Genomic DNA, 122,832 nt, shown 5'->3' on the forward strand with positions numbered 1-122,832 from the left:
AAAAAGTACACAAGATGGCGCTGTATAAAAAACGTTTTAATATTACTTTAAAAATAGAAATACTGTCTTAATTGTGCAAAGAATTTAGGTAGATTCCACTTTGGTGATCAATCTTCATTATGGTAAAGTGATTTTAATTTATAAACGCATCTGAAGAGCAGACGATTTGGGCAATTTTTACCGCACGGCGTGTGTATAGTTTGTACGGAGAGAGATTGAATGACAAAAAAGTCACTAAATCTACGCGATAAAAAGTGTACTATACGCGCGAAATTTAAAATAACAAAATAACCCCAGTTACTGACAACCCTGTCAACCCATTTCGCGTAGGAATTTAGTGTTTTTAGTGTATTTTGTAGCATAATTTGCTACCAACCTATATGTCAACTGTCGAAATATCCCAATCTCTCACCGGATAAACTATAATCGTCCAGGGCGCTTGTAAATCTAGTGTTTCCGAAGATGTCAATTAAATGTTAATTTGACGTTTACAATTCATGAGGCCAAAAAGAATTTTTATTTATGAACCGATTTCAAAAATTTAAAAAACAAATTTAATGGTTTTTAATTTACTGTAAACTGATGATTTTAGAATTTTTCTAAATGTTTTAGTATCTTTTGGGCGATATTCAACTTTCTGGCACCCATTTTTTTATAATTTGGAAGATACTAATTTTTTTAATTCAGAAATGTGTAGTATGTTCTACTTTTACAAAAAATATTTAAAAAAAAATATCAAAAATGAAAAAATTTAGGCAATAAAAGTTAATAAAATCTAGGTGCGTGCTGTCAAATAACACAATACCATTATTGTAATGTCAAAAAGCAGCAAATAACAGAAAGGATTGGCAATCTTTTTTCAAATTATTGCTAACAAAAGACAATAATTACAAATCAGAAAAAACATTTACCTAATTTAATTAAAATACTGTTGAAACGCCATCCCGTTTTTTTTATTGCACAATTGACACCATGCACTTAGAACTTTTATTGCCCATTTTTTTTTCAATTTTGATATTTTTTTTTAAAATATTTTTTTGTTAAATGTAGAACATATTACACATTTCTGAATCAAGAAAATTAGTATCTTCTAAATTATAGAAAAAAAAATATGTGGGTGCCAATTTAAAATAAGAAAGTTGAGTATCGCTTAAAAGATACTAAGACATTTAGAAAATTTCTAAATTAATCAGTTTATAGTAAATTTAATTTGTTTTTTTAATTTTTGAAATCGGTTCATAAAGAAAAATTCTACAACGCCTGCCGTTTTAAAAAAATGGCCCGTATAAATCTTAGTTTGACGACAATATTTTTGCTTCTGACTATAGCCAAATTTTTCGACCAACAAAAACTGTAAATTAGCCTTTAGGAAAAACAGGAAAAAAAAGGATAGTTTTGTCTATAAGCGAAATGTCTAAATTCTTTTATTGCCATTGAACAATAGCACTTTGAATCTTGTTTCTGGAATCTTTTCAAATAAGCACCAATTAAGATAAAACAACTGACCTCCACACACCTCCTTTTATTACAAAAATAAACATAATTAATTAATCGATAACTAAACCTCGTCGTCGTATTAATTGGTAACATGTTTATTTCTTTCATCTACATAAGCATCCCACTGCGCCTTGAAATAATCGCCAGCCAGAGGATCTCCTAATTCATACTTCTTCAGAAATTCCTTCAACGACCAGTTTAGACGATGTGCTCTTGACAGTTTCTCACTCTTCGGTTCATCGAACGCGATTTTTTCTTTTTGTTCATAAACCAAGAAGACATATCGATGCAGACCGGTATTCTTCGGTGGTCCCGAACCAAAATACTCTGCAATGACATCGCCGTCTTCAACATCTTCCCCAGGGATGTTACCCACAAGCCAATGTTTGACGTCAGCAACTTTAGGATTTTCGCGACTTGGCGCATCGGGATCAAACATAATCAGAGTGTAGAATTTGTCAGGCTTGGCGTTCCATTTCACTTGGGGTTCTTCCTTTACATCGGTGGGAGTGAGCTCATCGCCGAGGTGAACTTTTTTGTCGCCAGGGTAGGTCACATGAAGGTGAGTCGGAGGGGAGATGGGGATCAAAGTTGGCACGATGCCGTCAGCCTCCATTTTCTTAAACAAAAAGAGATTGCAGATTAGCGCGTATTCATTTCGGTGGTTTGAAAAAAGTGTGACAATGATAACATTGTGCTGATTGTGCACTAATTACGTCGTTGGGCGACCTTAGAATTCTAAGGTGATGATAAGCGCTGACGATAAAGTATTGTTGATTTTATTTCTGCTAAAATTTGTCTTCTAAGCCGAACCGGATGTGTGCACAAACGTCATCAAACTGCGGATTAATAAATACGAAATATGTAGTAAAAAAGTACCTTCTTTATCTGAGCCTGATGATCATGCTCGCAATTCACCAAAACCAATAAGTTGATGAAAATTAACACGGCGACGTTCTTCATCATGTTTAGCGACTATACTAATAACAAAATTACAATAACTATTGAAGGCAGGAGGTGTGAAAGTTGTTTTGATCGAAACACGTGATTGAGTTTGTTCACCTTTAGAAGACGCCGGATAAAAATAATTGAGCATCACCTGTAAGGGGTGTTCTGGAGATTGAAAACGAACATCGGCTTGTGCGCTAATTTCTGCAGTAAACTTTGATGGCGTCTTCGTTCTAACAGGTCGAGTTGAAATTTATAATTAGTCAATTTCAGGTGTTCAATTTCAAGCTCCATTTTTCTCTTCTTCAAAAATGCGACGGATGGCTCCCCTTTTCCCTTAGGTTTCTTTGGGGCGCGGGTTGTTAAGGGGATAGTCAGCCACTGAGAGGTTCCATGGAGTCTCGAACGCCAATACCATGGACAATTGGTGAATTTTCTCCCAAAATCAGCAGTACCAAATTGTCGGCTTCTGTCATCTGAAACTCTGTCTCCGTTCTACGCCTATTATCTATTTTATTCTAGAAATAACGTTGAAGTTAGGTACATATTGAAATTATTATTTTAAAGAGCTCAAATTACCAAAGTTTTGTTGACAAGATTTTTCCAGGTTTTGTCTCTCACATAAGTAAACGTTTTGTCACTTGTAACTAGACCAATAGACACAGCAAAGTCTGTCATTTCAATCCATTTGTCTCGTTTCTTCTTTCGTGTTGAACTGTTCCCAAAAAGAATACTTTTGTTATCGTGCACTTTTTGTAAAAAACTCAACAGTTTTAATTGTTCAGTGGCATCGCTGGACGCCATGTTGATACTTTTAGAATGAGACGCAAAAATAGAGGAGGCTATGGATTTTGTTTGTGCTCTTTTTTGTTAAACTCATATCGGTGTTCTCAGTTTATCAGTCAAGCTCAAGACAGAGGGACGGGAGAAAATCAAAAAAAAAGCGTTTTAATGATCGATTGGAACAAAAATGGTTGTTTTATAACGAATTATTAGTCTGAGAATTTGCAAAGTTTGCCGCCTTCTACATGCCTGTTACAAGTTTTAACCTCAAAGTTCTCCTATAATTTTTTTTGAACGAAACATATATTATGTTAATTTTGGTCCTAGCCGCCAGGATCACAAAATAAAATGATCACACCGTATTTTATATTAATTTGAACATATTATCATCGTCGACTTAAGTCGTTAAAAACTTAAAAAAAATTAAAAAAATTTAGGAAGTCCGAGAAAAAAAAGGAAAATCAAATGATCTAAAAAGAATTCAATAAAATATAGACAATCTAAACAGAATCAGTAGGGCATTAAGGTGTCATAGCAACATCACGACAAACAGCGACTGGCTACGAATCGACTTGCTTTCTTTGCCCGCCATATTCAAATTGCATTTAAACTTAATTATCATCAAACAGTCAAATTCAAAAGGTACCTGAATAAATAAACTGGTTGTAATGTTTTTTTTTGTCCTTAATTCTCCGTTTTGAGGCTGTAACACATTGTAGCTTTGCAGTTCGCTGCGTTGCATAGCCATGGAGTGCGGGCACTACCGCCTGTAAAGTATGCAACCGTGCACTATGGAGGATCAACAAACCGTGGTTGAAATCTTTTAATATGTATTATCTATACTGCCATTGAATAGTAATTGTTTATTTTAGAACACTTTTAACGTAATTAGTGGTCCAAAAACGCCAACGAATGACGACTTTCCAAATTTGATATTTTAAAAATCGCAAAAAAAAGTTACAGGCGTTTGTCACTTGACGATGAAAATTAAAATAAAATTGAAATATCTGGAGATTAGACAAAAAAATAATACAGTGCTTTGTACTTTAAATGAATAAGCTTTTATCTTTCTTAATTTTAAAGAAAAAAATTGGAAATAATAGATTGTCCACGAGTTTTTGAATAAAATGAACTTTTCCTTGGTGTTGGACATCTTCGATTTTTAAGAAAAGTTGCTCACAAGTCATTCCTTACTTAATTTCAACTTAAAATTCTTATTTCAATTTCTTTTAAATATTAAAATCTTTAAATTTAATTGATAATGAAATATTAATATTTTGTTTATTCACATAAATGATTTTGTTTATTTTTGAGTTCGCATAAAATTATACTTAATGGGAACTCAAAATTTAAAGTTGAAAGTGGTTCAAAATTGTGTAAGAAAGCATGGACAACATTGTTCATATGTACTAAAAAATTCATGGTTCATTTTGGTTTGCCAATTCTTATTATACAATGTATTATTGTTTAAAACTGTATGTGATAAAATAAACATTATAAATTTTTTGTTTAAAAACTCCTCATTTGGTATAAATGAATTTAAAATTCGATTCTAAGCAACTTCTCTTAAAATACCTAACTAGAAATATTCCTAACGCGAAGTAAATTACAAGAAAATAGCATTATTTAAAAATCCTAATAGATTGAATTTACCATATCTGCTGTTTTTTGTATCGCCATGGATTTTGCAAAGTTGCATAAATATCCCTAAAAAAGAACTTTACGAATTTATCAAAATTCAACTTAATATGCCAAAAATTAATAGAGATAGCAGCTTGTATTCTGGCTGAAATTAAACATTTACCATTCACTGACCAAAATTATCATTAAGGCAATACATTTTAAGAAGTTGCAACCCAACTATAGGTAATACAAAAAATAATTAAATACTGCATCTAAACAACGCTTTTAATAGTATTTAAATGGACCGATACGGTTTGTTGATCCTCCAGAGTGGGAGGTTGCATACTTTACAGGCGGTAGTGCCCGCACTCCATGCTCCACTGTGCGCGCGTGTTTTTTTGAGGTTATGTCAAATAGATTATCCATGTTGTGATTTTTTCGTATTCTTTATCGTATAAATCTTTAGATTTAGTTGGCAATAAACTTTCAAACTTTTGCAGCGTTTTCAACAATTTTAGATGGAATTTTACCTGCCATCTTGATACGCTTTCAAATGTTTTGCAAAACGTTCTAAGATTAATTTCATTGACATGACACTAGATTATTTTAATAACAATAATAAAAATAATGCTAATAATATAGTTCCTAGTAATTAACGAATTAACTAATGATTAATAAATTATAAATCAACTGCAATAGTATTTTATGGTTTCAAATATTGCAAATAAAGTGTAGAAATCAGAAATTGTATATAAAGCCATTAGTAATTAAAATGATTAAATCTTTAAACTAACACAAAACGACATGTGAAGTATTTTTTATAAAGTCTTTATGTAGATTCAAGAACAGAAATTTGTATTTGTGAAGAAATTATTTATTTTTGAAAAATCAAAATTTATTGGTAAGACATAAAACGTTGTATGTACCACGGGCATAACTTGATGTTTATGTATTTCGGGCAACTTGTAATCTAGTTGCCCTCGAACATAAACATCCACATTATGCCCTTAATACATAAATAACTATTAGTTGTCAGAAGTGCACCATTTTTGCAGGGTCGCATTAATCTTTTTTCTGTAAATGCAACCAACCACTTTTAGTGGAGGATTTTGATGAGTTTTTTAGGAAGCTAATCTTTTAAAATCTTGAATTTTTGGTCGCGGTATTGTCAAGTTATGATTTTTTTTTCTAAAACTATTGAAGTTGCAGTGTCTGATTTTAAAAATTTACAGCACCATAACCTTTCGAGATGTGAATAAATTGTACTTTTGATAATTTTTGTCAACACCAAGAATTGATCCAATAAATTTCTCTCCAGTTGTGCTTAAATTTTCTAGATTTTTCTACATTAAATTTTCTTTAAATTCTCCGGATTTTCGTCAAATTCTTGATATACAGTATGTCTGTACTACATACTTGTCCCCGGATTGAGTTCACAAGAGGGAAAAAAAGTTTATTTTCCATTTTACAAAAAAATGACAAAGGAATAACATTTTTTGCTTATTTCAAAACAGATAAATCTGCAATTAAAATTTCAAAATTATTAGTTTGTACTCTTAAAATTAATTTTTTCATTATTTTTATTTATTAAATTTTGTAATCGTATTCAAATAATAGCAGGCTGTGGCTTCACAAAATCAAATAGTGCGTTAAAGATTAAAGAAAAATTTACCTAATAATTGTAAGTATTAAAAAATTGGAAAAAAATGCAATTGCATCCTTAACAATAATTGAAAAAATTCGAAACAGTCTTAAAGAATTACGAGTTAGAATTGAAATATGTATGTGCTAAAACAGGTCAATCAAATAGTAGAAATTGGTTTGAGTTAAGGAATAAATTTCATTCCTTTGACATTTTTTGCTAAATTAAAATAAAAAAGTTCTTCGTTATTCTTGTTTTTTTCGATTTCCAGAACACAGCTAGATAATATTAAAGTTTTAATTAAAGATTTATTTATTTTAAATTAAGCAAAAAATATTATTCCTTTGACATTTTTCTGTAAAATGAAAAATAACGTTTTTTTTCCTCTTGTGAACTCAATCCGGGGACATACTGTATATTTAAAAAATAAGGGAAATCTAAAAATGTATATAAGGTGTTTATAAATGTTTTTAGCATCAAGGGTGGCTATGAAATGTCAAACAAATTTGCCGCTCATTACAAATGTGAGTTTGTCAACTGACATTTGCAGTTAACCTCAAACATGAAGCAAAGTAATTTTTGAGAAATAAACTGTTCCAGTTGTGGTTTAAAACCTGAAAACCGAAAACTTGGGCACAAAACCGTAACTAAAACGTCATTGAAGTAAGTAACATTATAATAAATTTTCAAGATAGTTATATTCACTATGAAAACAGAGCGGCAAAATAGTGTACGACAGGAATTTCAAAGCCACGCTTGATGCTAGAAACATTAATTTATAAACACCTTGTATAGTAGGTGTGAATACAAGTTGTGAGGTTAGGTTAAAATTCAGTGACAGTGAAACTCAATAAATGTCAAATTTTAAATGAATTTCAAAATCAAGTGGCAAGTCGTGGTTTCAAAACCATTACCAATCATGTAACACGAAAACTCTTAGAATTGGAAAATTTAAATTTTTTATTAAAAAAGGGTGCAAATTCGAAAAAATAGTATAAAGTATAATGGCGTTAGCCATTATAAAACACGTTCTTTAATATACAATTTTACAACAGCAAATTAGAAAAAGTATTTTAAAAAAGTGATTTAAAATGTTGAAATTTATTAAAGACGACTTGAAATATCAGAAAAAATTTGTTTATTCCACCTGATTGTGTTATTGTGATATTATTTTGGTGTGAATGTACCGCCTTTTAATAAATAAACAAAAATATTGATCGAAACGCAAATTCCGTCAACATGAATAATTCATATTGTTTAATAATAAAACTCGATTTAATGAACAATTATTAAGATATCAAATAATAAATACTAACAATATTCGAGACTAAACATTAACAAATAACGTCTAAAACCAATAAATGACGCAAAAATTGACTATGTATGTAAATGTATTTGAATAAAAATGGAAAAATTCGATAATACGTGATAAGAAAAGCATGTACTCACGTAGATAATAGGTAATTAGTTACTTAATCATTACATGTTCTTTATTATCAAAAATACCAAAACAGTTACATGACGCTACATTCAGAATAAAGCGATAAGGCTGTCGCCGCTGAAGACGGAAAAATATATTCTTATCTAACATTTATTCAATCATAGGCATTAGACATGTCAGCTCTTCAATCGCAGTTCGATCTTTAACAGCCGATAATATAAAAATGTTATCAATATGATAACAACTATCACGTATGCAACATGATCAAAGCATTGTTGCTTTCAAAGTTATTCCAGTCAAATAGATACACTTTACTAGGTTCATCACTTATTTCCACAAACAATGTCAATAGAAGAAAAGTTCAAGTCGGAAGAAATTATCCCAGATGTCATCAATGTGGCCCCTAAGACATTACTTAATGTCAAGTTCGCTAACAAAGAAGTCAATCTTGGAAACGAGTTGACACCTACTGATGTTAAATCTGCCCCGACGGTGTCATGGACAGCCGATGGTAACTCCTATTACACCCTCTCTTTCTCAGATCCAGATGCTCCAAGTAGAGCTAATCCCATAAGAAGGGAATTTTTGCATTGGTTGATTGGGAATATTCCCGGAGGAGATATAACTAAAGGACACCTCTTGGCGGATTTTGTTCCCTCGGGTCCACCGCAAGACTCTGGTCTGCATCGGTACACCTTCTTAGTGTATAAACAGAAGGGGAAAGTCAACTTTGAAGAGAGGAGAATTCCGGACACGCAAAAGGAAGCAAGAAGACATTTTTCGATCAGGAACTTTGCGGCGAAGTACGGGTTTGGAGAGCCACAGCTGGGGAATTATTACTTGGCGCAGTGGGATAAATCTGTTGGGTAAAATAACGACAATATAGGAATTGTAAAACTATATAGGTACTCTATAAATTATGTAAATTAAAAACATAAAGTACAGCTCATTGCTATTACTCCACTCTCCTGTGTAAATTTTCGAAAATTTTTGGGTGTAAATCAGGCTTTCTCAATTCCTTAGGGAGAAAATTAGGGGAAAATTGAATGTAGCGATTTTTGAGGTTAACACGTTGTCAAAGTTGAGTGTATTAATCAATAACTAATTAAAAATTGGTTGCAAAAGAATGATTTTAATAGAAATTGAAAGACGATTAGCTTCTAAAGTCCGTTTTTTTATTAAAAAACCACCAACACCGCACTCTCCCACCACTTTACAACCGGCAACGTCGTCGATGGTGACTTTTTGGTGATAAAATCAAATAGGTTAGCTGCCTAATTGACAATTTGATTACACAAAACGGCCTTTCAGGCTGTGTCGAGTCTTTTTACTACTAAATCATTTGATTTTCAATCCAACAGGCTGTAAAAGAAACGTTTTTAACGGAAACACTGCCTAATTTTCAGAAATGTCAAAAATTTGACAACTATTTTCTCACCAAAAATCTCCCTAGGCAACGTTGCCGGTTGTAATGCAGGGGAAAATTGCGGTGTTGGTGGTTTAAAAAAAAAAAACGGACTTTACGCATGCTACAGTTGCGTCAAGGTCAAACGCATTTGCTGCCAATTGTTACCGATAAAAATTACTAAGGGCTGTTGCCAACTTAACTTTTTAATGAGTGGACCGATAGTAATGAGCTCTGGTATATGTGGTCTGAAGAGGCTATTAATAAAATTGTAAAAATACATATCTAAAGTAGATATTAATAATACAAGTTTCATTAAAACATTAATTACATATGTATTTAATTTATTGTCAAAGGGACAAGTGCAAAAAAGTGTCTTACAAATCGCGTGTTTGATACACTTTTATCTGTTAAATTTCAGATTTTTGACAAGCAATTGACGCTAGTGCCAACTCACCCACAAATTAAATCAGTTTAAATCAAATAAATAGGTATTAACATGTCCTTGAAATATACAAATCAGCACCATGTTGCTTTCCGCATTCGGGTGCCCTAAATTATGGATACTACGAATCAAATCAGGTTTTCTGATAAGCCTGGTATCGTTCAATGAACTGCGTCACCCGCTTCCGCACCCTCGTTATGTTTTACAGAGTGATTCTTATTAATATTAATTATTCTTAATTATTAATTAATTAATATTAATTAAGACGTCTTTGCAAATTTTGACGCAGAGCGTAGTGCAATTTGTTACTACACTAGAGCTTATTACTATTGGTCCACTCATTAAAAAGTAAAGTTGGCAGCAGCCCCTAGCAATTTTGATCGAACACAGTTGGCAGAAAAAGCGTTTGACCTTGAAGCAATTGTGACATGCGTAGATGCTAATCGTCCTCGCAAGTTAACCAAAACTCATTAAATCTTTATTTAAATCTCTCTTTTCAAACTAACCTTTGATTAATTCTTCACTAATGTGAGATGTTGATGCACCAAACTTTGACAACGTGTTAACCTCAAAAATCGTTATTCAATTTTCCCCTAATTTTCTCCCTAAAGAATTGAAAGCCCGACTTACACTAGAATTTTAGAAAGTTTACTCAAGAGAGTGGACTGGTAGCAATGAGCTGGACTTTATTTGAACGTGTTACACATAAGCGTAGAATTGACGAGGGTTAGAGTACATTAATTATTTTTTTGGAAATATTGAACAATGAACTACTGCTACTGGTTATGCGCCATTAATGAAATGATGCATACCTAGTGTAGCCAAAGCACATTTTGGACAATTAAAATGATTTTGTTTTACCGCAATATGTTTCCACATGATACGCCTTTGGGCTCCAACTTCGCTGTCACTGATTTGTCACCTGTCAAGTCAGGTGTGAGTGTTAGATTTACGGATTGCGGTTGTTACAAGACACATAAACACTTTTTTTAGGCGACTTAAACTGAAAATGAAATTTTTAGACCTTAAAAGTAAGTCTTTTCTGGCTGCAAACATTTTTAGCCGATCTATGGTGGCGCCATCTATTCATAGTTGTGCAGATTACATCAAGATACCGACATTACTCCCAATTTTATAATTATTTAGGTAAAATCTAATCGACAAACTGCTGTGAAGTGGAACAAAGACGTGTTGAATTATTGAAAATGAACATGTCTAGCAGTGCTACTGCAACAACATCAAAAAGCACATCAAACCTAATTCATACAAATTGTGAAGCTGCACATGCCGAAACTGCAAATGTAAATAAAGAAAATGTGAATTTTTCTGATGGATTCATAAAAATTTACAATTATTCAGTTGTAATAATTTATTAAATCAATAAATCATAAATAAAAATTAATTAACTTGTAAACTTAATGATGTCGCCTAAAAAATCTTGTGTGTAACACGGCCAAAAAGTGACATTTTGCCTTCGCCTTCTTTCTGGCCTCGGCCATTAAAATACAGCTCGGCCAAAAAAGAAACATTTTTTGGCGTTGGTACACAAATAACTATTGTGAACTTGTTTCATTGTTATGCTTGGTGGCAAATAACAAAATTTCAAGAATCACCCTGTATTGCATGGATCAACTGCTTTTATTGCTTATTTATAAAAAGTGTCAGAAAAGCTTATTAGTCATTGATCTCATTAGCTTCTTACCGAATAAGGAAATACCAGGCGGATTGGTGAACATAGAAATAACATTCGAATTTTAACAGTGTTCGAATTTTATTTTTTCCTGCTCTCTCAAACTTCCAAATTAATAAAATTGATTAATAAAAGATTGTACTCTAGAGAATTCTTATTCTGAGAGTTATTTTTAAAATTACGTTTTTACGGCATTAGTAAAAAAATGGAATTTAAAAATATAAAATTTCAAATTTCCCGCTTGAAATTCGGAGGTTGTATGACTGCGAAATGAAGATCTGTCACTGTGTAACGTCGCTTCGTGTCTAAATTAATATTTTTTACTGCAAAAAGCCTTCCTAAAGCAATTTTAAAGTCCGTATTTACCTTTAGAACTATCCACACACAAGAAAATTAAAAAAATAAGGTTAGCTGAGACAATATGACAGCTTTTTAATTTTCAGTAACACCAACTTTGAAATTTCGAGTAGAAAATTTAAAATTTTACGTTTTTGATGGAAAAATGCCGCAATAACATCGGCAATTTGACTCTGTGCTGCACGTAAAAAAAACACAAATTTTATTTAATGTCATACGTAAATAACAAACTAACGAAATTATTAACGAAATACTAACTTATATTAAGTAATATTAACTTAACTAATATTAAGAATATGTAAACTGAAGTATTTCTATACCAGAGCTCATTACTATCAGTCCATTCATTAAAAAGTTATGTTGTCAGCAACCCCTAGCGATTTTTATCAAAAATAGTTGGCAGCAATAGCGTTTGTCTTTGATCCAACTGTGGCATGCGTAGAAGCTAATCGTCTTGCGCAAGATTGCCAGAACTTGTTAAATGTCGATTGAAATCTTTGCAGGAAATTGTTAATTAAATATTGATTAATACACTCAACTTTGACAACGTATTAACCTCAAAAATCGCTACATTCAATTTTTCCCTAGTTTTCTCCCTAAAGAATTGAAAGCCTGATTTGCCCCCAAGAATTTTCGAAAATTTACAGAGGGGAGTGGACTGATAGCAAAATTGCCACAGAAAAGGTTGATAAAATGTGTAAGTGTTCTTTTATTGCCGCATCAAATCACAAGACAAAATTGGCCACTAACCGAAGTGCAAACCATAACACGTGGGCAGATGTAATTCGGTTTAAAAATTTTAGCTGCTTAAATTAATGGACTGCTTTTCAAAACTCTTATATTTTGTTTATATCTTTCGATAAAAGAACGCGTCAGAGTTCAAGTCTGAAATTTGTTACAAGCTTTGCTCCAAATATTAATTTTATTGTGTCTAAATGTTCTGATACCAAAGCTGTTCCGCATTTCTTCCTCCATAAATTTCTATCTTTGTGATTACTCGCTTCTATTACTCCAGGATTTTTTACCTTTTTTTAGTCTTTTCACCAAACCACCCAAGTTGTCTTTCCTTCATGGTATCTTTTATCGATTTCACTCCCAATTCTGTTCTTGCTTTTGTGGTCTATTTTTCTTAAAAATTGTGTCTTGGTAACGTTTTTGTACACAATCACATTAATTCAAAAACATGCTATCAAGAATCAATCATTTATTTAATTGGCTTGCATTTATTATCTTAGTCTTGGACTTTTAACTCAGCGAGAGATCATAAAATGAAGAATTTCCTTTATTCAGCAATATTCGTAGAGGAGGTTAAAACGATAAAGAAGTCAATGTTGTCTATTCGCCAAAGTAGAAAATGTTAACATACAGGGTGTTCAATCTGTTGCATCTATTGTGCACAGGTAGACTTTATGGAACAAGAATGTGTTATTTGCAATAAAACATAACATATTATTATACACTGCCACGCAAAAACGACATGGTAATTTTAAAAATAGCTTTAAAAAATTATTGACGATTCACATCAACTTAACAGGACTTTAATTGAGATAGAGCATTTAAAGGACAATCCGAAAATGCAAATTAAACTGTTGCAGCATCATTTTGCAATATTTTCAGAACATAAGAACTAACAGTTTCACTAACTGCTTTAACACAAATGCGGCAAAAAATCGCTAAGTCAAAAGTCAGAAATTTTGATTGGCGGTATGTCACGAAGAATTTTGACTGTTGTCAAGGTCAACTGTAAAACTGGAGGTAAAATCACAGAGATTCCCACTTTTTGTTAATTTTTGTTAATTTTTTGTAAAAATTTTGATTTAATTTGTAAAAATTGCTTTTTTGGCCTCATGAATTGTAAACGTCAATTTAACATTTAACTGACATCTTCGGAAACATTATATTTACAAGCGCCTTGAACGTTTACACACGCCGTGCGGTAAAAATTGCCCAAACGTCTGCTCTTCAGATGCGTTTATAAATTAAAATCACTTAACCATAATGAAGATTGATCACTAAAGTGGAATCTACTGAATTATTATCTCAATTAAGACAATATTTCTATTTTTAAAATCATATTAAAACATTTTTTTATACAGCGCCATCTTGTGTACTTTTTGTGCACCAACTACAAAATTGACAGGATTGACAGATGATGAAATTTATAAATGTCAGATGTGACAGTTCTCATTGGTTCTCATGAATTCTGAAAAACCCAATTATTTAAATTAAAATTTTTCGGACACACGCGACTGAAAATAACTATTATAAGCTTGTATTTGAGACCACTTTGAGAAAAAAAAGTCAAAATTGACGTTAATTTTGCGGCTCAGTGTATTTTTCGATTTTGGATTCCTTGTAGAATTTTGTATTGACTTTATGCATCAAATGGTTTAACAAAATTTCTCATTTCAGAAATAATTTTGACGATTTTGTTTAATATGAAAAGCAGCATATTAAAAAAGACATTTTGTCATGCCAAAATCCAGGCACTTACTCTATTAAAAGAATCCCACTGCGCAAAGCCTCATTTACGTTATGGAAATTAAGAGAAAAATCCAAGACAACGAAAAAATCGGTCACATTTTAGTGTTGTCAATAGTAATTTTTTTAATTAATAGCAAATTTGGGGCGGGACACTAGTGTTGGCGGACCCTGTACTCCGTTTTTGAATGCACTACCAAAAATTAAACACAGTTTTCGGCAGGCTTAAGGGATCAAATTGACTATTTTTTATTTTTTTAAAGATAAAAAAATACCTTTTGTCACTTACTTGGACCACCACTGATGAAAATATCCATCTAAAACAACAAAATTTAGATTGTTGTTAAGCAAAAAAGATTATTTTCTTTAATTCAGTGGCGAACTGGAAATTTTGACCAAATATTCGATTAATTTTATCTCGAAAACTTGCCTTCACCAATGACCGTGTTTTGTTTGGTAGTGTATTTCAAAAACACCCTTAATGTGTAGTGTGAATAACCCATGATTGTGTCTTCTACATAGTTGAAAATAGATTTTTTTACTTTTCTGATTTTAGTATTTATTTGTTGAGATATCAAAATATAAAAGATTTGAAAAACTCGTTAAACTCCACAAATAGTTATTTAACAAACAAGTTAGTTAATGAAAGCGATTAATAATTATAATAAGTGCCGTTAATAAGCGAGATTATTATTCGCCCATTAACCATAGAATTATTTAGTTACAAAACTTAAAATTGGCACAAAGGTGGTTATGCAACCAAAAATACAAAACCAAAGTGAGGTTATGTGTATGATGGATGTGTCCGCAGTTGTCAAATTTGAGTGTAATTCCAAACGATGTCTATCGAACTGAAAGTCTCTATGTGAAGTCTAAAATCGACGTTTTGATTTGTTATTAGTAAACAAACAGATCCAGGGTCTTCAGATCATTATTGAATTTATTGAATTGCGTGTGTAATTGGTTGTCTATAATAAACACATTAAAACAATCATTAATAGCCCACTTTAGTGCATGACTTCAGCCGACAAATCATGCATTAATAGTACCTAAAAACAAACGATGGCCGTAAATTTTTTATCTACATTGGATTAAATTAAAAATCAAATGAAAGAACTTTTTTATATTTTTCAACATTTATTTGTGTTCATGTACATTCATTATTTACTAATTAAAATATTGTGTTTTAGAAAATTATTTTATTTTAAAATATTTCAATCATAGGGTCAGAATGTAATTTGGCAACAACATTAACTTCACAAAAACGAAAAAAAGTCTACAACATTAGTGACATTTTATAATGCTTTCTGTATTGCTTCAAACATGTGTTTCATCATCTGGTCTGCTCTTCCTCCTTTCTTTCCTAGGTAAATCTCTAACCTGTTCGCACTGTAATAGGTTAGTCTGAAATTATTTGCTTTTAGACAACAATCTCCACTTAAAAAGAAAAATGCAATGAAAGAAACTGCATTTTTCTCTTGACAAACATTCCACAAAAACATGCAAAATCGAAAAAAAAACATTTTCTTCACGTATAATGTCGTGCTCTATCCTACTATACACGCAAATATTTATCACGTCTCTTGTATGAACTGTACCTATGTAAAAAGAACTCATGTAACAACACAATCTTGGTGAACGCTTAGTGCATACTTACACGTACGTGCAAGAAGTAAAATGTTAAGTGCTTGTATTGTGTTAAATGTGAAGAGAACTATCTGTCACCTTTATTGTTATGCCTTCGTCTTCCTCTTCTTCAGTCATTGTAGAAAGGCGTTTTTCCAATTTGGCTTTATCCTCGCGTTTTTCCTCTCGTTTGTTTTGCTTTTTCTTCTTAAAGCGACTGGAAAAACCAAACCGACTATAAAGCTACCGTAATTAAAAAGTTACCTAGGTCCAATTGGACTTTTCTTTTTCTCTTTGTCTGGAGTTCTAGAATTGTTTTTGTTGACTTGCTTCCAAATACCGGTTTTATTTACTTCTTCAGAGATGTTGATGGCCGAAAGTGGAATGTTCATAACGTTACCATTTGCCAGAGGGATTTTTAGGTTTCCAGCGGCTTCAATTTCCAATTGACCTTTTTCAGAATCGCCCTAGACACAATTTTAACGCCATGTAAGCAAAGGAATTTGCATTTATTACACACAATTGTAAGAAATAAGTGCAAAAATGCGTCACGCTTCACGCAGACTTTATGAATTGTCAACATTTGTAAAATTTAATCTTAAATTTCTGTCAAATTTTTCACATTATTCTCATGGTCTAACCCTAAAATATTGTTTTTAGATCACACGTTACGGCTTTTCTGTATACAGAGGCGGATTTAATGCAGGGGCCGACTTGGAAATGGCCTGGCAAAGTTCCAGCTTTACATATTTTTCAAACACAATAAGTTTTAATTAGTTCAAAAAATAAGGGAAATCTGAAAATGTAGATACACATAATGAGTACGTGCCAATTTTTTGATAATCTCGAGGAAATTAGAAACATCTATCAAATTCAAAAATAATCGAGAGAACTTGAAAGAATATAACTTACAAACTGGAGAGAATTAAAAAAAATATTGGAATCAAAAAAAAATGTAGATAATTCAAATTCTAGATTCCCATAATAACTTATTTATACCAAATCTACATAATATAGAGAATCTAAAGCGATGTGGAGAGATTCTAAAAAAGCTGATGATTAAAAGTAAGTAGACAGAATTTAAGTTAATTTTGAAATATCTAATAAAGAATCTAGGAAAAACTCTAGAATTCAAAGTTATAAAAAATCTAAAATATCTAAGGAGAATTCGATTCAGTCCAAAGAGAATTTAAAGATTGAGCGGAAATTACAGAAGAATCTAAATTAAATTTAAATAAAGACAATTAACAGAACATCTAAAAAAATCTTGTGAAAATGAAGATTCGATCTAAAAAATCTAAAATATGGAAAATATGAAACAAATTTGTAGCGTCTAAAGAAAATGTAGGGAAAATCTAAATAGAGCCCAAAGACTTTTAATGAAACTCTAAGAAGAATTTAGAGAGTTTGGAAAGATCTAACTCTATAACGATATTGTGTTATTTGACACCATGCACCTAGATTTTATTAACTTTTATTGCCTAAATTTTTTCATTTTTGATATTTTTTTAAAAATATTTTTTGTAACAGTAGAACATATTACACATTTCTAAATCAAAAAAAAATATTCCAAATTATGAAAAAAAAAATGGGTTCCAATTTAAAATAAGAAAGTTGAGTATCATCCAAAAGATGCTAAGGACATTTAGAAAATTTTTAAAATCATCAGTTTATAGGGAATTAAAAACCATTTAATTTTATTTTTAAATTTTTGAAATCGGTTCATAAATAAAAATTTTACAACGCCTGTCGTTTTTAAAAAACCACCCTTTATAAATATAAAATAAATAACGACGTTTTAGTTAGGGTTTTGTATTCAAGTTAATGATTTTTAGGCTTAACACACAACTAGAATAGCTTTTTTTTTCAAAATTTACATACTTTTGCTCCATGTTTAAGGTTAACTACAAATGTCAGTTGCAAAATGTAAACCCATGTTCGTAATGAGCGGCAAATTTCTTTGACATTTTGTAGCCACCCTTGATTCTAGGAACATTTATAAACACCTTGTAGAATAAATGTACACTAAGAAAAATGTAAATAGAACCGAGAAACTTTTGAGAATCTGAGAAAAATATCAAGAAAATATAAGAAGAATCTAATTACAACAGTGTCTAGAGGAAGTCTAATCCGAAATGAAAGAAAAATACAAGAAATCTCAGAAAACCAAAGAATCTAAAGATGAACCCTCAGAAATAATTCAAAGAGTTTACAACCAGTAAGTCTGAAATGAACAAAATGGAAAAAGAAACAAATAAAAAATTCTAATTCAACACCGAATTCTAAAAAAATATCCAATTAAATTAAAAAATTTAAAATTGAAAGAAGCAAAATTTTGTTGAAGAAATTTAAAGATACTGCGAAATAGAAATAGAATTGAAAAGAAAATATGTGTATAGAAAATCGAAAAAAAATATTGCTAAAGAGAATCTAAACAAATAAGAGCGTAATTAAACTCAAGAATCCACAGAGAATCAAAAAAGTACAAAGTAGGATTTAAAAATTGAAAAACGCTAAAGAGAATCGAAAGAAGTATTTAGAGACAACCTAGAATAAAATTAAGCGAGAAACTAAAGAGGATGTAAACATAAATCAGAAGCAGAAACTATGAAATTCAAAAAGATTTAGAGAATTAAGAGAAAATCGAAAATCAAATTTAAAATTCGGTTTTATTTCAGATCCCAAACTCAATCCGCCTCTGTCTGTTTGAATAATGTTTTGCGCGTCAATTGGAAATTGAAGCCGCTGGAAACCTAAAAATTTTAGGTTCTGAGATTTCTTGTATTTTTCATTTCGGATTAGACTTCCTCTAGACTCTGTTGTAATTAGATTCTTCTTAGATTTTCTTGATATTTTTCTCAGATTTTCAAAAGTTTCTCGGTTCTATTTTTACATTTTTCTTAGTGTAGATTTATTCTACAAGGTGTTTATAAATGTTCCTAGAATCAAGGGTGGCCACAAAATGTCAAAGAAATTTGCCGCTCATTACGAACATGGGTTTAGATTTTGCAACTGACATTTGTAGTTAACCTTAAACATGGAGCAAAAGTATGTAAATTTTGAAAAAAAAAGCTATTCTAGTTGGCTTCAATTTCCAATTGACCTTTTTCAGAATCGCCCTAGACACAATTTTAACGCCATGTAAGCAAAGGAATTTGCATTTATTACACACAATTGAAAGAAATAGGTGCAAAAATGAGTCACACTTCACGCAGACTTTATGAACTGTCAACCTTTAATGCTTAATTCGTTGCTTAATATCTAACAAGAAAAAGTGAAAATAAACTTGGATAAAAATGGATCTCTGTTTTACCATAAAATATTGTTTTTAGATCACACCTTACAATTTTTCTGTTTACAGAGGCGGATTAATTGGGAATGGCCTGGCAAAGTTCCAACATTATACATTTTTTAATTAATAAGTTTTAATTAGCCCAAAAAACAAGGGAGATCTAAAAATGTAGAGAAAATGAGAAGGTGCCAATTTTTTGATAATCTTGAAGTTAACTTCAGAGAATCTAAAAAAAAATATTGAAATCAAAAAAGGATTAGAGTATTCAAAATCTAGAATAGCCAAATCTAAAAAAGATTTTTACTGACTCTATTTAACTTAACTTAAATTCTTTTTAGTTTCTGTAAATTATAAATATATTATGAATATAGAGAATCTAAAGAAAAGATGATAATTTACAGAAACTAAAAAGAATTAAAGTTAATTTTGAAACACCTAATACATACAGGATGTTTTTGAAATGCGTGTACAAAAAGAGTATGGTAATTCGTTGTCACGAATTGAGCCAATAAGAGAAAAAAGTTTTAGTAAAAGTCTATTTTAGGCGACTTAAAGTGAAAATGAAATTTTTAGACCTTAAAAGCAGCCTAAAAGTGAGTCTTTTCTGGCCGCAAACATTTTCGGCCGATCTATGGTGGCGCCATCTATCCATAGTTTTGCATATTACATCAAGATACCGATATTACCCTCAATTTTATAATTATTTGGGTAAAATCAAATCGACAAATTCCTGTAAAGTGCAACAAAGACGTGTTGAATTATTGAAAATTAACATGTTCAACAATGCTGCTGCAAGAACATCAAAAATCACATCAAACCTAATTCATACAAATTGTGTGTGAAGCTACACATGGCGAAACTGCCAATGTACATAAAAAAATATGAACTTTTCTGAAGGATTCATCAATATTTACAATTATTCAGTTGTTATAAATGATTAAAAAGTGCCATTTTGCCCTCACCTTCTTTCTGGCCTAGGCTTTTGCCTCGGCCATTAAAAAAAGACTCAGCCAAAAAAGAGACACTTTTTGGCCTTGGTACACAAATAACTATTTTAGGCGACTTAAACTGAAAATGTTTTTTCTGGCCGCAAACATTTTTGGCCGATCTATGGTGGCGCCATCTATCCATTTTACAAGATTTTTCCGATTTTTTTGCACCATGCCTTTACGCAAAATGTCCTTTAGGTAACAAATTCATTTAAACCTAAAATTACGTCACAGAAATCGTTAATTTTGGCATTAAACTTTTACTCTTCAATCCATCATATCTCAAAAAATTGAAGATAGATTTTTTTTACATTTTTCCGGTGATTTATGACCTTGTCTGATAATATAGTATCACGGTGGTGCGCGACTTTCCGGACATCCTGTATCTAAAAGAAAATCTTGAAAGTTGAAAGTTGAAAGCTAAAGTAAATGCAGGGAAAATGTTAACTCAATCTAGAAAATTCAAAAATCTAGCGAGGATTTAGAGAATGTAGAAAATTTGATAAGTACCAAGGAAAATACAGAAAATGTAAACAGAACCGACAAATTCTTAAGAATCTGAGAAAATGTCAAGAAAATCTAAGAAGAATCTAATTAGAACAGTGTCTAGGAGAAGTTTAATCAGAAATGAAAAATACAATACAGTCTTAGAAAACCAAAGAATCTAAAAATTAACCTTCACAAGCCAAAAAATCTAAATTGTCCACGATCAGTAAGTTTAAAGTGGACAAAATGGAAGAAGAGACAAAACAAAAACTGTAATTCAAATTTGAATTCTAAATAAATTTAATGTTTTAAAATTGAAACAAGCAATATTTTAGAGTGTTGAAGAGAATTTCCCGTTAAAAGGAAGTGCGAGCGTTCTGGGACAGTCTGTATACAAAATTTGGAAAAAAATACAGAAAATAATGATAATGTAGAGAGAATCCAAAGAACTTGCTAGAGAGAATCTAATGATTTCAGTGAAATGAGAGAAAAAGAATTCAGAGAGAATAGAAAAAGGGAATCGAAAATTAAATTTGAAATGCGGTTTTATTTCAGATCCCAAACTTAATCCGCCTCTGTCTGTTTGTATAATGATGTTTTGTGCGTAAAAACTGTGTATTTGTCGCTGTAATCGAGCAAAAAAAATAACAACGTCGTACTTACATGCAAATGCAAATGTGATGAGACCAAGCTGCCTTAAATCATACAAAATGGTGAAAATGGAAAATAAAAAAATAACGGAACACACAATTTATTTAAACAATAATACTGTCTATAAATAAATATGTAACAATTATAACAGTCAGACAAGCATGGAATGCATCTAGTGAGTGATGTGTTGAAATGATCAATTATCTTAAAACAATTTGTCTATACAAATAAAAACTATAAATTCGCTAATAAACTCTTTAAAATCAACAATTTTCTATTTTGGTGCTTTTTAATACTTCATCCGCACCGTCTTTCTCTTTGTACCCGCTTGTAATCAATTTGGGACCTAAAAAGCAACGTGCAAATTTTTTCGCACACCCCACCTCTTCGTCTTTTAGCATCTGATGGCGTTTTGTCATTTCCGGCATTATATCGTCGAGGATCTTCAGCTCGCGCCGCGTGAAGATGAGGTCTAGAGACTTCCGAATGCCGATCATCACCACCAGCATCAGAGGGAAGAGGATTGAGGTGGTGCTGAAGGACTTGATGGTCCACAAACAGACGAGACAAGCGAACTGTATGATGGTGAAGAGGTGGACGCGCTTTATTGGCACCTGGAGAACAAACTTAATTAGCAGCGCTACCAGCGTTGACAGTTGAATTACCTGTCGCAAGAACATGTAGTCCGGTTGGTACTTGTTTGGCATAAAGATGATCAAAATCCTGTCGAAGAACTGCAGGCCCTTCAATGACGCGATGCCCATGTACAAGAAGATGCCGTAGAGTACCGGCATGGGAATGTGGCCTAATAGCGGTGTTAAGAACACTGACAATCCAATAGTTAAGAAGATGAGGATATGGGTGACTCTTTGCTCCCTCACTCCCAAGAACTGCGGTTTTTCTCCAGGAGCTGAACATTCGCTTTCTAACTTCAGAGAGTTGACATGATTGATCGACAACACTGTTGCGGCTACGAACCATGGAAGACCCATAACGGAACAGATCTCGATAAGGATTGAGAGGATGAAGAGGTCCAAGTGGTATCCGCATTTCTTCTTCAGTTTGTGTTCCTTTCTGTTGACAATGACGCTGGTGATCTGTTGGTCCATGAATATAAGGATGGTCCCGAGAAGAGCGGGGGGCAGCGCCAGAAATATGGAATAAACAGGATTGCCATTAAATGGAGGGATAATCCACCCACGTGTGGGAAGGGTGGGCTTGAAGTCATGAGGAACCTCAAGCTTAGGAGTGGCAATTCCCACTTTGAAATCCAAGAGAGTCATGGAGAAAATAGCAATAATAACAGCAAAGTCACTGATGAATTGACGAACTTTAGACGGGAAAAACGTGGCGTTCTTGAAATCTTTGAGTTCAATAGACAGCAGGAAAGTTCCCAAGAACAAAATAATTGACATGAGGAAAACATCTGGAACGTAAACAGGCGTGATGCATCCAGACCCAACAAAAGTTCCATTCATTGCCTGGCAAGCATTCCGATTGGATTCAATCCAACTCCCCGCCATCTCGTCTCGCAAGAATAAAGACTGATTGGCCGAGCACGAACAATTATAATCAAATTCCTGCGAACCGGAGGTGTTCAATCGGAAATGTTTTCCTATCAGTGCGACATTTTCCACGGCTTTGTAAATAAAAATGAAAGCAATCAGCGTCGCAAAGTTTTCCTCCGTGAACCGGGTGATGTAACAAACAAGCGCACTCGCGTCGATGGCAACTAGAAGAAGTAAAATCACCGCGATCCACGTCCCGATCCAAAAGCGAAAAGCCATATAATCCCATCCAATTGTGAGACAGAAGTCGAATACAATCGTCTCAAAAACTAGCACCGGTCCAGTGGAGCCTAAAACAGTCAACGGCTGCCCTGAGAAGAACCCATAGCCCATCCCGCAGACGAAACCTGACACTAATGACTCCATAGCGGCCATATTGCCTCCCGTGGCTTGCGCGAGTAGACCGCCAAAAGTGATGATCGGAGAGAGGCAAGCGAAGTATAAAAAGATCCAGGAGGCAATACACTGCGAGGCTAAGGCATCCTAAAAGCAGGCTCATCAGTACAAACAACAGAAGTCCGCGTTTTGGTACCTTGAAATCTGACCAGTACCACGGAGCTTTTCTCTTGACATCATTGATTAGCCCTCCAAATAATACGCCACTGCGGGCCAGTCCTGATTCTTCTCTAGCTCTTTGTTCTTCCTCTTCTTCGTCTTGTTCCTCGGGTTGTTTCTCCGGGGGACGCTTTCTGACCTCTTGAGAGGGTATGGCAGCAGGGGGTTCAATTCTTATGGCAGGATCCCATTCGCCAGGAGGCAGAACAGTCACAGCGTCGAGAAACTCGTCGATTCCAGCAAGGAGATGACTGACGTTGCGAGCTCTAGAAGCATTAAAAACTGTTAAATTGTTCTCATTATGTAGGTATCTAGTCGGCTGGTACTTTGACTGATGTTAAGATATAACGTTTCAAGAGAAGAGCCAACTAGATTGCTAAACAAATATTCTCACGTTATAAATTAATCTCGAAATTGAACTGTTTGAATGAAAGCCTTCGGAAATTGTTAAGACGTGCATTTCTTTTATGAGCAAGTTACGATGTGTTTGGATCTATATTTATGTTTATTTCGGTACCTCAGAAGCATAAGGGTCTAACTCCAATTTTTGTAAAAACTGAGTTAAATAATGTTTTTTATTACTCTTTACATCTTCTTTAAGACAGAGAAAAATAATCCCCATTACATGAAAAACAAACAATTTTAGGTTTCTATAAAGAACTAAGTACCACACCTTATAGGATTACATTTCGAGGTGATTGTGTTACTCAACTGATCCAAACTTACTCAAATTGATAATAAACGCAAGTATATTATTTGGGGATAATAATACAGTAGGGCCTCGTTAATCCGGAGAGGCAAAAACAAGACCCTTTCCGGATTATCGAGGCATCCGGATTATAGTATGCCATATTTGACGGTACTAAAACATATGTTTAACTTTAGTTTCTTTAATCAATTTTTAAATAAAAGCATAAAGACAAAAATGTACATGTTCATGTAGAAAAACAGTAAGTTAAATTACATAAAACATTAGACTTTACATAAACAAAAGACTGACGACGCATTGGCTCATGGCAGCCCGCACCTACACCCGCCCTCGCCTGTCTTACAGCGATCACCGAACTAGCAGGAGTCCGGATTACCGAGGCTCTACTGTAATAAAATTTTCGTTGTGAGACCAAAAAAATGCCACCAATTTTTTTTAAGATCTTGTAATTTCTTTATTTTTTATGCGATTTATGCGAAAAAGAGAATTTTTAGAAATTTCGATTTCGAGGAGCAAAGACAAATTTTTGTTTTTCGACCAAAAAAAATGTGACCAAAAATTTTTAACGACTATTTTTAATGCCACTATTACCAAATTTGTGGAGTTTATAAGCCTTGACTGTCTTATTAAGAGTACCGATTTAGAAAAATTTAGACCAAAAAGGAGAATATTTAGAAATTTCTATTTGGACAACTGTGAAAATATCAATGTTTTTCAACACTGTAATTTCGTAATTTTTAATGTGACAGGAACAAAATTTATGCATGTTTTTTCTTTTGTTTGTCTTAGTAATATCACTTATTTGCAAAAATTTAGATCAAAAAGTCGAATTTTTAGAAATTTTCGTTTTACGGTCAAAAAAATGCCACCTTTTTTTTAAGATTCGGCAATTTCTTTATTTTTTTATGTGATTTTAACGAAATTTGTGGAGATTATTAATATCGACTGCCTTATTTACAGTGCCGATTTACAAAAATTTAGAGCGAAAAGGAGAATTTGTAGAAATTTTTATTTCGAGTAGCTAAAAAAAAATTACAAAAAAATTACAAATTTTTGGTGTCACAAGAACGAAATGTATGCATGTTGTTTCTTTTGTTTGTTTTAGTAATATCACTAATTTGCAAAAATTTAGATCAAAAAGTCGAATTTTTAGAAATTTTCATTTTAAGGCCAAAAAAATGCCACCAATTTTTTTTAAGGTCCTGTAATTTCTTTATTTTTTTATGTAATTTTATCGAAATTTGTGGAGATTATCACTCTTGACTGTCTTATTTACAGTGTCGATTTACAAAAATTTAGAGCGAAAAGGAGAATTTGTAGAAATTTTTATTTCAAGTAGCTAAAAAAAATTACAAAAAGAGCTTGATCGCACTTTAATTTCGACATTTTTGGTGTCACAAGAACGAAATTTATGCATGTTTTTTCTTTTGTTTGTTTTAGTAATACCACTTATTTGCAAAAATTTAGATCAAAAAGTCAAATTTTTAGAAATTTTGATTTAAGACCAAAAAAATGCCAACATTTTTTTAAGATCCTGTAATTCCTTAATTTTTTATGCGATTTTAACGACATTTGTGGAGATTATCACTCTTGACTGCCTTATTAAAAGTACCGATTTAGAAAAATTTAGACCAAAAAGGAGAATATTTAGAAATTTCTATTTGGACAACTGTGAAAATATCAATGTTTTTCAACACTGTAATTTCGTAATTTTTAATGTGACAGGAACAAAATTTATGCATGTTTTTTCTTTTGTTTGTCTTAGTAATATCACTTATTTGCAAAAATTTAGATCAAAAAGTCGAATTTTTAGAAATTTTCGTTTCACGGCCAAAAAAATGCCACCTTTTTTTTAAGATTCTGCAATTTCTCTATTTTTTTATGTGATTTTAACGAAATTTGTGGAGATTATTAATATCGACTGCCTTATTTACAGTGCCGATTTACAAAAATTTAGAGCGAAAAGGAGAATTTGTAGAAATTTTTATTTCGAGTAGCTAAAAAAAATTACAAAAAAATTACAAATTTTTGGTGTCACAAGGACGAAATGTATGCATGTTGTTTCTTTTGTTTGTTTTAGTAATATCACTAATTTGCAAAAATTTAGATCAAAAAGTCGAATTTTTAGAAATTTTCGTTTTAAGGCCAAAAAAATGCCACCAATTTTTTTTAAGATCCTGTAATTTCTTTATTTTTTTATGTAATTTTATCGAAATTTGTGGAGATTATCACTCTTAACTGTCTTATTTACAATGCCGATTTACAAAAATTTAGAGCGCAAAGGAGAATGTGCAGAAATTTTTATTTCAAGTAGCTAAAAAAAATTACAAAAAGAGCTTGATCGCACTTTAATTTCGACATTTTTGGTGTCAAAGAACGAAATTTATGCATGTTTCTTCTTTTGTTTGTTTTAGTAATACCACTTATTTGCAAAAATTTAGATCAAAAAGTCGAATTTTTAGAAATTTCGTTTTAAGACCAAAAAAATGCCAACATTTTTTTAAGATCCTGTAATTCCTTAATTTTTTATGCGATTTTAACGACATTTGTGGAGATTATCACTCTTGACTGCCTTATTAAAAGTACCGATTTAGAAAAATTTAGACCAAAAAGGAGAATATTTAGAAATTTTCATTTGGATTGTGAAAATAATTATTTTTAGTGCGACAGGAACAAAATTTATGCATGTTGTTTCTTTTGTATGTTTTAGAAATATCACTAATTTGCAAAAATTTAGATCAAAAAGTCGAATTTTTGCAAATTTTCGTTTTATGACCAAAAAAATGCCACCAATCTTTTTTAAGATCTAGTAATTTCTTTATTTTTTATGCGATTTTAACGACATTTATGGCGATTATCACTCTCGACTGCCTTATTAAGAGTGTTGATTTAGAAAAATTTAGACCGAAAAAGAGCCTTTTTAGAAATTTTTATTTCGAGGAGCAAAAAAAATTTTGTTTTTTGACCAAAAAAAAATGTGACTAAAATTTGACCTGTAAGTTCTTCATTTTTGATGCTACTATAACCAAATTTGTGGAGTTTATAAGTCTTGACTGTCTTATGAAGAATACCGATTTAGAAAAATTTAGAACAAAAAGGAAAATATTTAGAAATTTTTATTTGGACAACTGTGAAAATGTCAATTTTTTTCAACACTGTAATTTCGTTATTTTTAGTGCGACAGGATCAAAATTTGTTGTTGTTTTTTTTTTTTTTTAATAATATCACTAATTTGCAAAAATTTAGATCAAAAAGTTGAATTTTTAGAAATTTTTCTTTTAAGACCAAAAATTTTTTTTTAAATCCTGTAATTTCTTTATTTTTTATGTGATTTTAACGAAATTTGTGCAGATTACCACTCTTGACTGTCTTATTTACAATGCCGATTTACAAAAATTTAAAGCGAAAGAGAGAAATTGTAGAAATTTTAATTTCGAACAGCTAAAAAAAAATTCACAAAAAAACTTGAACGCGCTTTAATTTCTTTTAATTTTTTTGGTGTCACAAAAACGAAATTTGTGGGAGTTTTTTTAAGGTTAAACAGTCCATAGAAGTTGCTGAATTTGGGTTATTTTAATATATCTTTGTTAGCCATGATTCCTAATAAAATATTAACTTTTTTTGTAAAAACATTGTAAATTTTTATTGAAAGTTTCTATTACTAGGCGGGATTTAGGTCCAGATAATCTCATTTTTCTTAGAAGCATAAGGAACCAAGTGTAAAAATATGTCCAAAAAATCATTTTTGGATCAAAATTTGAAATATATAAACATCAATTCGCAATTCGCTCTTAAATTGCACATTTGAAAAGAGATTAGTAACAGCAAGGTAATTTTTTAAAATACCTGTTTTGTTGATTTTCTCAAAACTATGATTTATGGCTTCTGAGGTACCGATTTCATCCCATTCTTTACTACGTAGGAGAATTAAAGAGAGGAAAACACTGTTCTGGGAGTATTTTAAATCGACCAAAAGAAGCTCCTGAATTGACGATTTGACAATCAATAACATTTAAATTATATGACAAACGTTTGCCAATTTCTAGAACCGTTGATTAATGGTACCCATGCAGTCATAATTTTTCATCCTATATCATTCATTAATGACTCGATTATTGAACGATTGACAGAAAAGTAATTACCCACCTGTACGCCACTTCATGAAAGATTTCATCCGACATCAGCGTTGCCATCGCTCGTCCAATTTCATGGTATCCCGTCGAAGCGGCGACCGGCGCTAACAAAACGAACAAGAACCTCGTTGGTACGGGGACTTCTGTCAGATCGCCAAGATTTGTTGCCTCGTTAAGACGGATAAAAACCGACAATGTTTTCTCTAGAAAATCGACTTCTCCGACTAGAATATTGCTCGCTTCTGCTCCTGGTGGAATTTTTCGCATGAAGTTAAGATTGTGTTGGGGGATGTCGCCATTCATCGAACCCAAATCGCTGGTGCTGTAGTTGCGATTCATGGACACATTGCTGGCGCTTTTAAGAATGCGTGGTGTTTTGTCCGGGCCTAGAAAGTGAGAGATTGGCGAAAGATGAAGAAAGGGGGAGAGGTGCGTGCAAATGATGAAGAAAAATGATACACACAGGCGCAGGCGAAAAATTTTACAAAGAGTCTGGTAAGTTGGCATGCTTGAGCATAATAAATTTATGTTTTTTGATTTATTAACCGACGAATTAAAATATTAAAATAAACCTTTAAGGGTCTACGCTACGCATATACCCGTATATGGCTTACGATTTTTCGTTTTTGAAGCGCATTTTGGACTTTGAAAAATCGCTCGACCTCTGTATGTATGCGTCTCAGGTAGAGCTATGGAGGTGACATCTTCGAATTTTGAAAAAGTGAAAAATTTGACTTTAATTAATTAAAAACTGAAATTCCCATTTTTCGTTTTTAAGGAATATGAAGCAACCTACGAAGTTAAAAAAAATACCAACATGTGGAGAATTAAAACCTCTATGGAGGTGACATTTTTGTTTTTGTCATTATGCTATAATTTTGAAGTTATTAATAAAAAAACAAATCAAAAATAGGCAACCAACAGTACAACTAACGCAAATTATCTTATGCAAATCTCATGATTTACGACCGCTCACTAGGGGGTCACTGACGTTCCGCCCAATTGTAATAAACTGCTATCGGGTAAAAGCAGGTAAAGACCCAACTGGTCGCTCTCGGCAACAAACATCGAAGGTACTTGTAGCTAGTGTATTGAGAAATAATATTTTATTATCTCTGATACAGGGTCCGGCAACATTTGTGGTCACCCCCAAAATTGTCTTAGAGATAAAATTTTAAAAATTTACATACTCTAATGGATAATCGAAGAAGCTCTAGAAGATGACGCAAAAACTTGTTCTTTATCACCGATAGTTTTGGCGTCGCGACGCCTTAAAAGTGTAATTTTTATCTATTTGTGAGGGTTTTTGGAACCATTCAATATATATATATATATATATTTTAATATAAATGTGTTAAAAATATTTAAGTAATTAAGGCAGTAAACCTTCATATTAATCCTGACATTGTAAATAATTCTTTAGCGATGGTAGGGAGCAAAGGTATCTTCAACTGCGACAACGCAATTTTACGCCACTGATTTAAAATCGGGCCCTAAGTTCTTATTTTTCAATGTAAATAATTAACTATTTCTATTTAGTGTCCAAAAGGTGCAACAATCAACGTTAATCAAAATTGAAGTGACTTGTAAAAAATTGATGTAGTTTGCCACTGTCCGTCATAGTTTTAAAAACTAACTTGTTAAAACAGCAATTTATGCTCAGTTACATTAAATTTAAGATGAAGCTGGTCACAGTTATGTTAAAAAAACAATTCGCGAGTATTTACGCAAAAACTCAAACATCGCTAAAAATTACTCTTCTAACGCATAGCAAATTTTTGCTTTAGATTGTTAAGCTTGATAAAGCGAATGCAAAATTGCAAATATTTATTTTTGAAACTAAAAACGATTTTGAGGGTGATTATTACTGTTGCCGGACTCGGTATAATTCACTGTTTTTCACACAAAATTTTGTTATTTACGCATTAATTTTACATTTCGTATTTTCCAGTTTGAAATTAGAAGACCTTTTTTCCGCAATTATAAAATGTGTATTATTGGGAACATTTTCTATTTCAAAAACTTTATCCGATAATTCTGACTTAAAACCGCTACTTACATTTTTACTTTCGGAACTATTCCTAATATTTTTCATCACCGTTTTTTAATAAAATTGTTGGCTCAAATCTTGGTGTTGATAAAAATTATCAAAAACACAATTTATTCCCAAACACCAAATTTTGTCAAAAACTGCTGACGTGCAAGTTTGATAAAAGCAACTGACCAACTTTAATCGACAAAACTCTAGAAATTTAAAAAAGTAGGTACATTGATTTACAAGTCGAGCACAGTCAAAAACACAAGTATCCAAAGATTGAAAGAATTTAAATATTTTTTCAAGATATTTATTTATAGGTTTTCCGAAATACATTTTTAATTGCTTTTAAAATTCGTATAATTAAACTACTAAGATGGCCCCTTGAGAACACAGCTACTTTTTAAGAAAAACACCCCGATTTTCAAGGGTTAACAGAAAAGCAGAAAAATCGTGAAAAGACTCCCGTTTTTAAAGTATATTTTAAAATTAACATTTTTTAAAGAATTTATCCGGTTTTTCCAACTCTTTTTTAAAAAAGTCAAAATTTTAAGAAGTATATCCTGTTTTATCAAACGTGAATACGGTTTCGTACAAACAAATTTCCCTTTTAAAAACATTTAAAATTAGGAATTTTACCTTGTTTTCAAAGATTTTACTCTGTTTTGAATTTTGTACTAGTAGGCCCCCTCAGAACACAACACATTTTTAATGCTTTTAGCCTGGTTTTCAAACTAACTTGAAAAGTTAAAGTTTTTAAAGAATTTGACCGGTTTTTCGAAGTCACCCTTTTTTTAAAAAGTCAACATTCCAAGGAAAATACACCGTTTTTTCAAACAAGAATACGGTTTGGTCCAAACAAATTTCTCTTTCAAAAACACTTAAAATTTGTCTTTTTACCCTGTTTTTCTGTTGGACTACTTCAGAACAAAAATGAATACGGTTTTGGCCTGGTTTTCAAAGTAGCTTTTAAAAAGTTAAATTTTTTAAAGAAATTGCCCGGTTTTTCGAAATACTTTGTTTTTTAAGCAGTTTAGTCCTATTTTAACAGTCTTCTTAATTAAAAGATAAAATTTGCCTTTTTTGCTCAGTTTTTCTATGGAGCCACTTCAGCACACATATGAATATGGTTTCGGCCAAGAAAAGTTACAATTTAAATATACTTAAAATTCGTCTTTTGTCCTGTTTTCAAAGATTTTACCCTGTTTTGAATTTTGTACTAGTAGGCCCTCTCAGAACACTTTGTTTTTAATGCTTTTACTATGGTTTTCAAAAGTTTTTAAAAAGTTAAAATTTTTAAAGAATTCGCTCGGTTTTTCGAAGTCACCCTTTTTAAAAAAGTCAAAATTTTAAGAAATATATCTTGTTTTATCAAACGTGAATACAGTTTCGGCCAAGAAAAGTTACCATTTAAAAATACTTAAAATTCGTCTTTTTACCCTGTTTTTTCTGTTGGGCTACTTCAGAACAAAAATGAATACGGTTTCGTTCAAACAAATTTCGGACAAAATCTCCATGAGCGAAGCGAATTTCCCTTTCAAAAACAATCAAAATTAGAGATTTTACCTTTTCAAGTATATTTTTCAGACTTTCCCTTGTTTTTAAAAAAGTTAAAAGTTGAAGGTACTTATTTTTTATTCAAACATACATTTTTTTAAGTTAATACACTATATGTTGAAACAATAAGTAGTTAAATATATGATATATTCTAACTCAGATTATTATGCCTAGTTTTCTTAGTCATTTTCCTATTTTCTATGCATTTTTTTCAACAAAAACCCGTATTTCTAGCAAAACATCAAAAAACAACATTGAACTTTAATCGATAAAACTCTAGAAATTTAAAAAAGTACATTGATTTACAAGTCGAGCCCAGTCAAAAACACAAGTATCCAAAAATTGAAAGAATTTAAATATTTTTTCAAGGTATTTATTTATAGGTTTTGGGTTTTACAGTCTTTTCTTGAAATGAAAATTGTGGTGTTAGCTTCGACATATTTGAAAGCTAATTGTCTTATTGGTAACCTATAAAATCCACCGGTAGCAGGTAAGATTAGAGACGAGGATCATTGTGTAAAATTCGTACAATTAAAGACACAAGTGGATTCAGATTTTTTAAAAAATAGTTTTTTTGCATAATAACATTAAACGCCAATTTTGCTTTTCCTGAGTGGTTCTGGCTTAAAAAATATTAATTAGGGAAGTATTTTTATTGATTAGTGAGATGTATTATTATGAAGAGTTAACTTTTAAATCACAGAAAACAACAGAGTCTAAAAGGTCCAAAAACTCATGTGTCAGGTAAAAGGTTTGGTTAAAAAAAATTAAATGCGTTTTTCTCAAATAAAAATATTAAAATAATAAGTAATTTTAAAATTTCCCCGGCGACCAGTGAGGAAAAATTTTGGATCACATTTACGAAAATTACATTTTTCAATTAAAAAAAACATTCTTCCATTACGTACTATGGGAACTGGAAATTTGGGGATTTTATACATACATTTTCCATTAATTGAAAAAAAATTACGCCCGTAAAATTTTTGTCTACTAGAACCAGAAATTTCACAAGCTCAAAACGCAGAGAAACTCAAATCCTGATATTTTAACTCATCTTTCGTCCAACACGAATTTATTGTTCCAACCGCTGGGTTTCTTAGGAAATGTGCAGGTCAAGCGACCGTTTCCATAAAGTTTATGATTCCCTCATTACCAAATCCTCGGTAATCCCTTTTGGCAGCTGTCAATCAAAGGTGTTGTTAAAGTTGCATACTTTTCAAACACGAAATTTTCGGGCAGGCTCGTAGACCCTTAACATTAGAGACAGGAATTGTTAAATTCTCAGGTTCACCAACTTACTAAATTTCATTAAAAAATTTATTTATTATACTTAGGGCCGATTTACACAATTATTTAATTTAGTTTCTTTAATTAAGTAATTTCAAGATTTAATTTAGTTTCTGTAAACCGGCCCTTAGCGCAATATTAATCAAATAGCTAGCAAAAATAACGGTAAGCGAAAGTAAAAATTTATATTAGTTTTTAGTTCTCATTGAACAACCATAAAAAGACAGAATTGTCTGACAAAAAATCCACTATTATTACTTTTCTAATCTAAAAATCCATAGCTTATAGTCGCCGAGTTGAAACTTCCTTTAGATTTTCTGAGATATCAATTTTTTTAATAAAATCTGTTATTAGCTAAGCTCAGCTAAATATAATTCAAGTGGCAATTGTCGCTTGAAGTGGCATTTAGCACACTGAATAATCAAAATTTGCAATGAACAATAACTACTCCACCTATATACAGGGTGTCCCAGAACACATGATCCAGAGAACAAGGGGAGGGGCCAGCAATACAGATGGTAAATTTCAAAACAAAAATTGATTAAGTTTAATAGTATTTGAAAAAGGATTAAAAATTAACAACAAATCCCAAGAATCCAAGAAGCTTATTCTAGAGGTGTAGTAAAAAACTCTCCCAATTTCCTAGGCAACGAGAGTCTGACCAATGGACGATAGTTTGTGTCCATAGTTACCGATGTTCAAATTCAGTTCAGCTTCCGGATTGGCTACCGTTTTTGTGTGTTAAGTCGATTATTTTTTGAGCTAGAAAGTGTTTGTTTCGAAATTTTGGTTCAGAATTATTGCCTTTATAAGCCTTTTTCTCTGGGTCACGAGTTCTGGGACACCCTGTATAGTTCGTACAGGGAGAGATTGAATGACAGAAAAGTCAAAAAATAGCCCACTTAACTGTCAACCCAGTTCGCGGAGGAATTTAGTGTTTTTAGTGCATTTTGTAGCATAATTTGCTGCCAACCTATATGTCAAGCAAAGTTGGCAGCAGCCCTAGAAACTTTTAGCGGTAACAGTTGGCAACTAAAGCGCTTGACTTTGACGCAACTGTGACATGCATACATTCGATTTACGTTGCGAATTTTCTTAAAAGTTGAATAACTTTGGAAATTTTAAGATAACAAGCATCATTTTCCTTCTAGAATTTGACATTTGTTAATTTTGACATGAAACGTGGTGTGTATTGACGATTGCTGCTAAGCAATACGCTCTCTGGTGGCGATTCTTGAACTTATAATAAATAATTAAATTTCCTTTTGAAACAGTAAGATTTTGGCTTTTGTCACACATTGAAAGTATCAAAACAAACTTCAAGTTTGCAGCCTACTTAACTGTCAACCCAGTTCGCGTAGGAATTTAGTGTTTTTAGTGTATTTTGTAGCATAATTTGCTGCCAACCTATATGTCAACTGTCAAAATCTCTCAATCTCTCACCGATATGCTATACCTATCGGTGCGCTCATTAAAAAGCAAAGTTGGCAACAGCCCTAGAAACTTTTACCGGTAACAGTTGGCAGCTAAAGACTTTGACGCAACTGTGATATGCATGTGCATGCATATATTCGATTTACGTTGCAAATTTTCTTAAAAGTTTAATAACTTTGGAAATTTTAAGATAACAAGGTTGGCATCATTTTCCTTCTAGAATTTGACATTTGTTAATTTTGACATGAAACTTGGTGTGTATTGACGATTGCAGCTAAGCAATACGCTCTCTGGTGGCGATTCTTAAACTAATAATAAATAATTAAATGTCCTTTTGAAACAGTAAGATTTTGGCTTTTCTCACACGTTGAAACTATCAAAAAAACTTCAAGTTGCAACAGGAACAAATTACACGATGAAAATTTCAGAATTTGCACATTCAATTTTCACCTGGTTTTCTCCTTAAAGAGTTAAAAGCCTTATTTACACCCAAGAATTTTCGAAAAATTAAAAATTATACAGGGGAGTGAACTCATTGTAATGAGCTGTTGTTTAGAACATTATTTATTCGTACATTTTAGCTACCTTTTTCATTCTTTTCAACATAAGGGTGTAACAGAACTTTATAATAAATCGTCAAAATTATGCTAAATAGTAAAGTAAAATCCAGCTCATTGCTATCAGTCCACTCTCCTGGGTAAATTTTCGAAAATTCTTGGGTGTAAATCTGACTTTCAAATCTTTTGGGAGAAAATTAGGGGAAAATTGAATGTAGCGATTTTTGAGGTTAACACAACATCAACGCTGAGTGCGTTAATAAATAACTAATTAAACATTTGTTGCAACAGGAAGTTTGTAATAAAGATTTAACAAGTTTTGCGCAGGACGATTAGCTTCTACGCATGCCACAGTTGCATCAAGGTCAAACACTTTTACTGCCAATTGTTACCGATAAAAATCACTAGAGGCTGCTGTCAACTTAACTTTTTAATAAGCGGACCGATAGTAATGAGCTCTGGTAGAGTAAAGTAAAATCCAGCTTATTGCTACCAGTACACTCTCCTGTGTAAATTTTCGAAAATTCTGGGTGTAAATCTGGCTTTCAATTCTTTGGGGTGAAAATTAGGGGAAACTTGAAGGTGACGATTTTTGAGGTTAGCACGTTGTCAAAGTTGAGTGTATTAATCAATTACTAATTAAAAAATTTCGGCAAAAGAAATGTTTCAATAGAGATTTAATAAGTTTTGGCAAACTTGCGTAAGACGATTAGCTTCTACGCATGCCACAGTTGCGTCAAGGTCAAACGCTTTCGCTGTCAACTGCTACAGATAAAAATCACTAGAGGCTGCTGCCAACTTAACTTTTTAATGAGTGGACCCATAAAAAAATGCCTATTACACTTAAATATACACAGAATGTTCCGTAAATAGGTGGTATTTCGCACAAAAAAGTCCTTTTTAACTGTGCCAAACTGCAATTAAATTGCCATTTTGCACTGTTTTACTAACTGTGCCACAAATATTTAGAGCAGAAATAACCAATTTTGCAAATTTTTATTCCAGGGCGAACAAAAATTTTAGTACTAGTAATAATAATTGTGATAGAATTATTAAGTTGGACGTTATTATTAACTGTGCTAATCACAAAATTCGCTTAAGAAACTTTAGAATCACAAATACAAAATAGCAATTGCCATTTTAGTAAGTAGGAGTATATGAAATGCATTCATTGATTTCGTTTTCTCACGCAAGGAAAAACCAACTTCTACAAAACGCATGCAAAAATACACAAAAAACAACAGCTATAAAACCACTTTACCCTGCCCAGGGACTGTCAGAAATTTTTCACTACTCGTGTGTTCTGTGAAGGTATGTTCTTCGACTGAAAACACAGAAACATTTATAGCATTGGTACTCTAGCGAATTTAAGGAATATAAAAAACAGAGTCGAGATTAGCTAGCGAAAAGGCAATATATAATGTGCTAAAAAGGGTTGAAGTGCAAACGTCTGAAAGAGCACACACATCGAAGATTTCCTGTATCTAACCTTTGGCAGGATGATGCAAGGTAAACCATGTAGTGAATCCCTGCACGTGCGTCGAATATTCAGCTGTGAAGAGTATAAATACAGTGCAGTATTCGAATTTTAAAATTGAGATTGAGAGGGGGTTTAAAAATTTCTTGTTTTTCACATCTGCTACTATATTTGGAGAACTGTTTTGATTAAGTACGTACGTAAACATACAACATAATTCACTTTAGAGAACAATAGTTTTCTCAATTGTATCGATATGGGGAACAAATACAAGTAAATGCTCCATTGTCAAGGTAGCCGCACTTGTTAAACTGGGACGTCAGTTGTTATCGATTTCTTACGTAATTGATAATGATAACAATCTAAAGTAAAAGTTCAAGCGTCAAGATGAATATTCTATAATGCATTTACGATCTTTTTAGATCAGAGTAGGCCATGGTTTGTATTTGTATTTGTATTTGATCAAATAAACTTTTTTAAGGTTTTATGACTAGAATCAAGACTTGCTTCTTGAGAATGGTAAACTTTTTGCCAATGGAATGTACCTGCAGTAATGTCTTCCATTATGATTAACATTGCATTTGTTGAAAAATAATTTCAAAATTTTAGATAAAAATTCAAAAAAATTCTCAAGTCCTGAATGTTCGGTTCAAACTGGCAACAGAGAAAAGGTTTCAGACACAATTCATAACCAAAAAAAGGTGACAGAACAATTGTCAATCATTTTCAGGAAACTTTAACTCACAAAGGTTGACTACCAACCAAGTTACTAGATTTCCATGGCTTGCCGCGGTCTAAAAAGATCGTGAATGCATTATATGTAGTATTATAAGATAAGTCATGGAATTTATTGTTAATTTTGTGTAATCTTACAACAATTTAATTTATCTTTATTATTTTATTATTATTAAACTGTGCAATTGTGCTTGTTCCTAAATGTACCTCACAGATCACACAGAAATTAATGATTTATTTCGAAAATTCAGTTCCATTTTCTACTTCAAAGTCAATTTACATCGTATTAACTTGAAACGTGAGTCAATAAAGATAAATCATATAAAAAGATAATGCAGTTAATAAGATTATAACAAGTAGAGTAAACAATTCGCATCAGACAACCAGACATAACAGGATAAGATCTGTTCATTTTTATGGTTTTATTTTTTTACATTTCTTTGACATGAATTCAGTTTTTATAATCGCCAATAGTATATTAACTATAGTTTTGTATGGAACGAGTGCACCAATGCAGTTATAAAACAAGTCCTTTATACTATTATTTCGAATTTGCACCCTTTTTTTAATAAAAAATTAAAATTTTTCAATTCAAAGAGTTTTCGTGTTACACGATTGGTGATGGTTTTGTAACCACGACTTGCCACTTGATTTTCAAATTCAATTTAAAATTTGACATTTATTAGGCTTCACTATCGCTGAATTTTAACCTAACCTCACAACCTGCATTCACATCTATTATACAAGGTGTTTAAAATGTTTCTAGCATCAAGGGTGGCTTTGGAATTCCAGCCTTTGTTTTCATGCTGAATGTAACTATCTTGAAAATTATAATGTTACTTACGTCCATGACGTTTCAGTTACAGTTTTGTGTTCAAGTTTTTGATTTTCAAGTTTTGAACCACAACTAGAACAGTTTTCTTCTCAAAACTTACTTTGCTCTATTATTGAGGTTAACTACAAATGTCAGTTGAAAAATCCAAACCCACATTTATAATGAGCGGTAAATTTCTTTGACATTTCTTAGCCACCCTTTATGCTAGAAACATTTATAAACACCTTGTATTTAGGTACATACAGGGTGTTAGGTAACTTTACGGCCATAGAAAAAGGGGTGATGGAGGCAGTCGTGAAAAGTAATGTTTTGAAGTTTTTTTCGGGTTTTTTTGAACAGTTTAAGAGCTGGAAGGCTTTGAATGTGACCAATGAGGGAACAATTTGAATAAGGTTACAAAAATTTGAATCAGAGTTACTGAAGGAAATTTTTTGTTTGATGTCAAATTGACAGTTCTTATTTTTTATCAGTGGCGTACTTGTTCCATTTTTGTGGACATCATAAATCAAGTTCGTCAAAACGAAAATGTGTTGGGTGCAATAAAGGAAACATTGTTGCGTCGTTTACAATTATGTGTTCAACAAGATGGTGGCCATTTTGAACATCTATTGTAGTGTTTCTTTATTGTCTGTTTTTTGAATAAAATTGCGTTATTGTTTTTCCCTTTTATTGACGCCACTGATTTAAAACTTCAAATGTGACGGGAAAGTGACAAATTATTCGTTTGGTCCGAAAGCTACTTGGATTTCTGCAAAATTGAAAAATTATTTGAAGCCATTCTATTGGTCAACTTTAAAGCTTTGTAGCTTTTTAACTAAAACGAAAAAAAATAAAATTAATTGCGGATTCCGAGACAGTTTGCCTTTCTTAATTACCCATTAGTCTATGGCCGTAACGTTACCTAACACCCTGTATATTGTTGGCCACAAAGGAGAATTCAATTATATTAATACATTTTTTATCCACGCAGCAATTTATTAAACACGAATCGTAAAATGGTGAAATTGACCAAGAACTTGACAGGAAACAAGTGACAGCCAGACTAATTAGTTCTGCCAATTCTTAAAAAACAAAATTTCCTACTTTGAGTTCGCTTATAGATACCTACAAGGTGTTTATAAATGTTTCTAGCATCAAGGGAGGTTTTGGAATTCCTGTCATGCGCTATTTTGCCGCTTTGTTTTTATAGTGAATATAACTATGTTCACAATTATTTCAAATGTCACTTACGTTTACGAGTTTTCAGTTACGGTTTTGTGTTCAAATTTTAGATTTTCAGGCTTCAAAGCACAACTTGAACAGTTTGCTTTCAAAACTAACTTTGTTCAATGATTGAGGTTAACTACAAATGTCAGTTGAAAAATCTAAACCCACATTAGTAACGAGCGGCAAATTTATTTGACATTTCATAGCCATCCTTGATGCTAGAAACATTTATAAACACCTTGTATAAACGACTCCAAATTGAGCTTTCTAATGGACCTATTAAAGCGGCAAATTCGAAAAAAAAATTTAGAGTCGTCAAAATTGACATTTATGGCTTATGTTGTTTACAAAATAGCATTCTGACAAAAGAATGACGCTGAAAACCTAAATTTCTAGCAAAGAATTGAAATTCCAATTTGTATTGCTCATAATGTTGTAACGTACTGGATGGATGAATAATTGCATAATAAGCAACAAAGGATTACTATAGTCTACTATGGCAGAAATAACAGGTAAAGAGTATTAATTCAATTAATATCATAAGTGTTTTTTTTTTGAGGTAACACTGATGCGTCTAAAATTACTTATATTTTGTCGTGCAACATTATACACCGCAGTTTTCACAACATTTGCTTAGGCGATTAAATGTTTATTTTGATCAAACAGAATCAAACTCCTGTAAATATACACGATAAAACTAAATATATTTGATAAGGGTTTATTTCTCCCGGCGCATCCACCATTTAGAAAACTTAAAAATTATATTATAATGGTCGGAAATTATTAGAACATATTTCACAAAATTGAAATAGCATGGAGCCTTCTGTTTTGGTACCCTAAAATGCCATTTAACATTTAAAAAACTGCTAGCAGCAATCTTCCACATATTAAAATGCACAAAAAAAAACCTGCTATGTATCTTTAACATATGTCTTATATTTCTCGTGAAAATATTCTGAATGTCCCCCGATTATTACGACTTTACTTAAATATTCTTGTGTTGTTTATAAACATTGGATAAACTTCAAAAACTTGAGCGCTCTTTACTAGACTCTCTTCAGTCGTGTCCATGAAACAATTTGAAATAAATAGATAAGTAAATATACATATAGCAGCTCGTAAAATCTTGGCAAAATTGATTGTAGTTCTTAGTGCTAGCAGTGGCGTCGTATAAACTAAAGCCCAAACAGCCTATTTGCAAGGAGCGAACGCCATAAATGAACAGTAAATTAAGTTTACAGCTTGTGGTTAATTTCTAATAGCTGGTCATAAATTATCAGTATAATTCAGAGAAAATCTGAGTTGAGAGATTTTAGATCTCTATAGCTCATGTATTTATTGATAAATTATAACGCTCTTTTTGCATATCAATCAAAATTCGGAAATCGAGACATTTTTGTTCATGTTTTGCGCTAAATTTGGGTTGCTGGGAACAAACATCAAATTAATTCATAAGTGATTAAACATCGTTTTGCTGCGGATAAAGACTAGAAAACATTCTGGACATTTTATTTTTTATTTATTATATTTCTATTGGTAATTAGTAACACAATATTATCGTGTTTTGAAATTAGCATTGGAGTAAAATGGGTCGCCTCTTCTTAACACAAGTTTTAACTTCCCTTTTAATGATTGAATCTTCAAATCCTACTTTAAAAGTACAATGAAAACTTGAGGTAAAATTTCCCATTGTCCACGCCTATAGCGGCAGCTATGTTGCGAGTGTTTGGTGATATTTGATCTGAACTTCACGGATAATACAAAGTTTTAGGTAAAGACTAATGGCTAATCAATGAAGGTAAACTATCTTAGTATCTGTAATTATTTTAATTTTTTTCATTTAATTTAAAAAGTTAAAACGCTTAGAAATTGTCTAATTAGATTCATTCAATCCAATTTTGGATTTTATAAAAATCCAACTACATCTAATCTTTCGACTAAATAAGTAAAATTAGTGACGACACTAAAGGGAAGAGTACATTTAAAAAAAAATGTTCAAAATGACTTTAATTAATTTAAATTAACGTATTAAAACGTGTTAAATGTAGCTTAAGCGCATATTAATTTTTCTGCACATCTATTTTTTATTTTTCTAAAAGAGCCGTCCTTTAGTTTCTTAGCTTGCTAGCTTTAAAATTGACCTTACATAATACAAGGTGTTTATAAATGTTTCTAGCATCTAGTGGCGCTTTGGAGTTCACAATTATTCAAAATGTCAAAGGTTTCTTTTTAAAACTAACTTTGTTCAATGTTTGAGGTTAACTACAAATGGAGTGCGGGCACTACCGCCAGTAGAGTATGCAACCTCCCACTCTGGAGGATCAACAAACCGTGTCGGTCCATTTAAATACCATTGAAAGCGTTGTTTAGATGCAGTATTAAATTATTTTTGACTGTGCTTTTACAACGGTGAGGTTCAAACCTTTTAATATGTATTATCTATACTGCCTTTGAGTAGTAATTGTTTATTTTAGGACACTTTTGGCGTAATTAGTGGTCGAAAAACGCCAACGAAAGACGACTTTCCAAATTTGATATTTTAAAAGACGCAAAAAAAGTTACAGGCGTTTGTCGCTTGACCATGAAAAGTATAATAAAATTAAAATATTTGCAGATTAGACGAATAAATTAATTATTAATTAATTAATCGTTAATATTAGAAGAAAAAATTTGAAAATAATAGATTGTCCACGAGTTTTAGAATAAAGTGAACTTTTCCTTGGTATTGTACATCTTCGATTTTTAAGAAAAGTTGCTCTGAATACATTCCTTACAAAATTTCAACTTAAAATTCTTATTTCAATTTTTTTAAATATTAAAATCATTAAATTCGATCGTTAATTATTGATAATGAAATATTATACAATGTATTATTGCTTAAAAGAATTGTATGTGATAAAATAAAAATTAGAAATTCTTTGTTTAAAAACTCCTCATTTGGTATAAATGAATTTAAAATTCGATTCTAAGCAACTTCTCTTAGAATAAAACCTAACTTTTTTTGCAAAGTTGCATATAAATATCGCTAAAAAAGAACATTACGCTTTTATCAAAATTTAACTTAATATGCCAAAAATTAATAGAAATACCAGCTTGTATTCTGGCTGAAATTAAACATTTACCATTCGCTGATCAAAATTATCATTAAGGCAATACATTTTAAGAAGTTGCAATCCAACTACAATACAAAAAATAATTAAATACTGCATCTAAACTACTCTTTTAAATGGACCGACAGGTTTGTTGATCCTCCAGAGTGGGAGGTTGCATACTTTACAGGCGGTAGTGCCCACACTCCCATTAACCTCACATTTGTAATAAGCGGCAAATTTATTTGACATTTCATGGCCACCCTTGATGCTAGAAACATTTATAAACACCTTGTACATACTACAGTTTATTTATCTTCTATGTGATCATGTTAAAAGTGTTTATTCACACTATTAGTTTTAGAAGAAGCTATTATTCGAAGTCGCGTGTTCTACAATTAGCACGTGCCGCATTACTCAATCGTCCTTGACAGAATTTATTATCCGGTTACCGGGTAATACGGAAAATTTGCATTCAATCAACATTTCTCATGAGTTTTTCACAGCGGTCATCTGTTGACTGTTGTATTAATAATGGGATTAACGAACGGCATCGAATTTTGATCGGTGAGTCGTGTAATTGATTCATACATATACTGCTGTCAAAAAAACACAAAATATACAAATAAAACAACTTTGACATTTACCACTATGGTTTAATAACACCAATAACACCAATAACAAACTTTGTTGGCGTGTTGATAACAAATTATCTTGATCAGCCGTACAACAGAATGAACAAATAAGTTATAATTTTTTGAATGAGAATACTAATATGGTGCGTTTGCTTACACCAAAATTTTCAACATGTCAAGTAAAATACGCCAGAAATTTTGTGTTTTTTTTGGTCATTCATACAATGTTGCATTTAATAGTATATTGTGCACATAGATTAAAAAGATTATCTCTATATCCCGAGCAGCAAGTATATACTGCTGTATACAAGGTGTTTATAAATGTTTCTAGCATCAAGAGTGGCTTTAGAATTCCTGCCGTACACTATTTTGCCGCTTTGTTTTCATAGTGAATATAACTATCTTGAAAATTATTTTTTTCGAATTTGCCGCTTTAATAGGTCCATTAGAGTACTCAATTTGGAGTCGTTTATAGGTATACTATATTTCAGAATTATTGACATCTCGGTAGGCCATGTCTGTGTAAAGCGCCTCTAACAATGTGAACGACTTTTAGCATTTTGGTTCTAAAACTGTCAATGTAACATTTTGAGGTTATGAATTAAATTACTTTTTTAAGCTAATGAATTGGTATTTTAATCAGATTCTGAATCTACCATCATAACACAGATTTCTTCTGCTTCAGATTTTAGTTCCTCCTCAGAATCTGATGAATCAGATTCAAAGTTGACGTGACACACATTACATACACATAGGGATAAATATAAATCTAAAAACACTAAATACGCTTATATTAGAAGATTCTGCCAACATAAATTTGAATTTACCAGGCACACTGAGATGTCAATAATTCTGAAATATAGTATAAAGTCCGTTTTTTTTTTAAACCACCAACACCGCAATCTTCCTCTGCATTACAACCGGCAACGTTGCCTAGGGAGATTTTTGGTGAGAAAAAAGTTGTCCAATTTTTGACATTTCTGAAAATTAGGCAGTGTTTCCGTTTCTTTTACAGCCTGTTGGATTGCAAATCAAATGATTTAATAGTGAAAAGACTCGGCACAGCCTGAAAGGCCGTTTTGTGTAATCAAATTGTCAATTAGGCAGCTAACCTATTTGATTTTATCACCAAAAAGTCACCATCGACGACGTTGCCGGTTGTAAAGTGGTGGGAGAGTGCGGTGTTGGTGGTTTTCTAATAAAAAAACGGACTTTATCTATAAAAGAACTCAAAGTAGGAAATTTTGTTTTTTAAGAATTGGCAGAACTAATTAGTCTGGCTGTCACCTGTTTCCTGTCAAGCTCTTGGTCAATTTGGATTTTACGATTCGTGTTTAATAAATCGCTGCGTGAATAAAAAATGTATCAATATAATTGAATTGTCCTTTGCGGCCAACAATAATTGTACCTAAATATAATAGATGTGAATACTGGCTGTGAGGTTAGGTTACGTTATGTCAAAATTCAGTGACAGTGAAACTCAATGTCAAATTTTAAATTAAATTTGAAGATCAAGTGGCAAGTCGTGGTTACAAAACCATTACCAATCGTGTAACACGAAAATTTAAATTTTTTATTAAAAAAAGGGTGCAAATTTGAAAAAATATTTTTTCGAATTTGCCGCTTTAATAGGTCCATTAGAGTACTCAATTTGGAGTCGTTTATAGGTATCTATAAAAGAACTCAAAGTAGGAAATTTTGTTTTTTAAGAATTGGCAGAACTAATTAGTCTGGCTGTCACCTGTTTCCTGTCAAGTTCTTGGACAATTTGGTTTTTACGATTCGTGTTTAATAAATTGCTGCGTGAATAAAAAATGTATCAATATAATTGAATGGTCCTTTGCGGCCAACAATAATTGTACCTAAATATAATAGATATGAATACTGGCTGTGAGGTTAGGTTACGTTATGTCAAAATTCAGTGACAGTGAAACTCAATAAATGTCAAATTTTAAATTAAATTTGAAAATCAAGTGGCAAGTCGTGGTTACAAAACCATTACCAATCGTGTAACACGAAAACTGTTAGAATTGGAAAATTTAAATTTTTTATTAAAAAAAGGGTGCAAATTCGAAAAAATAGTATAAAGGACTTCTTTTATAATGGCATTGGTGCACTCGTCCCATACAAAACTCGCCTACGGCTCGTTTTGTACAACGGGAACTCGTGCACCAAATTGGCCATTATAAAACACGTTCTTTAATATACTAATAAAGGACTTGTTTTATAATGGCATTGGTGCACTCGTTCTTTAATATTCTAATAATGTAACTTACGTCCATGACGTTTCAGTTCAAGTTTTTGATTTTCAGGTTTTAAACCACAACTAGAACAGTTTATTTCTCAAAATTTACTTCCATGTTTGAGGTTAACTGAAAATGTCAGTTGAAAAATCGAAACCTACATTTGTAATGAGCGGCAAATTTCTTTGACATTTCATAGCCACCCTTGATGCTAGAAACAATTATTAAACACCTTATACATTATCTTATAAATTATTTAAATTCCGCTCCAAACAAACACAGTTAGTGGTGAATGATGATGGCTATTGAATTCCCCGCCACCTCCCAAGCAAAGTCTCACCTAACCTTTCACTAAATTTTCGTCTTTCTTTCTGACTTTCCTTACGTTTGCCCCAGGTGGTCCCCCAAGACAATACAAATTAACACATCCTCCTAAAATATCAGTATGATCTTAAAACTGCACAAAATGATAAAAACGTTAATTTTCTACTCTAAAAACTTACTTTTAGAAGTGGAATGATTCCTCATTTCAGCGAAACTCCGAATCAGTGGTAAAACATGGTCCTTCCTTTGATGCTGATGTCTGTGTCTTTTCAGCAAGGCATCTTTGACTTTGTCCCGTTTGTCTTGACTCAAAGCGCCAGTATTGATCATGTTCTCAAGAACTAAGTTTGCGATTTGTTCCATCGAGGAGGCTTCAAGATCCAGAAGGACAGTCCCATTGAGGATGAGACTGCGAAGTTCGAATAGAGAGTGAAGAGAGAGTGTGGCCACGTGAGGTTTTGACCAACGATTGCCGCCTTCTTCCACATTTTCTTCGAATTTGATCCAACGGGCGGTTTCTTTCCATTCCATGTCGCCGCCTTCAATGACCAGCTCCTCCATTTCGGAAAATAGTGGGTGACTTTCGTGTTTTTCATCGTTGACGTCTTCGCCTAGGATGAATTGAACACGTTGAGAAGGAGGTGTACCTAAGAAAATAACATTAGTTATCTGAATGTTATCTATTTATAAGTAAATTATTTCTTACAGTGGTAGGAAAACATGCTTTTTCCGCTATCTAGGTGGCATTCATTACAATCTTGCAAAATCACCACATAAAGTGCTGCTTTTACTCCTAATAAAAGTATAATATTGTGCATTGCAGGGTTTCAAATAAAATTATCGTTGCAACATGCATTTCGCTGATGTTTTACAGATATTAACAAACCAAGGAAGCAGCAGCATTCCGGGCATATTTTTATTTTTTTTGTTTTAAAATTGTTTAGTTGAACTCAATCAATCCAAGTTTGAATTTTGTAAAAACTGCGCCACTGGTATAATATAATATTAATCAGTTTGACATTAAACAGAAAATTGTTTTCAGTTTTTCGATTCTCAAATTTAGTCCGAGGCCTATTCAAATCTTAATAAATTTGACTCCAAAAGAATCCAGTAGATATAAAAATAATCAATGAAATCCAAAAGAAGTGATAATATGAACAATTTGAAACACGTAAAGAAGAAAAGAAGGAATGCAAAAAGACCTTCAACTGTGAAGATCAGAAGCAAAACCCAAAGAAAGGTCCTAAAAAGAGCGTCAGAACATATAAGATTTTAAAAATATAAAAAAGAATATTGAAAAATTAAACGAATCGATCAAAAAAAGTGGAGAAAGATCTAAAAACTGCATTGAAGAGATGTAAATTAAAAAAACAACATCGGAAAATAATAAAAAAATAGATTCCAAACAATGTAAAAGAATTTTAAACATCTAAAGACTACAAACTGTTTTAAATTCAAACTCGAAACTGTAATTTGCTGCTTATTTTTATATTGGTTTCCTAAAATTGCAGCAAAACTACAAGATAAAATCTATTAATGAAACCAATAATAATTTCTCTAAAAACTTCTCATTTTGGTCTTCGTTCAAACGGCCTAAATATTGTAACTTTGACAGTTTTAACTCTGAAAAGGTGCAATTTGCTGTTTTTTTTACTTTCTAGTTGTTTATTTTGTGTACAAAATTACAGAATCCTAGAACAAAGTGAAAATTTTAGAATTTTTTTATTAAACTCTGCAATTCCTACAGTTTTAATGTCAAAGTGGGGAAATTTGGTGGAGATCTTACGCAAGAGGTGTTTATTAAGTGTACTAAATTATATAAATTCAGAGCAAAAAACAAAGATTCTACAAAATTTTTATTTGAGGAACGTTTTCGGTATCCAAAAATTCCTACAGTTTTGATGCTCACGTAGTGAAATTTGATGGGCTTACTTACTACTTTAAGGTGTTTATGAAGTTTACAAAAATTAAAAATTTTATTAAAAAAAGTATAAATTTTGGAAATTTCCATTCGGCAGACAAACCCAAAGTTTTTATTAAGTTCTATAGTTTCGACAGTTTTGATGCTAAAGTAGTGAAATTTGATAGACTTGTGTAACTTTAAAGGCATTTAATTAAGTACACCTAGTAACAGATTTTTAGAACAAAAATGAAAGTTTTTAGAAATGTTCGTCAAAATACAAAATTTTCTGTCAAGTTCCGTAATTCAGAGATTTGATATCCTAATGCAGTAAAATTTGGTGCAGTTGTTGCTTTAGCATAGAATTTTCCGGAAAACTAGTAAAAAATGAAAAATTTTCATTTAAAAGACTGCTTAAATTGCAAAATTGTCAATCAAATTCATGTTGGCAAATTACTGAAATTCGGTGGACTTATTTTTTATTATTTGAAACGTATTTATTGATTGTTCGAAGTTATAAACATTTTTGAACAAAAACTAAAAATTAAGCAACTTTTTAAATTTGAGTGCCTTCGCGAAAATTAAAATTTTAAACTAATATAACTTAATAATTCATGAAATGAGAGCTTCAAACTTCAAGGACGTGAATAAAAGGACAGTTTTTAATAACATTCTTAAATACTAAGACCTTGAAAACCTAAAATAATCGGAGAGATCTAAAATTTTGCATTAAAAATTATTAAAAATTTGACTGTAGGGTGTGGATTACTGACGTTTAAAACATCAAAGTTTTGACAAGTTGACAATTAAGAATTATCATGACTGAAGTATTTAAAACGGATAAAATTAGAATAGTCTCTTTAATACAGAGCGGTGTGATCTACAGTCAGGTCCTTGCAATATTGGAAATACCTAAAATTTTGAAGTTAAAAAATTGTAACTCAAAATTGATAATGCAAAAAAGTAAGGTTATAAATTTCCTCGGCTGTATGTCTTATGTACAAGGTGTTTATAAATGTTTCTAGCTTTAAGGGTGTCTATGAAATGTCAAAGAAATTTGCCGCTCATTACAAATCTGGGTTTCGATTTTTCAACTGACATGGAGTGCGGGCACTACCGCCTGTAAAGTATGCAACCTCCCACTCTGGAGGATCAACAAACCGTGTCGGTCCATTTAAATACCATTGAAAGCGTTGTTTGGATGCCGTATTTAATTATTTTTGACTGTGTTTTTACTATAGTTGGGTTCAACTCTTTTAATATGGATTATATATACTGCCATTGAGTAGTAATTGTTTATTTTAGGACACTTTTGGCGTTATTAGTCACCCAAAAACGCCAACGAATGACGACTTTCCAAATTTGATATTTTAAAAATCGCAAAAAAAGTTACAGGCGTTTGTCGCTTGATGATAAAAATTAAAATAAAATTAAAATATCTGCAGATTAGACAAAAAAATAATACAGTGCTTTGTACTTTAAATGAATAAGCTTTTATCTTCCTTAGTTTTAGAAGGAAAAATGATAAATTGTCCACGAGTTTTTGAATAAAGTGAACTTTTCCTTGGTGTTGGACATCTTCGATTTTTAAGAAATGTTGCTCAGAATACATTTCTTGCAAAATTTCAACTTAAAATTCTTATTTCGATTTTTTTAAAGAATTTATCGCTCATTGTGGTTGGCCAATTCTTATTATACAATGTATTACTGCTTAAAAGAATTGTATGTGATAAAATAAAAATTGGAAATTTTTCGTTTAAAAACTCCTCATTTGGTATAAATGAATTTAAAATTCGATTCTAAGCAACTTCTTTTAGAATAATACCTAACTTTTAGAGATACTCCTAACGTAAAGTAAATTAGAAGAAAATTGCCTTTATTCAAAAAAATCTTAATAGTTTGAATTTGCCATATCTGCTGTATTTAGTATCGTCATGGATTTTGAAAAGTTGCATATAAATATCCCTAAAAAAGAAATTTACGATTTTATCAAAATTTAACAAAATGTGCCAAAAATTAATAGAGATAGCAGCTTGTATTCTGGCTGAAATTAAACATTTATTGTTCACTGATCAAAATTATCATTAAGGCAATACATTTTAAGTCGTTACAACCCAACTACAATACAAAAAATAATTAAATACTGCGTCTAAACAACTCTTTCAATGGTATTTAAATGGACAGGCAGGGTTTGTTGATCCTCCAGAGTGGGAGGTTGCATACTTTACAGGCGGTAGTGCCCGCACTCCAATCAGTTAACCTCAAACATGCAGCAAAGTAAATTTTGAGAAATAAACGGTTCTAGTTGTGGTTTAAAACCTGAAAATCAAAAACTTGGACACAAAACTGTAACTGAAACGTCATGGACGTAAGTAACATTATAAATAATTTTCAAGATAGTTATATTCACTATGAAAGCAAAGCGGCGGCAAAATAGTGCATGACAGGAATTCCAGAGCCACCTTTGATGCTAGAAACATTTATAAACACCTTGTATATGTACTAGCATGACTCTTATAAGTAAATATTCTTTTCATATTTACTTATTTACTAATTATTACTATAGCATTCTGTACAACATCCCATTAAGATTAAAAAAACGTTTGACCCAAAATATTTGTCGGCCACAGTAAAATTTTCCTGGAAGGAGTGTAAATAAATAATTTGTATTTTCATAGCTTTCATTTGCTGCATTTACAAAAGAACGTTTTCATTGGTTGATCAAAACTGAATTACAAACATCAGACACTTATGACGTTACTGAAATAAAAATTTTGAATACAATAGAAGTAAAAAGTGACAAATAAAAATTCTCAAGTGACACGTGCTCACGTCACACTTAATGTTTATAGCAGATTTGATATTGTTTTGAAATTTTATTAGAATTGGAAAAATGTTGATGTTGTTAGATGTGTCTAAAACGTTAGGTAAGTATGCAAATTAGCTCTCCAACTTTATAAAATAACAAGTAACGTAATATGTACCGAATTCCCCATACAATAAGGATTATGCATAATACTCATATTATTAAATCATGTTTTAATGGATCATAGATGACAGCAGACCATAAATTATAATAATTTACCTATCCAATTAGTTAAATCATTGGTGGGGAATTAACTGTCGGAAATTTGGTTTGTTTAGCAATTTTGTTATCATCACATTGACGTAAGTTCATGATTACTTTGTTCGCTGTCAAACTCAATTTTAAATGCAAACACATCCGACTTAAGTTTCCAAAAATCTCACATTACTAACAATATCATTTTAGATAAGATCTGAAACGATGATAAGTTATTGAGACTTCACAATGATGAATGACAATATTATGACAGCGCTTCTAAATTAATTTGACACTGATATAATATGTAGGTAGGTGCGATATTAGTTAATCACATTTGAATATTGGCAGTTTTTTGACGATTTTTGACGGCACTGTTCCGATGAGTTTTTGGCAAAATGTGAATTCAGTGAACTTCTAATTTGATGCATTGTTACAGGTCACGCGTCAATCAAACCTAACGTTGCGGAATAAAATCAATACTATTAACCTTTCGCTGAGTTCACATTTTTTACTTTGGAGGCGTAAAGCCTGAAACATTTTAATGCAACCTTATCTTCAATCAATTTACTCTACATATTTTCATCATGCTAAAACTCGAAAACACTGACGTGCAACTATACGAACGAAAAAGAAAGACAAATAGTGTCGATACAACGAAACATGCTTAAAAAAAGAAACAAGCCGACAATAAAGAAAAAAGTGGAGCAAAAATCCGAGCACATCCTGTTTTTCTCCACTTACTGGGTCTATTGTCCTGTGTCGGCCCAGAAAAGGAGCCCCGATGATGATGTCTGTGCCTTCTATGTGAGTGTTTCCGTTCACCAGGTACATGTACTCCAACAAAAACGCTGTGTGCTCGATGACCTAGAAACATTTCCTTGTTCAGAGGAGGTTTTTGCTAATGGAGTTTAAGCTCTCGCAAGCCTACCTATCCGGAGGATTTGTTGAGTGGCGACTAACTAAATTAAGCACATTTATGACGCCGATTGAATTGGAAATAGCTAGAGATTTATTGCCTCCGACACAATGGTCGCGATCGATGGAAAAGCTGTCGAGGGCGATATAACTGGAATGCATCACTTTGTACAGTGCCCTAAGGAAATTGTTATTGGCGATATTTCCATGAAAATGGAAGTTGGAAAGAACAAAAATCGAACTGAGCTTTTGGGGTTTAGTGGAAGCATCCGCTTTATGGCACTTCTTCACCCATTTATTTCTCTTATGTAAATTGACGGGTAAATAACTTCTTTATTAAAAAAGATGTCGACTTCAGTTTTCGAGTATAGGTTTGTTACTTCCATTACTAAAAGACTGTTTCATTAATTTTTTAAAAAAACTTTGGAATTTTCTTAAAATTGAAGTTATTTGATGCACATTCCATTTCACAGTATATTTGACGTTATTTTATTATTTTGAAAAAAACATCTTACAAAATCGGTTCATTTTGCTTTATAAATAAAGCAGATATAATCCCGTTCAATTTCATTATTAAAAGTTCGGTCTTATTCTGTGAGCAAAGATTGATTTATTACCCTAAACCGCAAGTAATGGAAGCAGTAAACCGTTGAAAGATTTACAAGTTCCATGGGTCATTTTGTAGGTACTTGCGTTTGTTAAGGCGAGTGCCAAGACTCGTCGCTGGTCAGAATTCGAGCTGAGCTGTCACATCGGGAAGGTTGTCAAGCGGTACCTCTGTTTACAACACCCTTTACTGTGCTATCGTAAAGTGATTGTAAAATGATAAATGCTTATTTTGCCTCTGTCTGGTAGAAATACTTCTTCATGGGTAAAATAATATGAATAAAAAACTTTTATTTTAAAATTGTAAGTACATCAGTACGTTGTTCAAAAAATAATTAGTCAAATAATAAATAGATCAAAGTATTATTTAATATTAGAATGCCAAACAGAAATTTTCTAAAAAAAACTAAACTTATCTGTTTTATGTTTAATTTTATTTGTTTCCAAATAGATACGTATTTGGTATGAAGGTATACTCAAAAGATACAAAATACATAGTATAATAATGTGTATAATATGTACATGTTAGTAAGTATTTATAAGAAAAGTGGTATTTACATAATAGGTACTTATTTACAATATTGACAATTAACTAATACATAGGTAATACAAACTCAATGACGGCGGATCGGAATAGACAATCTTTGTTTCCTAGAGTCAATTAATTCCAGCAACATGTGATCAAAATAAAACTTAATCAATTTTGGTTCCATTTTATTTTCCAAAAAGTTGTGTCTTCATAAATATATTCATATTTCATATCACTTTCTAGTCCAAACCAAACACCCAAAATACACATTTTTTTTTGTGTTATTCTTAACTGCCCTTGGATTTGGTAATACCAATTATGATTTGAATTTACAATGTATGTTCCATTTTTTTCTAGTTACCAGAAGTCAACCTTTTTATTCTCCCAAAAAAAAATTATATTGTTCTCAAAGGAACAAGATTTAGTGGGTTTTTCAGTAAAAGTTGAACCGGCCGGCGGCAAAATGAATGAAATTGTCATCACCTAGTAAAACTCCGGTCAGTTTCTTAGATAAACTCTAATCCAATATTGCAAACATCAGGTAAATTGCATCCGGTCAGGTCGCTCCATAGAGTCATACCATTCAAAACAATTTTGTTTCATTCAACATTTTTTATTCATTGATGAACTTTTAAATTGTAGTGAAATAAGAAAAAAATAAACATAAATAATAAAATATGTAATAAGAAAAATAATAATAAATTACTATTTTATTAAATTTCATTTTCTAAATTTTACGTCCAACACCGTGAAGTAGTCGAGAAATTAATTCGTGTGTCATTGAAAGACTTTAGTTGAAAACATGTCTATAAATTAAATGAATTTTCATACTACATAGTTGTTTCTATAATTTCATACATCAAGCATTATGAAACTTCGATGTGCTTGTACTTATTAGCACTTTTAATAACGCTCTTCTAATTGTAACCATTTTATTATCCTCTGTGCGAAACAAGCAGGTAAAAATTTTAGAAGAAATCCCTTGATTTACAACTTCCAAAGCTGGTCAAGAAACCGCAAATGAGGGTACGCTTATAAATCAACCTAGTCGTAAATTATCTGCAAAGCTCAGAGCTTCGATTGAAAAATTTTTAGTTTATCTCACTCATAACTAGACCAATTTTAATGATATCGATTTAAATTTAGCGGGAAAGTGATTTTGAAAGTATTCTTTACTAATTCTAAGTTTAAAAATTCACAAAAATCGGACATAAACTTCTATTCGTAAAACTACCCCTAAATTATCGAATTTTCAAGTCCTTTAACTTTTAAATTAAATGTTTTTTCCAATGTTTGATTCTTAGTTTTAGAAGAAAATGTGAATACAAGCAGTTGAGAATAAGAACGAAACTGATACATGAAAAAATAAGCGAAATATTTAGACGATACTTTACACGGGATTCTCCATAAGAAAAATGTCTTGGCACTCGCCTTAACAACCCTCCATTCCCTTGTCTGAATATTCAGAGGTTTTTAGCTACAGTTTGATTTTGATCAAAGCTTGATTGGTGATGAAGTCACAACTAACAGTCAAAATTTTTACGCACCAGGAAAATTACTTCGTGTATTAAGTCAGTAATTTCACAAAAACCAATCCTACTGTAAAAAATGCAAAACAAGTCAACTTTTAATTTTGATTGCGGAACTTTTGAATTTATATTTGTAAAATCACCATTGTTCGCGTTATGACGGCAAATATACACAGAGAAAAATGCTCTAGAAATCTGTTGTCCAACGTTGTGTGATTGCAAATTGTCACAATTTTTCGTACAATTGCGTTAATTGTTGTTAAACCGCTGCTTACTTTTTTTCAATTTGATTGTGTGAAATTTTTTTGAATTTTAACTCGACAAATTGTGTAAAATTTTTCAAATCAGGTAAGAGACTTGGTGAGTTACAATTTTATGTTTTACTGTAGAACAATTTGTGTTTTTTATTTGCATAATTTGCTTAATTTAACAATCCACAAAAGTGTTCAAACTTTTTTGACAATGATTGTGAAAAATTGAAAGAAATTTTGGAAGTAAAAATAACATCTTTAACTGGAATCAGCCAACAAGGTTATTTTTTATGTGCGACCATCCAATCGCATTTATTCCCTCGTTGATTCCAGAAAATTTGCAGTCTAAACAACAGTGTCCTTTGTATAACTTACTGCAGTTTTGAATTTTGATTTTGTTCAGTTGAGTAGTTGAGTGCTAGTGAGGTAGAACTTGGTGATACAAGTAAGTGTACTATAATAATACTCTTCTCATTACGTTACAATTATGCTTATTGTCTGTTGCGTAATTTATGTTTTAGATCTCTGAATGTATGCAATTTGTTTTAACTTTGAGTAGAGAAATAGTCGTAATTTATGGATGAAGTAAAAAATATACTTGTAGCATGGGAATTACTTGACATTTACGACATATGTGTTGGTAAGAGTAGTTAAATGTTAAATAATGATGATAATAATAATACTATTAATACCATTAATAATCTTTATCGTTGACCTCTTATTATTGTCGATATTAATGAATCAGTTTGTCTGAAAAAGGATGCGTTAATGGGTGTCATTAACGCTCTCTTTTTCATTATGCAGCTCTTTTTGTAATTTTGACATTTTGACATATGCAACCAGAAATACACACAGAAATAAAACAAAAACTACGGCATTATCTTCAGCTATGTTTCTATTTCTGAATATTTACTTTTACTCGGTAATAAACTTGAACATGCATCGTTTGCGCTTTGGACCACTGCAGCCGGTAAGGTATTATCACAATTTTCCAGGTCCATAATTACGACTTCAGCAACAACTTTTTCAAAATGGTGACACTTGTTGATAAAATTCGCATGTCATTTTTTTCAATGGTAACTATGTTTTTTTATCATAATGATTTTTCCGTGAAACTCTTGCCCATTTTGTCACCCAAATAAAGGTATTGTGTGGTCAACGATAAAACGTTGTAATAAACTCGTTTGTTAATGGGCGATTAATGATCTCCACTATTAAAGACAACAGTGTCGATCATTAATCGCCGTCATTAACAAACTAGTTTATTAAATAATTATTTTAACCATTTTTATTCAAAATGTCTAATTTTACGCTGGGGAATAAATATTCACTCTATCTATCAATTGCGTCAGTTTGAGGATCAAGCTACATTTTGTACTTTTTATAATTTTTGTCAAATCTAAATTAAGTATATACCAGCTTTATTGTTTTTTGACATTTGTTGTTTTTATTTTATGTGTAGTTTATAATCAGTTTCTAATTTAAATCATTATTATGCATGCTTTTATTTTAATTTTTATATTTTTATTATTCACTTATAATCATTAATACTTGTTTATAATGTTGAGATGTTGTGTTGTTTTAAATGTGATTTTGCATTTAAATGTGATGTTAATAATTACATAAAACATTTAAGAAACCATCATTTTTTGCAAGACAATGATAATTTGCCTTGTAATGTCAACAGATGTTGGAGAATTTACAATAAATTCAATTCATTTCGGAAACATTTAAAAACCCATTTTCTACATCAAAATGAAAACCAAACTGATGTAACGGAAAACTGGATTGATTGTTTTCCTGTTTTCGGCCTCATTGAGAAAATCATTGTAAATAAAAATGATCAAAACTTCTGTTTTTACTGTAAAATAATAAAAACTATTGGGTTTTCACGACATTTTATGCTTTTGAAGCATAAATAATAAATGTTTTGTCTTACTAAGATATTTAGTATGATTTTTAAATAATTCTGTAAAATATTTTGCCATTTATATGTATTTGTATTATAGAAGTAAATAAATAATAAAAATGTTTGAATATTTATTATATGTGCACTTTTTTTTGACATAACCCTTCTTTGAGCGTTTTTAAAGTATAAGATTAGGCAATTTTCATACACAATATTTAAAAATGTTTCGAACAATTTTGCGTAAAATATTCTTATAGTGTCCGTTAAAAATTAGCACAATTTTGTGCAATTAAAATTCACCTAATATTCTGGAATTAATATTCACACAATATTGTGCATTACAAGTCACACAGTTTTGTGCAAAATTATTTGACTAATGTTTGAACAATATTGTGGATAAGTTAAAGATATATTGTACAAAGTAATATAACAATTCACTTTAAACAAACCGATGCAGATAAACTGCACAAATTGCAACAGTTTCGTGAACATTTGTAGACAAAATCCATATAAATTTTTCTCTGTGTACATTTAATTCAACAACTAGCACAATATAAATTTTTATACAAGTAATTTTGGTCGTCTTGACACAATTTGCGCCATATTACAATCATATAAAAAAAACTGTTAGTGACAATTTAGACCGTTGTTCACCGCAAGTACATGTTGAAAAGTAAAAAGAGCTCGATTTCAAGTCAGTGACGCAGTTGAAGGGTCTACGCTACGCATATACCCGTATATGGCTTACGATTTTTCGTTTTTGAAGCGCATTTTGGACTTTGAAAAATCGCTCGACCTCTGTATGTATGCGTCTCAGGTAGAGCTATGGAGGTGACATCTTCGAATTTTGAAAAAGTGAAAAATTTGACTTTAATTAATTAAAAACTGAAATTCCCATTTTTCGTTTTTAAGGAATATGAAGCAACCTAGGAAGTTAAAAAAAATACCAACATGTGGAGAATTAAAACCTCTATGGAGGTGACATTTTTGTTTTTGTCATTATGCTATAATTTTGAAGTTATTAATAAAAAAACAAATCAAAAATAGGCAACCAACAGTACAACTAACGCAAATCATCTTATGCAAATCTCATGATTTACGACCGCTCACTAGGGGGTCACTGACGTTCCGCCCAATTGTAATAAACTGCTATCGGGTAAAAGCAGGTAAAGACCCAACTGGTCGCTCTCGGCAACAAATATCGAAGGTACTTGTAGCTAGTGTATTGAGAAATAATATTTTATTATCTCTGATACAAGGTCCGGCAACATTTGTGGTCACCCCCAAAATTGTCTTATAGAGGTAAAATTTTAAAAATTTACATACGCTAATGGATAATCGAAGAAGCTCTAGAAGATGACGCAAAAACTTGTTCTTTATCACCGATAGTTTTGGCGTCGCGACGCCTTAAAAGTGTAATTTTTATCTATTTGTGAGGGTTTTTGGAACCATTCAATATATATATATATATATTTTAATATAAATGTGTTAAAAATATTAAGTAATTAATCAAGTAATTAAGGCAGTAAACCTTCATATTAATCCTGACATTGTAAATAATTCTTTAGCGATGGTAGGGAGCAAAGGTATCTTCAACTGCGACAACGCAATTTTACGCCACTGATTTAAAATCGGGCCCTAAGTTCTTATTTTTCAATGTAAATAATTAACTATTTCTATTTAGTATCCAAAAAATGCAACAATCAACGTTAATCAAAATTGAAGTGACTTGTAAAAAATTGATGTAGTTTGCCACTGTCCGTCATAGTTTTGAAAACTAACTTGTTAAAACAGCAATTTATGCTCAGTTACATTAAATTTAAGATGAAGCTGGTCACAGTTATGTTAAAAAAACAATTCGCGAGTATTTACGCAAAAACTCAAACATCGCTAAAAATTACTCTTCTAACGCATCGCAAATTTTTGCTTTAGATTGTTAAGCTTGATAAAGCGAATGCAAAATTGCAAATATTTATTTTTGAAACTAAAAACGATTTTGAGGGTGATTATTACTGTTGCCGGACTCGGTATAATTCACTGTTTTCACACAAAATTTTGTTATTTACGCATTAATTTTACATTTCGTATTTTCCAGTTTTAAATTAGAAGACCTTTTTTCCGCAATTATAAAATGTGTATTATTGGGAACATTTTCTATTTCAAAAACTTTATCCGATAATTCTGACTTAAAACCGCTAATTACATTTTTACTTTCGGAACTATTCCTAATATTTTTCATCACCGTTTTTTAATAAAATTGTTGGCTCAAATCTTGGTGTTGATAAAAATTATCAAAAACACAATTTATTCCCAAACACCAAATTTTGTCAAAAACTGCTGACGTGCAAGTTTGATAAAAGCAACTGACCAACTTTAATCGACAAAACTCTAGAAATTTAAAAAAGTAGGTACATTGATTTACAAGTCGAGCACAGTCAAAAACACAAGTATCCAAAGATTGAAAGAATTTAAATATTTTTTCAAGATATTTATTTATAGGTTTTCGAAATACATTTTTAATTGCTTTTAAAATTCGTATAATTAAACTACTAAGATGGCCCCTTGAGAACACAGCTACTTTTTAAGGAAAACACCCCAATTTTCAAGGGTTAACAGAAAAGCAGAAAAATCGTGAAAAGACTCCCGTTTTTAAGGTATATTTTAAAATTAACATTTTTTAAAGAATTTGTCCGGTTTTTCGAACTCTTTTTTAAAAAAGTCAAAATTTTAAGAAGTATATCCTGTTTTATCAAACGTGAATACGGTTTCGTACAAACAAATTTCCCTTTTAAAAACATTTAAAATTAGGAATTTTACCTTGTTTTCAAAGATTTTACCCTGTTTTGAATTTTGTACTAGTAGGCCCCCTCAGAACACAACACATTTTTAATGCTTTTAGCCTGGTTTTCAAACTAACTTGAAAAGTTAAAGTTTTTAAAGAATTTGACCGGTTTTTCGAAGTCACCCTTTTTTTTAAAAGTCAACATTTTAAGGAAAATACACCGTTTTATCAAACAAGAATACGGTTTGGTCCAAACAAATTTCCTTTCAAAAACACTTAAAATTCGTCTTTTTACCCTGTTTTTCTGTTGGGCTACTTCAGAACAAAAATGAATACGGTTTTGGCCTGGTTTTCAAAGTAGCTTTTAAAAAGTTAAATTTTTTAAAGAAATTGCCCGGTTTTTCGAAATACTTTGTTTTTTAAGCAGTTTAGTCCTATTTTAACAGTCTTCTTAATTAAAAGATAAAATTTGCCTTTTTTGCTCAGTTTTTCTATGGAGCCACTTCAGCACACATATGAATATGGTTTCGGCCAAGAAAAGTTACAATTTAAATATACTTAAAATTCGTCTTTTGTCCTGTTTTCAAAGATTTTACCCTGTTTTGAATTTTGTACTAGTAGGCCCTCTCAGAACACTTTGTTTTTAATGCTTTTAGTCTGGTTTTCAAAAGTTTTTAAAAAGTTAAAATTTTTAAAGAATTCGCCCGGTTTTTCGAAGTCACCCTTTTTAAAAAAGTCAAAATTTTAAGAAATATATCTTGTTTTATCAAACGTGAATACGGTTTCGGCCAAGAAAAGTTACCATTTAAAAATACTTAAAATTCGTCTTTTTACCCTGTTTTTTCTGTTGGGCTACTTCAGAACAAAAATGAATACGGTTTCGTTCAAACAAATTTCGGACAAAATCTCCATGAGCGAAGCGAATTTCCCTTTCAAAAACACTCAAAATTAGAGATTTTACCTTTTCAAGTATATTTTTCAGACTTTCCCTTGTTTTTAAAAAAGTTAAAAGTTGAAGGTACTTATTTTTTATTCAAACATACATTTTTTTAAGTTAATACACTATATGTTGAAACAATAAGTAGTTAAATATATGATATATTCTCACTCAGATTATTATGCCTAGTTTTCTTAGTCATTTTCCTATTTTCTATGCATTTTTTTCAACAAAAACCCGTATTTCTAGCAAAACATCAAAAAACAACATTGAACTTTAATCGATAAAACTCTAGAAATTTAAAAAAGTACATTGATTTACAAGTCGAGCCCAGTCAAAAACACAAGTATCCAAAAATTGAAAGAATTTAAATATTTTTTCAAGGTATTTATTTATAGGTTTTGGGTTTTACAGTCTTTTCTTGAAATGAAAATTATGGTGTTAGCTTCGACATATTTGAAAGCTAATTGTCTTATTGGTAACCTATAAAATCCACCGGTAGCAGGTAAGATTAGAGACAAGGATTATTGTGTAAAATTCGTACAATTAAAGACACAAGTGGATTCAGATTTTTTAAAAAATAGTTTTTTTGCATAATAACATTAAACGCCAATTTTGCTTTTCCTGAGTGGTTCTGGCTTAAAAAATATTAATTAGGGAAGTATTTTTATTGATTAGTGGGATGTATTATTATGAAGAGTTAACTTTTAAATCACAGAAAACAACAGAGTCTAAAAGGTCCAAAAACTCATGTGTCAGGTAAAAGGTTTGGTTAAAAAAAATTAAATGCGTTTTTCTCAAATAAAAATATTAAAATAATAAGTAATTTTAAAATTTCCCCGGCGACCAGTGAGGAAAAATTTTGGATCACATTTACGAAAATTACATTTTTCAATTAAAAAAACATTCTTCCATTACGTACTATGGGAACTGGAAATTTGGGGATTTTATACATACATTTTCCATTAATTGAAAAAAAATTACGCCCGTAAAATTTTTGTCTACTAGAACCAGAAATTTCACAAGCTCAAAACGCAGAGAAACTCAAATCCGGATATTTTAACTCATCTTTGGTCCAACACGAATTTATTGTTCCAACCGCTGGGTTTCTTAGGAAATGTGCAGGTCAAGCGACCGTTTCCATAAAGTTTATGATCCGCTCATTACCAAATCCTCGGTAATCCCTTTTGGCAGCTGTCAATCAAAGGTGTTGTTAAAGTTGCATACTTTTCAAACACGAAATTTTCGGGCAGGCTCGTAGACCCTTAAGGTAGCATCACTTTGATTGAAGTTGCTAAGGCGCAACTCTGATTTGGAATGCCGCAAGTTAACATGATTGGGCCCTAATTAGGTTAATGATGATGAACAGCATCAAATTGTGCAAAAATTTGTAAACGTAGAACTGGAAACACATCAAAACTTGTTGACTCTATTTTATACAAGTCTAAATTTAAATGTCAAATCGATAAACCATGACAAAAAATTTGAGGAAATTGCGAAGACAGATTTACTAAAAAAAGAAAACTTAATTTCTATACAATCATGTGGTCTATTCATAGGCAAAAATATGTGTTTTTTGGGTGCTTCACCAGACGGGCTAGTAGATAAAGAAACGATTGTTGAAATAAAATGTCCATTTGCGGCTTACAATTTAAATCTTTCTCCTGAGGATGGAATAGTACAATTTTTTTTTGTTATTTGCTTAAATGATACCGTTTTTTACGACATTTTTACGTTTGTATTTTCTCTGTATGTGCTTTTAAATTGTTAAATACTTTTTTTAATCACCTAATATTTTTTTCTTCTCAATAATAAAATAAGTAAGAAATTACAGAATCTTTTTAGAATTTATCGACGAAATCGTATTTTCTCATTTATTTTACTTCGAATGCTTAGTTACCACAAGTTCATAAGGTTAAGTAAAAGGCAATAGTTGTGGTCAAAGCAGAAGAATTGTTACTTATGTTCGTATAAAAAAAAGACTAATTAACTAATTAGCATTAAGACAATTGAGGCACCTCTATTAAGTTGCGATTAGCCACTCCAGTAGATTTTAATCAAAAATTTGACAGCTGTCCGAATTTTTATTGCTTTCGAAACTCGGTTTAGGTGAAGACTCCTCTTTTAAGCTCCTAGTTTAAAGTCTAAATTAGATATAAGAAATAAAAACATTTTTTTGGTTGATAAAGTTATGTACATCCTTAAATGAAACTTCTTTAACATTATTTCTTCGTAAATCTGCGAAAATGTTACTATAACGGTGTCATGTTTTTCTCAAAATCGAGCGGAAAGAAAAACCACAAAATAATTTGAAGTTGGCGAAAAGTCTGGACAACAAGTTTCAGAACTAAGTATGTGGTCAAGTAACTTCCTGCAAGAGGATGAGAAGTAATAAAAAAGGCCAGTTTCGTAAAATGCCGCATAGGGAGAAACTTTCGCCACCTTTTTGGAGAAAACCTGTTTTTTGTAGGCGCCGTCATTCATAATTTAGCAGATTCTCAAGTAAACAATTATGCTGGGGAGATCAAACGCACTGTTTCAAATTCGTGATCACTATAATTTCTCGCAGTGTGATGGATGAGTAAGCTAAAAATAAATTGGTAATCTCTAATTCTTCTGATTTACAAATAAACTCATTCATCAACAACATGACAATGGGAAGCGGAGATTAAAAAGCATCATATCCTTAAGATGATTAAAGCGATTAGTAGTGATGTCTTCAAAAGGAATTGGTGATAAAGTATTTTTTGAACAGACAGATATTGATAATCCGATAATTTTAATCCCATCTATAAATAAATGAAACATATCGGTCGATCAAGCGATATTTTTCCAATTCCACACTGATAAAAATATCTTTTGTTTTTGATTACAATTTGTTCAGGTCAGGACTTTGATTATAATCAATGCCTAATAAATGAAGGGTCGGCTCGAATAACGTAACTGTAAAAAACGCGTCTTTACAGACACAAGAAAAAACAATTTATTTTTATTAAAACATTATAAAAATGAAGTTACTTTTGCTTCCGAGAAGTTGCAAAAAGTCTATATAAATAATGTGCTGTAGGTGTTTGTATAATGAATTTTTGTGGTGGCGTTTGTTATATCATTTTTGTTTATGACAAATTGTCGGTTTCCTTCAATGATTAATAATTTTTATTATTATAGGTAATTGTAGTCTTGTGATTTCTTGATTGTATTCTGAAAGTAAATGTCTTACTACATCTGTTGGATTTTAAATTAGAGCAGTTTAAAATTAACTGATCACAATCGTTTCATTCATTAATTTTCAAAGATACCACAAGTCAATAAATTTTGAGAAAAATTTGTACTGGACAAAAATAGAAATTGTTTTTAGTGATTTTCATATGCAATTCTGCATATAACTCAAGACTAATTAAGCAAATCAATGTTTTATTGTAATGCATTAGTGAATAAAAGGTCTCACCTTTTTAAGGGTCTAACAAATGCATTGTTATCTCTTATCGTTTAAAATTGAATTTAAATTTTTTGAAAATTTAAGAATTTTTTTTTTAATTAATGCCTTTGCTTAAAAAATCCTAGACTTAGGGCCGGTTTACAGATCCTATGTTAAATCTTTAATTTCGGTTAAATACTTAACATTATATGAAAGTGACATGTGATCGTTTTTCCGCCAATCAAATGCCACCAATCGTCAAATTAGTTGCGAGATTAAGGGGTCAATTTCAAGTTATTTAGCGACGTCGCTAAAGGTGTTTGCGACGTAGCAACGTCAATCACATAAAAAGTGATGGTTTTGTTGATTTCGAGCCTTTCTTTGCGAATTCAAGCCAGAAAACAACGAAAATCAGCGAGAAATCGCCGTTTTGCATCGAAATATGCGGATTTCTGTAAGAATTTTTATGATTTCGTGCAGATTTCTGCTGTTTTCTTGCAATTCAGCCGTTAAATCTTGATTAAAAGTGATGGTTTTGTAGATTTCGTGCTCTTCTTTGCAAATTCAAGCCAGAAAACAACGAAAATCGGCGAGAAATCAACGATTTGCATCGAAATATGCGGATTTCTCTAAGAATTTTGATGATTTCATGCAGAATTCTGCTGTTTTCTTCTTCACATCACAGCTACCTTAGCAACGTCGCTAAATAGCGACGTCGCAAACGACTTGAAATTGACCCCTAACTCAATTTCAGTTAAATTATTGAGTAAACTGGCCCATTGAGTTTTAAAATGACTTTCATGCTAATATATGTTTGGAAACTTGATGATGAAGAGTTCTTAGTTTGCCGAAGAGCCAACAAAACTAGGGGATAGAAATTGTAGATTTTTTTTAGAAGTCATAATGAGTAACTATTATATACAAATACTGGCCATCTGTTGGAAAGTTAGCACAAAATGAAGTGGACAATTTTTTTTATCTTCACTTAAACTTTTTTCCGGACAATCAGGTGGCAACAATCCATGAAAATATCAATTTTACGAAAATTTTATTTGGGGCGAAAAATTTAAAAAATTAATTAAAAATTGAAAAGTTAAGTTGGCAGCAACCCCTAGCGATTTTCATCTGTAACAGTTGGCAACAAAAGCGTTTGACCTTGATGCAACTGTAGCATGCGTAGAAGCTAATCGTCTTGCACAACATTGCCAAAACTTGTTAACTTTCTATTAAAATCGTTCTTTTGCAACAAATTTTTAATTAGTTATTGATTAATACACTCAACTTTGACAACGTGTTAACCTCAAAAATCGCTACATTCAATTTTCTCCTAATTTTCTCCCTAAAGATTTGAAAGCCGGATTTACACCCAAAAAGTTTCGAAAATTTACACAGGAGAGTGGAGTGATAGCAATGAGCTGGATTTTAGATTAGAATATTAAAAACTCGACCAAAAACTTTTTAAAGTTGCTGTAGAATTTTTATTTATGGTCTTCTGTTGTAGTGAATAATTTAAAAACGCGAGATTTGCTGAAACTCTACAGTTATGTGGGCAATAAAATTAAAATTTTTACAAAATCTTTAAAGTTCTTGCCAAAAAGCGTCAAAAAGTTTTAAAAAACCGTTCGTATTTCGAAATTTTCGTTAGTTTTTCTCAAATATCTTGGCATAAACTGACTCATTTGGTGACTTCTACAGTTCGTTAAAAAGCTTTTCATGGTTCTATTATAGAGTTTCATGATTTTAGAAGTTGTTGAGGAAAACTAAAAAACATAAAACTGAACAGGTTACCCAAAAAAAAACTTATTTTACAAATATCTCTGAGTCCTGACCTGATGGAGCAAAACTTTGATTTTAGAATCAAGAGGCAATTCTACTTTAGAAATGACTTCAATCGCTCCAGTATAAATTTCGGTCAAAATTTGTTGACTACTGACTTAGCAATAACATACACTGTCTTTCAAAAATATTTTTATCTAGTCTGTGATTTTCAGAACACATTAAAAATGCCGCTTTATAAAGATAATGACTGGAACCCTGGTTATATAATCTCAGGAGACTTTCAGGTACTAATCTAGGGCAACTGAATCCCTGAAGAGATGAAACTGACTCAAGCGCTGCCTAATTTTTTTGTCTGTTGTTTAAATTATTTTCCTATTGGCGGTTTTGACGTTTGACAAGTGACACAATAAGTTGGCAGAACTAGTTCAAACACAGTTCTATGCTAGCGGCACAAAAGGAATTACATTCCAGTGGTAATTAGATGAAAATCATTTTGAAACATGCTGTAGTTTTATCTTAAAACGTTTGTGATTTGTGAACTTTATATTGCATTAATTTAAAATTTAATGAATTAATTTTTTTTACAGGTTTACTGTTAGAATGCAAAACAGAGTAGTTTCTGTGATTAACCGATTATCCGCGAGTCCTAAAATGTCTGTTTATTGTATAAGAAATAACAATATAAAATTATAATTTCGAATTTTAGTTAACATTTATTCACTCTTGTTATCGTCACCACTCATTTTGAGTCTGTTTTATAAATTAAAGAAAAACAAAAGACTGTTTCTTAATTCAAAGACATGACTCATAATTTCAAAGCGACTGATGAGTTTTTATTTGAGCGCAATAGTGTGCACATGTACACGTAAAATCGCATATAAAAAAAAATCTACGTTATTTATTATGCAAAATTCAACAAAACCTTCTTGCATAACCAATTTTTTTAATACTTATAATAAGCCTTGTAATTACTAACTCAACCGACAAACTTAACGTTAATCTAACTTTGTTACTTTGTTTCCGAGGAATTAAATATTCTTCTTTAATACAGTCGGATTCTAAATCTCATTTTAGCTTTTCTGACAAGCTAAATTATCTTATCTTCTCCCTTGTTCGAAATTTCGCTAATAAACTCCTCGTAATAACCGCATTAATTCTCATTCCTCAAAATCTCACTAATCCCCGGTAAATTTTCTCCCGCCTTTACACGTTTACAATGTGAGAAAAACACTCAAAAATTCTGCGTAGGTGCACTGCACGTGTTGAGAGTTATGTAATAATGCAAATGGATCTAGGTATTTGATTTTTTCTGCGCACGTTTTGTACTTGACAATAAAAAAACAACGATATGGAAATTAATAAGCCTGACATGGTTTTACCTTCAAAGTCGTCTTCGTCGAAGGACAGGACTGCTTTTTCCACGGCAGGGTCCTTGGAGGCTTCATCGTCTTGAGGTAAATCCATTACAAAATAGTCCTGGAAAAAATAAAATGTTTTACTCGAAATATTTCAGATTCAAAGGAAAAAAAACAATTATTATGTTTACGAGTTTTCTTTGTTCATTTTATGGTTTTGTTATGAATATTTTTTTTCAAATGTGTTGATCAATTACTCCTACGAAACTCGTTTCAGAGTATTTATGCAAAATTAGGTGTAAAACAGTTTGGACAATATTATTGGATAAAGCCGATTTCTAAATATCGATTTCAAAATATTTAACATTAGAGATAATATTTTATAGTCCGCTACAAACATCCACTTTCTGAGAGCCAAATTAAATCAAAATGAACTCAATTTCAACAAAAGCACAATTACATCAATCTCCCAATACATCGGAGAAAACATCGATTTTGAAAAATAGTGCCATAGTTTATTGTGAAAAACAAAAATAAATAAAATTCTTAATAAAGCAACAAAACAATAAGCAAATACGAGAAAAACAAAAATAAATAAAAACCTTAAGTAAAAAACAAAATAATAAGTAAATAAATTATAAAAAAATAACAAATTCGAGATTAATAAGAATAAACAAAATTATAAAATAGAACTCCTTTCAATTAAATTTCAATCTTTATAAATACATATCACCAAAATCAAGAGTGTAAAATAAAATACATACATCGAAACCGTAATTATCGATTTTTAATGATACATCGAAAATAAAAATATATGTAAGAAAAATCGATGTTTTTTTGGAAAAATCGATACCTATTAATAAAAAATCGATATAAAAGTCCCAGATTTAATGTGTATATACCAGTTTCACTAAAATAGGCCTCTTCTTAAAGAGCCGATTTTTATTAATGAAATTTTTTTTTGCAAAATGTTTTTGATTTTAGTTTAGTTGATGATTTACAGCTGATTAATGGCTGAAGCTTTTCTGTTAACAGTCCAATGTACCGCTATTAGATCCGCATATAATAAGTATGTGATGTTAAATGATTCTAATTAATAACCAATAAGCTTGTCAATTGTCAATGTAATTATTTACTGATTGAAATTACAACACCACGTGAATTAATGGCAATGATAATTGTGTATCAAAGTATTTAGAGGCTAACGGTAAGCAGTTTCAACATCTTTAAACAAAAATCACAATTCTAGCTGAACTTTTTTACAGTTGCCAGTAATGAATGTTCAAACCAAGACGTACGTTTATGGGTGATATTATGTTTTCCACAGCGGACATTTGTGGGAGACAAATGATTTTTTCACACAGACGATTTCTTCGTAGAAGGTGAAAATGTCTTTTTGGCCTCATGAATTGTAAACGTCAAATTAACATTCAATTGACATTTTCGGAAACACTTGATTTACAAGCGCCCTGGACGTTTATACACGCCGTGCGGTAAAAATTGCCCAAATCGTCTGCTCTTCAGATGCGTTTATAAATTAAAATCACTTTATCATAATGAAGATTGATCACCAAAGTGGAATCTACCTAAATTAATATCTCAATTAAGACAATATTTCTATTTTTAAAGTAATATTAAAACGTTTTTTGTACAGCGCCATCTTGTGTACTTTTTGTGCACCAACTACAAAATTGACAGAATTGACAGATAACGAAATTTATAAATGTCAGATGTGACAGTTCTCATGAATTTTGAAAAACCCAATTATTTAAATTAAAATTTTTCGGCCAAAAAGTTTAATACAACTCTTGTGCGTTAACCATTTTACAGCGCTCAATCATTAAAGCACGACGGCTACGCCGTCGTGCTTCAAACTGATTTCGCGCTGTAAAATGTAAGTTTCGCGACTGTAAATAACTATTCTTGGAGTTCCCGGCAATTTAGCAAAATCGTGATAGAGAAATATTGGTTTTACAGTGCCAAATTGTACAAATTTGAACTATTTTGAGTTAGATTTTTTATTCTTTGCCAGCGGTTTCTTCAAAAGTGTAATGAATCTAAAGTTATAAAAAGTGTTTTCCCCCATTCGATTTTTTTTGTTGAATTATTATACAAGTGTCCCAGAACTCGTAATCCATAGAAAAAAGTCTGATAGAGGCAACAATTCTGAACCAAAATTTCGAAACAAAAATAAATTAAACAATAATTTTAATTTTTAATTACTTATTAAATTTTTGTTTCGACTTTGGCATCTGTATTACTGTCGGCACCCTCCCTTGCTCTCTGGGTGAAGAATTTAGGTACATACCGATGGTTAACTGAATTATTTACCTCGACCTTGCAAACGTGTGTCTGAACTTGACATAAAAGCTCAAGTAAATTGACTGAGGTCGGTGAATGACAGATATCAAGACATACGTGCACAGAATCAGACAGTCAACTAGACAAATAATAATTTATATATATAATAATAAATCCCACTATAGATGTGTTAAAGGAGAACTTAAAACGTTGTCAACTCAAAAATCGTCTCTTATCTTTCTATGACGTGACATAATTAATTATTTTTACATTCTTACATACAGTCAAAATCGAGGCGGTGTAAAATTGACTATTATTATCACCCGTTTCTTCTATTTTAAACAATTGAAAAATATTAATATTTTCTCTCCGCATTCATCTTCGTATTTTGTAAAACAATATTAGACCAAGAGAGAAAAATACAAATTAAAAATTTACAACAAAATCATCAAAAGCGAAATAGTAACGTCAACAAATTTTGACCGTGTCTTTTCAGAAATTTTGAAACTGGTCGATTTTCTCTAATTTTTTTATTTATCTTGAATTCCATTTGAAAACGAGTTTTAAGTAAGTACAAGGCGTTTATAAATGTTTCTAGCATGAAAAGAAGCTGTGAAATATAAAAAAAATTACAAAATTACAAATGCGGGTTTAGAATTTTTTTTAAATGACATTTGTTGTTACACTCAATCATGAATTTGAGATTATTTTGGGTAAAACTAACGATGTGTATATTTTATTCAGTGAAAACCCTCTTGCTTAAACATTGTGTTACCTTCTTATGCCAAAATAGTTGAAGTAAATTTGAAGGAAATTGAACAAATTATCGTTTTTTCTAAACGCTTGTAAAAATGTATGAAATGGATTTATTAAGTTTTGAAAAATAATCCCTCAGTTGTGGTTTGCAGAATCAAAAAGTTGAACACAAAACCGCAACTGAAAAGTCGTTGATGTGACATTTTAAATAATTTTTAACATAGTTATATTCACGATGAACACAAAGCGGCAAAATAGTGCATGGCAGAAATTTTAGCGCCACTCTTGATGGTAGAAACATTTATAAACACCTTCTATAACCCGCAAATAAACTATAAGTGATTTCCAAATTCTACTCGGAAAAAAAAACATAAAAATAGCATATCGTCGGCTTAAGTTGTTAAGTTGCTAATTAGTCCATTTTTGAACAAAATGGGTTTTATAAAAGGTACAAGGTGTTTATAAATGTTTCTTGCATCAAGGGGGGCTTTGGAATTCCTGTCATGCGCTATTTTGCCGCTTTGTCTTCATAGTGAATATAACTATGTTCATAATTATTTCAAATGTCACTTACGTCTACGACTTATCAGTTACGGTTTTGTGTCAAAATTTTAGATTTTCAGGCTTCAAACTACAACTTGAACAGTTTGTTTTCAAAACTAACTTTGTTCAATGATTGAGGTTAACTACAAATGTCAGTTGAAAAATCTAAACCCACATTTGTAACGAGCGGCAAATTTATTTGACATCTCATAGCCACCCTTGATGCTAGAAACATTTATAAACACCTTGGATAACAGAATGGTATAGGGTTGGATCGTTTTATGTGTTATTATTTTAGAATTAAGAAACATTCTATTTTCATTATTCAAACTTTCAAATCCCAGATTTAACGACAAATATGTAAAAAATTAGGATTTCTTCGGTTAACAAAATCCAAAATAGACTTAGCAACTTAACAGTCTAAGCCGGCGATATTAATTTTTCTAGACTGTTTGAGTTAAATTTGGTTAAAATTTTGAAAAATCAAAGCGCAAATAAAGAAAAAAATATTAAATTGAATAATCAAATAAAACATTTTGGACCCTCTTTTGATTAACGGATATCTCTTGTTAAATAAAATTATATTCTTTAATGTAAAATAGAATTATTTCACATTAAATTGATAGATAAGTACAGAGTTCCCATAAAAGACACATATAGTCTACTCTGAAAAACAGAGGATTTAAACTAAAAGCCATGAATTGCCACTTATTTATCAATGCAGTAAATAATTTTATAATCTTATGATTATAAGTCAATAGATAAAGAATTGGTAAAATCAATTTCTAACCTCAAATTGGCGGAACTACGACATTCTTTTATAGAAACCCGGTATGTAATTTTTTCAAAAGTAGTGTGTTTTATGATTTCGATTATTGACAAAACAATAACAACCTTATTGTTTCTATGTAATTGTTTAAAAATTTAACAATTGATTTCCGTTTAATTACCTCCATAATATTCACATTTAGAGCAAATGTAATACGAACGCAAGATCCAATTAAAGCACTAAATACAATTAAGGACAAGCATTTCCGGATCTCCAATTCGAAGAAAATTCAAAGAAAATTAAAAAGTTTTGCCCAATAAATGTTCCTTTTGTTTGTCTTAACCTTGATATCGTTATTTCCGTCGTACACGTTGCGGTAATTTAATAGCACGTGTCTACCTAAATTAAGAAATGTATCCGCTAATCTCAAGCTAGTCAGATTACTGGTAATCTTGCAGTTCTACTTCTCAATGCACTTGAGCTTTCTGTGGTGGAAACAAATTAAACTGTGGCAATTCTGTCAAAGCTCTTGGTGTTATGGCACACCAGAGGCAAGAATCAGGTCATGGACGGGGTGCTATTCTTATTTTTTAACACTTTACTTAGGAAATGATCTCATAAACTACAACTATTTTATGTTCTTCGATTTTCACATTAAACTCGCTCTGACTGATCTTTGCCCTCCACAAACCTAATATTGTATTCACGTCCTAGACGTCTTTACACGTTTTTGGCCAATAATGAGGAGATCTTTGCCAACGATTTAAAATACGCGAAATGTGACGATGGCTGATCGACATTTGCTTGGAGTAGAAGTTCTTGCTGAAGGTTAAAACAGACATAAAATTTCTACTCGCTTGTTAGATTTGGATCTAAATAAAATTGGAGATTTTTCTGTGTCGGACTTATCTAGACACGAACTTTCCCTTTCTAGACAGACAATTGAGGAGAATTTGTTCGTTTTAGAGCCAAAAATTAAAAGCAAAACTGATCTCAGTGATCTCTAACTAAGAGACTATGTTTGTTCAGCTTTGGAACCTTTGTAAAAAATCGCAGGATCAATATTTTTAGGAATTTCTCCATCGAAAAGCACTACAAGACATTTTACTCCTCCAAGCTGTTGCTTTTGGTTTTCAAAGACGCGATATAGATATTTACATAACAAGTGCGGAAAGTGACCAATTTCGCACGAGTGTAAAAGTAGATGCACGAGGCGCCAGCCGAGTGCAAATATTACACGAGTGCAAGAAAGACACTTTCCGACGAGTTGTGTACACTATTTTTCCTACGACCTTTCATCATCAGGAAGAAACCATAAGATTCGACAATAGTTCATTTCTTATCTATTCTAAATGTCATTTTTCTACAACCTCATAAAAAAGTGACGTATTTCACATATTTAGATGGTTCATGTTTTTGTACATCCATTTCCGAAAGTAAAAGTCACTAGTGTGATATGAATATATCCGCACAAACCTGTCAAAACTGATTTGTCAAAAATGACCTAACCAATTCATTTTTATCATTATGCATGTTGTTTTACAGTGAATCGTCTAGATATTTGAGACAAAAATTCAGGAGTTACATTTGGATTTCAAAATAACTGTCAATTTTGACAGGTCTGTGCGGATATATTCATATCACACTAGTGACTTTTACTTTCGGAAATGGATGTACGAAAACATCAACTTTCGGAGTCATTTAACCGTGTGGAAAATGTCACTTTCATATGAGGTCGTAGGAAAAAATATTTTTTTCTATTTCGCGTTCATAATGAAGATATTTCGATACGCGTTTGAGCGTATTTCGGTATCGTAATTGACCAATCCCGTGCCAATATTTCCAGGAACTTATATTTTTCTTAGGTTTGCAGCAGACAAACCGTCAACCTGCCGTCAACGTTGACAATTTAGATTTTGGTTTTGATAAACCATGATAAATCGATCAATACACTATTATTTCTTGTTATACTTGGCTTAATAATTCATCAGAGAAAAACTCTTTGGATGCAAGAGAACCATCATGATCATAATCAACATCTTTGCTCTCTTGGCTCCCTTGCGCTCCGGTAACCTCAAAACGTCACACCTGTCAAACTGACTGAAATTGGATTTCGCTACTTCGATTTTTTTTCCCGAACATTTCCCTACATTTCGAAATCAAGTTTTTTCGTTTAAAATAAGGCGAAATAGAAAAAATAGCGTATGATACTTGTTTATAATGCATTTTGCCGCACGTGCGTGCGTGCGGCAAAATGTTCATTATGAAACGTGTTTCATAATATACTATTATGTCATTTTGCACTTCGGCAAAAGTGCATCGAAAAAAAACGTCACAAATTTCCGAGATATCTTAAGAAGATCTTGCGACAAGTGCTTATTTTATTGAATTGAATGCTCCGAATGCGAATTCAGCTAACTTAATCACGAGTTTCCTTCCTTCTACTTTAAATGGATTCAGTGGTCGTCAAGAGTGGAAAGAACTCTTACAACCCCAACAAACGCATGAATTCGTTTGAGTTTTCCGGATTGGATAACCTATAGCGACTATATTTGACAAGCGTAATAATAACGAGTCTACTGGCATGACATGTGTCAATCTATTTTCTACAATAAGGCGACTGTTTACATTATTATTGTCCTTGCAATCCCTTTAAGAGGCTTTTCTTTTTAAAACGTTTTTGCTGTTCTCACGCCTGGACTCGGCTAGTTTTTCCTAGACGTTTCCTTGAAATTTTTATAACGAGAGAGCTTTGAAATGATGGAGTCGCGTCTGCTTTTTATTATTGATACAACAGTAATTTGACAAATTGAAATGTCGGATCTGACAGATATTTCTCAAACTTCAATTCTTCTCGTTTCTAAAGAACGCTGGCGGATCAAATTAAGATCTAAATATTAGATATTCATGGAAAATTAATATGTTTGGAGCGAAAAAAATCGAACCTAACCTCAATCTTTGCTGTCACTAATTGTCAAAAGCCTAAATGAATTTGAAGATCGATTTAATTCGATAAAGTTAGATAACATCTACAAAAATAAATGTTTCTAGCATCAAGAGTGGCTATGAAATGTTAAAGAAATTTGCCGCTCATTACAAATGTGATTTTCAATTTTTCAACTGACAGTTGCAGTTAACCTCAAATATGAAGTAAAGTAAGTTTTGAGAAATAAACTGTTTTAGTTGTGATTTAAAACCTGAAAATGAAAAACTTGGACACAAAACCGCAACTGAAACGTCATTGACGTAAGTAACATAAAAAAATTTCAAGATAGTTATATTCACTATGAAAACAAAGCGGCAAAATAGTGCACGACAAGAATTCCAGATGCTAGAAACATTTATAAACACCTTGTAAAACTTCAATTCTTCGCGTTTCTAAAGAACGTTGGCGGGTTATCATTGATCAAATTGTTAATCTGATCTAATTATTAAATATCCATGAAAAATTAACGTATCTTGGAGCAAAAAATTCGAACCTAACCTCAATCTTTGCTATCACTAATTGTCAAAAGCCTAAATGAATTTGAAGATCGATTTAATTCGATAAAGTTAGATAACATCTACAAAAATAAATGTTTCTAGCATCAAGAGTGGCTATGAAATGTTAAAGAAATTTGCCGCTCATTACAAATGGGATTTTCAATTCATCAATTGACATTTGCAGTTAACCTCAAACATGAAGTAAAGTAAGTTTAGAGAAATAAACTGTTTTAGTTGTGATTTAAAACCTGAAAATGAAAAACTTGGACACAAAACCGCAACTGAAACGTCATTGACGTAAGTAACATTATAAAAAAAATATATTATATTATATATTCACTATGAAAACAAAGCGGCAAAATAGTGCACAACAAGAATTCCAGAGTGACCTTTGATGCTAGAAACATTTATAAACACCTTGTAAAACTTCAATTCTTCTCGTTTCTAAAGAACGCTGGCGGGTTATTATTGATCAAATTGTTAATCTGATCTAATTATTAAATATCCATGGAAAATTAACGTATCTCGGAGCAAAAAAATCGAACCTAACCTAACTTTTGCTGTCGCTAATTGTCAAAAGCCTAAATGAATTTAAAAGTGGATTTAATTTGATAAAGTGAGATAATATCTCTATAAAATGTTAGATAATTCAAACGATAATACATGACCCAACAACACACTAATTAAATTTAAACTCAGTAAATGTCAAGTGCATTGGTAATAATAGACATACGTTTAATCGCGACTTCAAATAACTTGAGGGTGCTTTTTGAAATTATATCCATATTTCACTAAATACAAGGTGTTTATAAATGTTTCTATCATCAAGGGTGGCAATGAAATGTCAAAGAAATTTGCCGCTCATTACAAATGCGGGTTTTGATTTTTCAACTGTTATTTGCAGTTAACCTCAAACATAGAGCAAAGTAAATTTTGAGAAATAAACTGTTCTAGTTGTGGTTTAAAAGATGAAAATTAAAAACTTGGACACAAAACGGTAACTGAAACGTCATGAATGTAAGTTACATTATAAATAATTTTCAAGATAGTTATATTCACTATGAAAACAAAGCGGCAAAATAGTGCACGGCAGGAATTTCGGAGCCACCCTTGATGCTAGAAACATTTGTAAACACCTTGTATGACTTCAAAAAATTAATTATGCAAACACCAAATTATAAGCTAATAAAATGAAATTAGAAATATAAAAATACCGCCATCGGTAGCCTCATTACCTACTACCTATGTCTTCTTTCAAAAAACAACGCCAACTTGATGACTTTATTAATTGAACATCCGATACTCTGGATTCGTGTAAACAAACAATTTAAAACGAATGCAGTCCTGTCTCGAAACAGGAAGCTTGCAACTAAATAGGATCTAAATTCGTTAAAACTACATTCCCTGTAATTTTCTTTTGCAATTTTTTTGTTTCATACATCAGTGTGTGCTGTTAGTAAACTTTATCTACAAACACAAATTTAATCTTTTCTGTAAAATATTTGGTATTAATTAAGTAAATCAAGTCAACATTCAAAATTGCTCGTTTTGATCCTTTGGAAAATAGAAAATTCGAAAGAAATCGTTTATGTTCGAATGGAAAGTTCAAGATTAAAATCAAATTAGTGCCCTCGACATGTGATGGCTTTATGACGTTCATTATTGATCACCCATTATTACATCGGGTGTTCATTTACATTTTCCCTTTAGTTATCTACGACTTCATCGTTACATCATTTTGAATGTCGTAGATTAATTCAGACGCTGTCAGTTATCAAAATTGAGAGCTACTTTTCATTTATTTGCTGAATATTTTCTTATTGGATTTATTAAATATTTTGTCGATTAGCAATGACAGCAATAAATGAGGTTAGAAAATAGTTAAAAGGGAAATTTAAATGAACACTCGTTATTCGTATACTTGATGGAATTTTTACCCAAGATCAACAAAAATCTATCTAAATCAATATTGAAATGGCTACTTATTAAATAATTCTTGAAATTTGTTTATTTAGAAACATCGAATTTTAGTAGGTATAATTACATCTGCTTAAATTTTCCTAACACATTTTCGACAGTTTCACTCCTATTGCCTCAGGTTTTGTCCTTGCCACTCTCATTAGCAGTAATTATAAGAATAAAAACTCAAGTAATTACTCAAAGTGTTCTCTTGATGAATTTTAACACCGTGATTTCAAGAAAATTGTAGCTAAATCTTGATAAAACCAGAATACTGGCACACCTTTTCAAAACAAAACCAGAAAATTTTGACAAGCATTATCAAGTCGGGTACATTTATTAATTAGTTGGAAACATTTGGGATCAGTGGAATTTAACTGTGATTATCAAGATTTATTTATAACAATCACAGTATTTTGGTTCTTGGCGCGTTGTTTGTTGGCCTCTAAAACAAAAGACGTCGTCCAATTAAATCTATTCACAGCCGTCTTTCAGTTTTGGTCTTTAAATTTTGTTTTTGCGGTCTAAATTTTAATTTGGGCTAATCGGACAACCTTGCTTCTATTATGTTATTAAGATATTTCCTGCCTTTGGATAAGAGGAGCAATAGCGTAATTGGGACAATTAAAATATTTCCCTTGTTGATAATGTCAAATGAGTGAAAAATTGACGTCGCTCTCACAAACCAGATAAAATAATATATTTATTATTATCACTGTTTAATAACAGCGGTTTATCATTATTCAATAATTCTGTTTTTTTTTATTGATACTCATCGTAATTTTATTATTTTTATTAAAAATACTTGGAAAGACAATGAATTATTCAACTCACGTTTTCTCGTTGAATCTTTTGAAAAACGATGGACACTAAATTTGACACTCGCGCCGGCTACCTTGCGTTCGACGTTTCGATTGAAAATAAACCGCACATTGCGGGAATTGTTAGATAACATGTGTTCTGCCATTCGTTGAAGATCAAAATTTGAAGAGAGGGGGTTTTTCATTGTTTCTATATTTGTGTCTGATTTCTGCTTCTACTGCTATCAGTCTTTCTTTACAGTGCGGGAGATAAAGTGGGATATAAGCGCACAAATGCAGATTGAACTTGTTTGTGAGATATGAATATGGAAAACGTCGTTATTTATATGAGTGTTTGGCTTAAATAAACTTGATTTGCATAATTGTTCTTACTTTCTATTTCAATGGGCAGTGATTTAGAGATTAGCAATCTAAATACAGACATGCGAATTTTTCCAAAAATTTTCTTGTAGGAAAATTTTGCGGTTTTTTGTGACGGCCGAATGGAAATGGGACCCGTCTTGACATAATTACATTAATTTGCATACGTTTCAATGTCAGTTTCTCATCTAGTTTTGGTCGCCACTGTACTGAATCTTTAGTTAAGATAAGCATTTTCTTTTTTCCTCATTTCCTCGTGATCTCTTGTTCCTGACGAAACTTTTTTCTTATTTTTCTTCGAAATTAAGGACACATTAATTTTTACGAACGTTTCGCACTAAAATTCTGTTCTTTTGTGGAAGAACCCACCAATGTCATAACTGTTGACATACGACATTGGTGGTTTTGTCGAACCAGGTCAGCTACTGAAACTAAAAATAAATGATAAGATATTTTAGGGACGTTATTTTATTACATTTCGAGAAAAAAGCAGAATTATCTGGTAGCAAACCTTGAGGTTGCTTCATCGCAGGTAGACTAATAATAATGACAATACCGCCAAGATTGCGAATTTTATCGATGGTACCATTAATTGAAAATAACGCTGACATTTAAAATCGTTTATTTAGGATAATTCGATGAAACCCATGCACATGGGCACATGACACTCGCCAGAGGTCTAATTTCTACCAATCAAAATGCCAAATTCGCATTCGATCAAAGCTGTAGCAATTGTATGACAAAATGTAATCGATATTTATCATGTACGTAAGAGTATAACGAGACTATGCGCAAATATAATACAATATTTTATCCAAAGCCCTGTTAGTTGTGATTAAGACATTAAAAGAAACCTTTGGTAATAATTTTGGTTCTTTATCTGTGTCAAATGAGTCACTTTACTAACGGGCTTTGTCATTTATTTGTCAATTATGGAAGAAATATTTTTAAAATCAAGTAAAGTTGTTGAGATTTTAGAGAGAGGCTATTTTGAATTAGCCTCTTACTTTTATAGGGTTCTGCGGTAAAGCCGTTGTAACTTATTTAAAATGTAGATCAAGGCAGAACTCATTCAAATGAAAAGTTGTGCAATAAAGTTTTAGTGGAAAATTAGTTATCTTGGCTTATTTTGTGTCATCTTTTCTAGAAGTAATAAAAAAAACATAAAACTATAATAGAATCGATTATCAAATAACTAAGAAAACATTGTACAGCACAGGTTTTGCATAATTTAAACAAAATATACATACAGTATGTCCCCGGATTGAGTTCACTAGAGGAAAAAAAACGTTATTTTTCATTTTACAAAAAAAATGACAAAGGAATAATTTTTTTGCTTAATTTAAAATAAATAAATCTTTAATTAAAACTTTAATATTATCAAGCTGTGTTCTTAAAATCGAAAAAAACAAAAAATAACGAAGAACTTTTTTATTCTTAATTTTGCAAAAAATGTCAAAGGAATGAAATTTGTTCCTTAACTCAATTTCCACTATTTGATTGACCTGTTTTAGCACATAGTTCAATTCGAACTCGTACTTCTTTAAGGCTGAGTTTTTTCCAACTTTAGTTAACGTACAGTTTTAATTAACTAATAGTTAACTACCATATAAGTGTTTTTCCATTGTCCTAAACTAATAGTTCTAAGTTAATTTTAAGAATAAAATTTAGAAAATCTGTATACGCTTATAGTTGACAAAGCTCTAGAAAAAGACGCAAAAATTTGTTTTTTATCACAGATAGTTGTGGCGTCGCGACGCCTAAAAAGTATAACTTTTTGCGATTTTTGAGTTTTTGCGAAAATTCAAAAGACCTTAATTTATACATTTATTCAGAAACCAAAAACAATATTTCTCATTCAATGTGCAAACTATATATTACAAACATTTTGGATATTTTTGCTCGCTGGCCAGGATTTTCTTATGATGCGCATATTTTTTGTTATTTTTTACTGATGCGTAGGTTTGCAGCTGGTAATTATAAAAATTGTGTTCTTTTGGGAGATGGCGCTTATCTTGTGAAGTCCTATTTGTTTACACCTTTACTTACACTAAAGTTGAAATATGGTAGAAAATTTATACAACGAATCACGGATCAAAACAAAAAATGTTGTAAAGAGATCTTATGGAGTTTAGAAAAAAGTCAAAAATAACTAGAAACCGTCATCTAAATTTTGACAACATAACAATTTTTTTGGTTAACTATCAGTTTACTAACTTTCAACTGAAATATGGTAAAAAAACACCTAAATTTGGGTAAATTTTCCTTTAATCTTTAACGCACTATTTGATATTGTGAAACCACAGCCTGCTATTATTTAAATACGATTACAAAATTTAATAAATAAAAATAATGAAAAAAATAATTTTAAGAGCACAAATTAATAATTTTGAAATTTTAATAGCAAATTTATCTGTTTTGAAATAAGCAAATAATGGGGTTTCGCTCAAAAAATTAGGTATTCTTGCGATTTTTGAAGTAAACAAAATTCCTTTATTTGGAGTATAATACAAAATTTTATCCAAAGTCTCTGTTGGTTGCAATTATGGCATTAAAAAAAATTGATAAAAGTGACAATCCGCATTGGCAGCACAGCGATTTCTACAGAAAAGAAAGAAAACAGTTTTGGCTTGGAATTGTTTTACTTATTATAAACGTGATTTTCATCTTTTTTTCTTGTTTATTTTCAATTGAAACTCATCCTCAATTACCTTTGGAATTTCACAGCGTGTTCTTAATTGCCACTTTGACAGCTGCGAATTTTGAAGTTATTAGATGAAAACTGCATTGAAATCCAAAGACATGAAAGCAAGAGTTATATCAATTCACAAAACATGAAAGTTACTGATGACAAAAGCATCCCAAACGTGACAGTTTTCGAAAGTGGTAACTAAACGGGCGTTTCTAATTTTAATGTCAAAAATTTCAAAGTTTCAAATTTGACTATAATTTTACTTTGGGCGAGAAGAATGAAAGAAATTGATAATATTTACATTGAGAGGGATCAACTGGATCCTCAACACTTCCTTTAGCTAACCTAAAATAAAATAAATAGATCTGACATTAACAACAAACTTGAAAAGTACAGTCCCATGGAGAATTTGATTAATGCAGATGGTCAAGTACACTCTGATTTACATACCAAACGTCTAAGGTAATTTGATTTTTTATGTGAATGGATAACACATTTAATTAATTTTTACAGGAAAACTTTTTGCAATATGACAGCCTTGTGAATATCTTTTATTAAAATTACAAAAGACTGTTTGTTCAAGCAAAGACATGACTTGAAATTTCAAAGCCGACTGAGGATGCGTTTTTTTCATCGTACAATATAGGAATATAAATTTAATACAGGGTGGTATTTTCGGTTTTAACTGTAAAATTATATTTTAAATTAGTTGGGGGTTTATAGATTCATTCAACTCACAGAGGAACCCTAAATTTCGTGCAGGTGTCCTAAAATTGGCGCAGAAAAATGACAAAGGGTGATAAAATGTGTAAGTAAATGTTAACCAAAAGTGGAAATTAGTACAGTGAACGATATAGTCACCTGTCTGGAAACATTTTTTTAAAAAGTTATATAAATATCGATATTGTGTTATTTGACACCACGCACCTAGATTTTATTAACTTTTATTGCCTAAATTTTTTCATTTTTGATATTTTTTTTTAATATTTTTTGTAAAAGTAGAACATATTACACATTTCTGAATCAAGAAAATTAATATATTCTAAAATATGAAAAAAAAAATATGGGTGTCAATTTAAAATAAGAAAGTTGAGTATCGCCCAAAAGAAACTAAGACATTTAGAAAAATTTAAAAATCATCAGTTTATAATAAATTAAAAACCATTTAATTTGTTTTTTAAATTTTTCAAATCGGTTCATAAATAAAAATTCTACAACGCCTGCCGTTTTAAAAAAATCACCCTGTAGATTTACCCAAAATAATCTCAAATTCACAACAAACCCACTGTCAGTGTAAATTGGATTTATTGACTCCTCAATTATAATGCCAAAATTTCAAAATGAAATCTTTAATTTGGTCTGAAAGAAAGGGTAAGAAATAGATGATTTCGGCATTGAGAAGATTTTTATTAATGAAAAATGAAATTTAATAACATATTACTATTGGGTAATAATTCAACATACTTTACGCTCAATTTTATACACAAAATTTTAAGATAATTAAAACAACAAACATTTTTGGGGAAATTATTGCTTATTTAAATGTGATTTATCTTGCAGTATGTTTCTTTCTGTGGCCAATATTGGAACATTCTGTATTCATATAACAAAACTTCTTCATAACTAACCCAAAGAAATGTCAAAGAACCTTGATTCTACAAACAAAATTGATGAAATATAAATCACAATAATCCACTATAGCTTGTTGTCAATGTTATTTGTTATTACTCTATAAAGCAAATTCAATGACTCTAATAAGAAAATCAAAGCGTGGCGTTCGTAGTAACAAAAAAAGACAAGGTAATGGTCATTATTCATTACTTCATTAGCAACTTCGTTATTGAAGCGGTAACGCTTGACTGGACCGGACGGCGCAATGCAAAATTTTTCTCCGATGCAAGAACATTTTTTGATCCTTTAAAAATGCAAGAGTTCCACTTTATGATCATGAAAAATTTTTCAATGTCAAATATCCTACACTGACACAGACGTGCTCCTTTTTAATTTGTTTTTAATTTGTTTCTTTTGTTTAATTGTAACCTTCTAGAATTACTAAGTATTTAGTTCCATATTATCTAATTTTTTTAGCCTATCAAACAGACTTTATTTACCCAAAACCCGATGACCTCACATTACAATTGTTGCTTCAAAATTTTAATACAAGTGTCAATCAAGAGATGACTGAATATTAATTTGCGTGGGATTTTGCCAGGTGACGAAGGAAAAAAACATCAACGCGCTTTTAATCGGAAAAAATTAATTACTGTGCAATGACATTATCGTCGTGGCAGCTGTTAGCGGTTCTTTCTGTTGGTAACAATGTTGTTTTGTTCTAGAATCAGATAATTTTTTTTTATTTCGAAAAATTGACGTGAATTTTAGCACAGTTATTAAAAAAAACTTTTAAAGTAAATTCCAAGTAGGAATAATCCTAATAGTTATTCACTGTCACAACACACCATAATTTCAACATTTGGTATTTTTAGATCGGCTTCCGATAAATGTTAAAAAAAAATCTAAAAAATTTCAGGAATTTTCATGTAAAAATAGCACTTTTTAAAAACCCCTAAATTGATCAAAACTGTCTCGTGCACTTATTCGCAGTTATTTAATATTAATAGCTAGCAATGTTGTGAATTGATTTAAATGATTTCAGCAGCGATAATTGTTTCATTATACGGTATAATTAATGTAAACTACTGTTAAAATCATCAACATGTTGAAGGATACATAGAGTTTGTGAAAAAATGATGCCGCAAAAGAAAAGCGTCTGGATGCTTTCCTCTCCACCACAATTGCAGGAGTTAAAAGCATTAATCAAAAATGAATAATTCCCTCTCCCCGAGGCATTAACTTGCTAACAAACAAACAAAAAAGTTTTGCTGCTTTCCCGTCATGTTTCACTACCTTTTTTACCATAAATTGCGTTTTCATCACACAGTAGATTAGCTTAAGCTTGCATCTTGGTCAATTTGTATTCAGGGTGATAATTAATTAATGTGTATTAAAAACCGTGTAAAAGGGGCTTTCCGTTTTTGTTTGTGTATGAAGCTATTATTTATTTTTTCATTTACTGAGACTCGCAATTAATTAGCTGCATCAAAGCCAGACTATACACATTTATTATAATAGAACTTATTTTTACATTTAATAGTTATTACAAAAAAGTTAAAATGTCAGGAAAAGGACACATTACAACTAAGACATTTTATTGATTCTTGTTTTAAATTTTTCCGGAAATATTGAAAATATTGGAATTGTCACTGTGATATTTTTTAAAATCTGTCATGTAAATGTGACAAATCGACACACAAAGTTGACAGTATGGTAATGTCCTTACAGGGCCAAAGAAATTAAATTTCGGTGTCCATAGATTAATAAGATTTTTTTTACATATTTCCTTCGGAAGAAGGAAATCTATTTTCCAATTTTGTCATGTAAAATGCACTTTCTCTCATTGTTTGATAATTAAGGGGCTCAATTACGAAGCTCTAAGGTCTGATAAGCAGTTGCAAGTTATCCAGTCAAATAAAGTAATTCTTGATCAATCTGTAAATACAAAAATTCTGGCTACCAATGAAAGACTAAGTTTTTTATCACGGTTTGGTTGGCGTCGCGACGCCTAAGAAGTATAATTTTTAGCGATTTTGGAGTTTTTGCGAATTCATTTTTTTTTCAACACAACTGTGATACAAATATCTGAGTTTTTATTTTAAATCTAATGCAAATTGTGTTTAAAAAAGTTAATTTTCAAAATTATGACAGCGCAGTGGCAAAACTACGTTTACACCAAAATTTCACAAGTCACTTCATTCACTCTTATAAAGGTTAATTTTGATTAACACGGGCATGTTACACTTTATGGACAGCTGAAATCGTTAATTAACATCGACAAAACGACAATTTCACCAATTAAGACTTTTGTTACAATCTAAAGCGAACCAAAGGATAGATGGCATTTGTGACACAAGATGTTGACAGATGGGTGTAAACGTAGTTTCCACTTTTGACGTAATGAAATGGAAACTAACTTGATCAAACAGCATTTTTTCCTCAAATTTTGAATACAATTTACATTGAATCTAAAATGACAACTGAGATATTTTTAACACATTTATATTAAAAAAAATTAAATTAGGGGTTGATATCACAAGCCCTCAAAATTAACTAAAATTACATTTTTAAGGCGTCGAGGCGCCAAAACTACCAGTGATAAAAACAAATTTTTGCGTCAGCTTCTAGAGCTTTGTCAACTGTGAGCGTATGCAAATTTTCAAAATTTTATCTTTAAATTTAAAGACGATTTTGGGGGTGGACATAAGTATAATTACCGATATAGGACAAATCAGTGACAATACCCGACATCTGAATCAGGCCGAAATTTGACATATCAATATAAATTCGGTAATTATGACTAATTGGTTCTAGACAGATTTTGAAAAAGGTTACCCTCGTAATTTACAAGCTTTTTATTACAAACTGACAAAATTTGATCATTCAAGATTTGAAAGTAAAAGCACTAGAAGAGCTTTTTGTATTGCCCGAAAAATTATGACTGAATGAATCAATGAATGAATCAATATACCTATGTAGTTCAAAATGGCTCTTTGTGCAATGGTGCTAGCAGAGATTTTTGATAGCAGTATCAAAGACGAAGTAACGATTTTAAATAAAGAATTCAAAATACAACATATTTCAGATCTGACATTATTTCAAAGTAGGAGAATAACGAGACAAACTTTTTTGCATATCAAAGAACTAATTGGAAATCGTTTAATCAGAAAATCAAAGCCATCAAAGGACTTTAATGTTGATACACAACTTTATGTCGCCTTAGAATTTTTGGCCAGTGGAGGATTTCAATGGTTAATAGGCAGTACAGTCAAAGTCTCTCAAGCTTCGGCAAATAGTATCATTCAAACGTGTCGTTGATTCCCTTGTAGAAATTGCACCACAGTTTATTAATTTTCCTGAAGACAACGAAAACATCGTTAATTTCTTCGTCAAGAAAGCATAGGACAATTTTTCCGTGCCAAAGGGAGACGTCCGCTTATGAGAGGTTCCACTGTATTTAATTTCGATCGCACAAAAATACAGGCTGTTTAAACTCAAGTTAAACAAAATAACAATACAGAATTTTTCTCCAAATTTTCGACACCGTTAATCGGGAAATTTGAAATTTATTTGCCGCTTCCTTTATGGCGCTGCGGCTCAACGTGTGCCCATCTTTGGTGTATTTTAGCAAAAAATGCAAAATTCCATTTCTTTCTTCGAAGGTTAACTGCTTTGTTTTGTTGTCTCTAGTTACCAAAGGAACTGGATTCATAACTGCTTCGTTAAACTTGTGACAGGTGTGAAAAATTTTACTGCTTTTTGACAGTTTCCAAACTATGTATTATTTCCAAACACCATTTTTTCGACGCTTACTACTGATGTTTAAAACAGTTTTTCTTTCGAGTCATATAAAGTCCATTTGAATAAATTTGGCCGCTAGCTCTAACGCAGTACTCTATGAACCGAAATTGTCACTTTGACAGATTCGAGTGGTTCTAAAAAGTTTTCTGCAGTGATCCTGTTTGCGATGCATTGGAAATTTTTGGATTTTAGGAAATTCGCTTTTCCTCTGCGTAACATCACTTATTTCTTTAACAAATAGTTATTTCTAACGCAAAGACAATAAACCAATAATAATTTTTGACGAATACATCTAACCCAGGTTTAACTACTATTTTTTCCCACTTGAATCTGTCAGTCTGACAATTTTGGTCCATAGCGTACTGAGTTAGAGCCAAATTTATTCAGATGGACTTTAGGTACCGGGTGTTCCAGCGATTGCTGAACATAGGGAAATAACATGGGAAAATGAATTTTATTTTTTTCCTGCTCTCTCGAACCCCCAAATGAAATTCGGTCAATGGTGAATTATTCTTTGAATAATTCTCAATCAGACCGTAATTTTTTATTTCGATGCTTTTACGGCATTATTAAAAAAAAACAAATTAAACACTGTTAATTTCAAACTTCCCGCTGAAATGTCGGTATAATTGAAATTTGATATTTGTCGTTGTGACAGCAGATCACCGTGAGTCAAAACTAACCTCACTTTTTAAAGATTTGGACATTTCTTTTGGAGGACTAACCTTGGATGAAGAAGCTAATAGTCCAACTGATGCTACTGCAGTTTTACTGCAGTTTTGCACAACAAAGTCGGTAGCATTCATGCTACAACTGAAATGCATCTCATTTGTCAAGATGCTCTGTTAACGGATTATTTGCTTCACCAAGAGTCCAGATGCATTTTAGAAACGACAAAAATTATGGCAGGGAATGTCGAATAGAAGAACACAGCTAAGCATTGATGTTTTTGTTTTTATTAAGAGTGCAAAGGTTCAAAGTTCTCGCAACATTTTGTTAAATTTTAACCACATTTTTGCACAGACTGAAGTTACCTATGTTGGAAACCAACAATTTGGGCTTAGAACAAGAGTTTTGAAACGTTAGACATCGTTGTTAGTCCTCCAAAAGAAATCTCCAATTCTTTAAAAAGTGAGGTTAGTTTGGACTCACGGTGATCTGCTGTCACAATGACAAATATCAAATTTCAATTGTACCGACATTTCGGCGGAAAGTTTGAAATTAACCATTTTCAATTTGTTTTTTTTTAATAATGTTGTAAAAGTATCGAATTAAAAAAATTACGGTTTGATTGAGAATCATTCAAAGAATAATCCACTATTGACCGAATTTTATTTAGGGGTTCCAGAGAGCAGGAAAAAAATAAAATTCATTTTCTTATGTTATTTCCCTATGTTCAGCAATCGCTGGAACACCCGGTACAAATATCCATAGGTTTCTTAAAAGTGTCCATAATCGGTAATTTTTAGAGAAATGTATAATACCACATTTTGGGACCCAGTAATTTATATTTTTTAGTTTTTCTTGAAAATTCGCAAAGTTGTGGATATTTTAAAAACATCATCGAAAATCCGAATTAGTAAGTTTTTGATCGACCATAGACCGGTCGTTACTGTCAGTAATTTCCATGAAATTAAAAAAAATGTCATACCAAAAAAGTTTTCAAAAAGATCTTGTGGTAAAAATATTAAACATTCCTTTTATTGTATGCTATAGTATGCCAACTAATGGAATAATACGAGTTTGATTTAAATTTAACCCGAACGATTGTTTGTAAAAATATACCTAGTAGACACTTTACATAATACGCCTGTAATAATAATAATCTGTTCGAAAATAAGTGTCCGATTTGACCCTTTTACCTGTTCGCAATATGTATTTCTCTCACAATTAACAACTCAACAAATTATATTACCCACCTATAAACACTTAATGCTAATAGAAAATCATGCAACAATTGAATTTTTAGCATTCTTGATTAAAATGTACTTTAGAACACCCTTTGTACTTTCTTGTAAAAGGTACTGATACACATCTTTTCGGTTGAATTTAGGCAAATTAGGCTTTTACTTGTCAAATTCCTTAAATTTTTGTTTGCAGTTTCCATATTTTCTTCAAACCGGTGTTTTTTTTAGTTCAAATGAGGAACAAATGAATCATTTTTTACGGGTGAAAAACCACAACAACTGGCAAAATTGCAAGTACTGTCACATTGAATATAGATGTAACTGTCGGTGATAATTGTTTTCACATCTTCCTTTACAAAAACTTTGTTTTAAGTACGATTTAAAAATTGTTCGTCTAACTATATGGAATTCGGTCAACTAAATGGCAAACTTTAAATGTTTTTTGTGCAAAATTTATTGTTGGTCTCAAATTAGGTGCCTCTCAACGTTTCCTTTGAGTGATCCAAAACAGGTGAAAATCACAGAATGACTAATCAGGACAATAAATAGATCACGGAAAGTTTGTTAGTGTATTTTTTCCAATGTGTCCCTGGACGGTTTAATTTTAAAAATAGTATTTTACTGTAGTAAAGATAAAAAAATCTGTGTAACTAAACTTTTGGAGTTGACCGGTTCATTTTTGGAAATGTAATTTGGGCGGCACGTGTCACGACTCCTACGAATTTTAATTTTATTTTGAACATTTTACACGCAAAGTTCTCGTTTAATTTGCCCGGTCTTCGTATTTACCCATGGATACTGATCGTGCGAAACACCTCAAAAATTAAATAAAACTTGTGAAACACTGATAATAATAATAGCGAAAATTTATAACCTTTTGTGGCAAAGATATAATAATAAGTCAGTTAATAATTATCGAGATAAAACCAATTATGTACTGATTATCGTTATTTATAACTGGTGTAAATTCATTATTTAGACAGAAAGTTTAATACTCGTCGATTGTAAAAGATGACATTTACAAGTATTGCCGATTGTCGGGACTCAGTTTTGCAAAGAATCTTGCGATTTGCGGACAGTTCTTCTCCGGCAATTGGTCTCCAACCTTTTCGTCCCCGGTCAATTCGTCTCGCGGTTAATTTGTCCCCAGTTATTGCAAATTGGTCCCTGAAAACTTTGTTTGCTTTCACAATAATTATAATTACAAAAACACCAACTAAACGTATTTGCGGGCACATAATCCGTTTTCACAGTTTATTATCTGCACAGCGTCTGAAAACAATTGTGGCCACCCCCAAAATCGTATTTAATTTGCAAATTTGTTTTTGTCATCGGTAGTTTAAACAACCAGTATTTTATTTACTGTAAACTAAAGCGCTTATTTGAACATAATTTTTTATTATACCTGCATCATAATCCTAAATTAAAACACGCAAAAGCGTGCAAAACACGTTTAAAACACTAAAGCTTTAAAGTTGTCTAGGTAACAAGAAATAGTGAAATGTCAGGACCAATTTTTATTTATAATATAAATAAACATGAAAATTACAATTACTATTGTTTAAAATTTCAAACCTCGCCGCTTTAAGCCGGTTACTGTTGTTTGTGACTTCTAATTTATAACTAGTAGAAGCATTTTCATTTTCATTCTTCTGTTGGACGTCCATAGCTCATAGTTGATTTAGCAACCGATGTTGCTTCAATCACTCGAAGATTTCCATCCCACCTGACGTTTCAACTCATCGATGCTCATACCACTGTTTGCCATAATCGTGTGAAGTTCGTCGGAAAGCATGACTCAGCGTCGGATAGATTCAGAATTAATCGCAGTTCTGCATGTTCTTTCGGCTAGCCTTTTAATATCTTCACTCATTTTCGCTGACGCGTCGCACAGTCAGGTCAGGTAGCCGGACAAAACCCAAAATTACAAAGTTCATAAAATTGGTGCCTGAACTGTCTCTGTTTACATGAATCATCGTACATCCATGCAGTATTTTTTAAATCCTCTTTTTAATTTGCATGTACAGGTAGAAAGCAACCCTTTCAGTTGGTTAAGTTTGGAAAAATCAGTCGTTTGAGTGCGCTTTAGTTATCATAATAAGCGTTCAGAGTTTTTACGCCTAAAAATTAACTCTTTCAATAATGGAGATTTCTTCCAAAGATACGTACTTTTCTTTGTCTCGCTTTTGGTTAGTAAATCTTACTATACTATTGCAATACCAAACCCAAATCAAGCGATATTTTTTATTTGTCAATGTAAAATCAATGAGCAATGATTAATAAAATTTTCTGTCATTATTGGTCGTAAAATTTATGTCAGAATTTAGTATTATTGCTGTTCATTTGGCGACTAAAAAATTTCTGCCGGATCTAGCCGGTTTACAAAGATTTTTCTGTTTTTATATATGTATAGACGTAAAACATCGGTAAATTCGTGAACATTGAAACTTCGGCCATGCTGGACTTGTCATTTGTTTATTTCGAACAATTGTTTCATTCTAAATAAGTGAATTAAAAAAAAATCGGAAAATAGAATTTTTATTCACAAAACGCGAATTTTCGTTGTATACAGGGTGTCCGGAAAGTTGCGCACCACCGTGAAACTGTGTCATCGGACAATGCCATAGATCACCGGAAAAATGTTAAAAAAAATCCATGTCTTCAATTTTTCGAGATATTATGGATTAAAGAGGCAAAGTTTGATGCGAAAATTAACGATATCTGTGCAATAATTTTACATTTAAATGAATTTGTTACCTAAAGGATATTTTGCGCAAAGACATGGTGCAAAGAAAATCGGAAAAATCTTGCAAGAAATGCCTGAAAACTGTTAACAAGGTTTTTAAATCAACAATCTCCATCAGTGTGGCATCGTTCACTTGAAACCATAGTTACATTACTCGTTCATGAGCCGAACTGACTAACGCCAACAATACAACAGCAACGTTACTATGGCTTTGAATACTAAAAATTTAAATTATTGGAGGTATAGCCATCTTATGCTAAATTTGTCAATTTCAATTAAAAATATAAATACAGTGAACATTCGATATAGTCACCCTGTCTGGAAACAAAATTTTTTTTAAAGTTGCTTTTATTCAAAATGTTGATTCTATTCTAAAATAGGTAGACAATATTTTAAAAATAATATTCTGGTATCTGTATGTATGTACAAGGTGTTTATAAATGTTTCTAGCATCAAGAGTGGCGATGAAATGTTATAGGAATTTGCCGCTCATTACAAATGTGAGTTTCAATTTTTCAACTGACATTTGCAGTTAACCTCAAACATGGAGTAAAGTAAGTTTTGAGAAATAAACTGTGTTAGTTGTGGTTTAAAACCTGAAAATGAAAAACTTGGACACAAAATCGTAACTGAAACGTCATTGACGTAAGTAACATTATAAAAAAAATTCAAGATAGTTATATTCACTATGAAAACAAAGCGGCAAAATAGTGCATGACAGGAATTCCAGAGCCACCTTTGATGCTAGAAACATTTATAAACACCTTGTATATGCAGACATAGAAAGGACAAAAGAACTTGACTAGGCAATGACCTAAAGATAAAAAATATCCACTTTATACACCGAATATACACAAAATAACTAGAGAATTTACCAACAGAAACAAAAAATCAATAATAAATAATTAAGAAATGTGGGACAAAGTAAAGAGCATAAACAATAACCAAAGAGGTATAAACTGAAAGAATCACAAATTAAAGACAATTTCTGACGGTACCTCAATCAGAATCTGTACAAAGAGAGAAAAAATAGTAAAAAATTATTATTAGTATTAGTAGACAAACAGCAAAATATTAACAATAAAAGACAAGAAACAAATATTAGAGAAATACCTTGCAAATACTAATATCGAAAACTACGAAGAATTCCAAATTTTCAAGAGCAAGAACAAACAGTAAGATACAACAAGAAACGGAAAGAACATGGAAAAAATTTAAGAAGAAAATAGCAGAAACATCTTTCAGAACGATAAACACTGTATCTTCTGTTTTTGCATCTTTAACACGGTTATTTTAGCGACTGACAGTTGATGTGATTATATCGAATGACAGAAACTAAATTAGTTGACAATATCAAAGGTTGCTTAAATCAAATGTTTCTTATATCGAAGGTGACTATCGAATGTTCACTGAATCACATTTTTCAGTTGTTATCAAAAACCACAGCGGGACGAATTGAATTGGAGGCATATTGCATTAGAGACGAAAAAGCCGGGGGATGTATTGTCGGGTACCAATTACTATTGGCGGGTGCAAATTATCGGGGACGAACTGGTAGTATCGCGAATCTCGCTAGTGTTAATAGTAGATTACATACCGAGGTGGGAAGTTCATGATTCCTCTCGAGAGAAAAAGTTTGTCACCGAAGCGTCAGCCGAGGTGGACAATTTCTCGAGAGATAGGAATCGAACTTCTACCGAGGTTTGTATACTATTTTATTCACAATCATTTCAAAAAAATAATAAAGAAAGTTAAAAGTCCAATATTGTTAAACCTTTATTTGCTTCCAAAAACTGTTACCAAATTACTTTCGCCCTTGCTCTACATTGGAAATGACTCATCTGGAGTGGATATATTTAGACAACCACTTTTTCACACGCGCACGCATCAAGAGAATAAGTAGTTCAATTTGGTTCAACCTCCTACCAAAGTCGCTACAGTCAACTCATGAAGTTTTAGGTTAGGAATTTTTGATTTCAATACAACTTTATTAATATAAATATCTTGAATAGTAAGATGAACAATATATTTAACCAACGAAACTTAAAACTCACAAGTTAAATTATATTAGAGGGAACACCGTTAATGTTGAATGTGAACGAAGAGTGATCATAACCTGCAACATACAGTGTCAGACCTTGTTTCCGTTGTTCACTTGAAAAGTTAAAACTCCTGCAGTCAGACGAGACGCGGTTGTTTCTCCTCTTAAAATGTTCACATTCCTCTCATTTTTTGTAAAATTCACCGGAAAATGTACTAGTTTTAAACGGTTTAGAAGCCTCAGCATCCATTTCACACACTTTTTGAAATCAACTTCGACGCCAAATGACAAGATAGAAATGTCAAATTCAGTAATGCGGCCTGCTTCATTTATAGAAATCTAGATATCTGGCATTTGGAGGTCGGGAAATGGTCACTTCCCAGCGAGTTGGGAAGTGAATTACCGTAGTAACAGCTCACTTTCCACCTTACGAAAAGTTAGAAAATGAACAATTGTTGACTGATTGTGAATAAAATATTTTTTCCATAGAAACATTAACAACAATGTTAATATTTAACACTAAAACTACCAAGACGCCTAATGGCGTGCTTAATGGTGCCTAGATTCCTGAAATTTTATTACTTTTCCTAAAATATGCTTTTTGTTATGTAGACCCATTTTCCTAGCTTTATATAATTATTCCTGTAAAATTCAATAATGAACACCGAGAACTAACATTGCTGTCAGATTGACCGTTAAGAATCTAGAATATTTTCCTGGAATCTTTATCATAGAATTGTTACAAAATTAAATAACATAATTGTTTACATTTTTCTGCATATTTAGCTTACAAATCGTGGCTGATAAAACTAAAAATGGCACATCATCCTTTGATTGATAAAGAATTATGGCAGTGTTTCCAAAATCTTACCGAAGACGATTCAGACATAAAGATGATATCGTCGTTTAAGGGGATATCAAACAAATTTCAGTATAGGGCAAATTCAATGTATTTTTCCAAACACGATTACTCGAAAACTATTTGAGTAAATTGCTTTCTGTTTCTTGCATATGAATCTATTCAACGTTCTCTATGTTGAATGTTATATATAATTTTTGTAAAATGATTCTTTAATGACTTTTTGATTAATTAAATATGAAAACTTGGCTAAAAGCGAAATAATTTTTAGCACTCCACATGCGTAGATTAATTTTACATAATGTCGACCAAACCGATTTTTTTTAAAGTTAATAGTTTTTGAGAAATCGTGTTTGGAAAATTTCATATTCAAAGCATGTTATCCTTGTCTAGCAGTGACATCTCTTTTCTCTGTACCAGAGAGGTCTGTCTGGTAGGTAGAAATGCGGGTACCATAAATCAATTTTGTAGCCGAAGGGATAGTTTACAACTGAAGCTTTTCCATAAACACACAAAATCTTAAATTTGCCTGAAACAAGATTTTTCTCTTTCATTCAAACTGAACGTAGCTTTGAGGATAATCATTTCAAAATTTTGAACTTTATATCTGATGAATTAGGATTTTAAATTGTTTTAGAATAGTTTAGGTGATAAATATTTGCCTTTATCTTTATTTTTTAAGGAGATCTTGAACAAATTTCAATATAAGGCAAATTTAATGTATTTTTCCAAACACGATTACTCGAAAACTACTTGAGTAAATTGGTTTCTGTTTTTTGCATATGAATCTGTTCAACGTGTACTATGTTAAATGCTGTATACAATTTTTGTAAAGTGAATATTTAATGACTTTTTGATTAATTAAATACGAAAAGTTGGCTGAAAGCGAAATAATTTTTAGCATTTCACATGCGTAGACTTTTCAAAATTCACACATACGTATTTTGAGAACACCCAGACAGTAGTATAACGTCTTGTTGTCAAAATTATGACTTTGGGGTGGTGAAAAGACTGAAAAATTACTCGTAATTTAAAGGTTTTAAAAGATAGATCAATCACTAAAACAACAGAATATAATTATTATTTATAATTTAATTATTTATAATTATGTTCACTATTTTTTGTTGCATTTACAAAAATCTTGGACAAAATTCGAAGATCTCAGTGCATCTATGAATTCTTCAATTTTTGCAATTACATAAATCTCAACTTTTCGGGAAAAATTTAATTTATTTATGAAGATAAACATTAAATAATAATAATGAGATATTGTAATTATTAAGTTTCATGGGTGTAATTTGTAAAGTATCGGACTCAACTATCAAAGTATTTAAGATTTACTGGCCATGGGCAATAATAATTTGGCCATCAGTGCAGTCAAAACTATTAGCTATTGTCTTGACCACAAGATGATGGTAATAATAATCTAAACTACTCGGGCTGGGGTTTTAAGAAGTAGTTTTTATTTATGGTTTTATTACCGTAGTAAGCAGACTGACCATGGGTAACTCACTAAAAGAGTGCCGTCTACAAATAATGAGGGTTGAATGGAGATGCTACATTTGACGTTTAAAATGTTTCATATAATTTTTCCTTTACGCAGAATTTTGAAGCAGGATTTACCGTTACAGTTTGTTAGATATCCCCTTAAGCGACAACATCCGCAACCTCAGTTGCGAAAATATTTTATTACTACTTTTTCTCAGATGAATTTTTCGCGGGAAACTGACTGGTGGAGATTATATTTTGTATTACTGAATAGATCTAACCTTAAGCTAAAATTTGATGTAAAATAGTCATTGAAAAAAATTATTTGCACTGACGAAAAAACGGTTTTTTTGCGCTCCCGTATGACTTTGTAAAAATTGAGGTTGCGGTAGTTGCCGCTTAGACGACCATATCGAATAATTTAGGAAAAAGAAAAATTTATGTCCAATTTCTGAAAATAATAATTTAAATTACAAATACAAGGAAATTTGATTCTAGAACTTCATCAAAGCTAAATGTTGATGGAAATAAAACCAAAAAAATGTGTGTCGTTTGTTGAAAAATAGAAATGTGGTCCTTGACATACCAAAAAAACGTGTTGTGGAAACTGTGTTGAACAGAAATATAAATAAATTAATTAATTAAATTTACGCATAATATTGTTTTATTTTTTGTGAAAAACTATTATTCATAAGATTAAATTTTTGTTCTTAAAAATAAAACATTATTTTAAACCTTTTATCATGAGTTTTATCGGGGCGGTCAAATTGACTGCATTGGTAGTTCGAGGGAGGCAAAATCCGTGGTTAAACAATTTAAGATTTTTTTAGGTTCTAAATCAGGAAAGTTCCATATTTTGGCCTGCATCTTCGATTTTAAAATTCTAGAATATTAAATCCTTCAACTCCTGTGGCATGAAGCAATCCAGAAAGTGCAAGCAATTATTCCTTTCGCAGACATTTGTTCATTTACAATTTTATTTAAATATTTATAAAATGAACGACATTACGCTTTCCCGTGTTTCACAACTGACCTTTCTTTATTTTTCCACAATGTGTGCACTTATTTAAATCATTATAGTATTAGCAATATTAATTTGCTTCAATCATTTTCCTGTCATCGCCTGTACAGCGTGGTCAAAAATAATCTAAAAGCATCAGAAACTGAGCTAAAGTAATGGAAGATATTAGGACAAGTGAATAATTCATTAAACGAAGGGTCACCTTATCCCACTTTACCCTAACTTTTTATTGGACTAGCATTACCGAGGCAGAATCTTCAAGCTTTCCAGGCTTTACTAGCCCTTTATATCCATTCTAAAAACCATTGATGCTGTTTTTACTGCAGCAAATAGAACATGGAGTAATTAATTTACTGTTTATTACAAAATAAATGACAGATTTTGTTCTCAATACGTATAGTTTAAGTATATCGATTACAGTTAACAAAACCTCTATTAAAGTTTTGTACGCAATACAATGGGATTTAGTTTCAGTTTTCATATCCTGGTTTTATCAGGAATTTCCACGTTGGAGATACTCTAGTGTCATTTTATTTTCTTTTATAATTCAACTCAAGAATACCTAGTTGTTATTATAAACTGAAGATCTTTAAATTTCTAAACATGATAAATCAATCTATCAAATAATCGTTAATTAAAACACCGAGTTTCATAAGGCAAAAGGCACGAATCCAAGTTTATAAAACGAGCGACGAAGCCGCGAATTTTATAATGGATGAGTGCCTTAAAATTTGCCTTATGAAACTCGGTGTTTTAATAGTATATTAAAGAACGTGTTTTATAATGGCCAATTTGGTGCACGAGCTCCCGTGTATGGGACGAGTGCACTAATGCCATTATAAAACAAGTCCTTTATATTATTTTTTCGAATTTGCACCCTTTTTTTCATAAAAAATTCAAATTCTCCAATTCTAAGAGTTTTCGTGTTACACAATTGGTAATGGTTTTGTAACCACTTGATTTTCAAGTTCAATTTAAAATTTGACATTTATTGAGTTATAACGTAACCTAACGTCACAACCTGCATTGACATCTGTTATGTTTAGGTATTTAGGTATTTTGGTATTTTGGCCGTAAAGGACAATTCAATTATATTGACACATTTTTTATTCACGCAGCAATTTATTAAACACGCATCGTAAAATCCGTAATGTGAAATTGACCAAGAACTTGAGAGACAGCCAGACTAATTAACTAATTAGTTAATTAGAACTCTGCCAATTCTTAAAAAGCAAAATTTCCTACTTTGAGTTCTCTTATAGATAACCTATAAATGACTCCAAATTGAGTACTCTGGACCTATTAAAGCGGCAAATTCGAAAAATACTATTTTCCCTATTTTTTCATTCGTTTTCAGTGCTATAATATCCCATTTCGATACGCGATGCTACAAGGTGTTTATAAGTGTTTTTAGCATCAAGGGTGGCTCTGGAATTCTTGTCGTGCACCACTTTGCCGCTTTGTTTTCATAGTGAATATAACTATCTTGAAAATTATCTACTTACGTCAACGACGGTTTTGTGTCCAAATTTTTGATTTTCAGGTTTTAGACTACAACTAGAACAGTTTTTCTCAAAACTTAGTTTGCTCAGTGATTGAGGTTAACTACAAATGTCAGTTGAAAAATCGAAACCCACATTTATAAGGAACGGCAATTTTTTTTGACATTTCATAGCCACATGCTAGAAACATTTATAAACACCTTGTATAATAGCTTTGTTTCTATAGCAACTTGGGAATCTTTAAAATACAAATTAGGAAAAATCAATTAAACCTCTAAATCAAATTTTCTGTTCCAATTAGATTCTAAACTTTCGGCGTCCCATACCAATAATTTTCCTGTTATCTAATCTAATTAGTTTCCTAATTTAATTAAAGACTTTGACGTTAATAGACCATTAAACATAATGCAGTTCACACAATTATCGCCATTGGTCTTACTATTTGGCTAAATAGAGATGAATGAATCTGAAATTGATTTGTTTTCTAGAAATACATTTTAAAGAAATAATGAAAATGTACCAAATAAATGTTCTAGTTGTTTATTCCATTAGTATTTAATTTAATTAATTCGAAAATAAGCGGTAACGAAAATTTCTTGCGAATAGATGTAGCCAAAAGTTCAAAATAAACTTTGCAGATGTCGCTTAAAAATATGATAAAATACAATACAGTTCAGTAATTTATTTTCTTGTTTATAATAGTCAAAACTTTCTATGAAGATACAAGTTTAAAAGACATTCTTTATTGCATGACTGGCTGTTTTAATTTTTTTAATGTATTGTCTACGATTAATTCTCTTTTTCTAGTTGTAAAAAAGTTAATGAGAAATAATCTGCCATCAAATGCCAAAAGGTTAGTTTTAGAACCAAAAACTGTTCAAAAATGCCTACTTTTTGCACTTACCTAAATAAAAGAATTTGAATCATAATACAGAAACTTTTTAAATCAAAACAGAAATTTGGTAAACATGAGAAAACGTTTACTTGTAAAATTTGTTCAAAATACAGGCTGTCCCAGAACTTGCGCCCCAGAGAGAAAGAGCCTATGAAGGCATTCTGAACCAAAATTTCGAAACTAAAATTTAATATTAATATACGCGTGAAACATAAGTACATTAGACATGGAATTTTTTATGAAATTGTTTATAACTTTAATAAAACATTTAAATTAAATACATATTGTTTTGCCATTTGTTTAAACCCAAGTTAAATAAATATTTTTTTCTTATGAGAATTTTATTTACAATTCTGGGGTTTTCAGACTTATTTTTGCAGGTCCAAATCTTGTAATAATTGTATTTTGTATTTTTTCGCGAATTCAATTTTTTTTAACATAATTGTGATACAAATGTCTAAGTTTTTATTTTAAATCTAATGCAAATTAGACGCTGTTTTATCAAGTTAGTTTTCAAAATTCTGACAGCGCAGCGGCAAACTACGTTTACACCAAAATTTCACAAGTTACTTCATTCATTCTTATAAAGGTTAATTTTGATTAACACTGACATGTTGCACTTTATGGACACCAGAAATCGTTGATTAACATCGACAAAGCGACAATTTCACCAATTAAGACTTTTGTTACAATCTAAAGCGAGCCAAAGGATAGATGTCATTTGTGACAAGAGATGTTGACAGATGGGTGTAAACGTAGTTCCCAATTTTGACCTAATGAAATTGGAAACTAACTTGATAAAACCGCATTTTTTTCTCAAATTTTGAAGACAATTTGCATTGAATCTAAAATCACAACTGAGATATTTTTTACACATTTATATTGAAAAAAAAATAAATTAGGGGTTGATATCACAAACCCTCACAATTAATTGAAAATTACATTTTTAAGGCGTCGGGACGCCAAGACTATCAGTGATAAAAAACAAATGTTTGCGTCAGCTTCTAAAGTTTTGTCAACTGTTGAGCGTATGGCAATTTTCAAAATTTTATCTTTAAAATTAAAGACGATTTTGGGGATGGACACAAGTGTTGCCCTGTATATTAAGTAATTGGAATTTGTTTACGAAAAAAGTAGATCTATACTGTATAAAAAAGTTATTATTAAGTCATCGTTCTCTGTAGGAAAATATTGACAAGAGTCTTTTCAAATTTTTGCTTGTGTTTGCTTATATTTTAATAGGAATAGATAGTTATAAAAAGCATAATTCACGATCAATTTGTTCATAAGCTCACAACTCGAAGCAGTCTGTTCTATGGGAGTAGAATGTCTTATTTAATTCAGGCAAAAAAAGCTCAAAACATTTCAATATTCACTTCAGTTCCCAATAGACTTTAAAATCAATACAGAGCGGCATTCAAACTAACATCAAATGAGAAAAAAACTACACCATTCAAATTTTCAAGATTGATCTGATAAGATATTAACTTGCTTGCGTCAATCGTATAATGTGTACCTACAGAATCGAACTAAACAATTAACGACCTTCAATACCGAGTAATAAATAGATAGATAACAATAATCATGAATGACTTCATTTTTTCCCGGAAGTTTAAGCACTTTATCTGCGCCCTGCGTCAATTCCTAATTATCCTATAATTTAAATTTGGAAAACGCTGCCGGCCACATTCTCAGCACGACATGAATGCGCAATAAATTGAACCAAATGAGGAATGACAAAATGAAAAAAATGTTTTCAGCTTCTGAGGGTAAAAATGCCAGTTATGTGCAAATTGAAGGACTCATGTGGACCGTTGCAAGGAAAATTATGATAGATTAGAATAATTATTGTTGATCACGTTACAGTTATAATCTTATAACAACCACGGTGTGGCATTAATTCCAAGGACAAACCAAGTACATCTAATGAGATTGAGAGTACTTGACGTGTACAAAAATTATGTTGGTTTGCTATGAACTTCCTTTAAAGTAAACTAATAAATTTTAAGAAAAATATGCAAATAAAACATTTACCTATAATTATGTGAAGAGCTGATGGCTAATTAAACTAAATCATCACTAATTTGTTTCGTTTCTAAAATATAACAGACTGCTTTGTCAGTGAGCATGCATCATGTGAGCCACAAAATTTTTGTTTAGGGTAGGCCATGAAAGAGAGGACAAACAATGGAAGTCATGTCGGAGTGAAATTTTGTTTTTGATATAACCTCAATTTTTAGATGAGAATATTACGAGGTACAAATAAGAGAAAATGTATCATGTGTCTCTCCAGAATCAATAATGTATTGAAAACTAATTGAAATTAAATCAAATGACAAATGTCAAACTACTGTCAAATTTTTTCTCGACTTACGTCAATTTTGTCAAAGCCTACCCTAAATACAAATTTTATGGATCACACGTTATTATCTGTTCCAAAATGATAAATCCACCACCTGTTGAATTACGTTGGTACAAAATAAAAATTCCCTACACAGAATAAGGGTGGTATGATTGCGACTTATAAAATTGATGCAACATACATTCACGTATTATTCTTTTATTTATCAGACTTTTTTACCTCGTAGTTCCAGAGTTTTAATACTTGGCCGCATGAATTGTAAACGTCAAATTAATATTCAAATGACATCATCGGAAACTAAATAAAGTCCAGCTCATTGCTATCAGTCTACTCTCCAGAGTAAATTTTCAAAAATTCTTGAGCGTAAATCCGGCTTTCAATTTTTTAGGGACAAAGTTAGGGGAAAATTGAATAACGATTTTTGAGGTTAACACATTGTCAAAGTTTGGTGTATCAACATCTCACATTGGTTAAGAATTAACCAATGGTAAGTTCCAAAAGAGAGATTTAAATAAGGATTAAACAAGTTTTGGCAAACTTGCGCAGGACGATTAAAGTCCGTTTTTTCATTAAAAAACCACCAACACCGCACTCTCCCAGCACTTTACAACCGGCAACGTCGTCGATGGTGACTTTTTGGTGATAAAATTAAATAGGTTAGCTGCCTAATTGACAATTTGATTACACAAAACGGCCTTTCAGGCTGTGCCGAGTCTTTTCACTATTAAATCCTTTGATTTGCAATCCAACAGGCTGTAAAAGAAACGTTTTTAGCGGAAACACTGCCTAATTTTCAGAACTGTCAAAAATTTGACAATTATTTTTTCACCAAAAATCTCCCTAGGCAACGTTGCCGGTTGTAATGGAAGGGAAGATTGCGGTGTTGGTGGGTTTAAAAAAAAACGGACTTTACGCATGTGACAAATTCTCCAAGGTCAAACGTTTTTTCTGCCAACTGTTTTCGATAAAAATTTCTAGGGACTACTGCCAACTTTACTTTTTAATAAATGGACCGATAGTAATGAGCTCTAGTATATTTACAAGTGCCGTGGACGTTTACACACGCCGTGCGGTAAAAATTGGCCAAATTGTCTGCTCTTCAGATGGGTTCATAATTTAAAATCACTTTACCATAATGAAGATTGATCACCAAAGTGGTATTTACCTAAATTATTATCTCAATTAAAACAATATTTCTATTTTTAAAGTCAAATTAAAATATTTTTTAACAGCGCCATCTCGTGTACTTTTTGTGGACCAACTACAGAATTGACAGATGACGAAATTTATAAATGTCAGATGTGACAGTTTTCATGAATTTTGAAAAACCCAATTATTTCAATTACAAGTTTTTCGGCCAAAAAGCTGTGCGTTAACCATTTTACAGCGCTCAATGATTAAACTGATTTCGCGCTGTAAAATGTAAGTTACCACACGCGACTGTAAATAACTAATTAGCTTCGCGGAATCGCTAGTTTTTCGGGCACTTGGCACCCACAAAATTTCAATAGTTTTAAAGAAATAGTGTAACAAAATCGTCAAAAGAAAGCTGCCATTTTTGCATTTCTTGTCGCTGTTGCCTCCAATTTTTCATCATTGTGCACACGTCCAAAGGGATATAGATAAGTTCAAATATAAATTCTCCTTCGAAGTGTCACATGACACTGTTGTCAGTTGTATTTTAGAGATTGGTGAATTTATTATTTTGAAATCGAGCATATTTGGTGGAAAATCGGTGTTAAATATTTACAAACTGTGTACATGTATGAACCTACACATTTACAATTAAATGGAATTTGTTGGTAAACTTGCCGCTGCGCTGGTTTATTTGTCAATTCCAATGATTTTATATTTGTTTGAAACAGTTAATTTGCTAAATAAAGTTTCCAATAAGTAATTTGAACCATTTTGCTTCGATAAGTTATACTCTGACTTAATTACGAGTTATTAGTTGATAGTTTCATGCTTTTGAGACATAAAATAATTCCTAATAAACTAAAGCTCCTAATCTATCATTCTGCCAAAGATTGCGCTTAGAACACTTTTAATAAAAACCATCGCGTTATATAAATTGTTTTATTGTTGATTGATTTAATTTTTTTACTAAAAAGTCGATAGCCTTATTCCGATTTCGCAAACATTTTTATAGTGAACATAAAAATTCGTGTATGTTATTAAAAAAGACTCAAGGATTAAATCAGTACAAAAAATACCATAACCCACTTTATTGTTTTTTAAATAAACTAATCAATTAATGAGTTCCACACCATGGGTCTTTCACCTTGTGCTGACATATCAAAACGGAAAGTATTTTATAAAAAAACCGTTGCAAATATTTATTATTAGACGTTATTTATAATGATTATTATGCTATAAGTTTTATAAATAGACAAGCATCTATTTTTTATGTCGCTTTTTGTATTTTTTAGAGTTTTTTATTGCCCACAAAAACTGTTTTAGACCACAAGGTTTTTGATTTGTTTTTGAAAAGTAAAATAATCTCCTTACTCTGCATTTATAGCCGATGTACTTATCATTTTGTACATTTCATTCTTATGGTATGAACTACATAATCTTATCTTAAAAAAATTCCCACTTATGAGAGTAATTTTTTTATCATTATTACCTCCTTATTAAAATTTGCACTTAAATTGACAATGTAAAAAATAATAGTAGATTTTGTTATACGGCAGAAAAGTGGTACTTTTTGTCGAGCAATTAAATTGCAGTAGCGAGGCGAAGCGTATAAAATTGTGAGACAGCAAAGCCACTTTTCGGCCAAATAGTAACCGTCACAAAAAGTACTTTTTCTGCCTAGGCAGCAACGCGCGCTTTTCATTATTTATAACAAAATTGCCTAGTTTACTGTCTAAAAACGACTAAAAATTGTGACTTTTTGTGACGTTTGGAGAAAAAAGACATTTGTTAGGTGATTATAATAGCACATTAACATTAACATTAACTCTTAAGTCTAACTAAAGCATTGAAAAAATTAACAGAAATAACAGCGATGACAATATTACCATTAGCGTTTAGATGCCATGCCGACGTTGTTGTCAGCAAAATGTTTTATTTTTACGTCACTAGAGAATATGTAATTTAGTACTGTCTTTGTCTCTAATTCGTATACTATATTAACAGACCCACTTAGCAAGCTTCTGGATTAAATAAAATTGAATAGGGAAGAAAACAAAGCTTGGATAATTAGAAAATGAAGAATATGTTATCATTAAGATAACAAAGACAATAATTTTGATAACATAAGTCTACTATTATGTCAGTGGAAATTCTTTATAACCCATTTTTAGAAAAACAACTATAAAGTTTGAATCATAATACGTTTTGTTCGTCAATATTTTCCTCCGTTGGCACATTTTTAAGTGATTACAATGATTAAATTTTTAAAAAGAAAAACACGATTCTTCTTTATTTTGCGTTGCCATGCAATGACACTCAATAACTAACTGATATGATTTTATTATTTTCAAACTAACTTTCCAGTAACCCGTTTATTCTAAAGCGTTCTTTAAATATCATTTGTTTGGATTCTTTGTAGTTCAAAGGATACAATTTTGATTGTTTTGCCACACTTGGATTAGGAAATAAACAACTAACAATGATAACATTAGCGTACAGATAAATTGTGTCAATACAATTATGATAATTTTCAAAATACTTTGGATATTTCGTGTTCTGTGTAATCGTAATCTGTGTAAAACTGAGATATTTTTAACACATTTACATTAAAAAAAAAAAAATTAGAGGTTGATATCACAGACCCTCACAACTAACTAAAAATTACATTTTTAAAGCGTCGCGACGCCAAAATGATCAGTGACAACAAAATGTGTACGGCAAAAATGACCAGCGTAATTTTCACTTTAAATCATAGGCGCACTTTTATTTGTCATTTAGTTAAAATCGGCTAGTCATTGAACTGTAGTCGCAAAAACCAGAGCCATTGCAAAATTTGAAGAAAACCGGTCGGTAAGAGCAGTGACTGCTGATTAGTAAGAGTTGTATTGCTAATATAAAATGTTTAGAGAAAAATCAAAAAGAACGCCACTGCTCAAAGTCTGATTTACATTATAGAAATAAAAAGAAAAATCCATGACAACGAAAAAATTGTTCACATATTCCCAAAAAACAATGACGACTCGATGTAATTTTAAAATAATCGCTCTGTAATTTAGCATTTAGAAAATATTAATAGAAAATCTTAAAATAATGAATCTTGTCCTTGTTGAATATACAGGGTGTCCCAGAACTCGCGCCCCAGAGAGAAAGGGCTTATAGAGGCAACAATTCTGAACCAAAATTTTGAAACCATAATTTTTTAACATAAAAAATAACCGAGATAAGACAAAAAAACTGTAGCCAATCCCGAAGCCGAACAGAATTTGAAAATTGGTAACTATGGACACATACTATCATCCATTGGTCATTTAAGCATTAGACTCTCGTTGCCTAGGAAATTGGAATGGCCATTTACTCCACTTCTCGAATAAGCTTTTGGGATTGGTTGTTAACTTTTTATCAGTTCTCGAAGACTAATAAACTTAGTCAATTTTTGTTTTGAAATTTACCATCTGAATTGCTGTCGGCACCCTCTCTTGCTCTCTGTGGCGCGAGTTCTGGGACACCCTGTATGTATACCTATTTTAATTACGAAAATGTAGTAACTTCCTTTGTAAACCCACATTGCAATTAAGCTAAACTACATAAACAATTCAACTTCTGTAGTACCGAAAGTGAGGAAGCTGACTTTAAGTGTAATTTAATTAACTTAAAAGGTCCCTTTAAGAAATGTAAACTGTTTCAGATTCATTTAAATTAAGTACATAAAATTACGGGAAAATTCGTCTGACTCATAAAAAATACAAAAAAAAATAATAGTAGGTAGAAAATACCACAACAGTCGCTAATGCGAGCTGAAAATGATACGATTTTCAAGACTAAATTAATTGGTTTTGCGCTACTTAACTACATCAAACTCAATTTTAGCGTTTATATTTAATACTTTCCCAAAAATTATTTGGATCCAGCATATTCAACATCAAAGGGCGTTGCTAAGAAACAAGAACCAGAAGGCATGTCGACGTTGAAAACTCAACTCGAAATAAACTTCTCTACATCTCATGAGTTAATTACAATTTTAATTCAATTTTGTTTCGTATACAAATAGAAGAACAAACATCAGTATTTTGAAAATGAGAAAAAAAATTGAACGGTCACTATATACAAGGTGTTTATAAATGTTTGTAGCATCAAGGGTGGCTATAAAATGTCAAAGAATTTTGCCGCTCATTACAAATATCTCAATCATAGAGCAAAGTAAGTTTTAACAAGAAAATTCTTTCAGTTGTGGTTTAAAACCTAAAAATCAAAAACTTGGACACAAAACAGTAACTAAAACGTCATTGAAGTAAGTAACATTATAAATAATTTTCATGCTAGTAATATTCACTAGGAAAACAAAGCGGCAAAATGGTGTACGACAGGAATTCCACCTTGTACAAGGTGTTTATAAATGTTTCTAGCATCAAGCGTGGCTTTGGAGTTTATTTCTCAAAACTTACTTTGCTCCATATTTGAGGTTAACTGCAAATATCAGTTGAAAAATCGAAACCTACATTTGTAATGAGCGGCATTTCATAGCCACCCTTGATACTAGAAACATTTATAAACACCTTGTATAAAAGGTTCATAAATGTTTCTAGCATCAAGGGCTCTGGGATTTCAGTCATGCACTATTTTGCCACTTTGTTTTCATAGTGAAAATAACTATTTTGAAAATTATGAATAATGTCACTTACGTCAACGACGTTTCAGTTACGTTTTTGTGTCCAAGTTTATAATGTTCACTTTTCAAATCATGACTAGAACAGTCCAAATTTTTTAAAATTGCTTCATAAATAAGTGAGATATCGATCTTTATTCCTAGTTGCATCCGAAATGCAATATGACCAACTTTAAACGTTTCTAATTCGGTTCTTTTTTGACGTATGTAAACCAGCCGCCCATTTTTGGGTTCTACTCGAAATTTTACGTTAAATGAGCCCACATTTTTTAAATTGCTTCATAAATAAGCGAGATATTGACCTTTATATCTAGCGGCATCCGGAATCCACTATGACCAACTTCAAACGCTTCTGACTCGGTTATTTTTTGACGTATGTGAATCTAGGGCCCATTTTTGGACCCTACTCGAATTTTTATGTTAAATGATGAATTTTTTTTTAAATTGTTTCATAAATAAGCGAGATATCGACCGAATTAGGTTTTGCACCAATAGGAAGGATGAGCTATATCTATCGCCAAATTTTTCGAATTTTTTTTGAGTACATATGTATTCTTATGTAGAAAAGTGCAAAAAAAAACGATTATTTAAAAATATGTTTGAAATATCTCAGTTGTTATTTTAGATTCAATGCAATGCAAATTGTCTTCAAAATTTGAGAAAAAAATGCTGTTTTATCAAGTTAGTTTCCAATTTCATTACGTCAAAATTGGGAACTACGTTTACACCCATCTGTCAACATCTTGTGTCACAAATGACATCTATCCTTTGGCTTGCTTTAGATTGTAACAAAAGTCTTACTTGGTGAAATTGTCGCTTTGTCGATGTTAATTAACGATTTCTGGTGTCCATAAAGTGCAACATGCTCAAGTTAATCAAAATTGACCTTCATACAGATGAATGAAGTGACTTGTGAAATTTTGGTGTAAACGTAGTTTGCCACTGCGCCGTCATAATTTTAAAAACTAACTTGATAAAGCAGCGTTTCTTTCGCAAATTTTAAACACAATTTGTATTTGATTTAAAACAAAAACTCAAATATTTGTGTTAGAGTTATGTCAAAAAAAATTTGAATTCGCGAATATTTCCGCAAAAACTCAAAAATCGCGTAAAATTATACTTCTTGGGCGTCACGACGCCAAACAAACCGTAATAAAAAACAAATTTTTTTTGTCAGCTTCTAGAGCTTCGTCAACTGTGAACGTATGCAAATTTTCAAAATTTTGTCTTTAAAATTAAAGACGATTTTGGGGGTGGACACAAGTGTTGCCGGACCCTGTATAAAAAACAATTTTAGCACATAGAATATGAACACCCTATGTTTGTGAACAATTTATAGGTTCTGGTTGTGAAGGTTTGAAAATTTGCTGTTAGTATTAACGTAAAGCTCCGTCTTTAGAGACCATTAATAAATCTTAAATTGTAAACACATATGTGCAACATTTTTATAAACGGCTCCGAAAAACCCTGGCTTGTGATCCTTGAAACAGTCCAAATTTCGTCGTTTTGTCGAAATATCTTCAGTTTTCCATTGCAAAGTTCATGGAATTTCCATTTCACATCGGAATTCTACATTGCATAACTTCCTCTAGTCGCTTTCGGTTCAATTGGGTTCACGAGCGGGTACCAATTCTCGTTCGATTCAATAGTTTCCCGGGCAAAAGCACAGTCTCGTCAGCTCCAACATCATCCCTAATCAAGGAAGTTATTTGCATGGCCTAATGAACTATTGAGTTTAGCAATAGAAAATATGCTGCAGAATATCACTATCAATAGGGCGCACAGTCTAGCTAATGTGAAGCAATGTGATTTATTAGTGTTTATTATTACATTATATACTATATATTATATATACAGGGTGCGGCAACACTTGTGTCCACCCCCAAAATCGACTTTAATTTTAAAGATAAAATTTTGAAAATTTGCATACGCTCACAGTTGACGAAGCTCTAGAAGCTGACAAAAAAATTGTTTTTTATCACGGTTTGTTTAGCGTCGCGACGCCCAAGAAGTATAATTTTACGCGATTTTTGAGTTTTTGCGGAAATATTCGCGAATTCAATTTTTTTTTGACATAATCATAACATAAAATTTTGACGTAATGAAATTAGAAACTAACTTGATAAAACAGCATTTTTTTCTCAAATTTTGAAGACAATTTGCATTGAATTTAAAATAACAACTGAGATATTTTAAACATATTTATATTGAAAAAAAATTAAATTAGGGGTTGATATCACAAACCCTCACAATTACCTAAAAATTACATTTTCAAAGCGTCGCGACGCCAAAACTATCAGTAATAAAAAACAAATTTTTGCGTTAGCTTCTATAGCTTTGTCAACTGTAAGCGTATGTAAATTTTCAAAATTTTATCTTTAAAATTAAAGTCGATTTTGGGGGTGGACACAAGTGTTGCCGGACCCTGTATACGTTGCAAAATTTAAAATTAAGATGAAAATTTGCAAACAGTTCCAGTTGGCCAGGCTCTAGGATCAGACGAAAAATTTTTTTTTCTAATTTAGTCAACACTTTAAGAGCCATTTTCGATGCGAAAAGTTGCATTTCTTAGCACTAGTGAAAAAATGTGACGTTATTTTATCACTAGTGAAAAAAATGTAATAATATTATTACATATTATATTATTGTCAAATAACTCAGTTAACAGTTTTATTTATTATAAATATTGAGAATACAGTTTTTTAATGTAGCACCACTAATACTCGATATGTCTTAGGCACGTTATTATAGACGATATGCCAGGTTTATTCTGGTAAAACATTGACGATGTCGATGCTTCCATATTAACATGTTTCGGCATTTACTGAAGTCGTGTGTCCAAAAATCTTCAAAGCAATTTTCTTTTTATTGTCTAACGACTCTTCAGTATTAACAAATTTGTACCTGCGTTTGCTAATAACGATGCGATAAATTTTTGTTGCAATGTGAAGCGAACTAAAGAATAAATGACATTTTGACACGAGTTATTGACAGTTTGGTGTAAACGTAATATCCAACTGTGACGTCATGCAAGAATTTAAAAATTCACTTGATAAAACGGTATTTTTTGCTCAAATTTTCAACAATTGTTTCTACAAAAACTCGAAAATTGACAAAAATCACAATTGATAGGCGTCGCAACGCCAAACTATCAGCGATACAAAACAAATTTTTGCTTGCAGATTGTTGATTCTAGAGCTTTTTAAGTAAATTTTTATTTTTTTATTTTTTAAAATTAAAGACACAATATACAGTATGTCCCCGGATCGAGTTCACAAGACGAAAAAAAACGTTATTTTTCATTTTACAAAAAAATGACAAAGGAATAATATTTTTTGCTTAATTTAAAATAAATAAGTCTTTAATTAAAACATTAATATTATCAAGCTGTGTTCTTAAAATCGAAAAAAACAAAAAATAACGAAGAACTTTTTATTTTTACTTTTGCAAAAATTGTCAAAGGAATGAAATTTGTTCCGTAACTCAAACCAATTTCCACTATTTGATTGATCCATTACCTATTTTAGCACATAGTTCAATTCTAACTCGTAATTCTTTAAGACTGTTTCGAATTTTCTCAATTATTGTTAAGGATGCAATTGCATTTTTTTCCAATTTTTTAATACTTACACATTATTGGTTAAATTTTCCTTTAATCTTTAACGCACTATTTGATATTGTGAATCCACAGCCTGCTATTATTTAAATACGATTACAAAATTTAATAAAAAAAATAATGAAAAAATTAATTTTAAGAGTACAAACTAATAATTTTGAAATTTTAATTGCAGATTTATCTGTTTTGAAATAAGCAAAAAATGTTATTCCTTTGTCATTTTTTTGTAACATGGAAAATAAACTTTTTTTCCCTCTTGTGAACTCAATCCGAGGACATACGTACATATTTTGCTTTTTTTTGTAATTTTAAACATTTTTACCCACTCTGTATAAAATAATGTAGGCGTAAAGCACGTGAAATCAACACCTGAATCACTTGCAGCACCTGAATTCATAATTTTATGGTCACGAGGTTTACTTTTTGACCTTTATTGGAATGAAATTAATGGGAATGCGTGTTGTTTATTTTTGTTTATATCTATCGGATGTTAAGGTTTTGTGACATGTGACAAAATATGCCAATCAACTATCCTTGGAATAAATATGTCATTAAAAAAATGTTGGAAATCATGTAAAAATTATCATTGCTAGTGTGTTTGACCTCATAGGATTGAAAACTCGACCTGGAAACTGCATATTTTGACTTACCTACTAAATTGCGGTATAAAAACTATTTTTGTTTCTGTCATTCCTTCGCTGTCTATAATCTACAAAAAATGTTCCAAAGTAAGCTAAAACCGAGAGAGACATACATAGAAGTCACGTCCTAATGATTTTTTTAACAGAAATTTAATTCTTTAATTAAAACAAATTACAATCAGGATGGTGCAGCTAAAAGGGATTATTGAGGGGAAACGTGTTGTAAGAAACTTCCGATCCAATAATAACAAACTTAAATCAAACGACAAATGTCAAATTTGTGCGATTTTTTACGGCGTAGTTTTCCCTAATTTTTTAAAATTTTTTTCTGAATTACACAACGTCTATATGTGACATGTCTTACTTTAGTGTGATCCAATAAATTTTCATTTACAGTAGGCAAAAAAGTTACGTCCTAACTAACACCACCGAAGCTACAAGATGTTTATAAATGTTTCTAGCATCAAAGGTGGCTCTGGAATTCCTGTCGTGCACTATACTTTGCCGCTTTCATAGTGAATATAACTAGCAGGAAAATTATTTACGTCAACGACATTTCAGTTACGGTTTTGTGTCCAAATTTTTAACTTTCAGGTTTCAAACTACAACTAGAACAGTTTTCGTGTCAAAACTTAATGATTGAGGTTAACTACAAATGTCAGTTGAAAAATCTAAACCCACATTTATAATGAGCGCCAAATTTCTTTGACATTTCATAGCCACCCTTGATGCTAGAAACATTTATAAACACCTTGTATAAAACTATGTATTTGAGTAACTGTTTTTTGTACAAAAAGCCGACATAACTACCACCCCAAAATGGAATTTTGATCATACTTTAACCAAACAAACATAATGGGGCTGCAAAGGTGGCTTAAACTAATAAAATTTATTTTGACAGTAATAGGAATTTCATTACTAGAGAAGCTACCCAGAATCCAGTAGAATTAGAGACTGGAAGAAGAAAATAAAATTGGATTGACCACTTGGAATGAGGAAATTGAGAAAATCGCCAAATGACATAACGAGAGACAGGCACTAAATTGGTTAAACTCCTTGGAGAGATCTTACGATTTCGGGTTAAGTTAATAGTTAGATAAAAAAAAGGCATAAATCAAAAATGTCTATACGTTCAGAGGCGGAGTTTGAATAGTTACAGAGTTTCGAAAATCTAAAATCTGAAACCTAACATAAACATTATTATGAAATGCAAATACAGCATCAAAATTAATTCTTAAGTCTAATTAGTTTTTACTAGTTTGATAATAACACTCTTAATGTCATATGTACAATAATGTTATCTTTATTACTGCAACTGTCAATAAAATATTTTCTAAAACCTGCACAGATGTGCGCCGCACTTAGAAACATTAACAATATTAGTGTTTGTTACTTATTAAGTTATTATCACACAGGTGTCCGGAAAGTCGCAAACTGTCGTGACTGTCAGCACTGTCAACCGCAAAAAGGTTAAAAAAATCTGTCTTTTATTTTTTAAAATATGAAGAATTGAAAAGTAAAAATGTAATTCCAAAATTAAGGCGAGTGCCAAGACATTTTTCTTATGGAGATCCCATGTAAAGTATCGTCTAAATATTTCGCTTATTTTTTGATGTATCAGTTTCGTTCTTATTCTCAACTGCTTGTATTCACATTTTCTTCTAAAACTAAGTATCAAACATTGAAAAAAACATTTAATTTAAAAGTTAAAGGACTTGAAAATTCGATAATGTAGGGGTAGTTTTACGAATAGAAGTTTATGTCCGATTTTTGTGAATTTTTAAACTTAGAATTAGTAAAGAATACTTTCAAAATCACTTTCCCGCTAAATTTAAATCGATATCATTAAAATTGGTCTAGTTATGAGTGAGATAAGCTAAAAAAATTTCAATCGAAGCTCTGAACTTTGCAGATAATTTACGACTAGGCTGATTTATAAGCGTACCCTCATTTGCCGTTTCTTGACCAGCTTTGGAAGTTGTAAATCAAGGGATTTCTTCTAAAATTTTTACCTGCTTGTTTCGCACAGAGGATAATAAAATGGTTACAATTAGAAGAGCGTTATTAAAAGTGCTAATAAGTACAAGCACATCGAAGTTTCATAATGCTTGATGTATGAAATTATAGAAACAACTATGTAGTATGAACATTCATTTAATTTATAGTCATGTTTTCAACTAAAGTCTTTCAATGACACACGAATTAATTTCTCGACTATTTCACGATGTTGGACGTAAAATTTAGAAAATGAAATTTAATAAAATAGTAATTTATTATTATTTTTTTTATTACATATTTTATTATTTATGTTTATTTTTTTCTTATTTCACTAGAATTTAAAAGTTCATCAATGAATAAAAAATGTTGAACGAAACAAAATTGTTTTGAATGGTATGACTTTATAGAGCAACCTGACCGGATGCAATTTACCTGATGTTTGCAATATTGGTTTAGAGTTTATCTAAAAAACTGACCGGAGTTTTACTAGGTGATGATAATTTCTTTCATTTTGCCGCCGGCCGGTTCAACTTTTACTGAAAAACCCACTAAATCTTGTTTCTTTGAGAACAATATAATTTTTTTTTGGGAGAATAAAAAGGTTGACTTCTGGTAACTAGAAAAAAATGGAACATACATTGTAAATTCAAATCATAATTGGTATTACCAAATCCAAGGGCAGTTAAGAATAACACGAAAAAAAATGTGTATTCTGGGTGTTTGGTTTGGACAAGAAAGTGATATGAAATATGAATATATTTATGAAAACACAACTTTTTGGAAAAAAAATGGAACCGAAATTGATTAAGTTTTATTTTGATCACATGTTGATGGAATTAATTGACTCTAGGAAACAAAGATTGTCTATTCCGATCCGCCGTCATTGAGTTTGTATTACCTATGTACTAGTTAATTGTCAATATTGTAAATAAGTACCTATTATGTAAATACCACTTTTCTTATAAATACTTACTAACATGTACATATTATACACATTATTATACTATGTATTTTGTATCTTTTGAGTATACCTTCATACCAAATACTTATCTATTTGAAAACAAATAAAATTAAACATAAAACAGATAAGTTTAGTTTTTTTTAGAAAATTTCTGTTTGGCATTCTAATATTAAATAATACTTTAATCTATTTATTATTTGACTAGTTAAATTATTTTTTGAACAACGTACTAATGTACTTACAATTTTAAAATAAATTTTTTTGATTCATATTATTTTACCCATGAAGAAGTATTTCTACCAGACAGAGGCAAAATAAGCATTTATCATTTTACAATCACTTTACGATAGCACAGTAAGGGGTGTTGTAAACAGAGGTACCGCTTGACAACCTTCCCGATGTGACAGCTCAGCTCGAATTCTGACCAGCGACGAGTCTTGGCACTCGCCTTAAGGATTTGTGTGTAATAATTTCACATTCCAATGCCTTTGTGACAAAAAAAAAACATTGCGTGAAAACACGTGGTACAAAAAAAAATCGAAAAAATCTTAAATAATTACTTAAATGTAAAAAATCTCTGAAAAGTGTTTAGAATTCAAGAGGAGTTCCCATAAGTGTGCGATTTCCCAGACCCTGTATGTGGCGCACAGCTATAGAATATCATTTTTGATACATCCTGTATATTTTTAGTAATGTTATTGACCTAAAGGCTAAATGCTAATTTTTTAAACTCCTGTAATTCCTACGGAATGTCAAAAAATCACATTTCTCAAATTGCCACAAAATTGTAGGAGCTTCAGCAATAAACTTGTTTTTGTTGTTTTCAGTGCAGATTAGCAAGTATTTCATTATAACTTTGTTTTTCATCAATTATGTTGCTATTAGGGTTAAAAAACTCGTTATTGCTTGTGGTGCCATCTATTAATCAAAATTGGTCTTACAATTTTAATTTGGTTTTATTATATGTACCATAGTTTATTGTGAAAAACAAAAATAAATAAAATTCTTAATAAAGCAACAAAATAATAAACAAATACGAGAAAAACAAAAATAAATAAAAACCTAGTAATAAACAAAATAATAAATAAACAAATTATTAAAAAAATTACAAATTCGAGATTTATAAGAATAAAAACTCCCTTAAATTAAATTCCAGTCTTTTTTATTTAGACCGCAGCACAAGTAAATCCGGCCTTGCTTTGGTTCTATACGTTGACAACCCACCAAACGAAATATCACCAAAATCAAGAGCGTAAAATAAAATATATACATACCATACATCGAAACCGCAATCATCGAGTTTTAATGAAACATTTAAAATAAAAATACATATACATACGTATTAAAAATCGATGTTTTTTTAGCGAAATCGATATTAATAAAAAATCGATGTAAAAGTCCCAGATTTAGTAGCATTGTGTTGGTAGTTAAAAATATTCTTCAGCTAAAAAAAGTTGAATACGATCCTGCCTTGAGAGTCTATTTGGTAAATTGAGACATTTGGTTTCATCGTTTCGAATCACAGAAATATTAGTTAATTAATTTTAAATCTAAAAATATTCATTACAAAATAAAGTAACCCAAAAGGTTACATAGCAGCAGTAATAGATATTTATTATATAAGAGTGTAAGGATGCAAATTATTCACGACAAAAATCAGTTATTCTCGAGATCGTAGATCGAAGATCGAGAGAATAAGATTTTTGGAGTGAATAATTCGCCCTTACACTCGAATATAATACAAGATTTTATCCAAAGCCTCGGTTGGTTGCAATTAAGGCATTAAAAGAATTGACAGAAGTGACAGCAGTGACAAATTTTTAGCGTTTAGAAAGCCATGCTTGCATTGTTGTCATGGAAATGTGGCATCATTTTCTTTATGGCTTCTAGAGAATAATAGAGTACTTTATCTGTCTTAAATAAGTAAATAAAGACTACTTTATTAGTGCATTTTGGATAAAATTATATTACTATGTAAAAGTTAACTTGTCTACAATAGAAAACATTCCAGAGTTGTAAATCATCTGGTTGTACCGCAGCGCTTACTTTGGACACTTCGACCAGTCCCGGACTTAATAATATTTAAAAATGATAGGAACATATGCATGCATTACATCAAACTTGTATAAAGAGATTATTATTAATCGCAGATTACCCATATTCCTATTGTATTTCTTTAAATATAATAAATAATAAATGATTAAATACCTGTTGTTTCATTCGTCCTCACATGAACAGAAATTTTCTAAACCCAGGTAGAAAGTACAAGGCAAAATTTTGGTAAATTAAGCACCGCGGTCAACTTACTAGATAAATCCTAATTTTTTGATTACTAAAATATTTTAAAGCCGGTTCTGGTAAGTTCAGGCAAACCATGATTTATTTATTGTTGGGGAACGCGCTTGACAATAAGGGTACAAAAGAGATGATAATTGACGGTCCAAATTTTTATGAGTGCACAATATAGCCTTTATACCTTTAACTTTTTAACTGTTATAAACGTTTTAACATTTTTTTCATAAACTACAAAAGATGAGAATTTGAAATTTTAGGAACAAAATTAAGCGAATAAGACAAATTGAATGACAATATTTACATATTTGTGGCACTTCCGGTTATGCCGGAAGTAGTAGTCAACTTGCTTATTTAAAATGGAACACCCCATATATTATTCTACATTCAAATTAAAGGTCACTTTATGTATAATGTGCCGTACTTAAATTGAACCATTTCAGAGATATCTTGATTTTTGTAAAAAAATCCTTTCCGAGATAAGTACGCTATAATCTATTTTAAAATTAGTTAATTGGAAAATAAGCACAATATAAACGTACAATAAAATTTTGCCTTAACTTTATGTATTGGACACATATTTCCTACTAAATACGGAAAAAAGAAGTGTTTTTACTCTTTTGTTTTCAATTTTTTTTAAGCATGCTTTGGAATGGTGACAATTCAATTTTATGTGGACCTTTTGTAAACAAATTTGGTGGTCTAATAAAAATAAAAACATCTCAAATATGTTTATGGAAATATTTTTTTTTGTAATGCAAATTTAATTTTTTTTGAAAAATCGAGTTATTTCAGAAATGGTACAATTTAAGTACCAGGTGTTTATAAATGTTTCTAGCATCAAGCGTGGCTTTGGAATTCCCGTCGTACACTATTTTGCCGCTTTGTTTTCATATATATCATATGAATATAAATTTTGAAAATTATTTATAATGTTACTTACTTCAATGACGTTTTAGTTACGGTTTTGTGCCCAAATTTTCGATTTTCAGGTTTTAAACTACAACTGGAACAGTTTATTTCTCAAAATTTACTTTGCTCTATGTTTGAATGAGGTTAACTGCAAATGTCAGTTGACAAATCGAAACCCACATTTGTAATAAGCGGCACATTTCTTTGACGTTTCATAGCCACCCTTGATGCTAAAAACATTTATAAACATGTTGTATAGCACGGTATATAGAAAGTGATCTTCAATTTGCGTAGATTTAAAAAATGCAATAAAATATAGGGTGTTCTATTTAAAATAAGCTAGTTGACTGCTTACTTTTGTTCCCAAAATTTCAAATTCTTATCATTTGCATTTGCATAAACATAAATTCTCACAAATTTATCCCCGAGTTCAAGGGATTAAATAAGACTACCTTTTCGCAGTGTATAGATAACTGGTGATAATAACCACAATCTACTTTACGAGGAGTAATTTAGACTGTCAGACTGTTACGGTAATGACCAGATAATGTTGACAAAAAAGTATTGCAACTCCAAACTGCAAGCCTTTAACTCCATAAATAGTTTTTGGAGATAAATTTGCCGCTATAATAATCACAATTTGTGCTAAAAAAAATAAAAAATTCAATGTTTTCACTTGGCTTAGATGTCACTTTTGTCAGAAATGTCTCTAAATATTTAAATGTCGCGAAATAAAATATGTATTCCTCACATAATGGAAAAACTGAAAAAACTCTTTATAAGACCCTTAGTAGGTGATTCGCCGCTTAATGATTTTCATTATTTTTTATGAAGATAATTTGTGAAGCGTCATTTTTAATTTAATGTGAGTAGTAAAAATTAAACTGATAAATCCGTCACTGACGTTAAACACCGTTCGCACGCACCCCATTATTTATTGAATCAATACCAAAATAATGTATCTAAACACGATAAACTGTCTCCGATTTAAGACAAAATCATAATCATAATTAAATTATTTCTACTGATCTGTAGAAGCGTCTATAGTATAAAATTAAAAACAACATTAAAACATTTCTGTTTCTTGTTATAAAAAACAAACTTACCTAAATTTCAAAATGCATAAAAAACTCGTCGAAATTCATACTTAGTTTCTTCGTCTTCCTCACATTCTAACTGATTTAAACACACCGACAATTGCCTAGTTTACATTAAAAAAGGACACTTTCATCATACCGAGTGGGTGAATTTTTGTGTGTTTTTAAAAAAAATGTTCCGAAACATTATGCTAGAATCCGAATACAAAGACCAAGAACGCTAGAAGTGGAGTATCAAACTTGAAGCTACCTCAGTGAAAATGAACACACCGGTAGACACATTCAGCATGCGCTGGCTCATATTGATCAACCTCGATGGATTTTTGTCTGAATTCGCCCCACGTCGGACGGCGGTAGAAACGAAGTAAAAAATCCGACTATTTAAGGAAGCATTAGGAAATTAGCCGATCGGTTCGATCTAAAATGATACAAATGTGATTTTGTCAATGAAAGATGATAAATGAGCTGTTCACATCTTTCTCATGTCGTAAAAGTTGAGTTGTATGTCAAATGAGTAGTTACACAAAATATATATTAAGATGAACAAATAATATAGCTAAACAAAAACAAAGAAATGAAGCTAACTTCCTTATATTGTTGCAGTCTGGCAACTCCTTAAAACTGTGGCAACGAAGCATCGAACTTCTCTTCCTTTTTCAACACATTGCAATTTATTCCTAAAGCTATTTTCATGACTCCAACAGCGAGTTTCATTTTGTAAAACACATAATGTATTTTTATTGAGTAATAATGTAATAATAATAATAATAAAACAATATACACTGTGATTCTCCTAATTTTAAGAATTTCAAATGCAACCAGCAACTTGATTCAAAAGATTAAGAAATGTAAATTCTTGTGTATAGTTTAAATATCCCACAAAAATCTCAATTTGAATTATGTGACTTTATGCTGTAAACCTTTTTAAAAATCGAAGTCATAATCACACTAAAATTTGAGTCTTGAGTACATACAAGGTGTTTATAAATGTTTCTAGCATCAAGCGTGGCTTTGAAATTCCTGTCGTACACTATTTTGCCGCTTTGTTTTCATAGCGAATATAAATTTTGAAAATTATTTATAATGTTACTTACATTCATGACGTTTCAGTTACAGTTTTGTGTCCAAGTTTTTAATTTTCAGGTTTTAAACCACAACTAGAACAGTTTATTTTTCAAAATTTACTTTGCTCTATGTTTGAGTGAGGTTAATTGCAAATGTCAGTTGAAAAATCGAAACCCGCATTTGTAATGAGCGGCAATTTTTTTTGACATTTCATAGCCACCCTTGATGCTAGAAACATTTATAAACGCCTTGTACATGAATATACAGTGTGATCCACATAACTTTACACCCTTGACAAACTTCAAATGCAACCAGTAATACATTATTCATGTGTAACTTGATTCAAATACATTAAGAACTGTCAATTTTAAACTACACTACCAAAGAAGACGGTATTTGGTGAAGACAAAGAGAATCAATTGACAAAAAAATGCTTTATACAGGTGTCCTAGAACGCTCACACTTCCTTTTAATGCGGAATTCTTCATCAAAATCTGAGTTGATTGTCGAATCGCAAAATGTTTAGGCCCTTACAGTTTTTGAGTTGCAACCATTTTAAGTTGGCCAATCACAGCCCATAAATTGCTAGATAGCATTCTGTTATTACGATACCTGCAAAAAAATTTCCTTCAATGTTAAATGCTTGTAACTTGAATACTACAGGGTGATTTTTTAAAAACGGCAGGCGTTGTAGAATTTTAGAATTTATGAACTGATTTCAAAAATTTTAAAAACAAATTAAATGGTTTTTAATTTACTATAAACTGATGAATTTAGATTTTTTCTAAATGTCTTAGTATCTTTTGGGCGATATTCAACTTTCTTATTTTAAATTGGCACCCATATTTTTTTTGCATAATTTGGAAGATATTAATTTTCTTGATTCAGAAATATGTAGTATTTTCTACTTTTACAAAAAATATTTTTAAAAAAATTATCAAAAACGAAAAAAATTAGGCAATAAAAGTTAATAATCATAAATAATCAGTTTATAGTAAATTAAAAACCATTTAATTTGTTTTTTAAATTTTTAAAATCGGTTCATAAATAAAAATTCTACAACGCCTGCCGTTTTTAAAAAATCACCCTGTATAAATGCCTGAATATTGTGCGATATTCATAGAGAATTTCCGAAGTGCGAGCGTTCTGGGACACCTGTATAAGTCTTTTCGTTTTGAAAATAAAATTAATCGAATATTTGATCAAAAGTTCGCCACTGGATTCAAGGTAATTCAAAATGTAATCTTGATTGCTTAGCAAGAATAAAAGGTTTGGGTAAAAGGTGTATTTTTATCGTCAGAAAAACAAAAAAAAATTTACTCGAATTCTTAGGGCTGCCAAAAACCTTATTTAATTTTTGGAGCCGTATTTCAAAAACACCCTGTATGTATTTATCTAATGTGTTCATTTTTTTTTTGTAACTTGTGAGGTAACAACAAACATTACCGCCTAAAACAAGTAACATCTAAGGTCTTTAATGTCCAAGACAAACAAATTCAATTTCGCTGCTCAAAGATGAGAAAGAAAATGAAATTTCCAACGCGATTTCGGGACAAATCAATAACATAAAAGGTTACAAAATAATAGTTGTTTTACATAAGAGTCGAGAAAATGTTATACAGGGTGATTTTTAAAAAACGGCAGGAGTTGTAGAATTTTTATTTATGATCAGATTTTAAAAATTTTAAAAACAAATTAAATGACATTTAATTTACTATAAGCTGATGAGTTTAGAATTTTTCTAAATGTCTTCGTATATTTTGGGCGATATTCAACTTTCTTATTTTAAATTGTGACCCATATTTTTTTTCATAATTTCTTGATTCAGAAAAGTGTAATATGTTCGGTTTTAACAAAAATATTTAAAAAACTATTATCAAAATTGAAAAAAAATAAGCAATAAAAGTTAATAAAATCTAGATGCGTGGTAATTTAATAATTTGTTCAATTTTCTTCAAATTTATTTGAACTATTTTGGCATAAGAGGGTAACACAATATTTTAGCAAGAGGTTTTTCACTGAATAAAAAATACACATTGTTAGATTTACCCAAAATAATCCCAATTTTACATCAAACCCAATGTCTCTTAAAATTGGATTTTTTGAGTTTTGAAAAATAACTCCTCACATGTGAATAACCCTGTATACAGAATGTTTTGTAAGTAAAGCACAAATTCTTACCTGGAAAATCAGATTCCTTACAAAAAAAGTCTAATAAATGAGAATTTTCTCATTTTCGTTTTTCTTGTAAAAGTTATACCTACCGTTCAAAAATTCACTTAATTAATTGCTAAATCTGAAAAACTAAGTTTGTGAGTCTAAACATGTCGTTGAAGTTAGCTTGGGATTTGCTTTTTGGTTGCGCCGTAACATAGGCAACACAACGTGCATTCGGCTTTTTTTTACAGTAGACCAGACAAATACTGGAATTTTTATGTTTTTCCGTACTTTTCTTACAAATTTATGGCAATTTGACTTTGGAATAATAACCTCCCATTGTGACAATCAATACTTTGGTGTAAAATATACAGAAAAGGGATAATCAAAGAGGGTTGAAATGTCGTCTTTTTCATCACCGTTATCGTAAAAATCCAGCATCTACCCCGGTCGCAGTAATCCCAAAAAATAGAGAAAAATTCACTGATAAATCTCTCATATCAAGTTTGTCTCCACCAGCCGTCAGAGGGTTGTAATCTCGCCCCATTTTAATTCACCCTAAAAAATGTGAAAAATCGAAAATGTACCCCAATGGCATTAGTCTCAAAAAATAGAGAAAAATTCACTGATAAATCTCCCATATCAAGTTTCCCTCCACCAGCCGTCAGAGGGTTGTAATCCCGCCTCATTTTAATTCACCCCGTAAAAATGTAAAAAATCGAAAATGTACCCTAATGGCATTAGTCTCGAAAAATAGAGAAAAATTCACTGATAAATCTCCCATATCAAGTTTGCCTCCATCAACCGTCAGAGGGTTGGAATCTCACCCCGCTGTAATTCACCCCGTGAAAATGTAAAAAATCGAAAATGTACCCCAATGGCATTAGGCCCAAAAAATAGAGAACAATGCACTGATAAAGCTCCCATATCAAGTTTGTTTCCACCAACCGTCAGAGAGTTGTAATCTCGCCCCGTTTAAATTCACCCTCTAAAAATGTAAAAAATCGAAAATGTACTCTAATGGCATTAGACCCAAAAAATAGAGAAAAATTTATCGAATAATCTCCTATATCATATTTGTTTCCATCAGCCGTTAGGGGGTTGTCAAGCTTATTACATCAATTATTATTTTTTTTGGCAACCCATAATACACTATCTGTGTATTGTATAGTGCTTATTTAGATTTTCGGAATTTTGAATTTACCGGCACATCGTTATTTTCTATTAATTAAATTTAGAATTTTTAAATTATCTCACAAGTAGATAAAGCTAGGCATCTAAGCATATTTTTTTTAATTCAGAATCAGTAAAATGTGTACATATTCTGTTTTTTTCTCGGAGGAGGCCGTTTCAGTCATCTTAGCTCTGTGTTTTTTAAAATAACTGGAAAACGTAAAAAACACAAAATTTAGAAAATACAGTAAAACTCAGTACTACATTAGCATACAATTATGGCTTATCACTCATCACTAATTGATTGTGTTTTGTGATGCATGAAACTCATACCTGGCGTAATTTTGTATTTAATTTTTGAAATACATTTTTTGAAAATAAAAACTGAACAGAAATTGGAAATTATAGCTCAAATTTACACAAAATTATGAAGTTTAAACTTATTTTGCGATCTTCGAACTGGACTCACCTAAAATAAATTTGGTTCATTT

At 31.3% G+C, this 122,832-nt stretch overlaps 3 protein-coding genes and 1 pseudogene across 16 annotated transcripts; 1 reads left to right on the plus strand and 3 right to left on the minus strand.

Annotated features, from left to right (window-relative positions):
• Positions 1-1,507: 1,507 nt before the first annotated feature.
• Positions 1,508-2,677, minus strand: LOC148173774 (protein D3-like). 3 transcript variants are annotated; one of them, XM_088035849.1, is made up of 2 exons: positions 2,597-2,677; positions 1,508-2,116 (listed from the first exon to the last, which is right to left on the minus strand). In XM_088035849.1, exon 2 carries the CDS (start codon positions 2,111-2,113, stop codon positions 1,577-1,579), a length of 537 nt encoding a protein of 178 aa, XP_087891975.1. In that variant the 5' UTR covers positions 2,114-2,116; positions 2,597-2,677; the 3' UTR covers positions 1,508-1,576. The 3 variants fall into 3 exon arrangements, with proteins under 3 accessions (XP_087891975.1, XP_087891973.1, XP_087891974.1); XM_088035847.1 differs by lacking the exon at positions 2,597-2,677 and adding an exon at positions 2,377-2,530; XM_088035848.1 differs by lacking the exon at positions 2,597-2,677 and adding an exon at positions 2,214-2,325.
• Positions 2,678-2,774: 97 nt separating this feature from the next.
• LOC148173775 (uncharacterized) lies at positions 2,775-3,680 on the minus strand. The gene is made up of 2 exons (XM_088037459.1): positions 3,025-3,680; positions 2,775-2,963 (listed from the first exon to the last, which is right to left on the minus strand). Exons 1-2 carry the CDS (start codon positions 3,247-3,249, stop codon positions 2,820-2,822), a joined length of 369 nt encoding a protein of 122 aa, XP_087893585.1. The 5' UTR covers positions 3,250-3,680; the 3' UTR covers positions 2,775-2,819.
• Positions 3,681-8,176: 4,496 nt separating this feature from the next.
• On the plus strand, positions 8,177-8,878 carry LOC148173776 (protein D1 pseudogene; annotated as a pseudogene).
• Positions 8,879-15,510: 6,632 nt separating this feature from the next.
• Ndae1 (Na[+]-driven anion exchanger 1) lies at positions 15,511-118,223 on the minus strand. Of its 12 annotated transcripts, none has more exons than XM_088037687.1 (14): positions 117,956-118,223; positions 66,734-66,830; positions 51,441-51,563; positions 45,915-46,382; positions 45,757-45,843; positions 36,681-36,743; positions 36,453-36,515; positions 28,335-28,707; positions 23,457-23,745; positions 22,022-23,407; positions 21,740-21,970; positions 16,203-16,405; positions 16,038-16,155; positions 15,512-15,716 (listed from the first exon to the last, which is right to left on the minus strand). In XM_088037687.1, exons 2-14 carry the CDS (start codon positions 66,816-66,818, stop codon positions 15,630-15,632), a joined length of 3,576 nt encoding a protein of 1,191 aa, XP_087893813.1. In that variant the 5' UTR covers positions 66,819-66,830; positions 117,956-118,223; the 3' UTR covers positions 15,512-15,629. The 12 variants fall into 12 exon arrangements, with proteins under 12 accessions (XP_087893817.1, XP_087893813.1, XP_087893814.1 ...); XM_088037688.1 differs by lacking the exon at positions 117,956-118,223 and adding an exon at positions 77,355-77,459 and having other exon boundaries at positions 15,512-15,701; XM_088037686.1 differs by lacking the exon at positions 117,956-118,223 and adding an exon at positions 77,355-77,459.
• Between the last annotated feature and the right edge of the window lie 4,609 nt (positions 118,224-122,832).

The sequence above is a fragment of the Gnatocerus cornutus genome, chromosome 5, assembly GCF_029298725.1.
Source record: "Gnatocerus cornutus isolate USDA-ARS CGAHR chromosome 5, icGnaCorn1.1, whole genome shotgun sequence".
Taxonomy (NCBI): domain Eukaryota; kingdom Metazoa; phylum Arthropoda; class Insecta; order Coleoptera; family Tenebrionidae; genus Gnatocerus; species Gnatocerus cornutus.

Bases quoted from the DNA above. Each gene is read 5' to 3' on its own strand.
- LOC148173774 (XM_088035847.1), bottom strand. From the start codon at position 2,463: ATGATGAAGAACGTCGCCGTGTTAATTTTCATCAACTTATTGGTTTTG. The intron at 2,117-2,376 runs GTACTTTTTTAC...TTTTTGTTTAAG, and splicing joins ATCAGGCTCAGATAAAGAAG to AAAATGGAGGCTGACGGCAT.
- LOC148173775 (XM_088037459.1), bottom strand. From the start codon at position 3,249: ATGGCGTCCAGCGATGCCACTGAACAATTAAAACTGTTGAGTTTTTTA. The intron at 2,964-3,024 runs GTAATTTGAGCT...CGTTATTTCTAG, and splicing joins ATCTTGTCAACAAAACTTTG to AATAAAATAGATAATAGGCG.
- Ndae1 (XM_088037687.1), bottom strand. From the start codon at position 66,818: ATGGATTTACCTCAAGACGATGAAGCCTCCAAGGACCCTGCCGTGGAA. The intron at 51,564-66,733 runs GTAAAACCATGT...AAATGTTTCTAG, and splicing joins CGACGAAGACGACTTTGAAG to GTCATCGAGCACACAGCGTT. The intron at 36,744-45,756 runs GTTAGGTGAGAC...TACTCTTCACAG, and splicing joins AGACGAAAATTTAGTGAAAG to CTGAATATTCGACGCACGTG.